A 144,179-nucleotide genomic window follows, 5' to 3' on the forward strand; every position below is an offset into this window, starting at 1 on the left:
GTGCATTATACCGACCATTGGCGACTTCAATGGCGCCAAGAGAGAGCTCATTAGAGGGCAGGGTGGAGGCCTGTTGCGTTTCTTGATCAAAGTCTGTTTACCTCGGTGCCATCGATACTCAGTAAGGGCCTGCAACCAACTTTTCTGCTTACTACACACAATGGACCTACACATGGAGTTACGGTCCGGTGTGCCATTGCGTATGACAGCAGGAGCACTCTCGTGGTTGTTCCACTCACGCTGACTGCAAATGTGTACGTCAGTCTCCTCATTCTATCTGTTGTGGTACCTTTCGTTAACAGTATTCGACGGGGTGTTTTGCAAAAGAATAGCGCTCGCCACATACCGCGGTTGTAACCGAACGTCATCTACATGTGTGACCTGCTCGATCACCAGATCTGTCTCTAATCAAGGGCACAGGGGATATCATCGGGCCAAGCCCCTTGCGTCATCCACAGTCAGCATTAACCATCCAAAATGCAGAAGAATTGGAGCTCCATCCCACAAATTGACAGCTGACAGCTGTTCAACACAATGCATGCGCGTTTGCACGATTGCATTCAACATTCTGGCTGTTAAACCGGTTATTAATGTACCAGCATTTCACATTTGCAGTCACTTATCTAGTGCTTACATTAACCTGTGTACTTGCAATGTCAATCACTTACATACATTACCTAGACATATGTATTCAAGAAATTTCATTACTCTACATTAATTTTTTTTGCTGTTGCGATTTTTTCCATCAGTGTTTAATGTTATATTAAGAATGATGTTCAGTATGTATATCAATCCCACAATTTCCAAAGATAACCACGATCTAGCTGCCAATTATTACACTAGGTTCCACATTTTGTTGCTTGCATGTGGAAGGACTGGGAAAGGCCGGATTCAGCATCCCTCGCGATACTGACAGGTTTCCAAAACAATATTTATTAAGATACAAAAACTTATTGTGAAATACACGTAGCAGGTCAATACTCAAGGTATGAAAGTTGAATAGTATAGCTAAGCATTTACTAATGCCGAAACGTGAAAGTAATTTAAACACTCTGCTTCAGCTAGTTCATTAAAAAAGGAAAAATTTCATTGTTTCTTAAAACATGAAATTGGTTTGGCAGGATTAATAACATTCAATAAGAAACTTCCTGGCAGATTAAAACTGTGTCCCCGACCGAGACTCGAACTCAGGACCTTTGCCTTTCGCGGGCAAGTGCTCTACCATCTGAGCTACCGAAGCACGCCTCACGCCCGGTACTCACAGCTTTACTTCTGCCAGTATCTCGTCTCCTACCTTCCCACCGGGGAACATTTAATAAGATCAAAACGTGAGATCGAAGAATTTCACTAGGAGAAAAAAAATCCTGGGAATTAATAAAAGAGATATGAATCATAATGGTACTTTTACCAATTCCTGTTCAAATAATAATATGAAGACAGTTATTCCACAGCACGCGCCCCCACTGTCACAAACTCAGGACAGTTAACAAACCGAACGGTCCAAAATTCTGGCTCTCGTCTTATAGAAACACATAGGAGACGCACCTGTCTATACGCTGGCACACAACATAATTAATAATTAAACAAGTTGAAATCTGGAGGAAGATAGAAGATGCTGCGTTAGGCAGCACCATAATGCCCAAACGCAATTAATTCTGGAGACTGGCATGATAATTGTAAAATTCGCCTACCAATCATAGAACGAGTACTTTTTGGGAACATTTCTAGTGGAGACAAAAATATTTTGAAAATGGGTTGTAGTTGACGTTCGTGGAGTAACAACGCCCTCTCTATTCACCGCCACCACCTACCATCATGCTATGAGGGTCTGTGGATGGTCAAATATTAGCCGAAATCCGTTACCATTGAAATAAATGTCTTGACGTCCAAGACTAACATCCATTTTTGAATTATAGAACCATTGCTAGAAACTGCTCGCGGACTGTAAAGTCGGTGAGCATCACCAACAAGACGGTGGTCAGCCACCGTAAGAGTTGGAGCATTTGGTTACGTATCCGATCCAGTCCATGAGCCGTGCCGGGAGAAATTAAATCGACAGAAATGCATTTAGGGTAATTTCTAATAAGGAAAATTCTGAAATCGGGGTAACAAATTTATCAGGCAGGAAAGGACCCCGCCCACTTCGGCTCTGTAGTCCGGACCCGTGTGTAGTCACGCGGGACACAGCTCGCGTCCGTAAGAACTACTGGAGTATTGGCTGCAAAGTTTCCTTCAGCTTGTCCAGGAAGCTATTACTCGCGGGCGATAGTAATTGATAGCTCACATGTCAGTCCTGGCTTGTAATCACCAGAACACATCAATAATAATACACTCCTGGAAATGGAAAAAAGAACACATTGACACCGGTGTGTCAGACCCACCATACTTGCTCCGGACACTGCGAGAGGGCTGTACAAGCAATGATCACACGCACGGCACAGCGGACACACCAGGAACCGCGGTGTTGGCCGTCGAATGGCGCTAGCTGCGCAGCTTTTGTGCACCGCCGCCGTCAGTGTTCAGCCAGTTTGCCGTGGCATACGGAGCTCCATCGCAGTCTTTAACACTGGTAGCATGCCGCGACAGCGTGGACGTGAACCGTATGTGCAGCTGACGTACTTTGAGCGAGGGCGTATAGTGGGCATGCGGGAGGCCGGGTGGACGTACCGCCGAATTGCTCAACACGTGGGGCGTGAGATCTCCACAGTACATCGATGTTGTCGCCAGTGGTCGGCGGAAGGTGCACGTGCCCGTCGACCTGGGACCGGACCGCAGCGACGCACGGATGCACGCCAAGACCGTAGGATCCTACGCAGTGCCGTAGGGGACCGCACCGCCACTTCCCAGCAAATTAGGGACACTGTTGCTCCTGGGGTATCGGCGAGGACCATTCGCAACCGTCTCCATGAAGCTGGGCTACGGTCCCGCACACCGTAAGGCCGTCTTCCGCTCACACACCAACATCGTGCAGCCCGTCTCCAGTGGTGTCGCTACAGGCGTGAATGGAGGGACGAATGGAGACGTGTCGCCTTCAGCGATGAGAGTCGCTTCTGCTTTGGTGCCAATGATGGTCGTATTTGGCGCCATGCACACAGGGCCAACACCCGGCATCATGGTTTGGGGAGCGATCTCCTACACTGGCCGTAGACCTCTTGTGATCGTCGAGGGGACACTGAATAGTGCACGGTACATCCAAACCGTCATCGAACCCATCGTTCTACCATTCCTAGACCGGCAAGGGAACTTGCTGTTCCAACAGGACAATGCACGTCCGCAAGTATCCCGTACCACCCATCGTGCTCTAGAAGGTGTAAGTCAACTACCCTGGCCAGCAAGATCTCCGGATCTGTCCCCCATTGAGCATGTTTGGGACTGGATGAAGCGTCATTTCACGCGGTCTGCACGTCCAGCAGGAACGCTGGTCCAACTGTGGCGCCAGGTGGAAATGGCATGGCAAGCCGTTCCACAGGACTACATCCAGCATCTCTACGATCGTCTCCATGGGAGAATAGCAGCCTGCATTGCTGCGAAAGGTGGATATACACTGTACTAGTGCCGACATTGTGCATGCTCTGTTACCTGTGTCTATGTACCTGTGGTTCTGTCAGTGTGATCATGTGATGTATCTGACCCCAGGAATGTGTCAATAAAGTTTCCCCTTCCTGGGACAATGAATTCACGGTGTTCTTATTTCAATTTCCAGGAGTGTACATAATGATAACCAAAGAGAAAAGAATAAAAATTTAACAAATTTCACCAGAGAACTGTGTTAAACTTTAACGCAAATGCGGCATCAGTGTGACGCAACGGATCCAGAAGTGGCGCGCGCGGTTATGCAAGCCGTTACATTCAAATGTGGAGAGAATACATTGGCGAAAATCAGCAATCTTAATCATGAGTTGTACATGACTGATAAAAATTCCTTCAGTAAACAGTTGTTTAAATACAGGTGTTAAAAATCGCAAATAATTAAAACTAAATAGTTCGCTGTAGCATTATTTATTTAAGTCGATCAGAGACCCCGTACAGCCGATTTCGTAACTTTTAAGTTGTATCTCCTGGTAAACAGCTACACATAATTTTTTTTTTGTAGGTAATGCCTTGGTAACGGGGAACTTAAGTTACTCTGATACCTTAAAGAACTGAATGAATGACCTTCAATATGCAAGCAAATATTACGCATTGAGTTAGGAAATTAGGAATGGATCACATACTCTCCACAAAGAAGGGGCCTATACGTATTTAATAAATAAGATTTGTAATTTTACACCAAAAGAAGGTTACTTACATAGCGAGTAGTTACAGAATGACGCAGAGTAACAGTTGGCGTGGCTAGGCCGCCTCAATTGATAAAGACCATCATCAATTATTAATGTCAATTCTAAAAAGAGAAAGATTAGAATTAGCGATCAGAGACTGATCCTTAATTAAAAATCAGATATCCTCAATTGATTAAAATCTGTCAACAATGATGAATGTCATTTGTATAAACCCGAAGAATATAATTTGCGATCGGAAACTGATTTTTAATTAAAAACCAGTGAAGCAGTAACTCAAATGAGAAAGAGATGGGACCGTCCCCACGTAACATGGAACAACTGCCAAAAACGAGACTGACCTGTGTTTTACCGATGAAGGTATTTTCCTGTAGGTCTATTAAAGTAACAGAGAGTGTCCTTCATAAAACTTATCCAGAAAGTATAGGGTCCTGTATTGATTGAAGAACTAAAATAGCCTGCCAGTGTGGCCGAGGGGTTGTAGGCGCGTCAGTCTGGAACCGCGTGACCGCTACGGTCGCAGGTTCGAATGCTGCATCGGGCATGGATGTGTGATGTCCTTAACTTAGTCAGGTTTAAGTAGTTCTAAGTTCTAGGGGACTGATGACCTCAGATGTTAAGTCCCATAGTGGTCAGATCCATTTGAACCATTTTCGAACTAAAATAAAATTACTGATGAAAACTAAAAGAATTAATGTATTAAAATCTACTGAAAATTTTTGGTTTTGAGGCTACAAGTGAATGAAAGGAAGAAATTTATGCTGCCTATCAAACTTACCGAAGGACGACACGCTTGTGAGTGCCACGAACATAACAGCTGACAACACAAGTGCGAGCATACAGTGTGTTGTCGAAGCGTGTGCGGTGGTTGCCGTCCGGGTGAAGGGAACTGAACTAACGCGGGCAGCACGGCAGATAAGAGAAGCGCGCTGCTATTGCTCTGCTGACGAACTGCGGGAATTCATTTTTGGATTTTAAGAGTTTTAAACACCTGAAATTACACAACTGTGTACTGTATTAATTGTCAATCTATCAGTTATAGCTAATTTAGGTGCGCTGCCCAAGTTCTAAAACCATGTGCAACGACTCGCCAAGCATGGCTAGAGGGGCATTTTACAATTTCTTGAACTTGAGTAAGACATTAGTAAAAATTGTCATGAATATCCGATTCAATAGATCATTTTTAGTGTACCATATTTTTCCAGATTACATTGTTTATAGATTGTATAAGCGTACCCATATGTCAATTCGTTCAGCCAACCGCATTATGGCTTTTCGTTGACGTGCAGAATTCTGCGCGTACTATGCGAGAAAAGAACTAATGAGACACATGTATGGCACACTTGAAGTTACCTAATCTACATCTACATGATTACTCTACAATTCACATTTAAGTGCTTGGCAGAGTTTTCATCGAACCACAATCATACTATCTCTCTACCATTCCACTCCCGAACAGCGCGCGGGGAAAACGAACACCTACACCTTTCTGTTCGAACTCTGATTTCTCTTATTTCATTTTGATAATCATTCCTACCTATGTAGGTTGGACTCAACACAATATTTTCGCATTCGAAAGAGAAAGTTGGTGACTAATTTCGTAAATAGATCTCGCCGCGACGAAAAACGTCTTTGCTTTAATGACTTCCATCCCAACTCGAGTATCGTATCTGCCACGCTCACTCCCCTATTACGTGATAATACAAAACGAGCTGCCTTTTTTGCACCCTTTCGATGTCCTCCGTCAATCCCACCTGGTAAGAATCCAACACCGCGCAGCAATATTCTAACAGAGGACGAAAGAGTGTAGTGTAAGTTGTCTCTTTAGTGGACTTGTTGCATCTCCTAAGTGTCCTGCCAATGAAACGCAACCTTTGGCTCGCCTTCCCCACTATATTAACCATGTGGTCTTTTCAACTGAAGTCGTTCGTAATTTTAACACCAAGTTGAATTGACAGCCTTGAAAATTGTACTATTTATCGAGTAATCGAATTCCAACGGATTTCTTTTGTAACTCATGTGGATCACCTCACACTTTTCGTTATTTAGCGCCAACTCACACTTGCCACACCATACAGCAATCTTTTCTAAATCGCTTTGCAACTGATACTGGTCTTCGGATGACTTTACTAAACGTTAAATTACAGCATCATCTGCGAACAACATACGAGAACTGCTCAGATTGTCACCCAGGTCATTTATATAGATCAGGAACAGTAGAGGTCCCAGGACGCTTCCCTGGGGAACACCTGATATCACTTCAGTTTTACTCGATGATTTGCCGTCTGTTACTACGAACTGCGACCTTCCTGACAGGAAATCACGAATCCAGTCGCACAACTGAGACGATACCCCATAGGCCCGCTGCTTGATTAGAAGTCGTTTGCGAGAAACGGTGTCAAAAGCTTTCCGGAAATATAGAAATACGGAATCAACTTGAGATCCCCTGTCGATAGCGGCCATTACTTCGTGCGAATAAATAGCTAGCTGCTTTGCACACGAACGATGTTCTCTGAAACCATGCTGATTACATATCAACAGATCGTTCCCTTCGAGGTGATTCTAAATATTTGAGTGCAGTATATGCTCCAAAACCTTACTGCAAACCGATGTCAGTGATGTAGGAATGTAGCTTTGAAGAGGTACCCGTGGTCTAGGGATCAGTCGTGTTCCGGCACTCGGCCAGTGCACATCGCGCGGTGACGGGCGGTAGCGCGGGCCAGTGTTTACGTCGCGAGCAGTGCTGAGGTGGAGATCTGAGCAGCGTGTGCGAGCGCTGTTAACGTTTGTTTCTGTATAACGTTTGTAAGTAAGATGTCGACAATTAACAGAGCGAACAGCGTTCAGTGTGTTTTCGATCGCGCTGCCTTGCGTCCGACGGCGTTTGAAATTCATGAGTGGATCTTTGAGGATTTGAAATTGCCTGAAGATATAGTCGACACATTCCAGTTGGACTTTGTGCAGTACTCGTTATTTATCAAATTTATTTCGAGTGACACTTACGAGAAATTCGCTGAGGAGCATGTTGGTGTGAGACCATTCCGTCATAATGATGGCAGTATTAGTAATGTCCAAATCGTGCCTTCGGGATACGGAGTAAGAACCGTCAGGGTATTTAATGTGCCACCTGAGTGCCCTAATGATCTGATTGCACGTTCTCTGTCACTGTACGGCGCTGTTTTGTCAGTTACAAATGAAAAATGGTCGAGTGCCTATCGCTACCAAGTTAACAGCGGGGTGCGCAGTGTACGTGTAGACTTGAAAAAGCATATACCTTCGTATGTTGCCATTGGCGGCTGTCGTGCACAGGTAACTTACATTGGTCAACCCCCTACGTGTTCGATCTGCCATTCAACTGAACATCTGAGGATGAACTGTACACGTAGACGTCCATTTCAACTTCCACGGGAACGTCCTGCAGACGGTAGTGAAAAGCTAGTACCATTATTGAGTGAGGTGGTCGCGGGGACTGTACCATCACCCCGGCAGCCGGAACATGTCAGCGAGGCGGAGGTGCCAGTTCAGGTGGAATCCAGTGCCAAAGACATTCGCGGTAGGACGGACGTCGATTCGGCACCGTCATCTTCACCGGGGCAGTTACCGCTGGATACCAACGATGCGCCAGCCACCTCTGAAACTAAGCCGTGTGAGATACAGGAGCGGGTGCAGATCAGTTTGCCTGAACCACCCCTATCGGTAGAGACTGTAGCAGACACGAAGAAAGGCCGCCGAAGGAGAAGCAAAGGGAATAGTAGCAAAGAGGAAAAGTCGAATGATTTAGGACCCGTGCACATGTCAGAAAGTGGCAGCGAGACTGAACCTCAATCTTCTTGCCCCGTGCGCTGCGAGGACACCGCGAGGCAAGAACGCATTCGTGAACAAACCAAACACCTGAAGGCACTACTGAGCGCTGAAAGGGATCAGAGCACCGTAACGACCAAGAGGAAGAGCGAGCAGAGCAGCGAGCAGCTGCAGCAGCGATCTCGCAGGAACTCGCTGACGTCAGTGGCAGCCCCGCGTGTTGGCCAGGCGGATGCGACCACGTTGACAGACTCAGCCGGCGGTGGCGGGCAGGGCGGCTTGCGCACCGCGCAGCACCCCGACAGCAATGAGCCGTGGTGGCAGCAGAACGAGGAGATGCAGCAGTAGCTGCTCTCGCGCATGACCATCGCGCTGCGACCTTCCCCTCCCTGGTCCGTTATTGGTTTTGACATTTCGTTTCGTACTCCAAACGTTACCAACGAGTTTGGTTCAAAGCCGGAGAGAAGGACGATGCGAAACTCACAGCTCATAGTCCTCTGAACCATCATGGGTGACAGCCAAACCTACAACATAACCACACTTAACGTCAATAGAATTCAAAGTGCGGTGAAACTCCGTTCGCTAAATGATTTCTTGTATGGTACCAGCGTTGACATTGCCCTCCTACAGGAGGTAGTCACAGCCTTAGAAGTGCCCGGTTACGTTCTTATTGATAACATCAATCTTCAGGATGCTGTAGGCAGTGCCATCCTTCTGCGCGACGGTATACCCTTTACGGATGTGCAGCGGCTGCCCAGTGGTCGTGGCATTTCTCTTCGAGTGAATGGTGTGCAGATTGTTAACTTGTACGCCCCCTCAGGTAGCACTCATAAGAGAGATCGTTCAAAATTTTATAAAACCGAGGTTCCCATTCTTCTTAGCGGTTATCGTGAACATCTCATCCTTGGTGGTGACTTCAATTGTGTGCTCAACGACAGAGACCAAACTCCTAACACGAACAGATGTATCGAACTTGAACATTTAATTCATGGCATGCGTCTTCACGATACATGGGAACAACAGCACGGTGAACGGGTAGCGTACACCTTCGTAACCAGTCATTCTGCCAGTCGGCTGGATAGGATCTATGTGTCCGATGCCCTCCAGCGACACACTGTGAACTGTGACATAGCTCCTGTCAATATCTCCGACCATTGTGCATATCAGTGTTACCTCAACCTACACCGCCAGCCAATTTACCGCGGGAAGGGCTACTGGAAATTGAATGTCAGACTTCTGCAGGATGCCCAACTTGAAGAGGAGGTGAACTTAACGTGGCAACAGCTCCAGCGGCACCGACGTCGTTACGTTAGCGTTCTACAGTGGTGGATTCAGTGTGCTAAGCCTAAATTACGCCTGACCGTCATGAGCTACGCCCGACAAAAAAGCTTTTGGCAGAAACAGACTATTGAATTTTATTATCGATGTTTGAGAGAACTGTACATTCGCACTAACAATCCTTCTCGAGACATCGACGTAAAAATCAAACGATATAAAGCGAAAATCACGGCGATACAACGTCAACGCATGCATGGCATCATCGTGCGAGCTCACCCTAAGGACGTTGCCGCCGAAGAACGGGCCTCTCTGTATCACATCCTGAGAACGACGAAACGGTGTAAAGCCATGTTGATTGAAGCCGTCGTTGATGACGCTGAGAATGCCATCACGAAGCAACGTGACATCATCTCGCACGTCTACGACTATTATAGTCAACTTTACAAGAAGCAACTCGTTGATGAACACTCGTGCGAGGATTTTCTTAGGACCTTGAGCTGTCGCTTGTCACAACAGGATAATGCAAAGTTGGAATCTGTTTTCACACAGGACGAAATCCGACTGGTGGTTCACAGTGCTAAGAAAGGGAACTAACCAGGACCTGATGGTCTCAGCGCTGAGTTTTACCAGCGATACTGGAACGTCCTCGGTCCGACACTCCTCGAGATAGCGAATGAACTTTGGCACCTGGAAGTCATACCCGAGGCATTTACGGAAGGTTTCATCCTGCCCTTACCGAAAAAAGGGAACAGCAGGAAGGCTGAAAACATGCGACCCATCACACTCCTGAATGCCGACTTCAAAATCATCACCAGATCGATTAAGCTAAGGATGCAACCGTTATGTACAAGGTTTTAGGCAGTTACCAGTACAGTGCAGTGCAAGGTCGAAGTGCAATCTCAGCTACCTGCGATTTGAGGGACATCATCTGTTCATATGCTGAAACTAAAGGACAGGGCGCTCTGATCTTTCTAGATTTTGAGAAGGCTTATGACCGTGTACGTCATGATTTCCTCTTTCAAAGCATGAAGAAACTAGGATTTGGACCTCATCTCATAGAATTAATTCGCAAACTTACTACAAACGCCTCTTCACGGATTCTCATTAATGGCCATTTTACAAAAGAAGTTTCCATCGAGCAGTCCATCCGCCAAGGATGTCCTCTCTCAATGATTTTGTACGCCATTGCAGTAGAGCCGCTCCTGAACAACTTAGTGCATAGCGGGATCGGGCTTAGCGTCGAATCTGTCACTATCCCATGCATTGCGTATGCTGACGATATATGCGTAACTGTGTCATCATCGCAACAACTTCTGTCAGCAGCAACTCTTCTACAAACATTCACGTTTCTTTCAGGAGCAATACTCAATAGAACTGAAACCACAGTTTTGCAAATCGGTGGCGGTATCGGAGACATATCCCATGTTACCTGGTGCAAGGTAAAGGATTCTCACACAACCCTCGGTGTTACTTTTGAAGCCAAACCAGACAAATTCCTGACGAAGAACTGGTCACACATGCTTCATAAATTACGTGCTGCTTTGATGCTTCACTCCGACCGTGACTTGAACATACTACAGAAAGTTAAGACCATCGAGATCGCCATTACGAGCAAGATGAATTATTTGGCGCAAATTCTTCCAATCTCCGACCACCTAGCCAAGAGTATACAACAAGCGTTATGTTGGTTTATTTTTAGGGGGCATATTTTCAAAATTCAGTTCGATACCTTAACCTTACCTTCGTCCAAAGGTGGCCTTAACCTCATTAAAGTACACAAAAAATGTGTCACCCTGCTCCTAAATCGCATCAGGAAGGAGTTTCGTACCCGGAGGACCAGTCTCATCAGAAACCTCATTCAGCGGTGGAAACCTCATAGCTTGGACCCACCCGTTAATATCGCCGGCATTCCACTTTCTTACCGACATGTGCGACTATACTACATGGAAATGAGCTACATTCGACACAACATCGTCGATACCGGAAGCCTGACGAACAGGAAGCTTTATGACCTTCTCATGACAACAAACCACAGGAATCGTCTCGAAGAAAAATATCCACATATACATTGGAGTATAATATGGCGGAATGTGCACAACGACATGTTACCATCACGCGTCATAGCAGACTGGTATCTCACAGTCAACGATAAAGTAGCAACGAATGAAAAGCTACATAAAATAAGCCTTCAACCAACGCCCAACTGTGACGCATGTGGAAGAGTCGATACGCTCCTTCATAGGTTCACTTGCGGACATGCAGAAGAAATTACAACCTTTCTTCGTCAACGATTGTCAGTGATAGACCGTACGACGCCCAGTGGTGTAGAACTTTTAGAGATCACTCAGCCACAAAAACTGAGGTATCCACGAGCAAAAAACAACGCTACAACGTGGATCATGGGCCACACAGCATCGTTTATTATGCAGAATAGGCATGCTACTTTTCTAGACTATTATTCTTACATAGAAATTGAACACTTTAAAATAAGCCAACATTGTGACTACAGGAGGATATTTGGAAATATGCTGAAAATCATAATTAACGGTTAAATGCTTCAAATACAATATTTGGATAGTAGAGGATGCCAGTTGCATGTATGTCTGAATCCTATTCGCTTCCTGGGACTTTATTTCTTGCCGGAATTTTAAGATACTACTCAGATGCTCACCAATGCAGAAGGCATTTTTTTTTCCTTCCCATTTTTCTCTCAACATTTTCCTTCTCTCGCAGAGCAGCGGAGCAACTTTCCTTTCGACAATGATGTGATAGTCTTTTGTGCACCTCAAGAAGACATTTCCTTTCTTTTCTTATATTGCGCAACGGCAGCCTAGAACTCATAAATACTATGTTCATTCTATTTTCATTACAAATCGGAGCACATGTTTATTTATTTTCCCTTCCCAAAAATAAAAAAAAAGGGTAGCGACTTTGATTCATAATCGAAACATCTTCGGTCCCGGGTTCGATCCCCACCACTGCCTAAATTTTGATAAATAATCAACATTGGCGGCCGAAGACTTCGGGCATAAGCCTCATTCTGCCAACGGCCTTGTCAAGGAGCAGAGGAGCGGATAGAGGTTCAGGACACTCTCTTGTCCTAGGGGTGGAAAATTGCCCCCAAAGGCGGAAGAATCAGCAATTATCAACGACATGAGGATGCAGAAGGCAATGCAGTGGTTTCACTGCATTAAAGACATGTAACGTTTATCCACAGGACATGTGGCCTGTAGTTGAAGAAGTGTCATGATGATCTCTCCATTGCCAAAAGATCCCGGAATAGTCCCCCATTCGGATCTCCGGGAGGGGACTGCCAAGGGGGAGGTTACCATGAGAAAAAGATTGAATAATCAACGAAAGGATAATGTTCTACGAGTCGGGGCGTGGAATGTCAGAAGCTTGAACGTGTTAGGGAAAATAGAAAATCAGAAAAGGGAAATGCAAAGGCTCAATCTATATATAGTAGGGGTCAGTGAAGTGAAATGGAAGGAAGACAAGGATTCCTGGTCAGATGAGTATCGGGTAATATCAACAACAGCAGAAAATGGTATACAGGTGTAGGATTCGTTATGAATAGGAAGGTAGGGTAGAGGGTGTGTTACTGTGAACAGTTCAGTGACCGGGTTGTTCTAATCAGAATCGACAGCAGACCAACACCGACAACGATAGTTCAGGTATACATGCCGACGTCGCAAGCTGAAGATGAACAGATAGAGAAAGTGTATGAGGATATTGAAAGGGTAATGCAGTATGTAAAGGGGGACAAAAATCGAATAGTCATGGGCGACTGGAATGCAGTTGTAGGGGAAGGAGTAGAAGAAAAGGTCACAGGAGAGTATGGGTTGGGACAAAGAATGAAAGAGGAGAAAGACTAATTGAGTTCTGTAACAAGTTTCAGCTATTAATAGCGAATACGCTGTTCAAGAATCACAAGAGGAGGAGATTTACTTGGAGAAGATACGGGAAAATTTCAGTTAGATTACATCATGGTCAGACAGAGATTCCGAAATCAGATACTCGATTGTAAGGCGTACCCAGGAGCAGATATAGACTCAGATCACAATATAGTAGTGATGAAGAGTAGGCTGAAGTTCAAGACATTAGTCAGGAAGAACCAATACGCAAAGAAGTGGGATACGGAAGTTCTAAGGAATGACGAGATACGTTTGAACTTCTCTAACGATATAGACATAGCAATAAGGAATAGCGCAGTAGGCAGCACAGCAGAAAAGGAATGGACATCTCTAAAAAGGGGCATCACAGAAGTTGGAAAGGAAAACATAGGTACATAGATGGTAGCTGTGAAGAAACCATGGATAACAGAAGAAATTCTTCTGTTGATTGATGAAAGGAGGAAGTACAAACATGTTCCGGGAAAATCAGGAATACAGAAATACAAGTCGCTGAGAAATGAAATAAATAGGAAGTGCAGGGAAGCTAAGACGAAATGGCTGCAGGAAAAAATGTGAAGACATCGAAGAATATATGATTGTCGGAAGGACAGACTCAGCATACAGGAAAGTCAAAACAACCTTTGGTGGCATTAAAAAAAAGCAACGGTGGTAACATTAAGAGTGCAACGGGATTCCACTGTTAAATGCAGAGGAGAGCGCAGATGGGTGGAAAGAATACATTGAAAGCCTCTATGAGGGTGAAGATTTGTCTGATGTGATAGAAGAAGAAACAGGAGTCGATTAAGAAGAGATAGGGGATCCAGTATTAGAGTCGGAATTTGAACGAGCTTCGGAGGACTTACGGTCAAATAAGGCAGAAGGGATAGATTGCATTCCATCAGAATTTCTAAAATCATTAGGGGAAGTGGCAACAAAACGACTATTCACGTTGCTGTGTAGAATATATGAGTCTGGCGACATACCATCTGACTTTCGGAAAAGCATCATCCACACAATTCCGAAGACGGCAAGAGCTGACAAGTGCGAGAATTATCGCATAATCAGCTTAACAGCTCATGCATAAAAGCTGCTTAGAAGAATAATATACAGATGAATGGAAAAGAAAATTGAGAATGCGCTAGGTGACGATCAGTTTGGCCTTAGGAAAAGTAAAGGCACGAGAGAGGCAATTCTGACGTTACGGCTAATAATGGAAGCATGACTGAAGAAAAATCAGGACTCTTTCGTCGGATTTGTTGATCTGGAAAAAGCGTTCGATAGTATAAAATGGTGCAAGCTGTTCGAGATTCTGATAAAAGTAGGGGTAAGCTATAGGGAGACACGGGTCATATACAATATGTACAACAACCAAGAGGGAATAATACGAGTGGACGATCAAGAACGAAGTGCTCGTATTAAGAAGGGTGTAAGACAAGGCTGTTGCCTTTCGGCCCTACTCTTCAATCTGTACATCGAGGAAGCAATGATGGAAATAAGGGATAGGTTCAGAAGTGGAATTACAATACAAGGTGAAAGGATATCAATGATACGAATCGATGATGACATTGCTATCCTGAGTGAAAGTGAAGAGGAATTAAATGATCTGCTGAACGCAATGAACAGCCTAATGAATACACAGTATGATTTGAGAGTAAATCGGAGAAAGACGAAAGTAATAAGAAGTAGTAGAAATGAGAACAACGAGAAACTTAACATCAGGATTGATGGTCACGAAGTCAATGAAGTTAAGGAATTCTGCTACCTAGGCAGTAAAATAACCAATGACGGAAGGAGCAAGGAGGACATCAAAAGCAGACTCGCTATGGCAAAAAAGGCATTTCTGGCCAAGAGAAGTCTACTAATATCAAATACCGGCCTTAATTTGAGGAAGAAATTTCTGAGGATGTACGTCTGGAGTACAGCATTGTATGGTAGTGAATCATGGACTGTGGGAAAACCGAACAGAAGAGAATCGAAGCATTTGAGATGTGGTGCTATAGACGAATGTTGAAAATTAGGTGGACTGATAAGGTAAGGAATGCGGAGGTTCTACGCAGAATCGGAGAGGAAAGGAAATATGTGGGAAACACTGATAAGCTGAAGGGACAGGATGATAGGACATCTGCTAAGACATGAGGGAATGACTTCCATGGTACTAGAGGGAGCTGTAGAGGGCAAAAACTGTAGAGGAAGACAGAGATTGGAATACGTCAAGCAAATAACTGAGGACGTGGGTTGCAAGTGCTACTCTGAGATGAAGAGTTTAGCACAGGGGAGGAATTCATGGCGGGCCGCATCGAACTAGTCAGTAGACTGATGACCCAAAACAACAGTTCGAGTGATTATTCCTAACCCTTCTTAAACACTGGTGCGACCTGCGCAATCAGTAGATACAGATGTATCGGTGAGCGAGCGGTTGTATATGATTGCTAAGTAAGGAGCTATTGTATCAGCGTTATCGAAAAGGAACCTAATCGGTATACAATCTGGACCTGAAGACTTGCCCGTATCAAGCGATTTGAGTTGCTTCGCAACCCCTAAGGTATCTACTTCTAAGAAACTCATGGTAGCAGCTGTTCGTGTTTCAAAATCTGGAATATTCCATTCGGCTTCACTGGTGAAGGAATTTCGGAAAACTGCGTTCAATAACTCCGCTTTAGCGGCACAGTCGCCGGTAACAGTACCATCGGCACAGTTCAGCGAAGGTATTGACTGCGTCTTGCCGCTTGTGTACTTTACATACGACCAGAGTCTCTTCGGATTGATTAGCATGACGTCCTGTGATGCAGTACGTGAGCATGTGAATGATTATGTCAAGAAATTGATAGCCTTTCTTTGGTTCGTCAGAAGAAACAAAGTTACGTCACTGAAGCAGGGAGCTTCACCCACGCAGTACTCCACAAAGCATGTTTAAATTTGCTCCCCGGGTTTGTAAACTCCTTGACACTATGTTTAATACCAGCAAAACAAGGCTACTTGAAAAATGATTATCATATAGTACCACTAAGCCGTAATCCCAACAACAATTGATTATTCCGTAGCACACTCCTTAGGCACCATGGACGGCGTTCTACTTTCAGTTGCCCAAAGAAATGAAACGGCCAGAAAAATTAGTAACATATTACGGGGACACATTCAATAGTGAGGGGTTGGTCCACATGGACATTTGTGAGTCAAATTCGGAAAATGAAGCTCTTCTCACCGTTAATAAAAAACTAGATGTCCACAGTGCGATCAATTAAGGGAAGATAAGGGTAAAAGGAGTAATGTTATGAACGGCGATGAATACGTAGCCAACGTACAGGATTTCTTCGAAGAGAGCAACATTTATCACCATAGATTTGAGCCGACTGAATACTTTGGGCCCAGCTGAAGATGCACATAAAATACACTTCACCTTTCCCCACCTGTTTTCAAAAGAGATCGCTCATAAGAGATCGTTCACACCTATGAATCCACAACCAACCACGTGAAGAGCGGTTATCAAGGTACGTAAAGCAGGTCTTCGGGCGCGTCCGATTTTCAACGCCAGAAATGGTGTTGGATTCCAGGCAGGAAAATTACTGGCAATTAGACTAACAAGCAATGTGTACACCTCTCTAGTTTTTCGTTACGCAAGCGTGCACATCTAATTTCCATTCTAAACGACTTGAACATTCCCATCGATGTCGACATAGCATCTTTAGACATAGAAAATATGTACACCAACGTGTGTAAGTGCCAAGTTCGGAATATTATTGCCGAAAAGCAGCGTACCCAGATGACATTAATGAAGTGCTGAAGTTTTTAGGAATTGTTCTTAATTATAATTACTTCAAGTTTGGTGACTTTTTCATTGAAAAACAGGGAGAAGCAATGGGTTCTCCATTGTCTTACTGCCTGATAAACATTTTTCTGTCTTACTTTGAACACGATCTTGTGCAAAAGCACGCATCCTACGGTGTAGAAATACTTGGTTGGTTTCGTTATGATGACGATGGTCTCTTACTGTAATGAGTTTCACGGTACCCTAGTGGACTACCTGAATTCTTAGTGGTCTGGTATTCAACTCACAATCGATCACAGTGTTAATGGTGGTCTTCCTCATCTTGAGTCTTAATCACATTAAGAAACAGTACTTTTGTTTTTAATTTTTACCGGGAACCGTCAGTCACGGACACGGTGCTCCATCGTTCTTCAAATCATCCCATGTAATACAAAAAGGCTGCCTTCCGTTCGCTAATCTATCGCTTCCACCATGTCTCCCTAATTCCCAAGGCCTTCGTCTAGGAGTACCAGGTTATACAAAGTATTGCATTTGCTAATGGTAGCGATATAAATTTTGTTCACAATATTAATAATACGGAAGTATTCTTCCGAAAACCACTGCACGTATTCTACTACTTTACATCTTTTAGTCAGGACAACAAGAACTACCACCTCATTCCCCACACTACCATCCCTTTTCAGAAAGAATAGGTAAATATTTAAAAAAGAAAAATATAAATACTGCGTTTTCTATCCCGCAGAATATAAGCGCCAAATATTGACACAGAGAACAGTCAGCTGTTATGTTTGTGGCACACATAAGCATGTCGGCCTTCGGTAAGTTTGACAAGCAGCATAAGCTTCTTCCTTTCAGTTACTAGTAGCCCCCAAAACAATTAAAATAATTTTCAGTAGGTTTCAATACATTAATTTTATTAGTTTTCATCACAAACTTTATTTTATTCTTCAATCACTACAGGACACTTTCTGGATAATATTTATGAACTTTCTTGTTTATAACTTGACGTAGCTGACAGAAAAATATTTTACTTGGTAAAGTGATGACAGTTCGTGATTTTAACTTAGCTAAGTCCCGTTTTTGGCAGTTGTTCTACGTCGCATCGGGACGGTCCCCATCTCCTTTCCATTTGAGTTACTGCTTCACTGTTTTTAATGAAAAATAAGTATCTGTTTGCTAAATCTATTGCTCCGTTTTTTAAACTTGAAATTCATCATTGATGATGGTTTCTATCAATTGAGGAGGGCTGAGAGCTTTGTCTAGCCACACCAACTGTTACTCTGCGGTATTCCGTAGCCACTTGCCATATCATACGACATAGCATTTGTAAATAACCTTCTTCGGGCATTTTTGTAAACCCTCGTCACCAGTTTTGTAAAGACCTCGTCGCTGCTGCTGTGGAGCCCGAGTTGCCACTGTTTCGGTAGGCCGAGTTTGTGAGTTCGTGAAACTGTTTCTCGTGCAGTACACCGCTAAGGCAGTATCTCCCTGCCACTATTATACAGCTATGCCCCAGGATCAGATAACAGGATAGGAGAACGAAGGTTCTACAACCTCCAGCAAATTAGTAACAAAGTCACACAAGTGAGTTAAAAAGGGTTACTTATCTTTGTGAGTTGTTGAAAAAATTGAGTCTGCAACACTGCATGTAAGAGTTCCCTAAACGATGTTCCCTGTCAAAGTCAGTCCTGGACGATGATATATAACCAAGTGGGCGAGAGCTGCTCTTCTGTCTTCCGAGTAGGCTTCTGTCCGTTGTGCATATTGTACTCGGCTGGCAATTGCCCGAGGCGAAGTCAATATCTTCATCCTCAGCGCCACCCGTGCTAGCTCGTAGAACTCGCCCAAGTGAAGACTCTCCATGGTCATGGCACCAACTCGCATCTGTACGCCTGTTTTGCTTTTACCCTCACTGTGTCTCGTTGGTGCGACACCACAGACATGAAATAACAATTCTTATTTATTACATGCGCATAGACCCAATTTTTGTGGGACTTATGTGATCCACACCTAGTTTCCTGGCTTCATGCATAATATTTCCTTCCATGTTTAAGTGTATTCGTTCGGTACTTTACGACATCTAACGTAACTTCAGTTCATCGTTATCAAAGAATTAATTTAAAATAAATATAAGGTCAGATATATACCAGAAGATGCAACGTAAGTTGCGAAACCGTTTGTTTGCGATCTCTGAGCGACTTAAAATGAATAAAAGTATAGCGGACTATTGGACTTTCCATTCAGTTTTACATTTGGAACCCTTTAGCACCTGTATTTAAGCAACAATTTACTGTATGAATTGACAATCAATCATGTATAACTACTTTGCTGTCTACCTCAATTTTTAAAGTTATGTCTAAATCAGGAGGCTGAGTTGAAGCTAGAACCGTGCGGAAACACTCCTGGCTAAGTAAGGTCAGAGAGTAACGACCAGATCAAGGGCTCCTACCGCAGTGGTAGGGACACTAAGACCACGAAACACTGAGACGTGGGCACTGTTCATAAATAACCCTTCGTCTGTGAGTGCTAGCCCCGAGAAATGTGAGAGTTCCCGAAAGTGCTCACTGGGAAGATCGTGCGAGGTGTCAGCTGAAGAATAACTCCCAGTGTTGAACTAAGCTCGGGCGGTGCAGCAAACTGGGTCTTCCTGCTTGCTCCCCTCATAGTGTGCTAGCATCTCAGAATGACACCCAGCCAACCGGAGTGGTCGAGTGGTTCTAGGCGCTACAGTCTGGAACCGAGTGACCGCTACGGTCACAGGTTCGAATCCTGCCTTGGGCATGGGTGTGTGTGCAGTCCTTAGGTTAGCTAGGTTTAAGTAGTTCTAAGTTCTAGGGGACTGATGACCTTAGAAGTTAAGTCCTATAGTGCTCAGAGCCATTTGAACCAATGACACCCAGCACATTCAGGAGACGAATCGGCAACGAACCGTAGGATCCACAATACGGTGTTCCACGGCCGGCACGCACTCCGAGTTCGGGCCGAAACTTCCCGCACGATTCACCGCCAAGGCTCACGTCGGCAGCCCTACATCAAGTCCCCCGCTCGTTGCTTCTCGCGCAGCGAGGCCTGCTCTCCAGAGATATGGGGGCGAGGTGCGACCCTTCGGTTCGCGCAACGTCTCCGGTGTACGTGAATATTGTGTTCAAAATGCGACTGTAAGTGACAAGGGTAGTTGAAATCTGTCCACTGATTTATGAGGAGATGTGGAATATACATACACACATCTACTTTATAATATCTTTGGATTACATCATTATTACGTCACACTTACTTAGGACATCATAATATTTGAAGAATGATATGTCTTCTTCTTCTTTTAGCTCGTATTGGACATTTGCTTGTTACACCCTCTTGGTTGAAATTATTGATCTTTCCTATTTTTATCGGTATTCCTGGTTTGATCCGGCCGGCCATCAATTCCTCCCCTGTGCTAACCTCTTCATCTCAGAGTAGCACTTGCAACCCATGTCCTCAATTATTTTCTTGACGTATTCAAATCTCTGTCTTCCTCTGCAGTTTTTGCCCTTTACAGCTCCCTCTAGTACCATGGAAGTCATTCCCTCATGTCTTAGCAGATGTCCTATCATCCTGTTCCTTCTCCTTATCAGTGTTTTCCACATATTCCTTTCCTCTACGATTCTGCGTAGAACCTCCGCATTCCTTACCTTATCAGTCCACCTAATTTTCAACATTCGTCTATAGCACCACATCTCAAATGCTTCGATTCTCTTCTGTTCCGGTTTTCCCACAGTCCATATTTCACTACCATACCATGCTGTACTCCAGACGTACATCCTCAGAAATGTCTTCCTCAAATTAAGGCCGGCATTTGATATTAGTAGACTTCTCTTGGCCATAAATGCCTTTTTTGCCATAGCGAGTCTGCTTTTGATGTCCTCCTTGCTCCGTCCGTCATTGGTTATTTTACTGCCTAGGTAGCAGAATTCCTTAACTTCATCGACTTCGTGACCATCAATCCTGATGTTAAGTTTCTCGTTGTTCTCATTTCTACTACTTCTCGTTACCTTCGTCTTTCTCCGATTTACTCTCAAATCATACTGTGTACTCATTAGACTGTTCATTCCGTTCAGCAGATCATTTAATTCTTCTTCACTTTCACTCAGGATAGCAATGTCATCAGCGAATCGTATAATTCATATCCTTTCACCTTGTATTTTAATTCCACTCCTGAACCTTTCCTTTATTTCCATCATTGCTTCCTCGATGTACAGATTGAACAGTAGCGGCGAAAGGCTACAGACTTGTCTTACTCCCTTCTCAATACCAGCACTTCGTTCTTGATCGTCCACTCTTATTATTCCCTCTTGGTTGTTGTACATATTGTATATGACCCGTCTCTCCCTATAGCTTACCCCTACTTTTTTCAGAATCTCGAACAGCTTGCACCATTTTATGTTGTCGAATGCTTTTTCCAGGTCGACAAATTCTATGAATGTGCTGGATTTTTCTTTAGCCTTGCTTCCATTATTAGCCGTAACGTCTGAATTGCCTCTCTCGTGCCTTTACTTTTCCTATCGCATTCTCAATTTTCCTTTACATTCTTCTGTATATTGTTCTTGTAAGCAGCTTCGATGCATGAGCTGTTAAGCTGATTGTGCGATAATTCTCGCACATGTCAGCTCTTGTCGTCTTCGAAACTGTGTGGATGATGCTTTTCCGAAAGTCAGATGGTATGTCGCCAGACTCATATATTATACACACCAACGTGAATAGTCGTTTTGTTGCCACTTCCCCTAATGATTTTAGAAATTCTGATGGAATGTTTTCTATCCCTTCTGCCTTATTTGACCGTAAGTCCTCCAAAGATCTTTTAAATTCCGATTCTAATACGGGATCCCCTATCTCTTCTAAATCGACTCCTGTTTCTTCTTCTATCACATCAGACAAATCTTCGCCCTCATAGAGGCTTTCAATGTATTCTTTCCACGTATCTGCTCTCTCCTGTGCATTTAACAGTGGAAAGCCCGTTGCACTCTTAATGTTACCACCGTTGCTTTTAATGTCACCAAAGGTTGTTTTGACTTTCCTGTATGCTGAGTATGTCCTTCCGACAATCATATCTTTTTCGATGTCTTCACATTTTTCCTGCAGCCATTTCGTCTTAGCTTCCCTGCACTTCCTATTCATTTCATTCCTCAGCGACTTGTATTTCTGTATTCCTGATTATACCGGAACATGTTTGTACTTCCTCCTTTCATCAATCAACTGAAGTATTTCTTCTGTTATCCATGGTTTCTTCACAGCTACCTTCTTTGTACCTATGTTTTCCTTTCCAACTTGTGTGATGGCCCTTTTTAGAGATGTTCATTCCTCTTCAACTGTGTTGCCTACTGCGCTATTCCTTATTGCTGTATCTATAGCGTTAGAGAACTACAAACGTATCTCATTATTCCTTAGAACTTCCGTATCCCACTTCTTTGCGTATTGATTCTTCCTGACTAATGTCTTGAACTTCAGCCTACTCTTCATCACTACTATATTGTGATCTGAGTCTATATCTGCTCCTGGGTACGCCTTACAATCGAGTATCCTATTTCGGAATCTCTGTCTGACCATGATGTAATTTAATTGAAATCTTCCCGTATCTTTTCCAAGTACCCCTCTTCCTCTTGTGATTCTTGAACAGGGTATTCGCTATTACTAGCTGAAACTTGTTACAGAACTCAATTAGTCTTTCTCCTCTTTCATTACTTGTCCCATGCCCATACTCTCCTGTAACCTTTTGTTCTACTCCTTCCCCTACAACTGCATTTCAGTCGCCCATGACTATTAGATTTTTGTCCTGCTTTACATATTGCATTCCCCTTTCAATATACTCATACACTTTCTCTATCTGTTCATCTTCAGCTTGCGACGTCGACATGTATACCTGAACTATCGTTGTCGGTGTTGGTCTGCTGTCGATTCTGATTAGCACAAACCGGTCACTGAATTGTTCACAGTAACACACCCTCTACCCTACCTTCCTATTCATTACGAATCCTACACCTGCTATTATCTGCTGTTGTTGATATTACCCGATACTCATCTGACCAGAAATCCTTGTCTTCCTTCCACTTCACTTCACTGATCCCTACTATATCTAGATTGAGCCGTTGCATTTCCCTTTTCAGATTTTCTAGTTTCCCTTCCAGTTCAAGCTTCTGACATTCCACGCCCCGACTCGTAGAACATTATCCTTTCGTTTATTACTCAATCTTTTTCTCATGGTAACCTCCCCCTTGGCAGTCCTCTCCCGGAGATCCGAATGGGGGACTATTCCGGAATCTTTTGCCAATGGAGACATCATCATGACACTTCTTCAACTACAGGCCACATGTCCTGCGGATACACATTATGTGTCTTTACTGCCGTGGTTTCCATTGCCTTCTGCATCCTCATGTCGTTGATCATTGCTGATTCTTCCGCTTTTAGGGGCAATTTCCCAGCCCTTGGACAAGAGAGTGCCCTGAACCTCTATCCGCTCCTCCGCTCTTTGACAAAGCCGTTGGCAGAATGAGGCTGACTTCTTATTCCGGAAGTCTTCGGTCGCCAGTGCTGATTATTTATCAAAACTTAGACAGTGGCGGGGATCGAACCCGGGACAGAAGACGTTTTCATTATGAATCGAAGACGCTTCCACTTTTTTTTTTTAAATCTCGTTTTGTTCGGTTTTGTTCGTTACATCTGCTCGGGGCGGACGTCGTAAGACATCTGTTTAAGTTCGTTATTGATCGATTAACTCAGTTTTTTTATTACAGAGGGCAGCTAACCCTCTGACCGAACACGCTGAGTTACCGTGCTGGCTCCACTAGTCCACGGGTGTTCTTAAAGATCTAAAATAGTTGATCAGTATTTCATGTACTCTGTCATCCTCCATTCCTGTGATGTAGTGCTTTTAGTTTTTCCTGTATTTCTTATTCTACTCATTAAGCTTTTCATTCCCAGTTGCGTCACGATCTGTTGTCAGAGTGTGCCGATGTATTCATCTTACGAATCACATCTGCAGTGTTTGTATTCTCAGATCATGTATTGCTACCGTCCTCGAGTTACTTCCTCTCGTCACACTTGGTGCTGAAACTATTTTATTTAACTTAGAGTTTCTTTTCTTACTTTAGCTCTGAGTGTTCTTTAGATTACTCCATTTATGTAATAAAATTTTTCTACTTTTATTTGCATGCTCATTTCTGTCATGGATGATATAGCATTTCCTAAGTATCTGAACGAGTTTGCTGTTACTATTTTCCAAGCATTTATTATTATTTTGCTGAGAATTGGCACCGGATCTTGAAAATTTCAACTTTTGCCTTGGAAAATATAGATTGTTTGCCTTGACTGTTGAGTATTAACTATGAGCAGCTGTTTGTAGTGTGTTTCCAGCTCGAAAGAAGGCTTGATCTAGGACGTGCGTTGATTGTAGAACTAGACAAGTAATTATACAGGCCATATTTACTTAAAATCAACAGTCTCTTGAGCTGGTGCGAAACCAGAAAATTACTGTACCCATCGTTACACGAATTGGTTCTGAAAATATTTTCTATCTAAGCTACATCAGTACTCTGTAAACACAGCTTTTCAATTTAAATACAAGAAAAATATATACTGACACAAGAATCCGACTAACTTTCAGTAAAATAGGTTAAATTTTATGTGTAAATCATATTACCAACTGATTTTTCGTTTTTGGTTACATGATTGTCATATTGATTGTAAATGGCTACTACACGTATGTAAATTAATTGCAATTGAGATGTAATTCTTATTTTGTCCTTTATTTCCAATAAATATATAGAAACATAACAAGAGTAGTCTCATTTTTAATATTTTCCCTCTTAACAAAAGATATTTAGAATTTTGCTGTAATATTTTAAACGTTACAGCAAATAGAATACTGAACTTTTAAATGTCAAAATTACTTAAGATGTAACATGCACTCATTACTTTTTCCCTGGACGTTTAGATGTCAGCCAGAATTTTTCATGGATAAATGATTTAATTAATTTTGAGGACAGGGGGAACTACAAAACCAGTAATAGACACTAAACTGAAACTAATATTCACGATAAAAATAAATAAATGCAAGTTAGTCTTGTCCCAAAGAATGGAATTTTAGCCCATCCAAAATTCTAGGATGTAAGTCGATCTGCCAGCATGCTATAGGGCAAGATAAACACCCACAATCATCAATGAGAATAAATGATAAACAACGACAGTCGTCCAGTCCCTAGAGAGGGTGACAGCTGGAAGAACAGAGATGACTTTGGGAATTGATACTTATGAACAGAAGTATGCTATGAGAGTCTAAAGAGTCACATATTACGAACACATGGACAGGACCAACGCAACAAAGCATACTGCCTCAGCATTGATGGAATCATAATGCCAGTTGCTCACAGTGGAAATACTTTATTTGCATTTTAATCACCACCATAGCTGGAGCAGAGAACTCTACTACTCACAGAGGTCCAGTGTGAGCCGTAATTATCATACAGTATTTATGCTAGTGCATTAATGGCGAACGGATTTACGCTGGAAAAAATTAGTTCCAATTTTGGGCACCAAGTGTAAATCTGGCGTTATATGGCATTTCGTCTACGTCTCTGGTGCCCATATTGAACAAATTGTGTAAGCGGCGGTTAATAATAAAATCAATATTATGCCCTTCTCACTTGTTCAGCCTTTTCTTCCCACGTCCCATTCCTAATGTAGTACATTTGCAAACATTTGTGTATGTCTTTCTTGCATTCACAGTGCCAGATTTGCACCTGGTGACCAATTTGAATTTTTTTTTTTTCCAGCGTAAATCGGTTCCGCATTAAGGCATGAGAATATCTACCAAGTTCCACTGTCATGTAAACGACGACCCATACTGGACCTCTGTGAGAATCTGCGCTTTAATTAAAACCATCCAGTACAATAAAATGGCTGCAACTTCGACAAGACCAAGAACAGCAACAAATTGGTGCTAGGAGAGCGTCTCGCCATAGCTTTGTAGCGTTAGATGCAGCACAACAGTGTGCCATCTCCGACTAAAAGATCCTACAACCTATGTAAACAATTAAAGCTGCTCTCTGCTGTATGGGCATCTCCGCCTCCTGGCACTTAAGTTGGTGAATCTATGGTGGTATAAGTTATCCGAATGTAGGGCTAATGTCTTTACGTGTACGCATGGCTGCAGCATGAATTTGAAAGTACCGGTCCTGAACATCTTCTTTCTTTCACCACCATCAAGAGGAACCACCTTCAGAGTAGCTTCGTCTGGACTCTGGGCCTCTCCAAGAGGTCCTAAGTATGATTGCTCTCCAGCGTGACATCCATCTGATCGTCATCAGGATAGGCTGGCTGATGTGTTGTGCCCGCAACTTCTACATCTACATTCATACTCCGCAAGCCACCCAACGGTGTGTGGCGGAGGACACTTTACGTGCCACTGTCTTTACCTCCCTTTTCTGCTCCAGTCGCATATGGTTCGCCGGAAGAACGACTGTCTGAAAGCCTCCGTGCTCGCTCGAATCTCTCTAATTTTACATTCTTGATCTCCACGGGAGGTATAAGTAGGGGGAAGGAGTATATTCGATACCTCATCCAGAAACGCACCCTCTCGAAACCTGGCGAGCAAGCTACACCGCGATGCAGAGCGCCTCTCTTGCAGAGTCTGCCACTTGAGTTTGCTAAACATCTTCGTAACGGTATCACGGTTACCAAATAACCCTGTGACGAAACGCGCCGCTCTTATTTGGATCTTCTCTATCTCCTCTGTCAACCCGATCTGGTACGGATCCCACACTGATGAGTAATACTCAAGTATAGGTCGAACGAGTGTTTTGTAAGCCAACTCCTTTGTTGATGGAGTACATTTTCTAAGGACTCTCCCAATGAATCTCAACCTGGTTCCCGCCTTACCAACAATTAATTTTATATGATCATTCCATTTCAAATCGTTCCGCACGCACACTCCCAGATATTTAACAGAAGTAACTGCTACCAGTGTTTGTTCCGCTATCATATAATCATACAATAAAGGATCCTTCTTTCTATGTATTCGCAATACATTACATTTGTTTATGTTAAGGGTCAGTTGCCACTCTCTACACCAAGTGCCTATCCGCTGCAGATCTTCCTGCATTTCGCTACAATTTTCTAATGCTGCAACTTCTCTGTATACTACAGCATCATCCGCGAAAAGCCGCATGGAACTTCCGACACTATCTACTATGTCATTTATATATATTGTGAAAAGCAATGGTCCCATAACACTCCCCTGTGGCACGCCAGAGGTTACTTTAACGCCTGTAGACGTCTTCCCATTGATAACAACATGCTGTGTTCTGTTTGCTAAAAACTCTTCAATCCAGACACACAGCTGATCTGATATTCCGTAGGCTCTTACTTTGTTTATCAGGCGACAGTGCCGAACTGTATCGAACGCCTTCCGGAAGTCTAGGAAAATAGCATCTACCTGGGAGCCTGTATCTAATAATTTCTGGGTGTCATGAACAAATAAAGCGAGTTGGGTCTCACATGATCGCTGTTTCCGGAATCCATGTTGATTCCTACGGAGTAGATTCTGGGTTTCCACAAACGACATGATACTCGAGCAAAAAACATGTTCTAAAATTCTACCACAGATCGACGTCAGTCTTACATCTGTAAGTCACATACTGCTTTTATTTCAATAAGAGAACATGCAGGCTTCTCGGCATCCTCCCACATCCATGAGCCGAGTTCACTGCTCTGTGATTAACACAAACAGCCACTGCTGTCGGAGATCAGTGCACAACAGTCAACTGCCTCTGTGTGATCGTCTCATTGAATAAAGAAAGTATTTGCCTATTTAAAGTTCCTGAACTGGCAGTATGCAAGAAATATTTTGCACCCCATCCTGAGCCGACCGTCCTGGCATTCCTGCCACTATTACAATGATGTCAGAACCAGCCAGAGACAGTGAGCAACATCGTGGATCATCGTCGAACATCATGGTGATGCGCGAGACAACCGGTATTTTGGCTGTTTTCCATACGGGTAGTCAACGATGTCTAATTGTTTAGAATAGTGGGTTGACTTGGCAGTTCAATTCGTCAAAGTGCAGTCACGCAGTGATTTCCGTGATTTTAAGTGAAAACTAGAGAAACGCACACTAGTTGCGCTAAAGAGATTGGTAGTGCAATTTGCTGCAAAATAGTGCCCCACGTGTTCTGTCTTCAGCTTTAAATTTAAAAAGGCCTAGGCATTGTGCCAGAGAATGCAGAGATTGTGCTTAGTTAAGCTAAGGATTAAGTAATGTTTGTAAAAGTGGAAGAGTGTTATTAGCATTAAGCCCCTTCTCCTATAGTATGTATTCCGCTATTGTTGTAGACACCAGTTTTGTAGTAAGATAACCATGGAAAAAATGGTTTCCACTATAGATATAGTTAGTATTTACTAGAGCAGAAGGTACAAATGAGGGCAGATGACAGAACCTGGCATAGGCAGACGGATTCATGAAAAGAGGACAGATTATCGTCCTGTTTATCAGTACCGGTACTCCTCCACTATCCTAGCACCACTATTCTAGTTTCTCCTTTTTCGAGTAAAGGAGAGGTTGTGTTATTGTTGGTGGACAAACTCCTGTAAGACGCGAAGCTGAGTTGTTGGTCAAAGGGACAACTATTTAATATGATCAAGCTACGTTAAGCAGGAGATGCGAAAGCATATGTGTTATACCATGAGTGGTTAATAAATACTTGGGCACTTGAAGTTCTGAGGAAATGTTGCAGCATTATAGGACAAATAATAGTTATAGATATTACCGAGAGCAATTAAACAGTCTGTCATAAAGACAAGGTGAATCCATCGAAAGTGTCTTGGATGGAATAAAGAAATTTAATGTCAATACGTGTTATTAGATACAAAGTGATGACACGATTAAGGTGCTTCTGCAGGATGCATTTCTGCAAGGGTTGCCACCTCATGTATCGAATAAAATGCAGGCAAAATTTCCTACAGACTTACAACGAGTCTCAGAAACAGCAACAGCATTAAGAGAGATAGATAGAGTGACCCGAGAATATGATAAAGGGCAAATCTTTTCCACTGAAAACAAATGTTACCATTATGGGCGAGCAAGGCATCGGAAACGGGATGTAGGCAAAATAGAAGGCGTGCTAAGTAGGTACGTAATGGAAATAATCTGCCTTTGGAAATACACTACTGGCCATTAAAATTTCTACACCACGAAGATGACGTGCTACAGACGCGAAATTTAAGTGACAGGAAGAAGATCCTGTGATATGCACATGATTATCTTTTCAGAGCATTAACACAAGGTTGGCGCCGGTGTCGACACCTACAACGTGTTGACATGAGGACAGTTTCCAACCGATTTCTCATACACAAACAGCAGTTGTCCGGCGTTGCCTGGTGAAACGTTGTTGTGATGCCTCGTGTAAGGAAGAGAAATGCGTAACATCACGTTTCCGACTTTTATAAAGGTCTGCTTGTATCCTATCGCGATTGCGGTTTATCGTATCGCGACATTGCTGCTCGCGTTGGTCGAGATCCAATGACTGTTAGCAGAATATGGAATCGGAGGGTTCAGGAGGGTAATACGGAACTCCGTGCTGGATCCCAACGGCCTCGTATCACGAGCAGTCGAGATGACAGGTATCTTATTTGCATGGCTGTAACGGATCGCGCAACTACGTCTCGATCCCTGAGTCAACAGATGGGGACGTTTGCAAGACAACAACCATCTGCACGAACAGTTCGACGACGTTTGCAGCAGCATGGACTATCATCTCGGAGACCATGGCTGCGGTTACCCTTGACGCTGCATCCCAGACAGGAGCGCCTGCGATTGTGTACTGAACAACGAACCTGGGTGCACGAATGGCAAAAAGTTATTTTTTCGGACGAATCCAGGTTCTGTTTATACGAGCATCAGGAGGTCGCATCCGTGTTTGGCGACATCGCGGTGAACGCAAATTGGAAGCATGTGTTCGTCATCTCCATGCTGGCGTATCACCCAGCGTGATGGTATGGGGTGCCATTGGTTACACGTCTCGCTCACCTCCTGTTCGCATTGACGGCACTTTGAACAGTGGACGTTACATTTCAGATGTATTACGACCCGTGGCTACACCCTTCACTCGATCCCTACGAAACTCCATATTTCAGCATGATAATGCACGACCGCATGTTGCAGGTCCTGTACGGGCCATTCTGGATACAGAAAATGTTCGACTGCTGCCCTGGACAGCACATTCTCCAGACCTCTCACCAATTGAAAACATCTGCCTCTCCATAATACGCCAGTAGCTACTATTGATGAACTTTGGTATCGTGTTGAAGCTGCATGGGCAGCTGTACTTGTACACGCCATTCAAGCTGTGTTTGACTCAATGCCCAGGCGTACCAAGGCCGCTATTACGGCCAGAGGTGGCTGTTCTGGGTACTGATTTCTCAGGATCTATGCATCCAATTGTCATGAAAATGTAATCACATGTCAGTTCTAGTATAATAGATTTGTCCAATGAATACCCGTTTATAATCTGCATTTCTTCTTGGCGTAGCAATTTTAATGGCCAGTAGTGTACTAAGATATATATATTTTTTACTGAGCTACTTGCCTCGATGTTGGCTTCGTTGTCTCTTTTAGAGGCATGATGAAGTTTGAAGGCTAGTATAATGCGTAGAAAATTAATTGAAGAAAGATTTATCAAAACTGGATTTCCTAAAATTACGAAATGAAGTAAAGTATCTGAGCTTTTAAACGTTTGTATTTTAAAATTTTCACACGTTATAATGGTACAATAAGTACTAACAATAGCACTGCTGATCGCAGCCACACAGGAACTGAACGCCATTTATAAGAACGTCCCGCCAAGTATATACACCATAAAGATACTACAAAAAGCAAAACATTATATCTTCGTCGGAGATAATCACTGGTACATATTTAACAAAACTGTGTAGAAATGAATTTTAAAAGTATTTTTTGTCAAACCGTGAGCAGATCAGTAACACAATGGAATGGATTCACCTTGAGAAGAGCTTGCATTCCTGCCCTTACAGGCTTTTAATGAACTCGAGATGCGATAAACGTGGCAAAGATATTAGCTAATATGATCACTAAAGATGAAATGACTAAGTTTAAAAATGAAATTGCTACAGTGATATTAGGCGAAATGACCTCAAAGTTCGACGAAGTAACGAAAAATATCACAATGGCCAGAGTTTTCATTAATTCTACCTAATTTGCAATGACACTTTACTAACAATTCCCTATATGTATAGCAAATACCCTAAGAGAATAAAAATAGTAGCAACAACAAGAAACTTTAGCTAGCAACGTAGCAAAATTATGTAATGTTGCCAGACGTTGTATACTAATGTAGATAAGCTCACTGGTCGAAATATCACGCCCCATGACACTGTACATGCACTTCAGTCTAAAGCAGACACTTCACTGTTGAACAGGTAAACAATTTAAAGTTACAATTCGATGACCAGTTACATATATGTACTAGTAATTATATCGAATGAGTATATAACAAAAATAAGCAGACTGAAAAATGTATTAGTGAAGAGTTACCGCAAGGTGTGGAATCGATGGTGAATGAATACTTTACAGGCAATGAGACTTCAAATCTCAACAGGTTCACGAATTGAAACATCTTATCCAAGCATTTGACAAAGAACTCTCGTTTCACAAGTTGCGACATCGTCGCGAAAAAACAGTGACCCGTATATGTAATAAGTTTCCTTTAATTTATGTCTACGGTCCCGATTTATTTTCGCAGTTTCAATTAATTATTAAAAACTAGTGTATGCCGACATTAGCGACATCTGGTGAACTTACAACACAAACATCATGTGGCTGCTGTACGGCAGCTTGTTTTAAACAGTAGTGCTACTGACAACATGACTCGTGCACGTGATGTGATTTATATGTTTTTGACGATGCTACATCTACATCTATATCTACATGACTACTCTGCAATTCACATTTAAGTGCTTGGCAGAGGGTTCATCGAACCACAATCATACTATCTCTCTACTATTCCACTCCCGAACAGCAAGCGGGAAAAACGAACACCTAAACCTTTCTGTTCGAGCTCTGATTTCTCTTATTTTATTTTGATGATCATTCCTACCTATGTAGGTTGGGCTCAACAAAATATTTTCGCATTCGGAAGAGAAAGTTGGTGACTGAAATTTCGTAAAAAGGTCTCGCCGCGACGAAAAACGTCTATGCTGTAATGACTTCCATCCCAACTCGTGTATCATATCTGCCACACTCTCTCCCCTATAACGCGATAATACAAAACGAGCTGCCCTTCTTTGCACCCTCTCGATGTCCTCCGTCAATCCCACCTGGTAAGGATCCCACACCGCGCAGCAATATTCTAACAGAGGACGAACGAGTGTAGTGTAAGCTGTCTCTTTAGTGGACTTGTTGCATCTTCTAAGTGTCCTGCCAATGAAACGCAACCTTTGGCTCGCCTTCCCGACAATATTATCTATGTGGTCCTTCCAACTGAAGTTGTTTGTAATTTTAACACCCAGGTACTTAGTTGAATTGACAGCCTTGAGAATTGTACTATTTATCGAGTAATCGAATTCCAACGGATTTCTTTTGGAACTCATGTGGATCATCTCACACTTTTCGTTATTTAGCGTCAACTGCCACCTGACACACCATACAGCAATCTTTTCTAAATCGCTTTGCAGCTGATACTGGTCTTCGGATGACCTTACTAGACGGTAAATTACAGCATCATCTGCGAACAACCTAAGAGAACTGCTCAGATTGTCACCCAGGTCATTTATATAGATCAGGAACAGTAGAGGTCCCAGGACGCTTCCCTGGGGAACACCTGATATCACTTCAGTTTTACTCGATGATTTGCCGTCTATTACTACGAACTGCGACCTTCCTGACAGGAAATCACGAATCCAGTCGCACAACTGAGACGATACCCCATAGCTCCGCAGCTTGATTAGAAGTCGCTTGTGAGGAACGGTGTCAAAAGCTTTCCGGAAATCTAGAAATACGGAATCAACTTGAGATCCCCTGTCGATAGCGGCCATTACTTCGTGCGAATAAAGAGCTAGCTGCGTTGCACAAGAGCGATGTTTTCTGAAGCCATGTTGATTACGTGTCAATAGATCGTTCCCTTCGAGGTGATTCATAATGTTTGAATACAGTATATGCTCCAAAACCCTACTGCAAACCGACGTCAATGATATAGGTCTGTAGTTAAATGGATTACTCCTACTACCCTTCTTGAACACTGGTGCGACCTGCGCAATTTTCCAATCTGTAGGTACAGATCTATCGGTGAGCGAGCGGTTGTATATGAGTGCTAAGTAGGGAGCTATAGTATCAGCGTAATCTGAAAGGAACCTAATCGGTATACAATCTGGACCTGAAGACTTGCCCGTATCAAGCGATTTGAGTTGCTTCGCAACCCCTAAGGTATCTACTTCTAAGAAACTCATGCTAGCAGATGTTCGTGTTTCAAATTCTGGAATATTCCATTCGTCTTCCCTGGTGAAGGAATTTCGGAAAACTGCGTTCAATAACTCCGCTTTAGCGGCGCAGTCGTCGATAACAGTACCATCGGCACTGCGCAGCGAAGGTATTGACTGCGTCTTGCCGCTTGTGTACTTTACATACGACCAGAATTTCTTCGGATTTTCTACCAAATTTCGAGACAATGTTTCGTTGTGGAACCTATTAAAGGCATCTCGCATCGAAGTACGTGCCAAATTTCGCGCGTCTGTAAATTTTAGCCCATCTTCAGGATTTCGCGTTCTTCTGAACTTCGCATGCTTTTTCCGTTGCCTCTGCAACAGCGTTCGGACCTTTTTTGTGTACCACGGGGGATCCGTTCCATCTCTTACCAATTTATGAGGTATGAATATCTCAATTGCTGTTGCTACTATATCTTTGAATTTGAGCCACATCTCGTCTACATTCGCATAGTCAGTTCGGAAGGAATGGAAATTGTCTTTTAGGAAGGCTTCTAGTGGTACTTTATCCGCTTTTTTAAATAAAATTATTTTGCGTTTGTTTCTGATGGATTTGGAAGAAATGGTATTGAGCCTAGCTACAATGACCTTGTGATCACTAATCCCTGTATCAGTCATGATGCTCTCTATCAGCTCTGGATTGTTTGTGGCCAAGAGGTCAAGTGTGTTTTCGCAACCATTTACAATTCGCGTGGGTTCCTGGACTAACTGCTCTAAATAATTTTCGGAGAATGCATTTAGGACAATCTCGGAAGACGTTTTGTGCCTACCACCGGTTTTGAACAAGTATTTTTGCCAACATACCGAGGGTAGGTTGAAGTCCCCACCAACTATAACCGTATGAGTGGGGTATTTATTTGTTACGAGACTCAAACTTTCTCTGAACTGTTCCGCAACTGTATCATCGGAGTCTGGGGGTCGGTAGAAGGAGCCAATTATTAACTTAATTCGGCTGTTAAGTATAACCTCCACCCACACCAATTCGCACAGAGTATCTACTTCGACTTCACTACAAGATAAACCACTACTGACAGACACCAACACTCCACCACCAATTCTGCCTAATCTATCTTTCCTGAACACCGTCTGAGACTTCGTAAAAATTTCTGCAGAACTTATTTCTGGCTTTAGCCAGCTTTCTGTACCTATAACGATATCCGCTTCTGTGCTTTCTATTAGCGCTTGAAGCTCAGGGACTTTTCCAGCGCAACTACAACAGTTTACAACTATAATTCCGACTGTTCCTTGATCCAAGCACGTCCTGTAATTGCCAAGCACCCTTTGACATTGCAGCCCATCCCGCACTTTCCCGAGGCCTTCTAACCTAAAAAACCGCCCAGTCCACGCCACACAGCCTCCGCTACCCGTGTAGCCGCCAGCTGAGTGTAGTGAACTCCTGACCTATTCAGCGGAACCCGAAACCCCACCACCCTATGGCGCAAGTCAAGGACTCTGCAGCCAATACGGTCGCAAAACCTTCTGAGCCTCTGATTCAGACCCTCCACCCGGCTCTGCAACAAAGGTCCGCAGTCGGTTCTGTCAACGATGCTGCAGATGGTGAGCTCTGCCTTCATCTCATAAGCAAGACCGGCAGCCTTCACCAAATCAGATAGCCGCTGGAATCCAGAGAGAATTTCCTCAGATCCAAAGCGACACACGTCATTAGTGCCGACATGTGCCACCACCTGCAGCTGGCTGCACCCTGTGCTCTTCATGGCATCCGGAAGGACCCTTTCCACATCAGGAATGACTCCTCCCGGAATGCACACGGAGTGCACACTGGATTTCTTCCCCTCCTTAGCCGCCATATCCCTAAGGGGCCCCATTACGCGCCTAACATTGGAGCTCCCAACTACCAGTAAGCCCAACCTCTGCGATTGCCCGGACCTTGAAGGCTGAGAATGATCCTCTGAAACAGGGCAGGCAGCTGCATCTGGCTCAGCCAGAGACAGTGCCTGAAACCGGTTTGTCAGACGCACCGGGGAGGCTTTCTGGTCAGCTTCCGGGGACGCCTTTCGCTGCCTGCCACGCCTTGGAACGACCTCCCAATCAACCACAGGCGAGGGCTCAGCTCCACTGCGGGCAGCAACCGGGGCAACCACAGCGGCAGACCGATCTGGGGACAGACGGGATGAGGTTGACATCCCCGTGATACCCGAGTCCGGCTCCCCACAGTGGTGCCCATTGGCAACAGCCTCAAGCTGCGCGACCGAAGTCAGCGCCGATTGCAGCTGTGAGCGAAGGGATGCCAAGTCAGCCCTCATCCGAACACAGCAATCGCAGTCCCTGTCCATTCTAATCGATGTTTAACAACAGTTACTGAAACACGAGTCGGTGCCTAGATAACGCAAGCGGAACACGCAAAGAATGTATCAACTAACCTGTACAAATGCCTAACGACTGCGCTACAATCTGCTGAATTTACGATTACAGTAACTAAAACTCGAAACTGCACCTCCTATACGAAACTCACACGCAATTTAAATAAGAATCTACGAAGTAAACACTAAAGCGCGATGCTACAACTGTCAAATACTATAATACGCCCGAAATATATGAATTAAACAATGCAAGTACCCAAAAACACGCAAAGAAATTAATTAAACTATGTAACAAATAAGTAAGCTAGGGTTATACGACTTGCTGCTGCAGCTGCTTATCCAACGGCGGCAGGGAGCACACTGACTGGCCAACCGACTCTGGCCGTTAACAACAAAAACAGAAGACAGACGACTACGCGAATTTGCACTATTCAGGTACTAAGGCGCGATGCTACAACCCTCAAATACTATAATACGCCCGAAATATACGAATTAAACAATGCAAGTACCCAAAAAACACGCAAAGAAATTAAACTATGTAACAAATAAGAAGCTAGGGTTATACGACTTGCTGCTGCAGCTGCTTATCCAACGGCGGCAGGGAGCACACTGACTGGCCAACCGACTCTGGCCGTTCACAACAAAAACAGAAGACAGACGACTACGCGAATTTGCACTATTCAGGTACTAAGGCGCGATGCTACAACCCTCAAATACTATAATACGCCCGAAATATACGAATTAAACAATGCAAGTACCCAAAAAACACGCAAAGAAATTAAACTATGTAACAAATAAGAAGCTAGGGTTATACGACTTGCTGCTGCAGCTGCTTATCCAACGGCGGCAGGGAGCTGGTGCTGATTCCGCATTTAACATTTTACGATGCCACTATGGCTGCAGTATATTAGGACTTTGTTTTTATGAAACGGGTATGCCTCTCCATATTTAAAGCGCACAAATGTAAATTTTTGTCATCACTACTTTTCATTATGGTCTATGTATTGTCCTTAAGCTGTATACAGTTTGCGAGTGTATTTACGTTTTTCCCATTTTTGCTGCAGAACTGATGATGGTCATTAAAGACCGAAACCGGTGATCTGTTAACAAAAAGTTAGTGACCATCGACGTAAATTAAAGGAAAAAGAACTGACGGTTTGGCAACAAAATGTATCTTCACAGTTGTCTGATTTGCAAAAGGAATTAAAACAAGTACAGGAAAGTGGAACACATTCCTCACCCACGGTTGCACTCACACATGAAAGTTCTAGTCATGTGCAAACAACACGAAGTTTTGGTAATGAAAATGTATATAATTCCAAGTTCCCCAGTAATGTCCTATTGTATAACCCTGGTTCAGTCAAGAAATTTTAATATATTTTCATGTTCTACTACATTTTGCTCAAACACAAACAGTTAACTACTCATATCGAAACTGATGATCAAAGAATTTTATTGCTAGATGATCATGCAGTTATGTGGGAACTAACTCATGGTCTGCACAACTAAAAGAAAAGAAAGAAATAATAGCCGTTATCAGCTGGAGAGCCACTTGAGCTATGGCACGTTAGCCGTGTTTTGGGTAACGTATGGGCAAAAAGCAACAGTCAACCTAACTACCGCAGCAAAACCTTTGTTAACTATGTAGTAACTGCTAATTAGCTGTCAAAATGCGAACTATGGACAGAATTCGGATAATAAGAAAAAAAAGAACAGAAAACTTTTCCATCCGGGATATAATAATAATCGGAACAGGCGAAACAACTTGAATGAGAACAGAATGGCAATGGAAACCGTAATTACGGTAGTCACCATTATAACAGCAACAACGAGAATTACAAGAATGGACAATGGTAGTGGTGCCCAACAAACAACAATAATAATAGAATGAAATTTTCAGTCTACAGCGGAATGTGCGCTGATATGAAACTGTGTGCCGGACCGAGACTCGAACTCAGGACCTTTGCCTTTCGCGGGCAAGTGCTCTACCAACCCTTTTTTTTTTCATTTTCCTCGTTGTTGATCGTTGTGTTTGGTCGTTGCGAACGTCACGATGACATCTGTTCAAGTTCGTTTGATGGTCCTTCCACTCAGTTTGTTTATTACAGAGGCCAACCGGTTCTCTGACCGAACACGTTGAGCTACCGTGCCGCCTGACCAACTGAGCTACCCAAGCACGACTCACGCCCCGTCCTCACAGCTTTACTTCTGACACTACCTCGTCTCCTACCTTCCAAACTTTATAGAAGCTCTCCTGCGAACCTTGCAGAACTAGCACTCCTGAAAGAAAGGATATTGCGGAGACATGGCTTACCCACGCAGTAGAGTGAAAATTTCATTCTAGAAACAATCAGCGAGGACGTTTCAACAATAATAATTGTCTTGGGAATCCACCTACCTGCAATAATAACCGTAATAATCAGAACAGTTCAGAAAATTAAACACATAATCGAATGGTCCAATGTAAGGCAAACATGATGTAATCCGCGACTAACGTCACTCCATCACTGAAATGGTTCAAATGACTCTAAGCACTATGGGACTTAACATCTGAGGTCATCAGTGCCTTAGACTTAGAAACTACTTAAACCTAACTAACCTAAGGACACCACACACATCCATGCCCGATGCAGGATTCGTACCAACGACAGTAACAGCAGCACGGTTCCCGACTGAAGCGCCTAGAACCGCACGGCCACAGCGGCCGACGCTATCACTGAACCAGAGACCTGCATTGCATCGTGTACACAAATCAGCAAGTATCTCAACTCTACTCTCACCCTCAGAACAATAGTGTTCCTCACATGTCATATTGACGTGTGCTGATGGAAAAGCCAGTGCTTAATATCTAATAAATATGTTGTTATATAACGAAACATTCATTTATGGGACTGTTCTCGTCGAACAAGTCGAAATGAATATATTAATTTTTTTATATGTTGAGTGGCTACTCACAATAAAGCAACAAACTATTTCGTAGACACTCAGGGGGGACTGCAAGAGCCTTTCTCAAAAAATTATTTGTATGTGTAAATTTTTGTGTATGCATGTGCTTTGATGCATACAGCTGGATGCGATGATGTTGCGATTCCTGGAACACCGATGTTGATGACGGCGAATTCCTGACCTGTAATAGCAGCGAGCCCCTACTTCGGTTTCCTGCCCCATCCAGTAAATGAATGGTTTGAGCATGGTGTAATTAACCCCCAGAAAGCAGAATTTTCTTTCTGTGCGGAGTATCGTTCTTTACAACAAAATCATGAAACCATGCTCTGTGTAGGTCGGAGTTGTGCTTTCTATGCTTAAGATCTTGGTTCGATTCACACATCGCGCTGTCATTTCTCAGAAGCACGAACAGACCCTCTTCTTCTCTGGTAATGCCCACTGAATAAGACACGGTTGGACAGTGGTATCAGACACACATTGAACGTGACATCCTTCCGCTATCGTCTAGAGGAGAGTCGCTGTAGACTGGCTCATGACAGGCGAAACTCTCCGCAAGTTGAAACTCTTATTATTAAACTTTCATATACGAGTAATTGTGTTTTATGAATGAGGCAGTGGTCCTGTAAGGTCACAAGCCATTTCTTACTATATGTGAACTTGAGATATTGTAAATATTGATGTTGAACTGGAATTCTAACTCAGATCAAGTCTCTCGCACGATTTGACCCCTTCTTCGAGAGGACACAGTTCCATCGTTTCGTTGTTTCCACAAGATTCCAAACTGCTCAAGATCTCCACGAAACACATCTCTGGGTTCGGATCCTGGCCGGGAAAAAAAGTATTCGAAGTTGAGGTATGAGAACACCAAACTGCAGGTGAAAAACAATTATGGTTTTATTTCATCTCCGAGCCTTTTCAAAAATGATTGGTGGCGGTTTAGACACGCAATCAGGCATAGAACCTTTTGTCATTTCATTTCAGGTTCAGACACGTCACTGATAATCACTGGTGAAACAGATTTCGACAGCCACCCTGCGTGTAACCAAAATCGATGATATGCGGAAGGTTTGACTCCTAGTTACCACAGACCTATTCGTCACTTTAGTTCCAGTGCGAAGAAACACACAGTTAGAAGTCGATAATGAAGCTGGTCGTTGCCCTTCGATAAACAACACATACGTAATCATACATCTTGTGGAGATCATTTTGCAAAGTACAAAAATAAACAGTGCATTTCGCAACGAGTTCATCATGTTTACACGGCAAATGATCAACTGAGAAGAATATGCATTTCGTGGAGTACTACCTAGTACCAGTGGCGGCCCGTAGGTATACGTTGTGGGTTTACACATATTTTTCAATACAGATAAATACACAGTGGGAAGTTATTAGCATCTGGTGTATAACAGTTATTCTTATCAACATATTTATACAAGTTCAGCTGCTGTCAATAATAATAATAATAATAATAATAATAATCTACATCTACATCTACATCCATACTCCGCAAGCCACCTGACGGTGTGTGGCGGAGGGTACCCTGAGTACCTCTATCGGTTCTCCCTTCTATTCCAGTCTCGTATTGTACGTGGAAAGAAGGACTGTCGGTATTCTTCTGTGTGGGCTCTAATCTCTCTGATTTTATCCTCATGGTCTCTTCGCGAGATATACGTAGGAGGGAGCAATATACTGCTTGACTCTTCGGTGAAGGTATGTTCTCGAAACTTTAACAAAAGCCCGTACCGAGCTACTGAGCGTCTCTCCTGCAGAGTCTTCCACTGGAGTTTATCTATCATCTCCGTAACGCTTTCGCAATTACTAAATGATCCTGTAACGAAGCGCGCTGCTCTCCGTTGGATCTTCTCTATCTCTTCTATCAACCCTACCTGGTGCGGATCCCACACTGCTGAGCAGTATTCAAGCATTGGGCGAACAAGCGTACTGTAACCTACTTCCTTTGTTGTCGGATTGCATTTCCTTAAGATTCTTCCAATGAATCTCAGTCTGGCATCTGCTTTACCGACGATCAACTTTATATGATCATTCCATTTTAAATCACTCCTAATGAGTACTCCCAGATAATTTATGGAATTAACTACTTCCAGTTGCTGACCTGCTATTTTGTAGCTAAATGATAAGGGACCTATCTTTCTATGTATTCGCATCACATTAAACTTGTCTACATTGAGATTCAATTGCCATTCCGTGCACCATGCGTCAATTCGCTGCAGATCCTCCTGCATTTCAGTACAATTTTCCATTGTTGCAACCTCTCGATACACCACAGCATCATCTGCAAAAAGCCTCAGTGAACTTCCGATGTCATCCACCAGGTCATTTATGTATATTGTGAATAGCAACGGTCCTATGACACTCCCCTGCGGCACACCTGAAATCACTCTTACTTCGGAAGACTTCTCTCCATTGAGAATGACATGCTGCGTTCTGTTATCTAGGAACTCCTTAATCCAATCACACAATTGATCTGATAGTCCGTATGCTCTTACTTTGTTCATTAAACGACTGTGGGGAACTGTGTCAAACGCCTTGCGGAAGTCAAGAAACACGGCATCTACCTGTGAACCCGTGTCTAAGGCCCTCTGAGTCTCGTGGACGAACAGCGAGAGCTGGGTTTCACACGACCGTCTTTTTCGAAACCCATGCTGATTCCTACAGAGTAGATTTCTAGTCTCCAGAAAAGACATTATACTCGAACATAATACGTGTTCCAAAATTCTACAACTGATCGACGTTAGAGATGTAGGTCTATAGTTCTGCACATCTGTTTGACGTCCCTTCTTGAAAACGGGGATGACCTGTGCCCTTTTCCAATCCTTTGGAACGCTTCGCTCTTCTAGAGACCTACGGTACACCGCTGCAAGAAGGGGGGCAAGTTCCTTCGCGTACTCTGTGTAAAATCGAACTGGTATTCCATCAGGACCAGCGGCCTTTCCTCTTTTGAGCGATTTTAATTGTTTCTCTATCCCTCTGTCGTCTATTTCGATATCTACCATTTTGTCAACTGTGCGACAATCTAGAGAAGGAACTACAGTGCAGTCTTCCTCTGTGAAACAGCTTTGGAAGAAGACATTTAGTAATTCGGCCTTTAGTCTGTCATCCTCTGTTTCAGTACCATTTTGGTCACAGAGTGTCTGGACATTTTGTTTTGATCCACCTACCGCTTTGACATAGGACCAAAATTTCTTAGGATTTTCTGCCAAGTCAGTACATAGAACTTTACTTTCGAATTCATTGAAAGCCTCTCGCATAGCCCTCCTCACACTGCATTTCGCTTCGCGTAATTTTTGTTTGTCTGCAAGGCTTTGGCTACGTTTATGTTTGCTGTGAAGTTCCCTTTGCTTCCGCAGCAGTTTTCTAACTCGGTTGTTGTACCGAGACAAAACTTTTGTGTTGAGCCACCAAGTACTCTGAAATCTGCTTTTTGTCACATTTGCTAATAATAATAATAAACCGCGTGGAGGCCCGGGAAAAGAATAGGCCTCCGGTACGTTCTGCCAGTCGTAAAAGGAGAGGAAAAGAACAAACCACTAATAGCGCTAACCTCCCTTTTAGTGTGATTAGTTGGTTCAGGACAGAACTAAAGAAGCCTTGGACAAGCGCTGTCATGGTCGGGGACGACGCTTGCACCCTATGCCCGTCCACAATGGTAACGACACTGCTAGCCACACGGAAAATGATTTAAATCCAAATAGAGGTGTTTTGCAGGATATGCTTCCTGCAACCACCCTAGAAGGAAAACAAAGACAGAGGATGAGATGGTCAGACGAAGTTAACCGACACCTCATGTTCTGTTATTACCAAGCAACAAACTTAGGAACCAACACAAGTATACACAACATTTATTACCAGATACCCAGAATTAAAATTTTTAACAGAACAACGACTAGCTGATCAGATCCGTGTATTTATCAAAAATAACAGGATACCCCAATCAGAATTAGAAAACATCAAACTACAAGTACAACAAATACTGAAACAAAATAATGTGGAATCAGAAGAAGAAGAAAATACAGTAATGGTCTCAAACATCCCAGAGAAAACAAACAAAGAACAACATGCATCAATTAAACGATCAGAGGAAAATGAAATCTTAAGACAGCCACTAGAACAAGCGCAAATAGAACACAAAGTGACACACATGTTAGATATAGAAGAAAAATTTCAGCTGACATATACAGAATACAAAGACACAAATACAGACATTAATCCATTCTTGCATAGACCACCAAATAACCCACAAGTCGAAACAACAATAACAACTATCAACAAAATCATACAAAACAAAATAAATGAAAACAGAACTATGGAATAGTTACAACTACTGGTTTATATAGGAGCACTCACTACACAAAATATACACACTAGGCAGAGACCAGAATACAAAAACTGAGAAAGACTTCAGACAGCTAACACAATTTATAAGAAATTAAATATCAGACAAAAAACTAAAAAGGCTAGGTAAAATCTCACAACAAGAGGCGATAGAGCAATTAGACGAAAAGAAACAGAAATTACAATCACTGGCCAAACGACTCAGAAGATACAAAAAAAGTGAAAATTGAAGGAAACAAAACCAAACATTTAACACAAACAAAAAGAAATTTTGCCAGACAATAGATAACACACACACACATTAAAATAGAAAATCCACCAAACATCACAGACATGGAACACTTCTGGAGCAACATATGGTCAAACCCGGTACAACATAACAGATATGCGCAGTGGGTACATGCAGAAACAGACGCAAACGAGATGATACCACAAATGCGTGAAGTGATAATTTTACAACATGAAGGCGCCTGAGCAATTAATTCTACGCACAATTGGAAAGTCCCTGGAAAAGATGAAATAGCAAATTTCTGGCTAAAGAAGTTTACCTCAACACATTCAAATCTAACTAAATTATTTAACTGTTACATTGCAGACCCATACGTAGTCCCTGATACACTTACACCAGGAATAACTTATCTGAACCCTAAACATCAAGCAGCCACAGAAAACCCAGCAAAATATCGCCCCATAACATGCCTACCAACAATGTACAAAATATTAACTTCAGTCATTACACAAAAATTAATGACACATACAACACAGAATAAAATTATAAATGAAGAACAAAAAGGTTGTTGCAAAAGAGCACGAGGATGTAAAGAGCAACTGATAATAGATGCAGATGTGACATATCAAGCTAAAACTAAACAAAGGTCGCTACACTAGGCATACATTGATTACCAAAAAGCTTTTGATAGTGTACTCCACTCATGGTTACTACAAATATTGGAAATATACAAAGTAGATCCTAAATTGATACAGTTCCTAAACATAGTAATGAAAAATTGGAAAACCACACTTAATATCCAAACTAATTAAAATAATATCACATTACAGCCAATACAGATTAAGCGTGGAATATACCAAGGAGACTCATTAAGTCCTTTCTGGTTCTGCGTTACTCTGAACCCATTATCCAACATGCTAAATAATACAAATTATGGATGTAATATTACTGGAACATACCAACACAAAATCACACATTTTCTATACACAGATGATCTAAAACTACTGTCAGCAACAAATCAACAACTCAACGAATTACTAAAGATAACAGAAGTGTTCAGAAATGATATAAACATGGCTTTTCGAACAGACAAGTGTAAGAAGAATAGCATAGTCAAGGGGAAACACACTAAACAAGAAGATTACATATTGGATAACCACAGCGACTCTATATAAGCGATGGAAAAAACAGATGCCTATAAATATCTAGGATACAGACAAAAAATAGGAATAGATAATACAAATATTAAAGAAGAACTAAAAGAAAAATATAGACAAAGACTAACAAAAATACTAAAAACAGAATTGACAGCAAGAAACAAGACAAAAGCTATAAATACCTACGCTATACCAATATTGACCTCCACATTTGGAGTAGTGAAATGGAGTAACACAGACCTAGATGCACTCAATACACTTACACGATCACAATGCCACAAATATAGAATGCATCACATACATTCAGCAACAGAAAGATTCACATTAAGCAGAAAGGAAGGAGGAAGGGGATTTATCGACATAAAAAAACCTATGTTATGGACAGGTGGACAATTAAGAAAATTCTTATAGAACGAGCAGAAACTAGCAAAATACACAAAGCAATCACTCATATAAATACACCGGCTACACCATTGCAATTTCATAACCACTTCTACAACCCTTTAGATCACGTAACATCAACAGATTCGAAGAAAGTAAATTGGAAAAAGAAAACACTACATAGCAAGCACCTGTATCATCTAACAAAGCCACACATCGATCAAGACGCATCCAACACATGGCTAAGAACAGGCAATACATACAATGAGATGGAAGAATTCATGATTGCAATACAGGATCAAACAATAAACACCAGATACTATTTCAAGCATATTATTAAAGTTTCCAATACAACAACAGATAAATGCAGATTTTGCAAACAACAAATAGAAACAGTAGATCACATAACAAGCGGGTGTACAATACTAGCAAATACAGAATACACCAGGAGACATGACAATGCAGCAAAAATAATACATGAACAACTTGCCATACAACATAAACTAATAAAACAACAAGTCCCCACATATAAGTATGCACCACAAAATGTACTGGAGAATGATTAATACAAATAATACTGCAACTGAACCATTATAACAGATAAAACAACACCACATAACAAACCTGACATCATACTCACCAATAAAAAGAAGAAATTAACACAACTAATCGAAATATCCATACCCAATGCAACAAATATAAAGAAGAAAACAGGAGAAAAAATTGAAAAATACATCCAACTGGCTGCGGAAGTCAAGGACATGTGGCATCAGGGAAAACTGGACATTATACCAATTACACTATCAACTACAGGAGTCATACCACACAATATCCACCAGTACATAAACGCAATACAGCTACATCCAAAAGTATATATACAACTACAGAAATCTGTAATTATTGATACATGTTCAATTACCCTAAAGTTCCTAAATGCAATGTAACATATACTGTACAGTTATAAGGAAGCCACGCTTGATCAAGGTCCGTGTCTCTTTCCATTTCTAACCAGATATAACGTCTGAGAAAGGGAATAAATAATAACAATAATGTTATTAATATTGACAACACTAATAATAATAATTATACCCGTAACTTCTTTGAAAAGAGGAATAACTGTTTATATAGAACTTCGTGGTTTTGTACATAAATAAGTACAGTGTGTGGCAAGAACGAAATAATGTTTAAGCATTCGCTACTCTCCGTTTCGAATTTTTGTGTAAGTAAGAGTTTTCATGCCTTTTTATTTTTCGGACAAATGTACAACATCCCTAATTCATGTATTAGTTAACGAATTAATTGACAGGCTGAAAATCAGAGTTTCTTATTTTGCACCATTACAACAACTTACGCTTGTTATACACTTCTTGTCAAATTTTCGCTTGTAGTCCCACTTATTTGATTTCGTCATTTTCTCAGACAACGTATCTGATCTGGGAGTCCCTACTTTATTTGCGGTTAATTTTTCCTGGTAACTTTCTTTTCTGTTAGCGCTTAATACAAGTTCAACAGAGATCATGTTGACATTGCACAGCAAAGTCGATTCCTGCACAGTAAACAACGAACTCATAACACGAACTCCCGCATGCGGAATTATTATACTCAAGTAGTACTAACTACCAACAAGGTTACTTGACTATAATACCAATTAGGTGCTGAAAGCCATATGGACCAAAGGCACACCCTCTTCGAACCCCCTGCCCCACCCGATATTTAACTAAATATCAGAGAAATCAGTGAAACAGCCTTCCGTGAATGTTCAGATACACGTACAATGTGGTCCTACAGTACAGATAAACGTGACCCTCTATAAGATCAACAGCTGTTACAAGCATGAGTAAATGATACATTCTCATAATTCACGATGATGCGCTTTATGGTCCTCAGCGCCTTAAATGCATTACTGAATGATAATAGCCAAAATTTAATGTAATTTATCTCATTCAGTACCTTACGAAATAGGTTGGTCTATCGGGAAAACTATACCATATACTGATCGATTTAATTTTACTATACAAGGAGTGCATTTTGATATCTGTGCTGCATCCCACTGTCCAGCAGGATTTATGCTGTGAGCTACCATCTTGTGGCATTGACATAATCCTCCCGCAGGAAGTTCGAGTCCTCCGTCAGGCGTGAGTGTGTGTGTTGTTCTTAGCCTAAATTAGTTTAAGTAGTGTGTAAGTCTACGGACAATTGACCTCAGCAATTTGGTCCCTTAGGAATTCACACATATTTGAACATTTTTGAGCATTGACATAAACTTGAAATTGAATGGTAACTGTTCGCAGAACACGCCACGAGCTGCACACATTGTTTATCAAATTCTTATGTATTTGGCTCATAAGGCAATTACGTCACTCCAGTTGAGCATGTGCAGAGGCTACTTAAAACATGCCGAAGTAAAGGGGTGCTCACAACCGTGATGCCAAGTTTCACCTAGTCTAGAGGGGTAATATTGCACATCACAGTACATTTAGTGCCACGTATTTCACATTACCGAATCTACATTACGTTTATGAGCATTCAAAGAAAAATAATCAATAAATTCGCAAGGTGTCAAAAGTTAGGGTGCTCACATGGTCTTGTTCTCTTACACAACAGGCACCACTGCCTAGTACCAACTAATATAATGGTTGACGCCTCCAGACAGTCTAATTCAGTTCACACAGAGTCTTTCACATTGCAGGCGAGAACATGCTGTACTAACGATGCACATAACAGAGACTCGAAACTAGTTCTCATCGCTTCTTGTGCAGCAGCTTGCATTGGTGAATATAATTCCTGAAATCGTTTTTCGTTGAGTGTTACTAGTTCTGTAAGATTGTAACATCTTTTTCCAACCTTCCCATTGTTCGATTGTAATTAGTAGCCTAATGTTAGCAATTCCTGTTATTAGTTTTCACCGGATCACATCCTTCGAGAGCGTAATATAACAGTCCCAGCTTCTACTATATTATTACTACGCCGATAAAGTTACACCAGTGAAAGGATTTCTGTGAACATGACTGTATGTAATGGAAAGGTACTGGAGTATTTTTCGATTGTGGAAAGATTGTTATTGAGAGGAAAATGAAAGAAAAACAAACAGGAATCCAAACAAGATTGTAAGGTTCTACTAGTAATCAAGCAAACTGTTATTAAATAAAAAGAAAATGTCCCAGCCTAATTAGGCAAAGCTATACACAGTACTAGCATGATTCATAAATGAAATTAACTATGTGGGTTGACTTAAAATGATAATAAACTTCTGTTCTGCCGATAAAATACAGGACAGTAGCACAATTTAGCAAGTAATATTCCACTGAATTGACTAAAAGTACACAGGAGAAGTATTAATGTGTCTAGGCAACAACTGGCTGACAATAACACATGCTATATGTACATTACGATAGGAAAATGATGATAATTATAGATAAATGATTACTGATGGTGGAACGCTACTGACATGGGCAAGAGGGTCTTTTGTCAGTTTAATTACTGGTAATTACCCCTACTGAAATAGTTGTGAAGTAATTGTATCTTTTGTACTAATTGTTATTTGCTTTCTCAAGAATATTCATCACACTCAAATGGAGTATGTGGAACCTGGATGTAGTACAGTTTGAATAATTGGAGCCAGCTTGTTTGCTATTATTATTATGTGACATTTAAATTTGGCTCAATAACTAGCATGAGGGCCCGGAAACTAATTTGTCGGTAGATTTAGATCGTAGTTGAACACTTTAGTCAGAAAAGAAAATGGGAAACACTGTTAGATACATTACACATGAAATTTTAATCACTATTATTTATCCTCGATGCTATTCAATCCGTATATTGAGCAAGTAGTAAAGGAAACAAAAGAAAAGTTCGGAGTAGGTATTAAAATCCATGGTGAAGAAATAAAAACTTAGAGGTTCGCCGATGACATTGTAATTCTGTCAGAGACAGCAAAGAGCAATAGAACTGAATGGACAGTGTCTTGAAATGAGGGTATAAGATGAACATCAACAAAGGCAAAACGAGGATAATGGAATGTAGTCGAATTAAGTTGACAGATCTGTATCTACTGATTGCGCAGGTCGCACCAGTGTTTAAGAAGGGTAGTAGGAGTAATCACTCGAACTGTTGTTTTGGGTCATCAGTCAACTGACTGGTTTGATCCGGCCGGCCATGAATTCCTCCCCTGTGCTAACCTCTTCATCTCAGAGTAGCACTTGCAACCCATGTCCTCAATTATTTTCTTGACGTATTCCAATCTCTGTCTTCCTCTGCAGTTTTTGCCCTTTACAGCTCCCTCTAGTACCATGGAAGTCATTCCCTCATGTCTTACCAGATGTCCTATCATCCTGTCCCTTCTCTTTATCAGTGTTTTCCACATATTCCTTTCCTCTCCGATTCTGTGTAGAACCTCCTCATTCCTTACCTTACCGGTCCACCTAATATGCAACATTCGTCTATAGCACCACATCTCAAATGCTTCGATTCTCTTCTGTTCCGGTTTTCCCACAGTCCATGTTTCACTACCATACAATGCTGTACTCCAGACGTACATCCTCAGAAATTTCTTCCTCAAATTAAGGCCGGTATTTGATATTAGTAGACTTCTCTTGGCCATAAATGCCTTTTTTGCCATAGCGAGTCTGCTTTTGATGTCCTCCTTGCTCCGTTCGTCATTGGTTATTTTACTGCCTAGGTAGCAGAATTCCTTAACTTCATTGACTTCGTGACCATCAATCCTGATGTTAAGTTTCTCGTTGTTCTCATTTCTAGTACTTCTCATTACCTTCGTCTTTCTCCGATTTACTTTCAAACCATACTGTGTACTCATTAGACTGTTCATTCTGTTCAGCAGATCATTTAATTCTTCTTCACTTTCACTCAGGATAGCAATGTCATCAGCGAATCGTATCATTGATATCCTTTAACCTTGTATTTCAATTACACTCCTGACCCTTTCTTTAATTTCCATCATTGCTTCCTCGATTTACAGATTGAAGAGTAGGGGCGAAAGGCTACAGCCTTGTCTTACTCCCTTCTTAATACGAGCACTTCGTTCTTGATCGTCCACTCTTATTATTCCCTCTTGGTTGTTGTACATATTGTATATGACCCGTCTCTCCCTATAGCTTACCTCAATTTTTTTCAGAATCTTGAACAGCTTGCACCATTTTATATTGTCGAACGCTTTTTCCAGGTCGACAAATCCTATGAACGTGTCTTGATTTTTCTTTAGCCCTGCTTCCATTATTAGCCGTAACGTCAGAATGGCCTCTCTCGTGCCTTTACTTTTCCTAAAGCCAAACTGATCGTCACCTAGCGCATTCTCAATTTTCTTTTCCATTCTTCTATATATTATTCTTGTAAGCAGCTTCGATGCATTAGCTGTTAAGCTGATTGTGCTATAATTCTCGCACTTGTCAGCTCTTGCCGTCTTCGGAATTGTGTGGATGATGCTTTTCCGAAAGTCAGATGGTATGTCGCCAGACTCATATATTCTACACACCAACGTGAATAGTCGTTTTGCTGCCACTTCCCCTAATGATTTTAGAAATTCTGATGGAATGTTATCTATCCCTTCTGCCTTATTTGACCGTAAGTCCTCCAAAGCTCTTTTAAATTCCGATTCTAATACTGGATCCCCAGCTCTTCTAAATCGACTCCTGTTTCTTCTTCTATCACATCAGACAAATCTTCACCCTCATAGAGGCTTTCAATGTATTCTTTCCACCTATCTGCGCTCTCCTCTGCATTTAACAGTGGAATTCCCGTTGCACTCTTAATGTTACCACCGTTGCTTTTAATGTCACCAACGGTTGTTTTGACTTTCCTCTATGCTGAGTCTGTCCTTCCGACAATCATATCTTTTTCGATGTCTTCACATTTTTCCTGCAGCCATTTCGTCTTAGCTTCCCTGCACTTCCTATTTATTTCATTCCTCAGAGACTTGTATTTTTGTATTCCTGATTTTCCCGGAACATGTTTGTAGTTCCTCCTTTCATCAATCAACTGAAGTATTTCTTCTGTTACCCATGGTCTCTTCGCAGCTACCTTCTTTGTACTTATGGTTTCCTTCCCAACTTCTGTGGTGGCCCTTTTTAGAGACGTCCATTCCTCTTCAACTGTGCTGCCTACTGCGCTATTCCTTATGGCTGTATCTATAGCGTTAGAGAACTTCAAATGTAGCTTGTCATTCCTTAGTATTTCTGTATCTCACTTCTTAGCGTATTGATTCTTCCTGAATAATGTCTTGAACTTCAGTCTGCTCTTCATCACTACTATATTGTGATATGAGTCTATATTTGCTCCTGGGTACGCCTTACAATCCAGTATCTGATTTCGGATTCTCTGTCTGACCATGATGTAATCTAATTGAAGTCTTCCCGTATCTCCCGGCCTTTTCCAAGTATACCTCCTCCTCTTGTGATTCTTGAACAGGGTATTCGCTATTACTAGCTGAAACTTGTTACAGAACTCAATTAGTCTTTCTCCTCTTTCATTCCTTGTCCCAAGCCCATATTCTTCTGTAACCTTTTCTTCTACTCCTTCCCCTACAACTGCATTCCAGTCGCCCATGACTATTCGATTTTCGTCCCCCTTTACATACTGCATTACCCTTTCAATATCCTCATACACTTTCTCTATCTGTCCATCTTCAGCTTGCGACGTCGGCATGTATACCTGAACTATCGTTGTCGGTGTTGGTCTTCTGTCGATTCTGATTAGAACAACCCGGTCACTGAACTGTTCACAGTAACACACCCTCTGCCCTACCTTCCTATTCATAACGAATCCTACACCTGTTATACCATTTTCTGCTGCTGTTGATATTACCCCATACTCATCTGACCAGAAATCCTTGTCTTCCTTCCACTTCACAATATCTAGATTGAGCCTTTGCATTTCCCTTTTCAGATTTTCTAGTTTCCCTACCACGTTCACGCTTGTGACATTCCACGCCCCGACTCGTAGAACATTATCCTTTCGTTGATTATTCAATCGTTTTCTCATGGTAACCTCCCCCTTGGCAGTCCCCTCCCAGAGATCCATCCGCTCCGATCCGTAGAACGCTAGTTCTCTTTCTCCTGATAACAACGTCCTCCTGAGTAGTCCCGGCCCGGAGATCCGAATGGGGGACTATTTTACCTCCGGAATATTTTACCCAAGAGGACGCTATCATCATTTAAACTTACAGTAAAGGTGCATGCCCTCGGTAAAAATTACGACCGTAGTTTTCCCTTGCTTTCAGCCATTCGCAGTACCAGCACAGCAAGGTCGTGTTGATTAGTGTGACAAGGCCAAGTCAGTCAATCATCCAGACTGTTGCCCCTGCAGCTACTGAAAAGGCTACTGCCCCTCTTCAGGAGTCACATGTTCATCTGACCTCTCAACAGATACCCCTCTGTTGTGGTTGCACCTACGGTACGGCTATTTGTATCGCTGAGGCACGCAAGCCTCCCCACCAACGGCAAGATCCATGGTTCATGGGAGGTAACTGTTAACTACCGCCGTTAATTAACCTCACAAGACAACCGGAATGCAGTTCAAGGTCAGATGGGAAAGGGCCAGTCAAAGATATCACTTTCAAATACGCACGCAAAGCGCATGGTTTGCTCCAGCCAACTCCGTCACTTTCATCCATCACCACAACCAGTTAGCTAATCGCTCCACTCTCCGTTCAGAAAACTCTTTTTATCGAGCGAGTCTACACTCAGTAACGCACTACACTAGGTGAGAGAAACAGGACAGTGTCTAAGCAGAAGTCTTTGCCAGCGCCTGTGAACACACTTCGGATTCTCTGTCTTCCGTAGTGGAATAAGTAACTAGATTGATCACTAAAAAATGGAGGGTCCTGTGCCAGAATGAACCAATTACAAATTTTGACATTTTACGTTTCCTGTGGTAAAGGATGTAGAATGTCATAAATATTCATGTGGTATAACCAATCAATACTATGGTTTGACCATGAGGGATATTTTTCATATTGTCACTTCTAGAATATCGCATATCTACAGTTATTTCTGGTGCGAAAGAGAACTAAGTCCAGCTACAAGATGGCTGAACAGCCTGTAGACGAAAGTTCACACGAACCAAATAACAATTATGTCAATGTTGAGTGGAATTATCAGGCCAATCAAGTAGTGAAGGTACATTTTAAGCCTTAAACCGCATAAACCTGGCTACAAATGTGTAAAATGCTCTCATATATATATATATATATATATATATATATATATATATATATATATATATATATATATATATATATATATATATGGCCAAACTTTCAGGAAAAATTCCTCACACACGAAGATATGTTATGTGGACATTTGTCCGGAAAAGCTTACTTTAAATGTCAGAGCTCATTTTATTACTTCTCTCCAAATCACATTAATCATGGAATGGGAACACACAGCAACAGAACGTACCAGCGTGACATCAAACACTTTGTTGCAGGAAATGTTCAAAATGTCCTTCGTTAGCCAGGATACATGCATCCACTCTCCAATGCATGGAATCCCTGTTGTGCTGATGCAGCCCTGGAGAATGGCGTATTGTATCACAGCCGTCCACAACACGAGCAAGAAGAGTCTCTACATTTGGTACCGGGGTTGCGTAGACAAGAGCTTTCAAATGCCCCCACAAATGAAAGTCAAGGTGGTTGAGGTCAGGAGAGCGTGGAGGCCATGGAATTGGTCCGCCTCTACCAATCCATCGGTCACTGAATTTGTTGTTGAGAAGCGTACGAACACTTCAACCGAAATGTGCAGGAGCTCCATCGTGCATGAACCACATGTTGTGTCGTACTTGTAAAAGCACATGTTCTAGCAGCACAGGTAGAGTATCCCTATGAAATCATGATAACGTGCTACATTGAGCGTAGGTGGAAGAACATGGGGCCCAATCAAGACATCACTAACAATGCGTGCAAAAACGTTAACAGAAAGTCTGCGTTGATGACGTGATTGCACAATTGCGTGCGGATTCTCGTCAGCCCACACATGTTGATTGTGAAAATTACAATTTGATCACGTTGGAATGAAGCCTCATCCGTAAAGAAAACATTTGCACTGAAATGAAGTTTGACACATTGTTGGATGAACCATTAGCAGAAGTGTAGCCGTTGAGACCAATCAGCTGCCGATAGCGACTGCACACGCTGTACACAGTGGGGAAACAACTGGTTCTCCCGTAGCACTCTCCTTACAGTGACGTGGTCAACGTTACCTTGAACAGCAGAAACTTCTCAGACGCTGACATTAGGGTTATCGTCAACTGCACGATGAATTATCTCGTCCATTGCGGATGTTCTCGTCGTTCTAGATCTTCCCCAGTCGCGAGTCATAGGCTAGAATTTTCCGTGCTCCCTAAGACGCCGATCAATTGCTTCGAACGTCTTCCTGTCGGGACACCTTCGTTCTGGAAATCTGTCTCGATACAAACGTACCGCGCAACGGCTATTGCCCCGTGCTAATCCATATATAAAATGGGCATCTGCCAACTCCGCATTTGTAAACATTGTACTGACTGCAAAACCACGTTCCTGATGAACACTAACCTGTTGATGCTACGTACTGACGTGCTTGATGGTAGTACTGTAGAGCAATGAGTCACATGTCAACACAAGCACCGAAGTCAACATTACCTTCCTTCAATTGGACCAAGTGGCGGTGAATCGAGGAAGTACATTACATACTGACGAAACTAAAATGAGCTCTAACATGGAAATTAAACGTTTCCGGACACATGTCCACATAACATCTTTTCTTTATTTGTGTGTGAGGAATGTTTCCTGAAAGTTTGGCCGTGTGTCCGTAAACGCTTCATTTCCATGTTAGAGCTCATTTCAGTTTCTTCCACCTACGCTCAACGGAGCACGTTATCATGATTTCATACGGGATACTCTACCTGTGCTGCTAGAACATGTGCCTTTACAAGTACGACAAAACATGTGGTTCATGCACGATGGAGCTCCTGCACATTTCGGTTGAAGTGTTCGTTCGCTTCTCAACAACAAATTCGGTGACCGTTGAATTCTTAGAGGCGGACCAATCCCATGGCCTCCACGCTCTCCTGACATCAACCATCTTGACTTTCATTTGTGGGGGCATTTGAAAGCTCTTGTCTACGCAACCCCGGTACCAAATGTAGAGACTCTTCGTGCTCGTATTGTGGACGGCTGTGATACAATACACCATTCTCCAGGGCTGCATCAGCGCATCAGGGATTCCATGCGATGGAGGATGGATGCATGTATCCTCGCTAACGGAGGACATTTTGAACATTTCCTGTAAGAAAGTGTTTGAAGTCACGCTGGTACGTTCTGTTGCTGTGTGTTTCCATTCCATGATTAATGTGATTTGAAGAGAAGTAATAAAATGGGTTCTAACATGGAAAGTAACGGTTTCCGGCCACATGTCCATATAACATATTTTCTTTCTTTGTGTGTGAGGAATGTTTCCTGAAAGTTTGGCCGTACCTTTTTGTAACACCCTATATATATATAAGCCTTTTCGAAACAGGGAGAGCTGTTAACCTTGACGCAACGAAATGTGTCAAACACTACGCATCACATTTAAATGCTTTTTGGCGATACGAGTATTGAACTTCTGCCCCACCCACAAGAAATTGGGCAGGAGGGCAACTTTGAAATCTTAAACAAGAACATGTAATTTTTATTTTATAAACAGACTTTAGGTACTGGAAAATATAGCAAATTTTTGTATGTAAAAGTTTTATTTCGTGTGGTGCATGGCGCTGCTTTCGACAAACGACACAAGTTAGTTCCAAAAAGGCATTATCCCGAGAAAAATCTATTGAAAAAAACATAAAAACTGTTTTACATAGCAAGTGACTTAGTGTTTTGCAGTTTCCTTTGTGTGGCTATCTCGAAACAACCATCCAGTCATTTATTATTTGATTTGGTCACAGTGCACATATCGTTCAAATGGTTCAAATGGCTCTGAGCACTATGGGACTTAGCATCTGTGGTCATCAGTCCCCTAGAACTTAGAACTACTTAAACCTAAGGACAACATACAACACCCAGCCAGCACGAGGCAGAGAAAATCCCTGACCCGCCGGGAATCGAACCCCGGAACCCGGGCGCGGGAAGCGAGAACGCTACCGCACTACCACGAGATGCGGGCTCACATATCGTCCCTCATTTCTTAAATAGGTTCCTTCATAACTTTACTGCGTTATTAGTTATAACGTAGGTTATTACGATAGAAGATAAAACTGAAATGGTTTACAGTTATGGAGAATGTGGTAGGAATGTCGACAATACATTAATTCTTCATGCTCAACGTTTCCCGAATACCTTGAGATCACATGCATCTATTTGTCGAGTTATTCGACATTTTTCCATCGAGGGAACTGTACAAATATTGAAATGAAACCTTTAAAGAACACTTACTATGAAGAATAATGAAATTGTGATATTAGATGTCACAAGTCACAACTCCCACAGTAGCATCAGGCAGCTAAGTCGGGAATAGTGGGTAAGCTTCCAGACATTGCCGTCACGTGTGTGAGAGCAACGTTTGCACTTGCGAGCTTTTGTGTGTGTGTATGTGTGTGTCTGGTCTATTTTCGAGAAAGGCCTTCTTGGCCGAAAGCTTATATGTTGGCAGTCCTTTGTTGTGCCTATCTGCGACTCCGCATCTCCGCTATATTGTTACATTCCATCCTAGAGTTTCCATTGCTTGAATCGTAAATTGGTCAAACTACTGTTAGCTGAATTTTGAAATTTGGAAACTATCATGCGATTAATATACCCTTCATAGGGAACGTCATGGAAATTATTGCCAAAACCGAACAACATTTTGCCAATGATCGCCAAAACAAAAGCAGAGAGAGAACTCGATGTCTTTGATCCACTATTGTTCTCTGAAAAGTCGTCCTTGACGAACCACAGAACGATTAATCGACTACAGCAGACATTATTGTAACGTAAAAAGTCACACTGCTTTGGCCAAGCTGGACATCAGCCATCATTAAAATGTGAGTGTTCAGTGTGACGGAATTGGTGACAAACTCATTGGTCCATTCTTTGTCGATGGCTATTTAAACCGTAATAAACGTTTGCACTTTCTAGGAGGATTGTCTAGCAGTAACGCTTGCACACATTTTCTTGGACTTGCGACCAACATGAACGCTGTCCACCAGATCATTCTGTAGCAGCACGGGAAGTATTAGACACTGTTTGCTACCGTCGGTGGTTTGGAAGAGAAGGTGCAAGGAGGGCCTATAAGACCGACAGACTTCGTTTGTAGGGTTTTTGAAGAGTGAAGTAATTAATGAAGTGCTGACAATGCGCGGTAACGTGATTTTGCTTATCACCAATGCATGTTAGCAGATTACATCAGAAGCACTTGTCTGTTCTGTTGAATCATTCGATGTGCTGGTAAATATGTGCATGAAAACGTATGAAAGAAGAAAAAGAAATAGTTACAAAATGTAGCAATAGACTGCGCTGTAAGCAACATAATTTAATAGTGGTCGACTACAAATGACGAATGATTCATACAGCAATGTCTAAGGTGTACGTTTGCCATTAAAAAAACTGCACTACTCAGTGTGCATGGGCATACAGGTGTGATACTGTTAGCTACGTAAGCCTATCCTCCACGGCAAGGTCATATCACATCGGATGGGAAAAATCGGTTTTTAACTGTCCTGAGGCCAAAAACTCATAAAAACATTGCTCACATAGGTTTTTAATTGTCCTGACGTCAAAACCCGCTGAAAAAGCATCAATCACATCGGTTTATAATTGTCCTGAGCCCAAAAACCGCATAAAAAGCATTCATAAAAATGAAATCGGATTATTAATTTTCGTGTGAGTGGCACAAAACGTGTTCAATATGCTGTAGACTGCGTTCTGCAACAAGTTGAAATCGAGAAACCGCATGTTCCACAACTGATCGAAGTGTTTCCAGAGTGACGTTCAGAATGTGTTACCCAATACGTGCCTTCAGTACAGCTAAGTTTGCAATCGGAAGACTGAACACAACATCTTTCAGATAGCCCCATAGCCGAAGCACATGGATTATCAGGTGATCGGGACGGTCAGGCTGTAGGGAAATGGCGGTTGATAATTCTAGAAATTCCGAAATGGAGTTCCAGTAGCTGATTAACTGGATTTTCAATGTGCGGAGGTGCGTCATTTTGCATAAAAATAGTCCCATCCACACATCCAAGCTGTTGGAGAGCTGGAAAGACGTGGTTTCGCTGGAGACATTCATAGCGCTTAGCAGTGACGGTATAGGTAACAGGAGCGGAAGCACCTGTCTCTTCGAAAAACTATGGCCCTATAATAAATGATGCCGTAAACGCGCGTCACACAGTGACCTTTCCAAGATGAAGTGGTACTGGTTGATTTGCGTGTGGATTTCCCATTGCCCATATTCGACTATTCTGTGTATTGGCATATACTGTCAGATGGAAATGGGCTTCATCTGTCCACAAAATCTTCCACTGCCATTCCTTGTCCATTTTCATGCGCACAAGAAATTCTAAAGCAAAGGTCTGTCATGTTGGCAGGTCAACAGGAAGGAACTCGTGAACATTGGTAATTTTGAATGGATAGCGAAGGAGCATGTGACGTGGAATTTTATGCACCGTGCTGACAGGTATATCCAATGTTCGGGCAATTCTCCGTGCACTACACGTTTCCACACCATCACTCGTCTCCTGCTGCACTGCTGTGGCAACTGCTTCCACTGACGTCCCATCGTTTCCTCTCTCTACAAGGTTGCACACCAAAAGGAACCGTCTTTTCGAATTTCCGAATCATTTTCTCCAGAACCACAGCACTCTTCGCATCAAAGCCTTTTTTCAAAACCGTCAGTGTCCGGAACTTCTGCAGAGGACGTGTGCACAGTCATCATTCTTGTAATACAGCTTTACAAGAAGAGAACGATCCTGCATTGACACAGTCATGGCGAATGTCACAGACGCGAAAAGAGGAAAAGCGTATACTCGGTGTGTTTATAACAACGTAAGTGGGTCGTGCGCATGATAGGTGTTTTCATTTACGTATTCTTACACATACAACGTCATATATTGATCAATTTTCACACTATTTTTTCTTCTGCCTTACGTTTTCTCGCTTCTCCCATAATATTCCATTGCAATTTGATGTCATTCTGACAAGTTGTGTTATTTATGCAGCGTCGTGAAAGTTAAATTATAATCACCCTGTATATTCAAGTGATTCACGTCAAAAGGTTTTCGATGTGATTATGGCCGCACGACGGGAATTAATAGCCTCTGAACGCGAAATGCTAGTTGTTGCTAGACGCATAGGAGAATCTGTTTCGGAAATCGTTAGGAGATTCAGTATTCGACGATCCACAATGCCAAGAGTGTGCCGGAAATACCAAATTTCAGCTAATGTCTCTCAGCACAGACAACGCAGTGGCCGACAGCCATCACATAACGACCGAGAGTAGTGGCGTTTACGTAGAGTTGACAGTGCTAACAGACAAGCAACATTGCAAAAAAAAGGGGAAAAAGAAGGAAATGAGCGTATGGCATCGCTTGGCGGGAGGCCCCTATTCGTGGAAATGCGACCGTCAAGTGCAAGTTTTATTTCATTGGACGCCACATTGGGCAACTTGCGCACCGGTGATGAGGATGAAATGGTGATAGGGACAACACAACCAGTCCCCGAGCGGCGAAAATCTCCAACCCGGTCGGGAATAGAACCCTGGCCCGCTTGCATAGGAGGCGAGCACGTTACCGCCCAGCTAAGCAGGCGGACGCTTCGTGAAATAACAGCAGATATCAAAGTGGGACATATTAATTAGGACAGTGTCGAGAAATTTGGTCTTAATCGGTTGTGGCAGCAGACGACGACGCGAGGGCCTTTACTGAAAGCACGACACCACCTGCAGAGTATCTCCTGGGATCGTGACCATGTCAGTTGGACCCTCGACAACTGGAAAACCGTGGGCCGGTCAGATGAGTCTCGACTGAAGTCGGTAAGAGCTGATGGTAGTGTTCTAATGTGCAGGCCCCACGATGCAGTAGACGTAACTTGTAAAAGCTGGTGTTGGCTCCATAATGGTGTGGTCTGTGTTTGCATGGAATATAATGGATCCTCTGGTCCAATTGAATCGATCATTGACTGGAAACGGTAATGTTGGGCTGCTTTGAGACCATTTGTAGCCATCCTTGTGCTTCATGTTCCCAAAAAACAATGAAATTTTTATGGACGATGATTCCCCTTGACACCGTGCGGCGACTGTTCACGATCGGTTTGAAGAACTTTCTGGATTATATGAGCGAATGGTTTGGGCACCCTGATCGCCCGACATGAATCCCATCGAACATTTATGGCACATAATCTGGAGGCTAGCTCGTGCGCAAAATCCTGTACCGACAACACTTCCGAAGTTATGGACGGCTATAGAGGCACTACGGTTCAACATTTCTGCAGGGGACTTCCAACGGTTTTTTTAGTCCATGCCAAATCGAGTTGCTGGATTACTTTGAGCAAAAGAAGGTCCTAGACGATACTAGGACGTAACCCGTGACTTTTGTCATCTCATTGTAATTCTTAAAAACAAGGACTCTGTAGGTGTGAGGTGAGAGGGCACACCTCAAACGGCCACCAAAATATTGAACATGTCTGGTTTTCTTTTTCTGAGCCAATGCGTTTACCTCAAGAAAACACCATTCTGGAACTCAGTTATGCCATTTGTTAATTACAGCGCTATCTGTTTCACAACAGCAAAAGCGTTACGTATGAAAGTTACAAATTTTTTAGTGGGATTTGAATCTACAATAAAAACGAGATATTCCGAATTTTGCGGGGGGAGGGGGGGAAGGTTTTAACATTGGTGTCGCCGGATAGCATGTCTCCCCCACGCAACATTGATGCTAACGAAAAGGAATCCAGCAAGAACGGGACCAACGCCGGAAGAAAATCGTTCAACGCGGCAGAAGTGCAACCCTTCCGCAAATTGCAAATACTGGGCCGTCAAGTATCAGGGAGTGAACCATTCAAAGAAGCATTACCGATATTGGTTTCGGGGCCAAAGGTCCACTCGTGCACCATAGATGAATACACGACACAGGGCTTTACTCCTTCTCTGGGCCCGTCGAAACCGACATTGGACCATTGACGACTGGAAACATGTTGCCCGGTCGGACGAGTCTCGTTTCATATTGTATCGAGCGGATGGACCTCATGAATCCATAGATCCTGCATGTCAGCGTGGGACCGTTCAAGCTGATGGAGGCTCTGTAATGGAGTGGGGCGCGTGCAGTTGCAGTGATATGGGATCCATGATACGTCTACATACGACTCTAACAGATGACACGGTCGTAGGCATCCTGTCTGAACACCTGCAGCCATTCATGTCCATTGTGCATTTCGAAGGACTTGGGCAATTCAGGCATTACAAAGCGACACCTCACACTCCCAGAATTGCAACACAGTTGCTCCAGCAACACTCTTCTGAGTTTCCGCTGGCCACCAAACTCCCTAGACTTGAACATATCTTGGAGCGTTGTAAGGATGATGTTCGGAAGAGATCTCCACCCCCTCGTACTCTTACGGATTTATGGACAGACCTGCTGGATATATAGTGTCAATTTTCTCCAGCACTACTTCAGACATTAATCGAGTCGATTCCACTTCGTGTTGAGGCGCTTTTGCGTGCTCGCGGGGGCCCTATAAAATATTAGGCCGGTGAACCAGTTTCTTTGGTTCTTTAGTGTAAGTATGCTTGTCTTCTCGGACATTACTGTCAGTGGTTCATTAACATCTTGCATGGTGTGAGTATGGGTCTTTTGAAGCAATCGATTTAATATGCATGTGACGGTCGTGAGATCTCGTATAATGCAAGCAGCAATATTGCGGAATGATAAACTGCAATCTAAATAGGCCACAATCCTACCGATTTCTGATACTCACCTCGAAATCTTTTCTTATTAACAGAATATAGGTGGAATTAGATCTACATGCACTGGTGTATGGAAGTTGAGGACGATAGACGCAAAGGTATTAAAGAGATTAGCTGCCAGAGGGCTTTGATTTATATCAGTGAGGCAAGCTGAAAATTTCTTCAAATCAAATGGTTCAAATGACTCTGAGCACTATGGGACTTAACTTCTGAGGTCATCAGTCCACTAGACTTAGATCTACTTAAACCTAACTAACTTAAGGACATCAAACACATCCATGCCCGAAGCAGGATTCGAACCTGAGACCGCAGCGGTCGCGCGGTTCCAGACTGCAGCGTCTAGAACCGCTCGGCCACTCTGGCCGGCGAAATTTTTTTTCCGGACTGGTATTCACGCCTCTGCCTACTATTTACTAGGCAGCCGCACTGACCACTACGCCTTCCGGACACAGCAATTATCGAAACTGCATGGACTACCCTAGCGAGGTTCCAATCAGACCCAAATGCACGAGCTACACCGCAGACTACTGAGGTAGTGTCGTTGCTCATTAGCCTCACTACTCGCGGCTTCTCGCCAATTCACTTAAGAGTATGAGCATGACGTGCATCTGCACTGAAGGGATGTTTTCTTAAAAAACCCTCCTTTCCCATACTGACATGATGGCAACACAAAAGGTCTACTGCCATCTTTGCATACTGGTTAGTTTTCACTAGGTGAGGTCTCCCATTATGTGCTTACTGCCGTGTTTGTGTACATCACCATTAATGCGTGATCTAGAGGTAGCGTCTCTGATTAGTAGTCAAAACTTAATCGGTCTCGCCAACGCTTAAATTCCGATTAATAATCAACGATGCCAGCTTAAGACTTCCGGCATAAGAAGTCACCCTCATTGTGCCAACGGCCTTGTCAAAGGGGACGGAGGAGCGGACAGAGGCTCAGGGCACTCTCCTGTCCTTCGGGTGGGAAACTGCCCCTACAGACGGAAGAATCAGCAGTGATCAACGGCATGAGGATGGAGAAGGCAATGGGAATCACTGCATTAAAGACAAGTAACGTGTATTCACAGGATATGTGGCCTGTAATTGAAAAAGTGTTACGATGATCTCTCCATTCGCAAAAGATTCCAGAATAATCCTCCATTCGGAACTCTTGGAGGGTGATATCAGGGGGGAGGTTACCATGAGAAACAGACTGAATAATCAACGAAAGGATAATGTTCTACGAGTCGGGGCGTGGAATGTCAGAAGCTTAAACGTGGTTGGGAAGCCAGAAAATCTGAAAAGCGAAACGCAAAGTCTCAGTCTAGATTTAGTATGGGTCAGTGAAGTGAAATAGAAAGAAGACAAGGATTTCTGGCCAGGGCAGTATAGGATAATATCAACAGCAGCAGAAAATGTTATAACGGGAGTAGGATTCGTTTTGAATAGGAAGGTAGGGCAAAGAATGTGTTACTGTGAACAGTTCAGTGATGGGGTTACCCTTATCAGAATCGACAGCAAATCAACACAGACAACGGTAGTTCAGGTTTACATGCCGACGTCGCAAGTTGAAGAGGAAGAGACAGAGAAAGTATATGAGGATATTGAAAGGGTAATGCAGTACGTAAAGAGGGATGAAAATCTAATAGTCATGGGGGACTGGAATGCAGTCGTAGGGGAAGGAGTAGAAGAGAGGGTAAGAGGAGAATATGGGCTTGGGCAAAGAATGAGGGAGGAGAAAGGCTAATGAAGTTCTGCAGTAAATGTCAGCTTTTAATAGCCAATACTCTGTTCAAAAATCACATGAGGAGGAGGTATACTTGGGAGAGTCCGAGTGGTAAGGCAAGATTTCAGTTAGATTACGTCATGGTCAAACAGAGATTCCGAAATCAGACACTGGATTGTAAACCATGCCCAGGACAAGATATAGACTCATATCACTATATGGTATTGATGAGGAGTAGGCTGAAGTTTAAGACGTTAGTCAGGAAGCACAGTTGAAGAGGAATGGACATTTCTAAAAAGTGCCATCACAGAAGCTGCAAAGAAAAATATAGGTACAAAGAAGGAAACTGCAAAAAACCATGGGTAACAGAAGTAATACTTCAGTTGATCGGTGAAAGGAGGAAGTACAAAAATGTTCCGGGAAGTTCAGGAATACAGAAATACAAGTCTCTGAGGAATGAAATAAATAGGATTTGCAGCGCAGCTAAGATGCAATGGCTGCATGAAAAATGTGAAGAAATTTAGAAACAAATGATTGTCGGAAGACTGACTCAGCATATAGAAAAGTCAAAACTATCTTCGGTGATTATTTTCAGCCGTAATGGCTATGTTTGAAAACCGTAACTGTGTGGAATAATTATTTGTTTCAAGCTTCTGCTACCAGTCACTTTTTATTTTATGTTTAATCTAACATAATTCAACGCGTTTCGAACTTGTTTTGTTCATCTTTAGAAATGTCCATTCCTCTTCAACTGCGCTGCCTTCTGAGCTGTTCCTTACAGCTGTAGCTTTAGAGAACTTCAAGCGTATCTCCACATTCCTTAGTACTTCCGTGTTCCAAAGAAATATAAATTTTCATACAAAACACAAAGCTTAGAGATAACATTTTTAATTAAATAACCGAATTCAAAAACTCAAAAATCTTTAAGAAACTTAAGCCAGTTCTAACTCAATAGATTCAAGATATGTCAATTTAAATAATTGACTACAAATCTGTCAGTACCAAGAATATCGATATAAAATCTCGATAATCGATACAGACTCACATGCTACAGTCCGCCATCTTGTGTTGTGTGTATAACATCGAAGCAATTTGTGCAGTGAATTACGTTGCCAATCAGTGACATGGTTATAACGTGCAATAGTGTAATGTCAATCAACAGCTCCGTCATTACACCAGTGATGCGAGTGAAGCAGCAGGCTATGAAATTGTAAGTGATCAACTGTCATATAAAAGCCTTTCGCACTATTTTCGTAACACATAACTGATGCAAATCTATCTGCATCCTATACACGCTGTGATATACATAGTCAACCACAAAGAAGAAAACCAGCGGAAGACATCACTGATTTCGATTTCTAGCAATACACTGCCCCCCTCCTTAGGCCCAAATGCCAAGCCAGCATCTACAGTAAACAATGGAGGAAGTGTTCTAAATTAATTTAGTTTAAGACTGTTTATTTTTCAGTAACATTTCTCTATGTATGTATAGATGTTTAAACGCCTGAAGATGAACAAAACATGTTCGAAACGCGTTGCATTATGTTAGATTAAGCATAAAATAAAAAGTGACTGGTAGCAGAAACTTGAAATAAACAATCTTCAGTGACATTAAAAGCCAGGGTGATAATATTAAGAGTGGAACGGAAATTCCACTATTAAGTGCAGAGTAGAGAGCAGATGGGTGAAAAGAATACACTGAAATCCTCTATGAGGGGGAAAACTGATCTGATGTGATAGAAGAAGAAACAAGAATCGATTTAGAAGAAATGGGGGATCCAATATTAGAATTAGAATTTAAAAGAGCTTTGGAGGACTTAAGTTGAAATAAGGCAGAAGGGATAGATAACAATCCATCAGAATTTCTACAATCGTTGACAGAAGTGGCAACAAAACGACACTTGACGTTGGTGTGTAGAATGTATGAGTCTGGCGTCATACCACCTAACTTAAGGAAAAAATATCATCCACACAATGCCGAAGACTTCAAGAGCTAAAAAGTCGCATAATCAGCTTAACAGCTCATGCATCGAAGTTGCTGACAAGAATAATATACAGAATAACGGAAAAGAAAATTGCGGATGTGCTCCGTGACGATCAGTTTGGCTTTAGGAAAGGTAAAGGCACCAGGGAGTCAATTCTGACGTTGCTGTTGACAATGGAAGCAAGACTAAAGATACCTCAAGACACGTTCATAGGATATGTCGATCTGGATAAATCTTTCGACAATGCAAAATGGTGCAAGATGTTAGGAATTCTGATAAAGATAGGGAGAGACGGGCAATACACAATATGTACAAGAACCAATAGGGAATAATAAGAGTGGATGAAGTGTTCGAGTGAAAAGAGTGTAAGACAGGGATGTAGTCTTTCGACCCTACTGTTCAATCTGTACATCGAAGAAGCAATGATGAAAATAAGAGAAAGGTTCAGGAATGGAACTAAAATTCAAGGCGAAAGGATATCAATAAGTTTTGCTGGTGATATTGCTATCCTGAGTGAGAGTGAAAATGAATTACATGATATGCTGAATGGAATGAACAGTTTAATGAGTACAGAATATGGGCTGAGGGTAAATCTAAGAATAAGAAATGTAATGAGAAGTAGCAGAAATGAGAAAGCGAGAAACTTAATATCAGGCTTGATGGTCACGAAGTAGATGAAGTGAAGGAATTCTGCTAGCTATGCAGTAATGTAAGCAATGACGGAGGCAGCAAGGAGGACATCAAAAGCAGACTAGCAATGGCAAAAATGGCATTCCTGGCCAAGAGAAGTCTACTAGTAGCAAACATAGGCCTTAATTAGAGAAAGAAATTTCTGGGAACGTACGTCTAGAGTGCAGAATTGCATGGTAGTGAAACATGGGCTGTAATAAAACCAGAAGAGAATCGAAACATTTTAGATTTGATGCTACAGGCGAATGTTGAAAATTAGGTGGGCTGATAAGGTAAGGAATAAGAACATTCTGCGCAGTATCGGAGAGGAAAGAAATATGTGGAAAAAACTGATAAGCAGGAAGGACAAGACGATATCACGTCTGTTAACACATGAGGAAATGACTTCCGTGGTAGCAGAGGGAGTTGTAGAGGACAAAAACTGTAGGTGTATACAGAGAGTGGAATACATCCAGCAAATAGTTGAGGACGTAGGTTGGAAGTGCTACACTGAAATGAAGAGGTTGGCACAGGAGAGGAATTCGTGGCTAGTTAGAAGATTGATTAAAAAAGGTTGATTAAATAAAAACGCGCTCACCTGGAGTTGCACTAGGCCAAAGTTGAACGTAGGGTTGCGGTTTGAAAGGCAGAGGAAAAAAAGTGCCAAAACACCGATGTTGCCATCTCGATCAACATCAGCATACCTGTAATAGATGGATTCATTGTTTGTTAGTATGTGAAAGGTCATATATCAAATTCACAGTGTAGGGTAGTGTTGGCGAATTTTTTGTGCGTTAGTGTGCGAAATTGTCGGCTTCCCTACTCTAGGCTGTTGGTCGGCTGTGGTAGTAGCTGGCATATCCAATGTATATTGTGCCGTGTTTTTGTTTGTTAGTGTATGTTAGCTTTCTATAGGTGTCTGAGTCCTAGCTATGTCTTTGGCCGCTTATGTTCCCAACTGCTGTTGTGACCATAGTTTCTCAGGGTAAGGATGAAAGGATTGTTCGAGTGTCTCGTGTTCCTGTGTAGTCGTGGGGCGAGTTTTTAAAATTCTACCTTGAGCGTTTCAAGGCGTTTTTCATTGTGAAGGTCCACAGTGCAGGTGCAGCGTGGAGCGTTGCTAATGATGCGTAGCACTTTGTTCTGTATGATGTCCAGGCAGCGCAGGCATGTAGGAGCTGCATATCCTCCGACGGGAAGTGCGTACATCAACATCGGTGTCACGTATATAGACCTCGGCACGTGCTATTTAGTGTGATTTCCCTGTTGAGCACTGGGTAGAATTGTTTGAGCCTCGCGAGCCCTGTGTTTGCAACGTATTCTATGTGGTACCATCACGTAAGTTTCCGGTACATCCAGACACCGAGTATCTGACTTTCTCTCGGAAACGTGTTGGGCCAGCATGTAGTGTTACCTGTGTATCATGTTGATGTTTGCGCAGCAGCTTCGGCCTGCGCGTGAACAGAACTGTGTCTCACTTGTCGACGTTTATTTTAATACGCCATCGTGCCAATCAAGTCTCAGCAGTTCTGAGTGCCATATGTATTAGTAAATTTGTCTTCGACAGTTTCCAATCTTGAGCAAGAATAACTGCTTGATCCGCGTAGCTGGCTAATGTTGTGTTTTGTGTTCATTAATGTAGAGGTGAAGACGATGTGCCCCAAAATGCTACACTGGGGTTCTCCAGCTTGGATACCTTGTTGTGTCGATTGTTTGCCCTGCACGTCAGTGATGAAACATCTGTTCGTGAGATATGAGACGTACGAGTCCGCCGTGGGAACGAGCATCGCTTGGTTTGCGTACCAGGCCCTTATGCCAGAGACGGCCGAAAGTTTTCTCGTTGTCCATGAACACGGCCCCTATGGCTTTGTTCGTGTTGTAAGCGTGTGTTATGTGTTCGAGTACACGGAGGAGTTGGGTTTTGAGTGGTGACTCCTGCAGCAAATTGCTCAGGTCTTAGTGTGTCATTGGCTATGCAGTGCCTAGTGATGCGTTTCAGTATTCCCTTCTCAACAACCTTGCTAAGCGAGTACAACAGACTGATGGGTCGGTAATTTTGTGGGAGGGAGTGATCTTCCTTTGGTTTCCTGAACATCAAGACCTTTAACCCCTTCAAAAAGTCAGAGAAGTGTTGGTGATTTAATACGACATTTTTTATGTGTGTAAGATATTCTACGACTCTGTCCGTGAACTCCTGGAGGACAGGGTTTTGAATGTCATCGGGACCAGGTGCTTTCCTAGCAATGGTATGCTTGGTAGCCCAAGTAATACCATTTATGCTAGTACGGCTGATTTTGTCGCACTCGGCTACAAGTCGTGTAACATCCTGGTCCGTATCAGGTGTGAATACTGTCATGAAGGACGCCGTAAATGTCGTGGCCATAAGCTCTGTCTTCTTCTTTGCGGAGTATGAAGAGCCGTCTGGTCGTTGTAGAGTAATGTTTCTCCCTGGTGAAGTGCCTGCCTCGCTTCCACATTCCAATACATATTGTACCTAACCCTGTGAGTTTCTCTCCCCATTGATTATTTCTAAATGTTTGTATTTTCTGCCGTATTAGTTCCTGGAGTCTGTTACCGTGCAGTTTATCTAACAGGAGCCTGATACGCTGCCAGTATCTCCTGAGGAAGTTCCTCATTGAGATAAGCCCATCATTTCCTTGAACGGAGATAACTGACCATCATCGATGAAACTAGTATTCGTGTAATGTTCCACTACCAAGTAATACAGCTCCGTAGAAAGACTTGCTACATTATACCTCAGAAGGTAACCGAAAGACATACATAATAAGACGAACAGAAATGACACTTTAATTGAAAGAAAATATATGAAAATATATGCGCTGACTTCATCACGATTCATGACGGTCCCCTAAATATTGCCAAAGGCGGGACATAGTTTTTAATAGGATGTGTCATCGTCAAAGACGTATTGCATGCTCTACAACGTACTTCATTGCCGGACACAAGGTTGATTGGAGTTATTGTGGTTGGGCCGTTCCATTCCTTGTTTAAATGTTCAAATGTGTGTGCATTCCTAAGGGACCAAACTGCTGCCAGGTGGAGTGGCTTCACTGTTTGAGGCGTCAGATCACGGACTGCGCGGCTCCTTCCGTCGGCATGGTGTGTTTTGTGTTGTTCTTAGCATAAGTTAGTTTAATAACTGTGTAAGTCTAGGGACCGATGACACAAGCAGTTTGGTCCCTTAGGAATTCACAACAACGACCAAACTGCCGAGGTTATCGGTCCCTAGACTTACACACTATTTAAACTAACTTATGCCAAGAACAACACAAACACCCATGCCCGAGGGAGGACTCAAGCCTCCGGCGGGAGGGGCCGCGCAGTCCACGTATGGCGCCTCTAACCGCGCGGCCTCTCCACGTGGGCGTTCCATTCCTCTACCAACGCGACCGACAAGTGTTTCTTGGTTGATGGTGCATATGGATGTTGTAGCTCTCCCAAACGCATCCCACACATGCTGGATAGAAGCTAAGTCGGAGGAAGGGCAGGTCACTCCATCCGCCGAATATCCTCTCTTTCCAAGAGCTACTCAACCGGCGCTCTTCGATGTGGTCTCGTATTATCACCATAAAAATGGAACCAGAATTGTATGAATTCCTGAAAGACGACACATGGGGAGGACTACAGTGTCACAATAACGTTGACTAGTGAGTATGCCGTGTTACAAGACTCGGAGGTAAGTACGCCCACGAAACATTTTGACTTTCTACATTACAGCGATATTGTAGTGCCAATGTTGTTAATAAGTACGATGGAGTGGTTATTCGGACGGGGTGCAGCGACTTTCAGTTAAAAATGCCCTCCACCTGTACGGGAATTCCACTATTTGCCATTGAAATTGCTACACCACGAAGACGACGAGCTACAGACGCGAAATGTAACCGACAGGAAGAAGAAGCTGTGTTATGCGAATGATTAGCTTTTCAGAGCATTAACACAAGGCTGGCCCGGTGGCGACACCTACAACGTGCTGACATGGGGAATGTTTCCAACCGATTTCTCATACACAAACAGCAGTTGAATGGCGTTCCCTGGAGAAACGTTGTTGTGATGCTTCGTGTAAGGAGGAGAAATACGTACCATCACGTTTCCAACTTTGATAAAGGTCAGATTGTAGCCTATCGCGACTGCGGTTTATCGTATCGCGACATTGCTGTTCGCGTTGGTCGAGATCCAATGACTGTTAGCAGAATATGGAATCGGTGGGTTCAGGAGGGTAATACGGAACGCCGTGCTCGATCCCAACGGCCTCGTATCACTAGCAGTGGAGTTACCGGGCACATTGTCCGCATCGTTTTAACCGATCGTGCAGTCACGTCCGGATCCCTGAGTCAACAGATGGGGACGTTTTCCAGACAACAACCATCTGCACGAACAGTTCGACCACGTTTGTAGCAGCATGGACTATCAGCTCGGAGACCACGGCTGCGGTTAGCATTGACGCTGCATCAGACAGGTGCACCTGCGATGGTGTACTCAACGACGAACCTGGGTGCAGGAATGGCTAAACGTCATTTTTTCGGATGAATCCATCTTCTGTTTACAGCATCCGTGTTTGGCAACATCGCGGTGAACGCACATTGGAAGCGTGTATTCGTCATCGCCATACTGGCGTATCAACCGGCATGATGGTATGGTGTGCCATTGGTTACACGTCTCGATCACCTTTTGTTCGCTTTGACGGCACTTTGAACCGTGGTCGTTACATTTCAGATGTTCACGACCCGTTGCTATAGCCCTCATTCGATTCCTGCGAAACCGTACATTTCAGCAGGATAACAGATGACCGCATGTTGCAGGTCCTGTACGGGCCTTTCTGGATACAGAAAATGTTCGACTGCTGGCCTGACCAGCACATTCTCCAGATCTCTCAGCAACTGAAAACGTTTGGTCAGTGGTGGCCGAGCAACTGGCTCATCACAATACGCCAGTCACTACTCTTGATGTGCTTTGGTATCGTGTTGAAGCTGCATGGGCAGCTGTATCTATACATGCCATCTAAGCTCTGTTTGACTCAATGTCCAGGCGTATAAAGGCCGTTATTACGGCCAGAGGTGGTTGTTCTGGGTACTGATTTCTCAGAATCTATGCATCCAAATTGCGTGAAAATGTAATCACATGTCAGTTATAGTATAATATATTTCTCCAATGAATATCCGCTTATCATCTGCATTTCTTCCTGATACAGCAATGTTAACGGCCAGTGGTGTTCATAATGTGTACAAGTGCTGGTTATAATGCATCAACAATGGCATGTTGAAGCTCACGTCTGGCCGCTGGGTCGTGCACAGATAGCGAAAGTGGTTAGGACGACCGCTCCCGTAATGCGAGAAATTCGGGTTCGACCCCTCGTCCGGCACATTTTTTTTTCCATTAGAAAGCTGATGGTTGTCAGTATAGGCAATTGTGAATACATTTCATTCATACCATAACATCTGTGTTACCAGAAAGGTCATGCTCGACATTGTTCATGGGTGCATAACGTCTTCCCAACTCTTGGCATATGAGAATGTGTCCAGGACTGCCAACCGCGCTAGTGGAGGCTGTGATGACCGTAATAACTCCTTATTAACCTCTTAGCCTACAACGGTGTATGGCGGACACTGCCGTCGGTGGTTATCTCACACCCAGTTCAGGGCCCTGTCTCATCTTGGGTAATGTCCAAGGGACCATCATGGATCGCGGTGACGTCAAATCGTTCAAATGGCTCTGAGCACTATGGGACTTTACATTTATGGTCATCAGTCCCCTAGAACTTAGAACTACTTAAAACTAACTAACCTAAGGACAACACACAACACCCAGCCATCACGAGGCAGAGAAAATCCCTGAGCCCGCCGGGAATCGAAACCGGGAACCCGGGCGCGGGAAGCGAGAACGCTACCGCACGACCACGAGATGCGGGCACGGTGACGTCAATGTTATTACTGTATTCTAATAAAAATGTCATTTACGTTCGTCTCATCGCGTGTCCTTTGAGATACCTTCTGTTTCTGTACTATATTGCAGTACTTCTTTGCATTTATGGTCCAAGTTGGGCAGTGAACGTCATGTGAAAGTTACTTTCGCCCTTAAGTTTAGCACACCGACGTACTTTGCACATTTACGTGGAAATGTTATTCATTTACATATCGAAACAGGAATCAAGTTCAAGGATCAACAACATTCAAATTTATTTACGTAGTCTGTAACTAGACGAGTTATTCTTGTTACATTTTTCATTGAATGCACGGCAGCTATTCAGCTTTGAGTAGCGAGCGGTGAATAAAGTGGACGGCGGGCGGCGTGCAGCGGGACCAGACAGAGGTGTGTGCATGTGTGTGTGCGGGGCGGCGCGTGGGCTCCGGCGGTGCGTGTCGCGCGCCCGGCCGGAACTAACGCGTCTGGCCCGGACCGGCCGGCGCTGGCCGCTGGCCGCTGCCCGCTGCCCGCGGCTCGGCGCGACCCACAGCCTCCAGGCCGCGGCCGCAGCGCCGACCTTGTCCGAAGGCCCCGGACGATGACCCGGCGCAGCGCCGCACAGTCCACTGCCGGCGCACCGGAGGGGTTGCCCGCTTTCGTCGCGACGCTTCTATTGCCATATCGGGTTGTCGAGGCGCGAAAGCAAAACCCTGATGTTACAATGAAATGAACGCCCTTAGCTGCTTACTGGCGTTGGCATACGTCAACGGGGACAAATGAATATGTGTGCCCCGAGCGGGACTCGAACCCGGGATCTCCTGCTTACATGGCAGACGCTCCATCCGTTTACTGTAATTTCATTCTAACGAGCTGCATGGTCACCGATGGTATCTGTTCTTTCGGACCTGTCCGAATAGTTAAAGCTCACCGGCCACTTGACCATCTTCTTCTTCTGTGCGAATGCACAAACAGTGCCCGAACTCTTACGGGAATCGGCAACGCGCCGCGAGTAATGAGTATAATGGGCGGGGCCACTACGAATGTACTGCGGGACAATACGTTGAGAATGTGGGTTTCGCTGGCGGCGTGCCACAGATAAATCCCTGCAGTTGCGCTATCCTCTGTGTCATCGGTTAGCGCTCGAACAACTGATCCAGGCTCTTAGACGGACCTTAACAGGCGTCCGACTCCGTGCGAGCTCCTTCACGTGTCGTGCATATGTCGACGTCTTGAAGATACTCTTCCGGTCGGAGAACGAAGTAAGTAAGATGGTTACCCTTCTCACTGCGTACGGAGTAGCTGCGGGAAGCAGGGTCAACATGAATAAAACCAAGATCATGCACATCGGTCGAGGGCTGGACGCTCTGCACAGACCGTTTACGACGGTGGACATCTTGCGATGCTTAGGTGTATTGTTCACCCGATCGCTACGGCAATCAGAGGCGGCGAGCTATCGACGTCTCCTCCAGCACGTCCGACTGCACATACGCAACAATTCACTCCGAACGCACGACCTGCTCCAAAGGGTGGACTACACTAATGTTCACCTGGCCTCGCGACTGCCAATGCCACATGGTATTGCTGACTGATTAATGGCGGCCTTTGGATACTATGTCAGCCAAGGAATGTTGTTTAAGATCAAATACGAGACTTTAACTCTCCCGCACCATTCTGGAGGACTTAACCTCACGAATGTGCGGAACAAGGCTCTAGCTCTATACCTGCGAGCGACGGTACGAACTTGGAACCAACAGCAACACGCCATCACGTCGGCCATCCTGGATGTGCTTCTTCCCACGTCCTTTGAACCACCGGTGGCGGTAGGCACAATCTCGCCCTCGTTTTCTCACGTCGAGCGATTTTTTGTTGATTTTAGTTATGTTCTGTTACAGTTACCTTCTACAAGAATCCCCACTACCCGTGAGATATATCTATACTTGCGGCGTCATCATGGCAGCAACACGAAACTGGCGGCAGATTTGGCGAGCTGTCAATACACCTCTCCTCACCACAGCAGCGCGATCCTCATGGTATACATTAATCAACGGCAAGACAGTCTCCCGCCAACGATTGTCCGACATTCGCATGGTGGATTCCCCGCTCTGCCTTATATGTGGCATGCAGGACACCGACGAACATTCTCTCCGACGCACCGACGAATCCACGATCACGACGGACGCTTTATTTTTCCCTGACGCTGTCTTTTTCTCCTCACAAAAAACATCGGCAATCCGACGGAGGACACGCATGGCACCACGTGCTCTCGCGGACTTTGATATCGGGCATGGACTATTTTCATTATCTACTAGAACAGCACGAAATCATCCACTCTAAATATAAAACGCATTTTACGAACTTTCTAGGCAGCATGTTTCATAACCCCCCGAAGCGGTGGGGAGTCCCAGGTTTACGTTGTTTCGAGGGACAGGATTTACTCCCATTGAAGTGACGAGGATGACACTGCGGCCCTATATTTCTTTCCCTTTATTTTTATATATGTTTTTTCTTTTGTGACATTAAAAATTAAATGAATAAATAAAATATTATTATTACTAACAAAAAATTACAATGTACAATGTTTCCTTCCTGCTGCCTCTCCCTTATCCTGTCAGGAGACGGGGTCACCGTGGCCAGGCCTCCAAGAACGACCCCTGCCCACTTAAAAAAACTTAAAAAAACTTTAAAAAAGCAGTCTTAGGCGCTGTCTTAGGAACTAAAAATAAAAAAAATAAAAAAAGATGGGTAGAGCGTCTACCAAGAAAGCAGGAGATCCCGGGATCGAGTTCCTTTCGGGGCATACATTTTCATCTGTCCCCGTTGACGTATGACAACGCCAGTAAGCAGCTAAGGGTGTTCATTTCATTGTAATTTAATTCTAACGAGCTGCATGATCTCCGATGGTATCTCTTCTTTCGGACATCTTAGTATATAAAACCCTGAAGGCCAGTCACTCTCGTTTACAACGTGGTTAAACTGATGGATGCACACAATTACAGACACGTCTGGATGGTAGGAGAGGCTGAAGGCTGAGTTTGTGGCCACGGGTCATTTTAGTAAAAGCTTAAACTTTTATGTAAACAAATCTTCAAATTCCTTAGCTAACTTTCGGACAGGAAAATAGCAAGGAAAATAAGCCTCGGAAGTGGCAAGGAAATTTGGGTATTAAGAGCTATACTATGTGATCAAGAATATCCGCACACCCCCAAAACCATACGTTTTTCGTATTAGGTGCATTGTTCTGCCACTTATAGGTAGGTACTCCATATTGGCGATCTCAGTAGACATCATGAGAGAGTCGAATGGGTGTTCTGTGGCACTCACGGACTTTGAACGTCATCAAGTGATTGGGTGTGTGAGGGTACTGGTGTATACTATCGGTAAGTGGTTGTTCTTTGGAGGGCGACAATTCCAAGGGGTGCAGAGCGTTGTACGTAGAAGCAGTTCTTGCGAGGCTGTGGAAGGTGTAGGCTGCGTGAGCGAAAGGCGGTTGCGTAGCGAAGTATTTATCTCAATCTTTAATAATAGTAGCACACAGTTTGAATAATAGTGTGTTTATGTTTGTGCAGTGTGATATAGGAAATAAATTAAATTTTACCAGTTCTTAATGCGTCTCGTTATAGGTACAGAAAGCTGGCTAAAGCCTGAAATAAGTTCTGTGGAAATTTTTACAACGTCTCAGACGGTGTTCAGGAAAGGTAGATTAGGCAGAATTGGTGATGGAGTGTTTGTGTCTGTCAGTAGTGGTTTATCTTGTAGTGAAGTCGAAGTAGATACTCCGTGAGAATTGCTATGAGTGGAGGTTATACTTAACAGCCGAACTAAGTTAATAATTGGCTCCTTCTACCGACCCCCAGACTCCGATGATTTAGTTGCTGAACAGTTCAGAAAAAAATTTAGTCTCGTAACAAATAAATACCCCACTCATACGGTTATAGTTGGTGGGGACTTCAACCTTCCCACGATATGTTGGCAAAAATACTTGTTCAGAACCGGTGGTAGGCAGAAAACATCTTCCGAGATTGTCCTAAATGCTTTCTCCGAGAATTATTTCGAGCAGTTAGTCCACGAACCCACGCGAATTGTAAATGGTTGCGAAAACACACTTGACCTCTTAGCCACAAACAATCCAGAGCTAATAGAGAGCATCATGACTGATACAGGGATTAGTGATCACAAGTCGTTATAGCTAAGCTCAATACCGTTTCTTCCAAATCCACCAGAAACAAACGCAAAATAATTTTATTTAAAAATGCGGATAAAGTGTCACTAGAAGCCGTTCTAAGAGACAATCTCCATTCCTTCCGAACTGGCTCTGCAAATGTAGACGAGATTTGTCTCAAATTCAAAGATATAGTAGCAACAGCAATTGAGAGATTCATACCTCATAAATTGGTAAGAGATGGAACTGATCCTCCATAGTACACAAAACAGGTCAGAACGCTGTTTCAGAGGCTACGGAAAAAGCATGCGAAATTCAGGAGAACGCGAAATCCCGAAGATTGGCTAAAATTTACAGACGCGCGAAATTTGGCAAGGACTTCAATGCGAGATGCCTTTAATAGGTTCCACAACGAAACATTGTCTCGAAATTTGGTAGAAAATCCGAAGAAATTCTGGTCGTATGTAAAGTACACAAGCGGCAAGACGCAGTCAATACCTTCGCTGCGCAGTGCCGATGGTACTGTTACCGACGACTGTGCCGCTAAAGCGGAATTATTGAACGCAGTTTTCCGAAATTCCTTCACCAGGGAAGGCTAATGGAATATTCCAGAATTTGAAACACGAACATCTGCTAGCATGAGTTTCTTAGAAGTAGATGCCTTAGGGGTTGCGAAGCAACTCAAATCGCTTCATACGGGCAAGTCTTTAGGTCCAGATTGTATACCGATTAGAATCCTTTCAGATAACGCTGATACAATAGCTCCTACTTAGCAATCATATACAACCGCTCGCTCACCGATAGATCTGTATCTACTGATTGCGCAGGTCGCACCAGTGTTTAAGAAGGGTAGTAGGAGTAATCCATCGAACTACAGACCTATATCATTGACATCGGTTTGCAGTAGGGTTTTGGAGCATATACTGTATTCAAATATTTAGAATCACCTCGAAGGGAACGATCTATTGATACGTAATCAGCATGGTTTCAGAAAACATCGTTCTTGTGCAACGCAGGTAGGTCTTTATTCGCACGAAGTAATGGCCACTGTCGACAGGGAATCTCAAGTTGATTTCGTATTTCTAGATTTCCGGAAAGCTTCTCACACCGTTGCTCACAAGCGACTTCTAACCAAGCTGCAGGCCTATGGGGTATGGTCTCAGTTGTGCGACTGGATTCGTGATTTCCTGTCAGGAAGGTCGCAGTTCGTAGTAATAGACGGTAAATCATCGAGTAAGATTGAAGTGATACCAGGTGTTCCCCAGGGAAGCGTCCTGGGAACCCTGCTGTTCCTGATCTATATAAATGACCTGGGCGACAATCTGAGCAGTTCTCTTAGGTTGTTCGCAGATGATGCTGTAATTTACCGTCTAGTAAGGTCATCCGAAGACCAGTATCAGTTGCAAAGCGATTTAGAAAAGATTGTTGTATGGTGTGGCAGGTGGCAGTTGACGCTAAATAAAGAAAAGTGTGAGGTGATCCACAAGAGTTCCAAAAGAAATCCGTTGGAATCCGATTACTCGATAAATAGTACAGTTCTCAAGGCTGTCAATTCAACTAAGTACCTGGGTGTTAAAATTACGAACGACTTCAGTTGGAAAGACCACATAGATAATATTGTGGGGAAGGCGAGCCAAAGGTTGCGTTTCATTGGTAGGACACTTAGAAGATGCAACAAGTCCACTAAAGAGACAGCTTACACTACACTCGTTCGTCCTCTGTTAGAATATTGCTGCACGGTGTGGGATCCTTACCAGATGGGGTTGGCGGAGGACATCGAAAGGGTGCAAAAAAGGTTAGCTCGTTTTCTATTATCACGTAATAGGGGAGAGAGTGTGGCAGATATGATATGCGTGTTGGGATGGAAGTCATTAAAGCAAAGACGTTTTTCGTCGCGGCGAGATCTATTTACGAAATTTTAGTCACCAACTTACTCATCCGAATGCGAAAATATTTTGTTGAGCCCAACCTACATAGGTAGGAATGAGCATCAAAATAAAAAAAGAGAAATCAGAGCTCGAACACAAAGGTTTATGTGTTCGTTTTTCCCGCGCGCTGTTAGGGAGTGGAATGGTAGGGAGATAGTATGACTGTGTTTCGATGAATCCTCTGCCAAGCACTGAAATGTGAATTGCAGAGTAATCATGTAGATGTAGACAATGAACAATGTCTCGATATAACGGTCACCTAAAACAATAGGAATGTAACATAATAATCATTAATTAACCCATATAATCTCCAAGGAGACGGGAGCTTAACGGTGTCACTTGTGTCATACGTCTGTACTCGAGATTTCCACAGTCCTAAACATCCCTAGGTCCACTGTTTCCGATGTGACAGTGAAGTGGAAAAGTGAAGGGACACGTACAGCACGAAAGCGTACAGGTCGACTTCGTCTGTTGACTGACAGACACCGCCCTAGAGTCGAAGAGGGTCGTTATGTGTAATAAATAGACATCTATCCAGACCATTACACAGGAATTCCAAAATGCATCATGATCCACTGCCAGTACTATAACAGTTAGGCAGGAGGTGAGAAAACTTGGATTTCATGGTCAAACGGCTGCTCATAAGCCACACATCGCCGGGTAAATGCCAAACGACGCTTCGCTTGGTGTAAGGACGTAAGCATTGGGCGATTGAACAGTGGAAAAAGCGTTGTGTGGAGTGACGAATCACGGTACACAATGTAGCCATCCGATGGGGTGGGGAGGTATGGCGAATGTACGGTGAACGTAAATTGCCAGCGCGTGTAGTGCCAACAGCAAAATTCAGAGGTGGTGGTGTTATGGTGTGGTCTTGTTTCTCATGGAGGGGGCGGGCTTGCACCCCTTGTTGTATTGCGTGGCTCTATCACAGCGCAGGCCTACATTGATGTTTTAAGCACCTTCTTTCTTCCCAATGTTGAAGAGCAATTCCGGAATGGCGATTGCATCTTTCAACACGATTGAGCACCTGTTCATAATGCACGGCATGTGCCGGAGTGCCGGCCGGAGTGGCCGAGCGGTTTTAGGAGCTACAGTCTGGAACCGGGAGACAGCTACTGTCGCAGGTTCGAATCCTGCCTCGGGCATGGATGTTTGTGATGTCCTTATGTTAGGTAGGTTTAAGTAGTTCTAAGTTCTAGGGGACTGACGACCTCAGAAGTTAAGTTTTTGTGGCTGAATGGTTACACGACAATAACATCCCTGTAATTGACTCGCTTGCACACAGTCCTGACCTGAATACTGTAGAACGCCTTTGGGACATTTTGTAACGCCGACTTCGTACCAGGCTCACAGACTGACATCGATACTTCTCCTCAGTGCAGCACTCCGTGAAGAATTGGCTGCCATACCCCAAGAAACCTTACAGAACTTGATTTAATGTATGTCTTCGAGAGTGGAAGCTGTCATCGAGGCTAAGGGTGAACCAACACAATATTGAACTCCAGCATTACCGATGAAGGACCCCACGAACTTGTATGACATTTTCAGTCAGGTGTCTGGATACTTTTGATCACGTAGTGTATGTTTTGCACTTTTGCGTGAGAACTAGCCTATGGGTATGAGCTAGCAACCGACTGGCAGCACAGAACATTTCAGCCAGATAAACCCGCAAATTCACTGGTTAATCCTAACTGCTGTACAAAAGCAGTGCAGTGGAAGAATATAAGTGTGTACCGTACGCTGCCCGAACCTGGGAACTTTGTCCTTCTCGCGGAAGTGCTCTACCGACTACGCAGTCCAAGCACCACTCATGATGCACCCTCACTGCTTCATTTCTACCAATACCTTCTTTCCTGCGGGACTGGCACTCGTGAAAGAAAGCATTTTGTTGAGAAATGGCTTAACCACTGCCTAGAGCTTTGTTTCCAAAGAGGCCAAACGGAGGCCATTGTCTTTGCTTTCCTTATCCGCAAAGGCCGATTGGTGAAAATGGGTGAACTAAGTAACTCAGACTGTCTTGTTACCCTTAGTCATTCCTTTCCCATCTCCTTCGTCAAAGGATAGAAAGAAACATGACGCCTGGCGAAGCCAGTCTTCCTAGTGGAAGAACACCCTGAGTAGAAATCCTAGTCCTCCAGGTTGGGGATTGTGCGATGAGCCAGCTTCCCATCCGTAGAAAAAGGTAGCCAGCTAAAATACCCAGTAATAGGCCTCGGATTGTTTTAGTGGAATTAGACTGTAGAAACGAAAATGGACTTTGTGTTTTGGTGGATGGAATATACAAGGAATCCACAGTATACAACAAAAAATTTTAACAGGTGTAAGACATCACAACATTGATGTAGCTGTGCCTTTTGAAAGAAAAAAGAATGGTACTGCTTGTGAATCGACCATTATTTTTTTGGAGTGGACAAGAGCATTAAGGCGAGAGCTAGAATATCCATCTTTCTAAATGAACGGTGATCAAAACATGTAACCTCGTGGGAAGCAGTTAGTGAAAGGATGATAAGTTGAATCTGAGAGCTGGAGCCTTGAATATACTGACAACAGGAGTGTTTGCCCTTACTGAAAACTCGTCATTGAAAGAAAGGAAGGTTTTGAATGGATGTTAGATAGGAGCTACAGAAGTTGTCCAAGATGATCAGGACAGAGTAGGGAAAGAAAAGAAGACTACTGAGATATATGGGGAGCATATTAGGAGTGAGAATGGAAAAGTTGGTGGATTTATTGTAGCAGTATGAATTACGAATAGAAAATAATTTTTGGCTCGCAAGGCAATGCACAAATTTACATGGTATAACCACAGAGAAGGATTGAAATCAATCATTGATTACCTAATCTTTAGTAAAAGGCCAATTTAAAAATTCGGGATGTAGAGTTAAAAGAAACGAAGATTTTGGAAGTGACCATCATCTGGTGGAATATAGAATTTATATCCCTTATAAATTCAGCTGCACCGGCGAGCAGAACAGTACGCTACATGCTGACCAGTCTGAGATCACGTATAACTTCATTAGTTTAAGGAAGACAGTACTAGACACTCATACCAACAGCTACTGGCAAAAAAATTACGTCGGTTCGGGGATCCAAACGCGCACCTGTGGCTTTCGCGGTCAAGTGTTCTGCCGACGGAGCTATCCTAGCGCGTCTCCCAAGTCATCCTAAGCACTACACTTCCACCACTAACTCTTCGCCTGCCAACGTTATTTCTTTGAGTGCTAGTCCTGCAAGGTATACAGAAAAAAATTTCTCAGGCATGCGGAGCGGGAGAACAGATATTGGTGTAAGTAAAACGGTGAGGGTGAGTCGTGAGTCGCTCTTGGATGTCTCACCCGACATAGCACTTCCCCGATGAAGGCAAATGTCCGAGGTTCAAACCCCGGTCTGGCACTCAGTTGTGATCTGTCAGGAAGATTCAGATCAGTGCGTACACAGCTGGAGAGGGAGAATTATTCTGTGACAAGTCCAGTACAGTTCATGAGTCTGCAGACCTGGCAAACCACATGAAACTTAGTATGGCAAGAAACAAAGAGAGAGACCTCCACTAAAGACAGAAAGAATAGCAGACAGAGTGACTTCCCAAATGTAGGTGGAAACGGCAGAACGAGATAGCAAGCCTATCATTTATGTTGTTGTTGTTGTTGTGGTCTTCAGTCCTGAGACTGGTTTGATGCAGCTCTCCATGCTACTCTATCCTGTGCAAGCTTCTTCATCTCCCAGTACCTACTGCAACCTACATCCTTCTGAATCTGCTTAGTGTACTCATCTCTCGGTCTCCCTCTACGATTTTTACCCTCCACACTGCCCTTCAATGCTAAATTTGTGATCCCTTGATGCCTCAAAACATGTCCTACCAACCGATCCCTTCTTCTAGTCAAGTTGTGCCATAAACTTCTCTTCTCCCCAATCCTATTCAATACCTCCTCATTAGTTACGTGATCTATCCACCTTATCTTCAGTATTCTTCTGTACCTATCATTTATACGCCTTTATATTTGTAGACTGAGTAACTGTGTTCACAATCGAAGTGTCAAGTGAAATACCAATGACGGTGAATGTGGGTTTGGGGAATGAGATCAGACAGCGAGGTCATCGGTCTCATCGGATTAGGGAACGACGGAGAAGGACGTCGGCCGTGCCCTTTCGTAGGAACCATCCCGGCATTTGCCCGTAGCGATTTAGGGAAATCACGGAAAACAAAAATCAGGATGGCCGGACAGAGGATTGACCCGTGGTCCTCCCGAATGCGAGTCCAGTGTGCTAACCACTGCGCCAACTCGCTTTTTTTTTAAATCTCGTTTTGTTCACGTTTGTTCGTTGCATCTGCTCGGGGCTGACGTCGTAAGATATCCGTTGAAGTTCGTTGTGGATCGGTTGACTCAGTTTTTTTTTTATTACAGAGGGGAGCTAACCCTCTGACCGAACACGCTGAGCTACCGTGCCGGCGTCGGTACGGTGAGTATTACCTACAATTATACACACATCAAAAAAAGATTTGCATTACCCCGGTTACCAGAAATCCTGAAGATAGACGTCTACTGTGGGTACTGTATCACACACACAGTCCGTTTGACTCTTCAGAGGTGTCACTAAACCCGCCCAAAAATGTAAACGACCATGCATGAGCAGCGCCTAAGAGACGGAGGGGGTCCGACAGCCGATCAGTTTCAGTCATTACACCAGGACGGAGGTACACGGCTCGTGTTGTCTGTAGTTCAACCGTGCCTCGAAGGTCAATACCGCGGTTCGACCGCGTCCGCATTGTTATTGTTACTTTATGCCAGGAAGGGCACCTTGGAGTGAACAAAAGCGACGTTGGTCAGACATGGAGAAGATACAGAGAGACAGAAACTGTCCATGACATGCCTCGCTCAGGCCGCTCAAGGGCTACTACTGCAGTGGATGACGGCTACCTACGGATTATGACTCGGAGGAACCTTGACAGCAACGCCACCGTGTTGAATGATGCTCTTCGTGCAGCCACAGGATGTCGTGTTATGACTCAAACTGTGCGCAATAGGCTGCATGATGCAAAACTTCATTCCCGAAGTCCATGGCGTCCATCTTTGCAACCACGACACCGTGCAGCGCGGTACAGATAGACCCAATGACACGACGAAATGGACCGCTCAGGATTGGCATCTTGTTCTCTTCACTACGCCTTCTGCCAGACAATACTCGGAGACGGGTTTGGAGGCAACCCCGTCTGTCTGAACGCCTTAGTCACACTGCCCAGCGAGTGCAGTTATGTGTAGGTTCCCTGCTGTTTTGGGGTGACATTATGTGGAGCCCACGTACGTCGCTGGTAGTCATGGAAGGAGCCGTAACAGCGGTACGATATGTGAATGCCATCCTCCGACCGATAGTGCAATTACAGCGTAGCATATTGGCGACGCATTCGTCTTCACTTTCAGTGAAGTGTCTGTACGTCTGTGGAGGAATGGAAGCTCATTCTTGCTCAAGAGCAAAATATAGAGTAGGTAGCGATGTTGGACACGGGGGTCTGGAACGAAATCGACATTTTCACTCATTTCAACAGTGTTCCATTGAGTTCAGATCAGGACTCTGTGTAGGTTAGTTCATTTCAGAAATGTTATTGTACATAGATCAGTTCCCCTCAAATCATCCTTTATGACAGGGTGCACTGTCATGCTGTACTAACAAACATCGTTTGCCAAATGCTCTTATACCGTAAGCAGTGCACAATGCTGTACAATGTGTTTATATCCTTCCGCATTTAGCGTTGTCTCAAGTACAATAAGGAGATCACAACCCAACCGCTAAAAACACCCTCATACAGTAATACCGTTTCCTCATATTTCATTGTTAGCTGCCATCACGCGTGAAGCTAACAATGAAATATGAGGAAACGGTATCTGCCAAATCCAAACCCTTCCATCGACTTGCCACATGGTATAGCGTGAGCCATCATTCTAAACCTCACGTTTCCGGTCATCCACTGTACAGTGGCGCCACTCTCTACAGCCTGCCGGAGTGACCGAGCGGTTCTAGGCGCTTCAGTCTGGAACCGCGTGACCGCTACGGTCGCAGGTTCGAATCCTGCCTAGGGCATGGATGTGTGTGATGTCCTTATGTTAGTTAGGTTTAAGTAGTTCTAAGTTCTAGGGGACTGATGACCTCCGCGGTTATGTCCTGTAGTGCTCAGAGCCATTTGAACAATTTATAGTGCTGTCAAATGGGATACAACAACTTATTAGAATCATACCGGCGGCTCCCTGTATTCCTTCCATTGTCAGATCGATCTGATATTTCGTGCATACACTGGAGCAATACTTCAGTATTACCGGTATTACAGTAGTATCGCGGTAATGGTTACCCTAAAAGAGACATCGCACTTACCCAGAATTCTCACAGAAGCCTTATTCTTCCAACATCATTCACAACCATTTACATCAAGTGTTAGCTTCATTACATAACTCTTCATAGCGGTAAAATTACCATGAAAATAGAGTTGGGAATAGCCACAGGAATCACGCACTACCATCTCAGATAAAGTCCAACTGAAGGTGGTTTGCCGTTTGCTCCCTCCAACCTATTATACGGCGTCAAGTGCGTATTGGCGTCGTGTTAGTACAGCGAAGTGTTTTTAAACATCAAGAGGACACAGCGAAACCTGGTGACGCCTCGTAGCCTACTCTTCTTCAGCTGCCGAACTTGTTAAATTCATGAAAGACGTCGGATATATATGGAATTTAGTCCATAATAGTGGCGCAAATTCTGGTGATCAGGAACTTGACGCCGACATCTCTCTTCTCCTTGTCACTCAAATATTGGCACCATCTGTTTTAGAATCATAGAGCCACGGCACAAGTGCGCGTCAGCGTGGCGGCTACTTTTCTTCCTTTACTTAGGACTTCCTTCTCTCCTTACAGCTTCGCCTCACTCACTCCGCGCCACCTCGCCATTGTCGAGGCGAAAAATTGATTTAAATTAGTTTATCAAGTCATCCAGAGTTAGCTTCAAACGTAAACACCTCTTCTAGCTCAGTAAATATACAGATGATTCGGCATAAAGCGACTGCGTGCAAAAAATTTAAAAAAAATGCTTTTCCGTCTTTCGAGGGTTAGCAAGCAATTCCAATGAAAGCCCTAAGCCCAGGGCACAATCAAAATACCGGAGATGAGATGTGTGTTCTCGTGTTGCAAGGTTGATTTACAATCCGTGACAACAAGGGCAGTACGATGATAGTTGGTGGGCGAGCTGGATCGACGGTAACGATATAACCAAGTGTCTTGATATCGGCTGTCCAACTTAAGTTGTACTATGTGACGTTTTAAGCTTAAAGATTTATAACAGTCACATCAGTCCGTCTCAGGTTAATTGAGAGAGGTCTGAAATAAGTCAATATCCACGTGTAAATTCTGTATCGTCAGAGAGAAAACATCGACAAGTAGAGATACGCACCTTTCCAGCTGGTAGGCAAATATTGATATTCTTCTGATTAAGACCAGCTTCTCCTTGAGCAAGTTCCATGTATTGTACTACTCGAACACACAAAGTGACGATCGGTGATGTCCCGATCATGGCACTTGCCACAAAGGGGTTTTGCTTCAAAGAATATGATCCAAGCGCTTCATCAATGGTACATCATACTAGGATTGCACATTTCACATTAAAGAAATAAAATCTTGTCAGTATCGTTAACCAGTAGGAAATCAGGGAAGTGTCAGGATTGATGGTGGTTGAATGGGGAACGTTGAGGGGGCAGGGGGGGGGGGGGGGGTACGGTGTGGTAGCTTGAAGCCTAAGCAGGTAGTTCATAGTTTCACCATATGTCTAGATAATTATTTCTAGTTATGGAGTGCTTGTAAATATAGTTCAGGTTGTCTTTTCCTTGCATGTCAGCGTAAAAGGAGGCGGGAACTAAGGTATTAGCAGCAGAGAAGTAGTAACACAGAACGTGTCAGGCAGGAGAGTAGAGCTACTTCGAATGTGGGCAGTTCTATGGGATGTCACCTGAATAACCGATCCATCAGGATCGTGTCAACCCTTCTCAGGCTGCTAATGTCCACCGTTAGTGACGTGATTGTGAAGAGGAAACGCGAAGGTAAACCAAAACCAGGCAGACTGTATGAACCGATGGACAGATACAGAGCGCGATTGTAAAAAATTACGTGAAGTCAGCGAAAAATGTCAATCGTGAGTTCCAAAGTGCTACCAGAAGTCCAGATAGCGCAGTGAATGTGTGTAAGGAGTGAAAATGAATGTGAAATCTCTGGGTCAAATCTATGTTGTTCTCACGTTGGGTAGCTTCAGAGAACCGGTGTTTGAGGTGGACTGTGTAAGAATTCTACTGTCTCTAATGTGCATTTTCTGTAAGTATCAAGTAAAGAATAATTTCATACGTAAGAAGACGTGAAGTAATTTTTCTCATACGCAATTACACTGTGTCAGGAAGTGAATAATGTTGGTGCAAACTACCCTCCAACATGTAATGACGATATACTCGTATACTGAAGAACGAAGACAATATTACCGCCTCTTTAATAGCAGGCTGGCCTACCACTGCAACGCAGTACAGCAGAAATATTACGTGGCAGGGCTTCAACAAGTCGTTCAGAGGTCTTCGATTCGATCAGGCGACACATACATGTTTGTAAGCCGTCCAGTCTCCGTGATTCGGCGTCCAATGAAATTGACAATATCGTTGGGTCAACCCTGGCAAAGCATAGGAGTCTTTCGCTGCGCAGCGCCAATTTTTAGCGAAGTTCCCAGAACGGTGTATTCCGAAGCACCAGCATTTACCCTACCGTCAGATCCTTACGACGTGATCTGTGTACAGATCGCTGTCGATCTTGCTTTACAAAGGAGGCAAGCCTCCACCCTCCACGTTCTTGATCAGGCGTGGACGTTCAACAACTTTTCTCGCCTGCTCGTGGTTTCGTCGTCCTTCAACCACTTTCCATAAACACGAGGGTAACATGTGAACAACTGAACAACTTCCATGCTGCACGTTCGCAGGCGGCAGGCCCATACCAGCCTGCCTTTTTCAATGTTCTCTCTCTTAAATATGCTACTTAAATCAAGTCAATTGCTCTCGGCAGCCTTTAATACCAATTCTCGCAACACCAATAACTGATTACTTTGGGTCTCCAGCCTCGCTATGGAAGGTTCACCACGTGAGACAAGTGGAATTATTCCAAACGGAAATCGTTGTCCTATTTGACAGTCGCAGAGACACAGTATCTGTTCTTAAGGATCGTCAAACTGCGTTGCGGCTCCACTTCTGTAAACTTGTGTTTCCTTTTTAGGAAGATAAAAGACGATTCTAGCTTCAATTTTCATTTGGTAAATCTCGAAGGTACTAGACTGATCGATCGTTTATATGCAAATGCCGACTGAACGTTGGAGCGTATCAGTGCAGAGTGGAGAAGAGAGTTTCAGTAGCCGAGTTGGTCGGACCTCGTCGAGGCATCAGGCAGACTACCAAGTACAATGCGGTCTACTGATAAATTTGCGACAAAGAAAATTTGTAAGACTAACCAGTTGAAAAACTAATCGCCACACAGCTATCCCTAGATCATGTGTAACACAAAGTGAGAATAACTTATACTCGAACCCACTTTTTTAATAGCAGAATTAACCATGTGGTGAGCTAAGCTCCTTTTGTTTAATATGGTGAAAACTGAATGTTAGCCACAACTGATGTAATCCCACATCTACAATAACAACAACAATAAAAATGAAATTAATTTATTGAACAAGTCAAAATCCATAGAAAATTATACCTATATTTATTCAAACAATCGTGCGAACGTAGGTGTTATAAATTATGAAAATACTATTCGACGAAGATATATAGCACTAGTGTTGATCGATAAAATGATTTCAAGCACCCGCATATCTATTATCGTACAAAAATAAAAATGGTTCAAATGGCTCTGAGCAGTATGGGACTTAACATCTGTGGTCATCAGTCCCCTAGAACTTACAACTACTTAAACCTAACTAACCTGAGGACATCACACACATCCATGCCCGAGGCAGGATTCGAACCTGCGACCGTAGCGGTCACGCGGTTCCAGACTATTATCATACAAATAAGTACTATGTGAATCAAAATAACACACCTCCAAGAACTGTCGACTTTGAATACGGCACCTGCTGCAGCTCTCAGTCAATACAAACAAGTCACAGCTTTTGTTAGACTACCGCTCGCGACGTATAATGCAGGACAGTAACTTTACTCTCATCATAATAGGAAATTCACGTTACGTGAAAATTCAGAAACCTGATTATTTTGCACTTTGCACTGACTGATACTACCTATATGTATTAATGTACGAGTTACCAGAGAACGTTAACTAACCAAATTAGAGAAAATGCTAACTTTGAGGTAGACTCTACTGTCATAGTACAAGGAACTAAAATATGGAAAACCCGCGAGAAATGCTCTGTTGTAGTTGATCAGGGACGGCACCTGTGCAGTGTCCTCAAAAGTTTGTAAGTGTCATAGTCACAACAGTGTCCTGTCTAGTTGTGAGTACGCTATGTCGGAACTAAGTGTATTCGAACATGGGAAAATTGTTGGTGCTCGTAAGGTCCACGCTTCCGTAACCAAGGTAGCTCAAGTGTTTGGTGTTTCAGGAGGCACCTTATCGGAGATTTATACCGCGTACAGGCAAAGCGGAAGACAATCGTCCGTAAGTCACAACACGGACGAATGTGTGTGTGTGTTGAGTGATCGTGGCGGACGATCATTTAAGAGGGTTATGGCAAAAGCAAGAGGAGAGCACCTGCAAAAGACACTGCAGAATTGAATGACGTTAGCCCTGTCAGGATCAAAACAACACGAAGTGAGGAATTACAGACCGAGTTGGAATTCTAAAACTACTCAACAATGATGCAAAAGCCCATAACAGGAAATCGTGGCGCTGAAGCAATAAAACCTGGACTATAGAGCTATGGAAGAGTTTCATTTGATGGGATGGTTCTTGTTTCGCACTGTTCCCAACTACTGGCCTAGTTTTCGCCTCAACAGTGCAACACGGCCGGGATTCGGCGATAACTTGGACAGCCATGTCCTTATATTTCTTGTGCCCCATGGTTACTCTCAGAGACACATTACTGTCAAGAACTATGTGACCAGACTGGCTGGTCATTCACCCCATCATACAGCGTTTGTCTACCAGTGCGTCCCTGTGTTCTTGGACAACAGGGTCCCTGTTCGCACAGCTGCATCATCCAGGACTGGGTTTTTGACCAGGAGACTGAATTGTCGCTTCTCCCCTGGCCACCATAGCCACCATATCTGAATATCTTGAGCTTGTATGGCCGACTTTGGAGAGAAGGGGACGCGATAGCTATGAACATCCATCATCCTAACCTGATATTACCACTCTTTTGCAGTAAGAATGGTGTAAAATTCCCTTGAAAGCCATATACCAGCTGAATTTATCCATTCCAAGACGACTGGAAGCTGCTCAGAATGCTAACGGTTTCCCTACTCCATACTAGGCATGGTAATGAGGTATGTTTATGGTATATCCATATTTTTGTCTATCACCTCTGTATATAGAGAATGACAGCTGCACTCAAGATTGTACCAAAAAATACATAGCGTCGCGTTCTATGCCTTGCTAAGACAAAATCGGTTATCTTTGCTTGCAAGTCTGATTTCTTCGCGAATAGAGACTACATCGAAAACTGAGTTTCTGACCTAACAAATCCTGTCTTTCACTGGCTGGGCGTCATTCATAAGGTAATGAGATGCATAGATGTTGAGGTGGAAAGTCGTTAGACAGTGACCTGTGGGGAACCAACCGCATCTGAGTTGTAAAATACTTACCTAGACAAGAGTCAGCCAACACGGCGCATCTGCTTCAGTGGTGAGCCTCAGTACCAGAACAATACCAGTGTGTCACAATATATTCATTGTTATCAAGAGAAAAAAGGGCACATTAGAGAAAATATCGCCAATCTGTTTATGAAAGAGTGTGGAGTGAACTGGTGGAGAACCTAAGTCTACGTAATGGTAAGTAGAGACAATGGCGTCCAATCAAGGGCATAATTCACTGAAAAACACAAACTTCACGAATATCCTATAGTTGTTGAAATGCACAAAACCATCTTCGAATAAGTAGGCACGTGTTTGAACGTCAGGGAATGTTGGCAGAATGCCAAAACTGAGGTATGATTGAGGTGAGAAACATGTTCAGATGGGTGGGTTGTGAATAAGAAAAGACATGTACATTGACACTCACCTTTAGTTCACTGAAGTTACCTGAGTACATAAAGTTTGAGATGCTGCTCTCAAAGCCAGTGATTGTGGCGCACCGTCCCACTGTGCAAAGGCAAGCCAAACTGTGAAAGATGTGGCTTAAGCGGTCATGATCCAGGATCACCCTGCACCCAACCACCGAAGTGCGATAATTGTTCAGGCGCACTTCGAGTCTTGTCAAAGGAACGCCCGGTCCAGGAACTTCAGTTCACCCGGCGATTACCCCACATAAAAGAGAGAAAAAGGTTTTCAAGGATATAAAGCCTCCAACGTTCGCAGTTTCATTCTCTTCCAATGTAAAGTGACCACTTGTCACATCAGATGTCCCGACGCAAACTACCAAAGTCGATGCTAGCAAATCCACCTGTGTATGAATGTATGAATGCATGAATGCATGATGCATGATTTCACGGACATATGAATTAATAAAATTTTCTCGAGGTTCCAGCCGCGTCAGGTGGTTAAAATCCCACGAGTTTTCGACCGGCCTCTCCTCAGTCATTGTCAAGTGGTAAGAATGACTGCTGTGTCCCCGTGGCTGCGTCGTTACATAGCCGCACTGCTGGATAAGACGTCACTGGCGCTCTCTTCCTCGTCATAAGTGGTAATGTTTTCGACCCGCAACCATCGCGTCAGTTTTAGCCTCGCGATGGCTGGGTCCCAGGCTGTGCTGAGCTGCAAAACGCCGTCCTTGTTGATTGTGTTTTCAGAGGTTTTTATTTCAATAGCTTCTTTTATGGCACTATGCCAAAATACCGCCGTCCTCATAACGACAGATATTTCGGATAATAGAATTCGGAGTCCATTTTCTAACGCGTGTTCTGCCACGGCCGATTTATCTGGATAGCGTATGCGTAAGCACCTCTCGTGTTCCGTCCGGCGTTGCTCCACAGTGCGTAGTATTTGGCCAACGAAGTAACAGCCACACTGACATGGTATCTTGTAAAATCCAGGCGTTCTAATCCCTAGATCGTCCTTCACAGGCCTCTTGAGCTGGGGGCCTGAACACCGATGAAATGTTATATCTCCTCAGGAGTCGCCTAATCTTTCCCGACGTCGTACCACAGAAAGGCAAAAAACACAAGTTTTTTGCTTTCTTCGTCGGTGGTGTAATCCTCTCTGTTGGTGTGTTTCTTGCATTTCACACCAGATATAGCTTGTGACACCTGTCCGTGGTTGTACCCGTTTTCCCGGAAGACTTTTCGTAGGTGGCTCAGTTCTAGTGGAAGACTTTCAACGTCTGAGACGACTTTAGCACGATGGACTAGCGTATTCACAGCGCCACGTTTTTGTGCCGGATGGTGGTGGCTGAGAGCGTGCAGATACCTGTCTGTGTGTGTCGGTTTCCTGTAGACACTGTGGCTGAGGTGCCCATTGGTTTTCCGTCGAAGGGCAATGAACCAACTGTCTCGACTTCCATCGTAAACTTGATGTGGCCGTGAATGCTATTCAGGTGTACTAAGAATTCTGCCAGTTTTTCACGACCCTGGGGCCAAATAAAAGGGTCATCGACGTAACGATAAAAGCAACTCGACTTAGCTGGTGCCGTGTCCAAGGCGTTGTCTTCAAGATTTTCCATAAAAAGGTTGGTTATACATGGAGCTAATGGGCCAATGGTCAAAATACTGGCCACCATGTAGGAAATACGACGATGTCAACGAGTGCTTAAACAGCCCCACAATTATGCTATCAAATAATTGGGAGAGATCTACACAGTCTTTGACCGGAACACTTGTAAACAGGAAGACCATGTCAAAACTGACCATTATATCTGCTTGACTACGACGCAGTTGTTTAATTCTGTTGATAAAGTCGCCGGTGTTCTTGATGTGATGCACACAACGACCCACATGTGGTGCAAGGAGACCGGCCAGGTGTTTTGCCAATCTGTAAGTGGGTGACCCAAAGGCGTTCACAATGGGACGAAGAGGAGAATCCGGTTGGTGGATTTTTTGTAGTCTATAAAGCGTAGGTGGTGTCGGCAGCTGCGGGAGGAGATTCTTAAAAACGCCCTCTTCCAGTGTTGACTATTTTAGAAGGTCTGATGTCTTCCTCATTATTCTTGATGTCGGGTCCCGTGGCAGTTTCCGGTATGTATCCTCTTCAAGAATCAACTTAATTTTGGCGTCGTAGTCAGCTTTATAAAGAATGGCGGAGCATTGCCCTTGTCAGCTGGCAGAACCACGATGAGGGGGTAGTTGCGGAGAGCATGAAGCACTTACGGGACAAGTTCAGGGAAGTGACCAGAATATCCAAAATGAGGTCCGTACACTGCTGGCCTGTGCTAAGCTGAGTGATGTCCCTGTCACCATCACCCCACATAAGAGATTAAATATGGTCCAAGGGATTATATTCCACAGAGATCACCTCCAGTCCTATGACAAGTCGTATGTCAACCTACAGTGACGAGGTGTACACATCGTCAGGCACATGTACAGGTGGCCGAGAAACAACAGGGTTACTTTTGGTGCCTTCATCTTGGCCTTTGAAGGTCATTCACTGGCGGAAAATGTGCAGGTGATGATATACTGGTGTGACGTTAAGCCTATGTTCCTTCCCCTACGTGGTGCTTCAAATGTTGGAAATTTGGGGCCTTTCATTGTAACGCCTCCAACACATATTGGGACTGCAGACGTCCATTACACACAAACATTCCTTGCGGCCCTCCTCCCATTTGTGTCAACTGCGGAGAGCATCGTTATCCGTTTCACTGGATTGCACAGTTTTTTAAAAAAACAGCGGAAAACAATGGAGTATAAGACCTGGACAGACTGACCTACACAGAGGCAAAACAGAAATATGACTGCCTAAACCCTGTGAAATGATCTGCCCCTATGCTGCAGCTATGATGACATCGCCCATCCAAGTGTACCTCGGTAGGCCTTCAGGGCCGCGAGACTATGCCTACCCCTTGTTGGTTGGGGGCAATCCTCCTCCCATTGCTCCCCTAACATCTGCTTCGGGAGTAACGCCCCCCAGCCGTCAGGGACATCAGTCCACAGCCCTCAGGTGGAGAAGCAAAAGCCTCCTCCAGCTCCTCTGGCAAGGAAGGATCTCCTCAGGACATTGCCTTCCAATGTTTCTGCTGCAGTGAAGCTGGACACCAGACAGTGTCTTCTTGATCATGAGAGAAACTCAGAAGCCCTCCCAGCCACAGAAACAGAAAGAAAAATGGGAGGACATAAAGAAGAAAGCTATTAAGAACAAAGGCATCTCAGTAATCCCCACACTGCCACTTCCAGCAAGCTCCATTTCTGAGATGGAGATAATAGTGTCCCCCGAACACCTAGATCTGCCCAGAGCCTCAGAACCAATGGACAGAGAGACGATTTGCCCTCAGCAGGAGGCATAAGGTGATTCTAACGCGTAAACAACCTCCTTGGTGATCCCATGTCTTCTCAGACGACAGAAAGCGTTAACATACAGTGGAATTGCAACGGTTTTTTCCTCTATCTCGCTGAGTTTCGACTACGCTAATGTGTGGTAGCAGTCGCTTGCATTATTATAAATATACGTCCAATCGATTCTAAATTTCATTATCTTTACCTATAGGAAAGTATTATCTTATCAACAATCTTCAAATCGCGAGCTAAATCCTTAATTTTTATACAATCAAAAACGTTTTGCATCACCTCGGTTCCGAGATTTCCGTAACCTGTACAGGAAATTGGGATAGATAATACCATAAACATCATTTCCGCCCTTTTTATTGCTCATGAAAATCACGCAATGCATCTTGTACCACCACACAGCGAGACCTTCAGAGGTGGTGAACAAGAATGCTGTACACACTGGTATCTCTAACACCCAGTAGCACGTCCTCTTGCGTTGATGCATGCCTGTATTCGTCATGGCATACTATCCACAAGTTCATCAACGCACTCTTGGTCCAGCTTGTCAAATTCCTCAACGGCGATTCGACGTAGATCCCTCAGATTAGTTGGTGGGTCATGTCGTCCATTAACAGCCCTTTACGAACTACCCCAGGCATGTTTGATAGAGTTCATGTCTGGAGAACATGCTGTCCACTCTAGTCGATCGATGTCGTTATCCTGGACGAAATAATTCACAAGATGTGCACGGTGGGTAGCGCGACTGTCGTCTATAAAGGCAAATGCCTCGCCAATATGCTGCCGATATGGTTGCACTAGCGGTCGGTGAATGGCATTCACATATCGTATCTCCTCCATGTCCAACCAACATCGCTTTGGTTCACTCCGAGACGCCTGGACACTTCCCTCTTTCAGAGCCCTTCCTGGCACAAAGTAAAACTGCGGACCCGATCGAACTGCGGTATTGACCGTCTTCGCATGCTTGAACTACAGACAACACGAGCCGTGTCGTGCGGTTCTAGGCGCTTCAGTCTACGGTCGCAGGTTCGAATCCTGCCTCGAGCATGGATGAGCGTGATGTCCTTAGGTTTAAGTAGTTCTAAGTTCTAGGGGACTGATGACCACATGTGTTAAGTCCCATAGTGCTCAGAGCCATTTGAACCATTTTTAGAGCCGTCTACCTCCTTCCTCGTGGAATGACTGGAATTGATCTGTTGTCGGACTCCTTCCGTCTAATAGGCGCTGCTCATGCATGGTTGTTTACATCTTTGGACAGCTTAGTAACATCTCTGAACAGTCAGAGCGACTGTGTGTGTAATATAATATCCAGAGTCAACGTCTGTCTTCAGGAGTTCTGGTAACAATCTGTAGAATATTCTTTGTATCAACAAATTCACGTAAAGCAACTCTCGCAGATGTATTTCAGATTACGCCTCCAGATAATTACATGTAATGGCCAAATAAAGTCTTACAACTCGAGTATTGTTTTTAGTCTCTCAGTTTCAACGGTATGCCTTGACGTTTCCAAAAGTTACCTTGTTTTTAGAGAATGTGTGTTTTTCTCCCCTACCAGATATGAAATTACACAACATAAAACACTAAGTCAACATGATGTAAGAGTGAATGGTATGAGGAGGTAGGTTTTAATATAGCAAATTTTTCCAGGTTTCCTGCCAAATTTGCGGAAGTGAAAATGTGATTTGTGTCAAGCATCTCATGCGTAGCCGGTCTGTTCGATCTGTACGGTAATGTTATGGATGTACTCCACGTAATTCGGTGGGATTCGTTGGCTGGAAGAGGACCATATTGTGCCAAACGTTTCTGAGAAAGTTTAGAGAAGCAGAAATTGCCACGGCCTACAGAATTATTCTTCTCGCGTAGGGGCTGTGAGAAATAAGGGAGATTCTGACTCCTACATATGCATACAAGCAATATTTTTTTCATCCCACCATTTACTAGGGGCACAGGAAAACGTGTCTAGTAGCAGCAGAAATTATGTCCAACACATATTACAGCGTCTCTTGTGGAATATGTGTGTAGATACATACTTTTGAATCTTTCCCGAAACTAACCACGGCCGATTTCTTCGCATTATCTTTCATCAGTTGAGATGGTTAGTCGTGTAACGTAGCAGGTATCAATCAGCCACCACTCTATTTCTTCCTTCCTTCCTTGTTTCCTGTTTCGCTTAACCTCCTTGCCAAACGCTGTGAGAAGATATCGAATTTACCCCGAGGCAGTAGCAAATAACCTATCGATCATCCACCAACTTACATCACATTTCCATCAAGGCAGCTCTTTTCACCAACATGTTCTTAAGCGCTATCTCCCTAATGAACACAAGAGCATGACAGTGTCTCAAGGCCTTCTACAACGAAGTGGTAGCGATTTATTTTCAGAGAATTTGGTATTCAAGGAGCGACTCGTGACCGCCGTACTCATAGACTGTGCACTATGCATGTGACGTCACCAGTTATTGTTAAACGATTCAGCTACGGCGGCGGCTGGGGAAGTGGATGTGCAATTTTTACGTAATAATCTTGATTCCAACGTTTATTTTTGAGGCAGATTGGGAAGAGTCTACTTTTAGAGTAACTTTAAACCCAGAATCAGCTTATAAAATCATTTAACAAGCGTTTACATCAACAGATACGAAATCAGGTTATGGAAACAGTTGTGGAGACATTAGCTGTCAGTCTTATTTTCAAGAGGGTTGAACAATAGTTGTTTGTTCAGGACAGGAACATGGAACTTTCTGCACATACAATTACAGTCAGCTCTGCTAAAGGTTGTGCACTAATTACTATCTAGAACGAAAATGATGAAATCTATTGCACAACGTGCGCCTTCTGGTGCAGTGCAAGTATTATTTGGTGGTGGCTGCTGCAGAATACTCATTACGCCAAACGTACAGAGCCTGGTAGAATTCACTGTTGGCAAAAAAGGAGGCTGCATGCGAAAGCCACAGATCCGGTTCCCAGCACCTGTCTCACCCATAGCGATAATCAATCACTAAGGTTCATTAACTGGCCTTATGTTGGGAGCTCGCCTTGTAAACGTAACGAAAATCCACTGTACTGTAGAAATAAAAAAAAGGGAAAAGAATAAAGGAATGTATATCCATGACGAAAATGTCTCGACAGCGTGAAATTTTTTTTGCGCATAAAGAGCGAGATAATACTAGCAGACGCGTGTAGTAATGGTGACTTTAATCACCCAGGTATTTATTCGAAAAGCTAACCTACGCCATCAGTCTAAGTCTTGTGGTGTAGTAATGAATAAAAACTGTCTAAAGTAACTAGTTCGACAGCCAACACAATAAGGAAATATTTTAGATCTCCAGGTTCCAGCAGATCCGATCTTTTCGGGAGTTTTGTCATTGAGGAAGGATTTAGCCAGCCAAATGCTATTACAAGAAAGATAGTCTCCAAAGATGGAAAGGTCGTCAAGAAATTTAGGATAGTATTCCTGTTAAACAGAAATGATCTGGAGTCACTAAAACTTGTTTACAAGACGAATTCAGGACATTTAGTTCACATTAAGGAAACGAAAGACGGTATGAATGATATGACGATTCTGAGACAAATTCGACTTTTCTGTTGTCTTCAACTCAGGGGCAATGATGTTATCAATGATGAACTTGACTCCATGACTTCATCATCACTAAGTGACGAGTGATTCCCCTCCCATCCCCTTTCCCGGTCGTTCTAGCCCCCTCTACCCTCCTCCGCCCCCGCCTAATCCACCCCCCCCCCCCTATCTCCAGCCAACCTCGGCGTAGCATTAAAATGAGGCAACGAGTCAGAATGTAACTGTGAAATTACTCGAAGTTTCATCTCAACTGGCAATGTGTTCGAAGGTATGCAGTATTTATGAAACATAGAAATATAAGTAAGAATCTCTTATTCAAAGCCATTTTCAATTTACCTCTAAATTGCTGTCTCTCTCCCTCTCACTCTCTCTCTCTCTCTCTCTCTCCCTCTCTCCCTCTCTCTCTCTCTCTCTCTCTCTCTCTCTCTCTCTCTCTCTCTCTCTCTCTCAGACACGCACACACACACACACACACACACACACACACACACACACACACATACACACACACACACAAACACCTCTGCTTCTGTATTTTGAGGGGCCACTAATTCCACTCCCCCCCCCCCCCCCCCCCTTGCCATTTGTGTGACCATACCCCTCATTCCCCTTGAGAGCAATGAGGATTATTTTATTTACAGGGTGATGACCATTCCTCCTAGGTGACCATCGTTTCTCTTTGATTAATGACGCTCATGTTACAGGATGACGCCATTCCCACCAGTGTGACCAACGGGGAGCAATGACGATCATTTTAAAGGGTGACCACCACCCATCTCTAGGCGACCACCATCCATCTCTGGGTGATCACGATTGCCCCAAGATGACCACCATTCATCCCCTGCCAGCGGACATTGGTGGTCAGTTTATAGGGAGACAACGCAAATAATCCAGGAACTTCATGAAAAGCACTTCTGTAAATACTGTTCAACCTAGTCATTAAATTCCATCTGATATGTGTGCAGAAAATACTTATTAGCTCTCTTTAATGGTTGTTTTAATGATGTGACAACTTTAAAATATAGTTATTACAAAGGGAGCGAAAGGAATAGAGTTTTCTTTCGAGTAACTGACACCTCCCCCACCAAGTGACACCTATTGCACTGTGAGAACAACTATTGACCTGATAAGTCTCTACTTTTGCGTCATGTTCATAAAGACTATAACTACGTGAGCTTCATTGTTAGTTAAGTACACGCACGCGCACACACACACACACACACACACACACACACACAGAGAGATAAATAGATAGATAGATAGATAGATAGATAGAGAGAGAGAGAGAGAGAGAGAGAGAGAGAGAGAGAGAGAGAGAGAGGCCAGTGTGGGAGACGGAGATATATCCTCACGTGTGTGGTGTCTGACAACACATAGCCCAGCCTACCCACTAAGAGACATATGACTCACCGATACGGTCGCTGGTTCGAATCCTGCCTCGGGCATGGTTGTGTGTGATGTCCTTAGGTTAGTTAGCTTTAATTAGTTCTAAGTTCTAGGCGACTGATGACCTCAGAAGTTAAGTCGCATAGTGCTCAGAACCATTTTGAGACATATGACTCATGTTAACTCCACTAAACAAAAAAACTAGAGATATAAAATTTATTACAAATATACTATTTCATATAATAAACAACAGTTACATTACTATTCCAGCATACGTGCCTAATCTTATGCTGTCACACAGTGGGTCAGTTTACATTTTTTCTACATCCACAATAGATAACAATTTCGGTATATATTTACAACACACTGCTTACAATCGCAGTTCATAATACATTTGACAACAGACAGATTACAGTCTCTGCTCATAACTTCGCGTATTTACACCACTTTGCGTACATTCTCTGTTTACATCTTACAAAACACTGTAAGGTGGTCATGTCATTTTGATTTTTGTATGTTACCGATGAGGAGAATCTTTGGTCTTGTTTGGCATAGTCTCTGCGTCTGACAGTCTGATACATTCTTCGTTGAAGTGTGGTAACTGATGGACGTATTTAGTAGTGCTTTGTTGACTTCTGATTGTACCTGTTTGACGCAGAAGGATTGATTGTAAAGGGCAGCAAGGACGAATAAGATGTATATGTTAGAATGCGAAGAGAATATAAATTTTGAATAAGGTTATTACTTTTTCAAGAGAACAAATTTGAGTTAAGAGTTCAGTACTGCGCGCCTACTTTGTAGAAATGATTCTTGGGAGTTAGTTAATGTGGTTCACTTACTCAGAGCTGAGTGGAGGACCACACCACCCACCTGAGTCATCCATTAACATATTAATTGACTAAGCTTTGATCTTTATGTATATTAACTTTGTACCCTATATAAATAATTGTTTATTGTTCAGACCTATATCATGGGTAAAGATAACGTAAAGCTTCATTCTGTCTTTTTGAATATATACTTCACTCTAAAATCGTTGTCTTGGAATATCATTTCACAGCAATAGGCACTCTCTCCACTCCACTGCTTAGCACTTCTCATTACCACATGTGGTATACAATAGCTGGAAATTTCATTTAGAAATACAGATCTAGATTAGCCACTGCCTGCTTGCTGTTTGCTGTTGTGCTTTCGAGGAATCTGCAGCAATGTTGCTCACACGCGTAGCAAGTGAAAATTTTGATTAGGGCCTGATAATTGCAACACTTCCACTGCCCATTTAATACACAGAAAAGTTATGTTTATATCAGTTACAGTTCAGTTCGAATTTTGTTCTGTTTAGTCAAAGGTTAGCATATGAGCTTAAGTTGGATAACAGTTTGTGGGGACAAAGTTTTTGTAATTCGTAGATTTTTGTAGAGTGGGAGGTAAATTTGGGCAAAATTTCGGCCAGAAAGAAATATGATGGGGAGGTTACAACATATGTTACAACTGTACAAAGCCCGCATCTCGTGGTCGTGAGGTAGCGTTCTCGCTTCCCGCGCCCGGGTTCCCGGGTTCGATTCCCGGCGGGGTCAGGGATTTTCTCTGCCTCTTGATGGCTGGGTGTTGTGTGTTAGGTTTAAGTAGTTCTAAGTTCTAGGGGCTGATGATCATAGATGTTAAGTCCCATAGTGCTTAGAGCCAATTGTAAAAGATATTGATAAACCATCTGTTGTGCACACAGAAATGTCCCCATGAAACAGCGCTCACTTCGTGGTCAATCACTAAATGCTCACTAACTTTAGCTGTGTGGAGACTTTTAAGGAAATGCTTACAGCAACATTCTTATCGTTTGTAGTTGTTACAAGTTCTAAAGCTTACAAAGTACAGTTCATGTGCCAAATTGGCAAAAGAAACGTTGCTGCATGACGATAAAGATTTTTCTGGATCTTGCTTCTTCAGTGTCGAATCGACATTTCAGCTAAGTGGAAATGAGAACACACATAATGTGTGGATCTTGGAGACAGCAAATTCATATTATATGGTAAAGTTTCAACGAGATTCACTGAAATTGAATGTTCTTTTGTGCCATAGCCTGCTGGAAAGATTATGGGCCTTTCTTTTTCAGTGAAGGTGTTTCTTATCCTGATACCCTAGAACCATGGCTCTTTCTTCAAGTGGAAGAAGGTGAACCGCAGAACTTTAATTGGCAGCAAGATGGTGTGCCACCTTACTACCGTACTTGAGTACGCGGCTGGTTAGACGACGTTGTACCCGACCGTTGGATTGGCCGAAAGGGCCAGAGGAAAGAGTCTGTTTTGCGTGATCTCCATGTTCACTCACGATCTGACGTCATGCGATTTTTACATTTGCGGTTCATAAAGAATCGTGTGTATGTGCGTCTGCTGCAGCATGAGGCGTAGTGCAAAGTGCAATTTTCTTCGTCCCTGCGTTTCTGGGACAGGTATTTTAGTACGGCTCCAAAGAAACTGTTCGTCCTTGACTACGACTATCGCCCTCTTCGCAAGATGAATAGCTCAACCATTAGTACTTGTACGTCTGCCAATAAGTTGCTGTATCTGTTTATAGAGTCGCTCACTATAAAGCTGATTCAGTGTTTCAGCTACAATGTATTAAATGTTCTCGTTTGTTAAATGGCCAAATTTTTGTCAAGAGCACCATCGTTAGGGACTATCGCAACGTAACCGGTGCGCGAATTCGCAACGGACTGCCACTTGAGGCTCGCGGGCAGGGACGCTCCTCAAGTGGGGGAGATGCAACTTGCAGCGGCGTCGGCCCAGCTGCAGCGGCGCGGCGTGAGTCAGACGGTAATTGCAGCATCCGCCCACAGGCACGGCCACGGCCGCGGCTGAGGCAGCAACGGCAGCGCTAACTGCTAGCTGCCCGCTGCTCGCCGCACGCTGCACGCTCCCTTTTTATGCGTCTGGCGGTCGCGCCGCGGGCGGCCCGACCTCCGCACGACAGGTGAAGAGCAGCGACGTGTCGCGGGCGAAAGTAAACAAGTTGCTACAGCATTCAGCTTGACGAGGAGATTACTTTATCACGGATAAAACTACTCTGCTGGACATTAAAACTTCTAACAACCGTACCACAACAAGGGTCAAAAATTAATTATGACTGTAGTGTTGCATACGCTGCTAAATATTGCATTTTCGGGAAACAACAAAGTTATATTATGTGGCAGGTGTCATTAGAGCACAGTTAATAAAGTCATTTCATGAAATAATGGATAAACTAGGCACTCAGCTTTTCGTGTTTCCCACGCTGGTCTCGTTGTGAACTCATGGCTCAATCGTCGAAAATCTAGGTAGTGATGATTCCAAGCTCGAATGCAAAAGGCCTAGGTGTTATTCTGCGATATTCAAATGTTTTATAGACGTTTTTGATAAACCATTCTTGAAGATTAAACTTTTGCAAGTTAAGACATGGTGATGTAAAAAAATAATCAGCACTCCGAATTTAAGTTACACTTTTTCTTTATTGCTTTTGTTGCACCATCACTTCACAATATAAAACACACTTGAAAATGTCTTCCTCACTGTTAAAGTTCACATTTCATAAACTGACTACAATTTGCGTCTTTTCAACATGACGACCAAGACTTGACTCTATAATAACCGTTTACGCGCCCAAAAATCAGAGTTAAAAATACGTCAAAGATCATAGTGACAAAAGAAAGAATACACATAAGAATAATATCATTGCAATATAAACATATCGATGTATCAAAGTACCTCTACTTTAATGAAATCAAATCTGAATGTTGTCACAGAAATATGTTAACTATTTTACAGAAACACAGTAGAATATTGTTGGTATCGAGAGGTTGAGGTAAGGTGCCGTAATGGTTACGTAATTGAAATACCATTACAAACTTCAACACCGAGAGGAATAGTAAATCTTATCTCTGTACAGTATAACAGGAAGAGAAACGTGATAAAATTCGTATGTGGTGGCGGGGTATAGAGGGTGAGAAACTTAGTATGCAGAGGAAACAAAATGGCTCCAAATCCACTAGGCATCGAGTTTGGTAACAGTCACAGCTATCTTATTCCAGGCCAGATCTCATCAATGATAGTGGCTGGTGAGAGGTAATGTGCAAATCTCTTCACACCCCACGACCAAATATTTTCAGTGGGACAGAGACCTGGATAAAATATGATGGACAGAGCAATAAACGAACAATCTCTGAAATAGAGGTGGGCTGGGAGTGCACTGACAACATGTGATCTTTTGTTCTCTTCTTGAAAGAACGTCACTGAGACCTCAAAGATTGGCGACGGCCATGGCTTTGATACACTACTGGCCATTAAAATTGCTACACCACGAAGATGACGTGCTACAGACGCGAAGTTTAACCGGCAGGAAGAAGATGCTGTGATATGCAAATGATTAGCTTTTCAGAGCATTCACACAAGGTTGGCGCCAGTGGCGACACCTACAACGTGCTGACACGTGGAAAGTTTCCAAGCGTTTTCTCATACACAAACTGCAGTTGACCTGCGTTGACTGGAGAAACGATGTTGCAGCAGCATCGACTATCAGCTCGGAGACCATGGTTGCAGTTATCCTTGACCCTTCATCACAGACAGGAGCGCCTGCAATGGTGTACTCAGCAACGAACCTGGGTGCACGAATGCCAAAACGTCATTTTTTCGGATGAATCCAGGTTCTGTATACAGCATCATGATTGTCGCATCTGTGTTTGGCGACATCGCGGTGAACGCACTTTGGAAGCGTGTATTCGTCATCGTCATACTGGCGTATCACCCGGAGTGATGGTACGGGGTTCAATTGGTTACACGTCTCGGTCACCTCTTGCTCACATTGACGGCACTTTGAACAGTGGACGTTACATTTCAGATGTGTTACGACCCGGGGCTCTACCCTTCATTCTATCCCTACAAAACCCCACATTTCAGCAGGATAATGCACAAACGCATGTTGCAGGTCCTGTACGGGCCTTTCTGGATACAGAAAATGTTCGACTGCTGCCCTGGCCAGCACATTCTCCAGATCTCTCACCAATTGCAAACGTCTACTCAGTGATGGCCGAGCACCTGGCTTGTCACAATACGCCAGTCACTACTCTTTATGAACTATGGTATCGTGTTGAAGGTGCATGGGCAGCTGTACCTGTACACTTCATCCAAGCTCTGTTCGACTCAATGCCCAGGCGTATCAAGGCCGTTATGACGGCCAGAGGTGGTTGTTCTGGGTACTGATTTCTCATAATATATGCACCCAAATTGCGTGAAAATGTAATCACATGTCAGTTGTAGTGTAATATATTTGTCCAATGAATACCTGTTTATCATCTGCGTTTCCTCTTGGTGTAGCAATTTTAATGGCCAGTAGTGTATATCAGAAACGTAATTTCTGTTATCCAAACAAACCAGGATCTATCATTTAATATTCCCAATACCACATTCCATTATGCAAAATACTGGGCCTGGTGACTGCAGTCTACCAATATTCACAATCTTCGCAGCCTCCACACGTGGATATCCCCGTTATGATGAAGTATGCAGAGCTGCATCTAGACTACGTAGTGCCACCCACTTTGGGTGCACCTCTGTTTTCACACCGTTAGAGAGCTGCTGCATCGAGGGAAGCTGCAGCCGTGGTCACTGTACTGAGAATCCGTGGTGTTCCACAGTGTCTTGGTGGATAACTGTCTTGCTACAAACAAGATTCTTGTTACATTATGTGAATGCAAAATTCTGTGCTACTGATTGAACAGTATATATGTCCTGTTTGGCACGAAGCGCACAAGGCCAACAGACTATGGCCTACCTCACTCCATATATTCCATATTTGCATGACATTCGTCGGATGCAGACCAACACAAACAGCAACTTTTTGAAACGATAAAGTGAAGTCTCATGAGTTTACAATTATGCCACTGTAGGAATCCGACACATGCTGGTATAGTCTGTCTGCAAACAGAAGAACGAGAAGGCTAGAGAAGAGGGAAAAGAGAATTCTTATGCAGACAATAGGGTTTTGTCTCTGCCACTGATATGAGGGTAGATCCACTCTCCCCTTCCCATCCCCCAGCCCACTGGAATTCCAACCTTCCCCTTTCCCTCTCCCTGACATACTTACAATGGGTTCTTCAAACTCCCCAAAACTGTTCTGGTACAGATGAAGTATTTTCCCTGTCCCCAATCCACGATAGTCGAGATGGTCCACTTGCGTTAGGCGTCAGATTCAAAAAACGCAACAGCGCATTTGTCCTAAGCGAAAACAGAAGGAATTTTTTATAAATCTAAGATAACCAACTTATGCTAAATTAAAATGACAGACAGTTCAAAATGGAAAAGTGTACTTGTCCTCGGCATAGCATCCAGAAACTTCTGGTACTATGCTGAAATTCGTCACAGATTTCAACACACTTAATCTTTAAACAGTTTTGACGTAACTGTGCTACCATATGTAACTACCACCCCCGGACCACGACCGTCGACATGTTTGTGGTGTTCGAGTAGTAGCATGGACGTGTGGTGTTGTTAAATATGGAACAGTAACGATTTCACTTATTTAAACATTATTGCATTAAAGAAGGTACTTTCATTTGAACAATTTTTAGCATTTAAACAATCACCGTTACTTTTGCAGTTCCATGACTATGTGACTGAAGTATCACTGGCAGCTGAGGCAAGAATCATACGTCTAGGCAATAGCGATAGCGCACTTGGGAAGCGCTTCTTGCAGTGGTAGGTCATTAAATAAACCACTCGTCGCTCCCTGTCGGTTGCGTGTCCTGGGCAGAGCCTCTTTCCCGTCTCCACCCCTCGACTGGCTCAGGTGACGTGCTCAGGAATGGTTCTCTGACAGGTCCACTACTGGTTCGCCGTTTTCATTTAAAAAATTTGGTCTTGTAAGTGTGATCTGAAGCATGAGTGATGTATTTGATGTTTTTGTTTAAACAGTTTGATGCTTAAACAACTCTGCAGACATCTGCTGGTCCTATCACACCACTGAATACTGAAAGACATCTCTGAACATCTTACCAGGCTCGTGACGGCCAGTTGAGCTCTAACAAAATATTGTGTCTGGGTGGAAAGAGTGGACAGAAATTTATCACCTAAGTGCTCTTTGATCTATTTTGAAACTACATGTGTATGCTCTCTGCCTCATTGACGCCTGAACACCTGCATAGTGTAACGATACCTGTTTTTATCTTTTGCACTCAGCCAAGATCACCTTAGTGCATTTCACAGTAAATATGGTCTCGTACTATATGATAAAAAATGCTACAGTTTACAAACCTGTGTTCACAATCGTAGTACTATGTGAAACACTGATATGGTGAATTTTGTATATGTAAATTTAGATTCTGTAAAAGTTGTGTGAGTTGGTTTTAGTAATATAGTCCTTAAATAAATTTCATGACATATGCAATCTCAGGAAGTTTTGTTCTTGCCTGAAATTGCTGAGTTTGTGGATTGCAATAACAAACCACTGCTTCATCACTTGGATAGTAAAAGACATGTTCAGCTTGAGCAGGCATTGACTGGAGGGGAAACAGAGATTGTTGAAATTTACTTTTTAATAACAGCCACTATTTCCTTACCGGTTATGTCCAAATGAAACAGAACATCGTCAGAAATGCAGTTCCTAGTAGTTGATTTGTAACACTGCTCATGTATGATTACAGTGGCAATGCAATCGACAAACTGCTTGGCATTGCAAATTCCACAGTTCCTGACGATGCTCTTCTTAAATAGAGCGAAACCGATCTATAAAAGATACTGAGTGCGTCTTACGGCTGTACCGAAATACTTAACTGGCGAGTTGTTTGTACGATAATTTAGGTTAAACTAAAACTTTGTAGACCTTCACAGAACTTTACAGTACATAAAAAAAACTACACAAAGCACTGCAAGACCTCCCAAAAGTAATTTTAATACTTGTTGTGTTGCAAATTCCTTTGGAGATTGCGTATTTAGAAATTTTACTTGTCCTGGACGTATTTTCACAAAACAAGGATAACTGGTATAATAAAGAAAACAAACTATAATTACATTATTAAAAGCCATCGGATATCATAGGGCCTTTATAGCAAAATCCTGAGGAACAATACCAAAACAAACTCACCAATGTTGCCAGCGTAAGTCGAACTCGCATTTATACTGTAGAGTGCGACGTTGCCCTATATATGCGTATTCCTCTAAACGCAGCTTATTTTTCGAGCGACTCAAATCTGTTTTTATCTGCGGGGTTGGTGGTAGTAGCGAATGTGTTGCACTTTACAGAGAGGATATCAATAGTGACATAGTTGTTGTATGTCAACTTCTTTGTGATAAGTATGAAAATTAGACTGTTGTTCTAATTCTGAGGAATTATTTTCATTCTGCCAATTATTTGTAAACTGCTTTGTGTTACATTTGCAATACTTGTAAGTGTTTGTGCTGAAATGCAATCACTGCCTTCCCTCCCACTTACTTCAAGTAACTTTATACATCTCATTTGTCATCTCTGACTATCTATGCTTCTGTTTCATATTTTGAATCTACGAAAATTGAAAGAAAACCTAATTGTTTGTATAATTTTACCACTCGCGTTAGTTGTTGCGCCATTTTCCATATTAACTGATGAAATGTGATGTCTCTTGGCAGCCTACATTTTGCATCATCTTTAATTCTACTATATACAGTTCTTTTGTTGCTTCTATAAAGAAAGTCAACTACAACTTTTGGCGTAGAGTGAATTACAGTATTTCCACGTCAAAAAATACTAAGCACACCCACTCACACCCACCTACCCGCCTACCCACCCACACATCCGCTGACACACACGCGCGCACACACACACACACACACACACACACACACACACACACACACACAAACACACACACACAAACGTACCAAAAAGTGTTGTTTATGCCGTGAACTTAAAAGTCAAGTAGCACTTGTGCTGTCGGTAATGACCTTACATTGATCTCAGTCCCATAGTTTGTGTAAAGGATAGTTAAATATTCTTAATTTAATTATTCTGTCAAAACACATAAGCTCCATTAGCAAACCAAACACTTGTAATATTTATCGAAAATACGTAAGATTCAGCTAAGTTTCATTATTCTGTCAAAACACATAAGCTCCATTAGCAAACCAAACACCTGTAATATTTATCGAAAATACCTAAGATTCAGCTAAATTTCATTAATTTAAATCATCTTCAAATGAAACGAACGACATGCATTACTAATCAAAAATGTATAAAGGGTGTAACATCCATATTTAAAATTTATGTGAAGCAAATGTCAGCAACACGATGATTATGTCAAGTGTCATAATGTTATTTTCACATTGAATATCTGTCATAATATGTAAATCGTGTTACTCGCAGTATTCATGTGTAAAAGATATGTAAGAACTACATCATCAAGAGAGACACAATGTTTATCTATATTTTCGTGTCTAAAACAAAACCAGAAACTACATCAAGAAGAGACACACATTGTGTATGTCTGTGCTAAACTCGCATCTACACATCCAAAATGTGTGTCACAATACTTAAAGGGTGTTCTCATGTCGATTGTAAACTTGCTTGAGTTTATGTTATTCATGGTACAGACACCAAACTATGCGCCTTTGATGCTTTACAAGTTTTTCAGTAATACTTCACCTCACCAACAACCATTTTAAGGGACCCGGGAGGGGAGGGGGGTGGAGGGACAAGAAGCTAATGCATCACTTCTGCAATAGGAATGTATAATCACTGATATTGTCTGGCTGATATTGATTTTTATTCATTTGCTCTAGAGCTACTCAAGGTTATGCACAAAAACATTCTGAGGAAGATTACGACATATACCGATCAGATAATGATCTAGACTGTACTTCCTTTCCTTCCAATACCAATCTACTAAATACGAAATTTAGTCGTAGTTTTTCAAAATTTGAGGTGTAAATACACAACATAACCAACACAAGCAAACTGACCACATATCGTTCCAGAACCAAACAAAGTGTTTTGAAAGGATTTTTAATCTGTTGTATTATTCAAACTGTTTATTTTCGTAATATACATATATAAATTTTTGTAATGCTCTAAATATGAGATGTAAACACACGACAGGTCTGAAGAAAATGATGAAAACATTACAAAAGATAGAGAGAAAAATATGATAATTCGAAAATATAAATTTTGCACCAAATTAAAGTTAATTACCAAATATATAAAGATTACAATTATCAGAACACATACAGGTTGCTTATTATAACATGGAAGTATAGTGACAAGACCATTGATCATCGCCATGCAGGGTAGCCGCGTGGTCTAGGTCAGCTTGTCACAGTTCGAGTGGCTGCACCCATCGGAGGTTCGAGTCCTCCCTAAGGCATGTGTGTGTGTGTGTGTGTGTGTGTGTGTGTGTGTGTGTGTGTGTGTGTGTGTGCTGTCCTTAGCCTAAGTTAGGTTAAGTTAGATTAATTAGTGTGAGGTTCCATGACCTCAGCAGTTTGGTCACATGTCCTTATCACAGATTTCCAAAATTTTGATGATGAATGAAAAATCCATCTTGCACTAAATTAAATTATTTGCCAAAATATGTAAAATTTTAACTACAAAACAATTGTGGCACTAATGCCATAACTTATTTGTCCAATAAGATTATTTTAAAAAATACACAATTCGTCTACTGAGAAAATTTACAGGTGAAGCTACATTAGTCACCAATATCTGCATAGCACTAACATTTGCACAAACGATTCACACATTAAATATACCCAGAAGTTAATTATCTATGTCACTTATAAAAATACTCATGACGTGTTTATAGGCACTACTGATCTTGCAGGTTAATCGATGAGCTTTGTTTGATATCTGAACCACACTTTTAAAAAATCAAAACATATAAAAAATTGCTATGTTACATTACAAATCACGCAGTACTGCTGATGTGACTTCCAGCGTCACGTTACATTACTTTGACGTAGATAAGAATTCAAGGTTATATGCTTTCAAATACTTTACACAGTCATACAAACATAACAGTGACCTCATGCTGCGTATTAACTTTATTTTGCAATACAAACCGTTTATTATCTTCTACTGATAATGATAGTTAATGCAATTAGATACTGCAGACAGTACGACACTTTGGGTCTCCGCACATAGTTATGTTACAGAAAAACCGTAAAGAAATTGCCCATACATCATTATGTTACAGAAAAATTGTCATAAATTGCCCAACACACTGCTATGTTGTAGCCAGAATTGTAATAAATCAGTCCACACATCACAATTGTTACAAAAATTCATATGGAGCCAGCCCCTGTTATAGCAAAAATTGTAACAAATTATCTCACACATCGCTACATTACAGCATAATTGCCACAAAACCTTCTTACAAAAATTGGAACAAAGCTGCCCCTCAGCTGATCAATTAACAGCATGTTGGGTCTTGTTACAACAAGAAAAACAATCAGATTCATTATATCACATGTCCTGATTAGTATCCTATCCATGACATCACAAGCAATGCCACCTTTGCTATTATGCCATGTTGACATCTTGCATACATCATCAACTTGAATACTAACTTTGTCCTATGGCGTTCATTTTGGTGGTTGTTAAAATATGGCCCTTTGACTGTCTGTTTCATTTTCATGACCAGTATAATGCCAACATGATATCATGCATCCCACCATCTTAGATTATGAAACCATGCAGTCAAGCCCAGTGACCTGTGCATTGTGTTAAGATGACATTATTGTAAAGGGAGTCTTATGATCTCATGGATAGGGTACTGACCTGTACATGTTAATTCAGAAATCTGATCATGGATTTTCCTTGTTGGAGCACGTGTTGACTTTGTGGAATTGACAAGTGTCAACTAGCTGACTAATTGCCTTAGCTTGTTGGAACCAGTCACAGCTTGATAGAACTAGTCTCAGCATACTGAATAGGTGATGTATCAGGCAGTTTGTTTTAACTTTGTGTAAAAATGGTGATGTATAGTGCAACTTTGCTGTAACATGTCGAAATATATGGTAGCTTATTAAAAGTTTTGCTATAACTGGAAAAATGTCTCACAGTTCCGTGTAATAGGCTGATACATGTAGCAATTTGTTACAATTTTGCTCTAACATGATAATGTATAAGGTCATTATTTTACAATCTTTGTGTGCATATTAATGTAAAGGGTAGTCTATTAAAATTTATTCTGTAAGATACCTTATTGCTGTTACATGATGATGTCTTGTGGAATTTGCTAGAATTTCATTTGAAGTACATCTGTGCCTGAATACAAAATAAGGGAATCCACTAGCTGACAGGCATTGCCAACTAATGACAAATACACTGTTCTCTTCCGGTTTTCATTACTAACTGAGATCCAGTAGCTACCATCCATTGTCATATTATGTTAAATACACTGTCAGCTTCTGGTGATACAATATGGTTTAAAGACATAAAAGCTGCCACCCACTGCACATGCACTCTGTCAGCTATTGCTGTTGGCAACAGTTTTGAATACCACTGCACATAAACAGTTGGATTCTGATGTCACAGTACACTTTTAAGATCCAGTAGCTAACGACAACTCTGTTTCAGTTCGGAATGCCAATTTGTTTGTTTCAGCTGTCGCTGTTTGTCCTGATTTGATATTGTTTTGTTTCCATTTTCCACACTGTAAGTGGAGAGGAAAATATTTTCAAGTGCAAATAATATCAGATGCTTCAAAATTTGGGAGCTGTAGCAAGTGCTAGTAAATTGTACCTGGTTCTCAGAAAAACTCTGATGTATAAAAATTTTGAAAAATATCCAGTTCAAAGATGTAGAGGACCTTGGAGAGTCAAAGGAATGGGTTCTTGATTAGTAACAACAAACTAATAGAAAGTGTCCCCACAATAATTACAGATGTGAAGATGGATATTCTATTAACAGATGGGAAAGCTGGCAAAAAGTGGACAGACTAGTTTTTCACGGACACTGAATATTACTCCAAAGATTGTATAGGCAGTGGCTCCTTCGAGATCCAATGTTTAGGCGAGCCAAAGGTTGCGTTTCATTGGCAGGACACTTAGAAGATGCAACAAGTCCACTAAAGAGACAACTTACACTACACTCGTTCGTCCTCTGTTAGAATATTGCTGCGCGGTGTGGGATCCTTACCAGGTGGGATTGACGGAGGACATCGAGAGGGTGCAAAGAAGGGCAGCTCGTTTTGTATTATCGCGTTATAGGGGAGAGAGTGTGGCAGATATGATACACGAGTTGGGATGGAAGTCATTACAGCATAGACGTTTTTCGTCGCGGCGAGACCTTTTTACGAAATTTCAGTCACCAACTTTCTCTTCCGAATGCGAAAATATTTTGTTGAGCCCAACCTACATAGGTAGGAATGATCATCAAAATAAAATAAGAGAAATCAGAGCTCGAACAGAAAGGTTTAGGTGTTCGTTTTTCCCGCTCGCTGTTCGGGAGTGGAATAGTAGAGAGATAGTATGATTGTGGTTCGATGAACCCTCTGCCAAGCACTTAAATGTGAATTGCAGAGTAGTCATGTAGATGTAGATGTATTCATAGAACAAGGTGGCAGTGTTTACCATCAATAGCTTACAACGAACATCTTGTGAAGAAGGATATACTGTTGCTACTGCTATCTTATTTGTTTATAGAAGCAGAATGTACAAAAATAGTTCTAAACAAAATAATGTTTTCTTTGATTTGTGTCAAAACATATATACCTAAATACATAAACAGTTTTTCAAACAAAACTATTGTGTTATTTGCTTCCCACCCATACATGGGAAAAATAATAAGTAAGGCATTCAAATTGCTTTCAACACGGTATGTGGAACCCACATGCCTTTTGTGAACATAGTAATGTATGGAGAATTTTGTTGAATTTGCTGTAACATGATGATGTTTGGGGCAATTTTTCACAATTTTGCTATAACATGGTGATGGATAGGGGTGTGAAGTGGCATGTTATCTCCTGTCTGCCACTGCATAGGATGGATAGAATTATCTACAGAAGATGACAAAACAAACTTTTTGCATTGCAGCATGAGGTTAATACTCTTGTCTGAAGGGTCATTACAATGTATACTGATTGTGATATCGTTTTTAGCCGAACTAAGACGAGGTTTTGACACATTTATACATGGGAATAACGTTATTTACTTTGGTACAAAGATTAGTATATTCACGTCTGAAACTCGACATTAAGCTTTGAAAGTCAAGTTAGCGGTAGTACTCATGTGAAGCTTGTAATGTTACAGAACAAGGTTTTATGTATGTTGATGTCCTCAGAGTCTGGTGAAGATATCGAACTAAGTTCATTGGCTAACATGTAGGATAGATCAGTAGTCCTAAAAAGCGAACTGCACGGATTCTGATAAGTAATAGAGACAACATAGCTTTGGAGATTTTATACATCATAACGAGAAGATGAATATGCCACCTCACATACTTTGACGAAAATGAACAGATTTGCCTATTGAAATGTACAGTCTGCAATGCAGAGGGATGACACTCAGTCGACAGTATTAACACGCCAAACCTAAATCCTTCTCATCAATGAGAAAGAGGTGAAAAACGCTGCTGGAGGAAACATTTTAGTTTGGGGGTGGACGTGAGTTATTCCAATATGGCACAAGGACGATGTAACGCATTTAAGGCGATCCAAGGCAACTGACAGTGAGCGCTCTGGGCGATGCATGGACGAGAACAGGTAGCAAGCCAGCACTGCTTGCTATGGAAAGAATCTTTAGAAAACTCGTTGGGGAATTTCCAGATGAATACAAAAGGCCAGCGATGCAGTTGATCACGTGGAAGGCGTGTGGTATGTTCGTGGTGTCCACATGTAACTTTAAGGCGTCTGGAGCAGGTACAAACTGTCCGATTGGCTGAAATGAACTAGGAGCGAGTAAAGTGCCGAAATTTCTACGCAGTTTGATGGTAGGCAGAGCTAGTTTCCACAAGATGAAAGAACGCTGCTACTGGTGGGGAAAAGCCGTGATGTGGAGCACAAAAAGAACCAGATGAGGCACAGTTTTGCTACGAGAGACACAAGACCGAAAATTTCGAGGACTCTCCACTGAAACAGCAGAAAAGGGCGCTCTGTATGACGCAAAGGAAGAATTTTGTGTGAACACTGCATTCACTTCGTCTGACATTCAGCTAGATGTTAACTGTGGCATTGTTGAGCTCCAACAGCAAAGAAACGAAACCGCCATCTAGTTAATTGCTCTTGCGAGAACTGAGAAGGCAGTGTAATATGCACACTGCTCCATCCATGCACATGCATATCGCCATATTTCAAGGCTAACAAGAAACATAGGACAGTTTCTGCTGATAAAATCAGCAAAAAATTTGATAAGCTTTTATAGGACTCTCAGGGGATGGGAGCAGTCATGCAGCCAACAACTCATCACAGCTAAGGCAAATACCGCTAGCAGAGGCATAAACTTGTTGGTTCCCCAGCTTGCGTCTGCTGTGAGCTCAAGCAACCTTAAGTAATCTTTTACTCAGTTTTTAAGAAAACAAAACCATACTGTGTAGACTTGATTGTCATCCTAAATAGTATCAAACATAGAACCGGAATAGGATGATTTGTCGTAATATTGGCCAACTTCAGGATGCAGTAGTAAGAATAATTTTGTATAAAACTGATATTGTTTGTGTTCAGTATTATTTCGATTAAACAGGACATAATGCGTTATCTTGACAACTGTCCTAACCTTGTATTGTTACAACCTATGTAAATTCGTGTACTTACCTTGACAATAATCCTGAATTAAAAGTAGTTCATGTGCAGCTAAACACCGTTGTGCTCTGTCATAGAATGAGGGTCCACTCTCAACCCCAGTGATTTATTCTATAGACGCTAACACACTTACTGGGTGTTTTTGCTGATGTCTGACGATAGAGAAAAAGAGTGGTCAGATATGTTCTACACAAAGTTTCATAATAGCGGAAACTTCCAGTGTGTAACTTGTGTTTAATTTCTGAGACAGACTGGCAGACAAGTTTTTCTCCCAATGGGGAAACATTCCAGCCGGTGGACTGCGCAACAAGAATTGCAGGAAATATATTACGACTACTTACACTCAAGCGCCAAAGGAACTGGCAATGGCATGCGTATTCAAATATAGAGATATGTTAAGAGGCAGAATGCGGCGCTGTGGCCGGCCACGTCTGTATAAGACAACAAGTGTCTGGCGCAGTTGTTACATCGACTACTGCTGCTACAGTGGCAGATTATGAAGATTTAAGTGAGCCTGGACGTGGTGCTGTAGTTGGAGTATGAGCGAGGTAGCGATGGAGATTTTTCCGTACGACCATTTCACGAGCGGACCGTGAAAATCAGGAATCCAGTAAAACATCAAATCTCCGCTAATACTGCGGGACAAGCTACGACTGAAGAGAATCGTTCAAGGTGACAGATGTGCAACCTTTCCGAAAATTGCTGCAAATTTCAATGTTTGGCCATCAACAAGTGTCAGCGTGCGAACCATTCAAGCACACATCATAGATATGGACTTTCGGAGCCGAAGGCTCACTCATGTACGCTTGATGAATTCACGATACTGTGCTTTACGCCTTTCCTGGGCCCGTCATCACCGACATTGGACTATTGATAACTGTAAACATGTTGCCTGGTCGGACAAGTCTCGTTTAAGATTGTATCGAGTGGATGAACGTGTACGGGTATGGAAATAATCTCATGAATCTGTGGACCCTGCATGTCAGCAGTGGACTGTTCAAGCTGTGGGAGGCTCGGTTATGTTGTCAGGCGTACGTCTGGATACAACTCTAGCAGGTGACACGTACGCAAGCATCCTTTCCGATCATCTGCTTCCATTCATGTTCATTATGCATTCCGACGGACTTGGGCAATTGCATCAGTACAATGTCACCCCTCAAGTCCAGAATTGCTACAGAGTGGCTCCAGGAACACTCATCTTAGTTGCCGCTAGCCACCAAATTTCCCAGGCGCGAACATTAATGAGCATATCTCCGATGCCTCGCAATGTGCTGTTCAGGAGAGATCTCCACCACCTCGTACTCTTACGGATTTATGGACAGCCCTGCTGGATTCATGGCGTCAGTTCCCTCCACCACTACTTCAGACATTAGTCGAGTCCATTCCATGTCGTGTTGCGGCACTTCTATGTGCTCGCGGCGTCCCCACATGATATTAGGCAGGTGTGCCTGTTGCTTTGTCTCTTCAGTGTATGTTAAATGCCAGCCGGGGTGGCCGAGCCATTCTAGGCGCTACAGTCTGGAACCGTGCGACCGCTACGGTTGCAGGTTCGAATCCTGCCTCGGGCATGGATGTGTTTAATGTCCTTAGGTTAGTTAGGTTTAAGTAGTTCTAAGTTCTAAGGGACTGATGACCTCAGAAGTTAAGTCCCATAGTGCTCAGAGCCATTTTTTGTATGTTAATTAACATCGACTGCTGCAGATAATGCTTCTACTAAATTAATAAGGATGTCCCATATCTTTTAGAAACAAAATGTGGAAACATGTTTAAATAGCTAGACAGAACCAGCTACTTGCATTTTTATAATTTATGGTATTACGCTATGTCTTCAATATGATAGCAGTGCCTCTCTTATACGGTATAGTGCGTCTTATGTCTGTAACTAGAGACGTAATCATTTTATATTTAACTATGACAAAGTGCACTAAAAGGACGCGTTTATGATAAATAATTCTTGAGTGGTAGCTCTGAAACGCTATACTGTCAAAGCATACAAAATCTACCAAGAAAAACATCAAACGCGAGAAACATTTAACTATTGGTATGCAGCTTTCTGTCATTTTATTGTAACAAATCGCACCTAAAAAGATGCATTTTCCAGAGACCGTCAGTGTGGCGGCTTATCTTTATACCATGTATACAATGAAACAAAAAACAACAAATATAGAGTTTCAATTCCCTATGACATAATACAATATGGCGTGTGCTAAGCAAAACCGGTGTTTCTTCTCATTGAGCACGTTCATCTTCCCAAGGCAAAAATCTGACATGGTTGATTCTTTCTTTCACGCTTCGCAACATAATGGAACAAGGAGCTGCGTTGAGGCCCACTAGAAAGACAGACCGTGGCGCTTACCTCACAGCACGTGACACTGCAGGTCTTACGAGTGCCAGAAGCTATTTTCGGCGGGAGCGAGTAACTATTACAGAAGCGTTTAACAAATCTAGAGTGCACGTTCAGACACATACAAGCTCTCGAAAGCACACTACAAAGGTAAGACCATTAGTGGGTATCTTTTCAATTTCATATTGATTTCCCGAGGTGGCTGCACGGAGCCCAGCGTTCGCGAAGTGTGGCGGCCAAGTCGACTATTGTGACGTGACGAGTTCTTTGAAAGGCCCGTATTTCTCGTGGGCCTCGAATTGCATGCGGTGACATCACCAGCTCCTTGTGCAGCAGTGCCTTCACGTCCTGTGAGAGGATGCCTTAGGGTGGCTTGCAGGGTACAGATGTAGATATAGAAGTGATCATGGATGTATAATACATAGTTGGCAGTCTCTGCAGCTGTCTCCAGATCAGACTGATAACGAAATATGTTAGCAAAGCCAGCCAAAGGAATACCCTATTCAAGATCAAATCAGTTACGCTCTCTGTTGGGGTCTTCCTGTGGCCGGCCGGAGTGGCCGTGCGGTTCTAGGCCGTACAGTTTGGAAACGAGCGACCGCTGCGGTAGCAGGTTGGAATCCTGCCTCGGGCATGGATGTGTGTGATGTCCTTAGGTTAGATAAGTTTAATTACTTCTAAGTTCTAGGCGACTGATGACCTTAGAAGTTAAGTCGCATAGTGCTAAGAGCCATTTGAACCATATGGTTCTTCTCGTGAAAGTTAGCAGTCATGACTAAAACGTGTTGACAGTTTCAACTATGATTAAAAGTGGAATCCGGCATTGGAAATATTTATATATCATATAAAGCGGTACTTTTGCTATGTTGAAAAGAATCTGTGACATATATCCTCTACAGGTGACTACAGTAGCATATGCCCTTTGTGGTATTTCTTTCAAAATATTTTTTCGTGTCCACGCATACAGCTGGCTCGCTATTCTTGTACGTAAGGTGGACGGTAGAGGTTTAACGTCATTCTTTATGGTTAGCACCGAAAATGCTTGATGTTTTCAGCAGTCATAATATTAGCAAAGACAAAATTTGGTTACGGATGAATTCCGCAATTTTAGGCGATATAAGACGCTGTGAATACTGAAGTTCCACATCATCTTGTTTATTGATTTAAACTCGTCCTAATGTTGGCGGCTCACCGAAAACCGGCTGAATCATATTCAGTGCAATTTTAATTTAGGCACGCAGACACACATAGAACTGAATCCCGATTTGGATATAAATCTGTTTAATTAATCTCATAATTGGATCAGCGTGTTCAACATTAAGATGAATGTGATCGGATACTTAATTTGTCTTATTGTACAGTAAGTACGTAAAGAAATCCTACTCAATATTTTAACTACAATGAGCAGTTAACCGACCATTAACTATCTGGTTATGCAATGTGGTTTCGCAACAGCCTGTGACTACGATTCTAATCATATTCCCGTCGATAAACAACTTGCAGTAGTTCCCACATAAATGGAAACAACCCAGTGTTTAGCAACACAGTACTCTGCAACATATCCAAAGTCAATGTATCTCAAAATGTCACAGCTTAAGACAACACACCTCAGGACAACGCATCTCAAAACAGCACCCGTTAAGACAGAACAAATCAAAATTGCTCGCAGCAACGCAGTTCAAGACGACACAATTTAATACAAGTAAAATTGTTGAGGCTTTCCTGGATGTTTGTTGACGCACGACCTGCTGGATTTAGTCGTGTGGTCTTCGGCCGACGTTTCTCTCACGATTTTACTAACGTCTCGATAGCATGAGAGGCTGGAATTGTCAAATTACCATCAGAAATGGAGGGTAAGCCTTTGACTAAGCCAGCTACTCGTGATAGAGAAAAGCGAAAAGTCGTTAAACAAATAACGGCTGAAAATCCCTAGACAAAAACCGCCAGCAATATGTCAACACAACGTACTTCAACACAAAGCAGCCTGACACAACACAACCCTAGACAATGAAAGCTGGACGTTAATATTTCTTTGGAAAGTTGTCCACTGATTCTGCTATGGTGTGCATACACAAACCTTGAGTGTGAGATGTTATTATTGTGTGTAGTAGTGGGTGAACAGTTGCTGAGAGCAGTCGGAAGCCGTTGGGCGCAGCACTAGGTGGAGAGGGGCCGCTAGACATGAGAGACCGCAGCCTGCCGCGATCGTGCGTGTAGCGCCGGAGGAGACTCATATTAATTGAGAATTAATGTTGATTTGCCTTTTTGCTGCACATAGTTGTTGCTTACTTGCGCGCTGGAGCGGTTTTGTCAGATTTGTGTATGAATACATTGAGAGTAATATTCGTATCTTTGTTGCGGCCAAAGACGTGAATATTGTTTGTGTACATTGTGGTGGAATAGTTGTTGCTAATTATACTATCGAAGGAATGCAAATGTCTGTTAAACTTTGTGTATTGTGTTTATTTCATCAATGTCATGGATATGATAAATTAAAAGCTGTTATCGGTTTCTTTCGTTTTTACACTGCTTAAGGCTTGTTGACAAAAACCCCTCCTATTCGTTAAGTTTCTATAAAAAGATATGGCAATAGTTGTATCAGTAGTTGTGACCATGTATTGCACTCTGCGTGGATAGGAGTATTTGTTTTGAATTATTTTTGCATATTGCTGGTCACGCAGTTGCAAGAGCAAAACGAGGTAAGTTGTTTGTACAGGAGCATCGCAATATAGTTGTTAGGAGACGTTAGAGAATGTCTTAACACCTCATTTATAGAGATTTACAGGCATGGTAATTAATTCCTGTTTTTTTCCTCTGTCAGAATACTATTATTGTCAGCGGTAGAACTTCACACATTTCCGTAGGTCTTTTAAAATTTTACAACTATCACCTGTCTACCTATCAGTGGTAATCAATCAGCAGTTATTGCATAGGATTTTTATTGTTTGCTCCTGATTTCACATTAATTCAAAATTTTTATTTCAACAATTTTCGGCTCAGAATTTGTTTATGTATTTTGTAACAGTGAAGTGAACAGTTTTGTATTGAGATACTTGTTTTGCATTTTGTGACATTTTCTTTATTGCTACAATGACAATGAAAACTAGAATACAGGTAGGGATAGGCAAGAGTGTAGAGGCAGCACCAAACTAAACTTCGAAAAACTTGAGATGAAGTGTAGAAAATTCTGCTCACGATAATGCAGTCGGGGAACTTTCGAACATTACTGTGAATAACCAGAGCTTAGACTACGATTTGCCAATTACTAGTGATAAACTGCAGGCAACCACTCGCTATTCAGGAGATCAAAATACCATGACACAATTCCATTTGGTTATGAGAGATTCAGATATAGCTTCATGGTGAGATCAAAGAGTCATGTAACAAACAGGAACAAAATTTCAAGCTACAGGAGGAGAAAAAATTGTTTCGTGACGAAATAAATGACATGATCAAGCAGTCTAGTAGCAAACACGAATAGAACTTCAAATTGTTTCTTCACGAGACACATGACAACTTAAATCGTAAATTCGAGGAGATCTCAGAACGGTTGAAAACTCTGCTACGTGATGAACTCATGTCTGATAATAATAATCTTGATATTGTTGAGCTGAGACAACAGAGGTCACAACAAAAATTGCAAATATAGGAATTAGCACAAAAGTTCGAGTCATTACAGTTACAGACTAACACAGAAGTTTGAAAGCCGCAAAATCAATTGATGACTGTTGCAAATCAAGTCGAACAATTATCCGAGGAACTGACGCAAACAAACAACGATTCAGATAAATGGTCAGATGGTATTCAACCGTCTCCGTTTGCTGATTTTCGGGACTCTGCAACTTTTTAAGGAAGCGCAGATGTCGATAAATCAGCAAAACAAACGTGACGTAACAAAGATACAGGAACAACTTGCCGATGTCGAAGAAAAGGTTGGTTGCTATAACGATACCAGTAGGTCCGACCATTATCACGTTGGAAATCACAACGAACACACTAATATTGCAAATGGCGATCACTTCTGCCGCGAACGTGATATTTTTGCACCGCATAATGACTGGAATGCGAGTTATAGTATGAGAAAAAACTCATCCGTACAGAAAACCGATGGTTTTGACTACAAACATTTTCTCACAGCAAAGAAATTAAATTTTTTTTCGCAATGCTAGTAATCAAATTCACCCAAGGGAGTGGTTACAATACTTTGACTATTCTTTGCCACCAACACGGCCAGATGGCCACAAACTTTTACTCATTTTGCACTGATTTCTAACGAGATTCCGCGACAAGAATAAGACCGATAGCACTTGTATATTATGCGTACGGTGATTTTAATCGCTTACTGGTCTGAAACAACTCAAGATCGCGTGAAACATTATTATGACGAAAAATTATGAATGATCGAATTTTTCAATTCCTGTGCAGTACATGATGGACATGAACAGGTATTTAACTAATCTTCACAGTCCGTCGCAATTAATCCACATTTGTTTGACTAAATTACCTATCAGGTTACGCCACATAGTTTTGACAGGACGTTGTAAGGATGACTTGGAAGCTTTTAAAGCTCTTTTGTAAGAAGCTGAATATGATAATGATGATCATACAAAAAGAGACAATAATTATCAGCATAGGGAAAATTACCGTCAGAGGCGTAGATGGAATTCGCGTGAACGGTATGATGAGAGACGAGATGAAAACTGGCATGATATAAGAAATCAGCCCACAGTAAAGATTTTCAGACGCTCGAGAAATGATTCCCGGGACGTCGGATTTATCAGTGCAGGAATACAGGCTGCGGATCGCGTGAACATGGACGGTGTGGCAATGTAGACAATTTTAGACGCAATAGTAATGACACATTAAATCGAAATTGGCATGACCGCACAAACTTTGATACCGAACATGGTGCTCAGGTTGTAGAAATCAGGACATTGAGCCCATGGGACAGTAATACTACTGCTGTAGAAATCAGACCGTCCAACCCATGCAACAACTCCAGGCAAAACAAATCGACACAAAATTGACTAACAGCCACGCTTGCCAACGAAACGTTTGCGGTTGCCGAAAGTCTGCATACGAACCATTGTAACATAGTAGGTTTTGACGACATTAAATGCACAGTGTTACAATAAAATAATCACGGTGAAAATAAACTTGTACATCTTATTGTAAAAATTTCCATAGGAAACGTTTCACTTTCTGCTCTACTTGATTCTGGTAGCCCATTTACTGTGATTAGTGAGACGGTGTTCAGTAAATGGGGTCAATCATCTGTTTGTTCAACTTTGCGACTATTAAGATCTACACTGAAAAGAGTGATTCAAGGAAACGATGTAGATGTGTGTAATCAGACTTCGTAAGTGTTCATGCGTCAGGACACAAATTTTCTGAGAATTTTCTGATATTGCCTCTTGTCAACAGAATCAATTCTGGGAGTGGAATTTTTATTTGAATGTAAAGTGATATTAAATTTTTGCGATGCTGAAGTAATGTTACAAGTGAATCATGTAGCAGTAGCTTAAATTTCAAGTTTCGTTGACAAAGGAAGATGAAGATGTGAACTGTTTGCGTTTTCTCTTTCTGCTTGAGGCCCAAAGCTCACTGAATCTGAAAGACATAACATTTCATTGGGAAGACTCTATTAGCAAAAAAAGGCTAATTAAAAACAAAGTACTCAGATATGAATAGCTTCTGATGCAGGCACACATGAATTATTCGAAATTTTAAAGTCACATTGTGAAGTTTTTCTCACAAGACAGTGCAGAAGGCTGGACCTTCGGGAAGCAGCAGAAAAACAGGGGACATGAAGTAGAGACGCATGGAATAGGTTGGGCAGCCATGATATCCAGAACAGAGTGGAGAAGAAATAAAGAAATTAGGTATGTAATGGATATAGAGCAACCTGTCGTGCAAAGAATTGAGAATAGAGCTCTTCAGTGGCATGGTCTTGTACGGCGAATGGAGCAAGGACAATGGCCAGAAGCAATCCCAGAATGGTCGGAGGAAGCGTGGACGGCCGAGATTGACTTGCATAGCTACAATAATTGTACTGATAAGGTAGAGAGAACTGAGAAGCTGCCATAACCGTGAAAGCTGGTGGATAGGAATATGGCGCAACAGCTGAATGGTAGAGAAGCCCTTAAAAGTAAGTTTATTTGCAGTGCTGGTATACACTGAAATAGTTTCAGCACAGTATCGCAGCATGTCATATCAGGCAGTTAAACGTCGTCTGGGATAGTCTGACACAGCTGTAACATTTCCGCTGCTACTCTAAACGAACTGCTCGTCAAGTCGCATGCTGTGGTATTATGGAGCGGTGATTACAATGTGTACCAGGCATGGACTTGCATACCTGCAAACACTCAGAAAGTTAGCGACGTAACTTCATTTTTTGGAGGTGATAGTTAAAACTTTATTACTACTCCTCATACAAGAAGCCTTTCACGAGTGATGTAGTTTATGATCTCTCCAGACACATCCTTCTGGGTTCTACAGTTCTGCTTGCCGATAGCACAGAAGAGTATCAATCTCAGCTGATTGGGACATTTCAGGTTTTATGATGCGCCGCTGACTTTTCTGATGGAAAAGTGTTACAAAAAATTAGGACCTCGCATATTCTGACTTATGGGAATTTTTGAACTGTAAAAGAATCGTTCGGAAAATAAATCGCATGTGTGATGTTGCCGCCGAGCCGTCATTTCGTGTACCACCCCACAGCCCTTAGGACTTTTACGAGGCACTAAATGTATTCTATTTATGGAGCTAGCGTTTTACTAGCGCGCTCACTGCGCCCGTTAATTTTACGTGAGACTCTCTTTCTGGGAATAAGGGTCGGTCGATGAGCGGTGGCGGGCGCTCCCGTCGAAATAACGGCCTTTGTGCTCCAGCGGAGCTATTTACTGGCCAGCGGCGGGGAATCCGACCCGGCTGCAGTCCCGGTCCCACTTCCGCCTTCTCCCAACACGCGCGCGATACGTTACTCCTGAGCGTAGGTGACCGCAGGGTGGGGTGAAATTTTCTAATTCTTCGAATCTGCGGGTATATATTATGTATTCGCTACAAAATGCTTAACGTTATTTAGCAATCATTCTGTTAAACAACCCCCACTCCACACACTTCCCCCAAAATTGTAGAAAGCTATTCTGTTTCAATGCTATTTTATCCATGTTGGATCCCGTCATCTTTGCGACGGTGAAAGATTTTTGGTAAATAACACAACCATTCACACATACCTAAGTTTTTTTTATTCGTGATGTAGGAAGACGTGAGGCAATACTGACCCTATGACTTTTTTGAGAAAATAGGTTAAGGAGAGACAATCCCACATTTATAGCAATTGTAGACTTAGAGAAAGCTTTTGACAATGTTAACTGGAGTAATCTCTTTTGACATTCTGAAAGTAGCAGGGGTAAAATACAGCAGCGAAAGACTACAGAAAACAGACGACAGTCACAAGAGTCGAAGGACATGGAAGGGTAACAGTGGTTAAGAACGGAATGAGAGAGGCTTATATCCTATCTTCGATGTAATTCAGTCTACGAACGGAGCAGGTAGTAAAAGAAATCAAACAAAAGTTTGGAGTAGGAATTGAAGTCCAGGGAGAAGAGACAAAAACTTCGGGGTTTGTCAATGACACTGTAACCCCGTCAGAGACTGCAAAGGACTTGGAAGAGCATTTGAACGCAATGAATAGTGTCTTGAAAAGAGGATATAAGATCAACAACAGCAAAACAAGGATATTGGAATACAGACGATTCACGAAGTAATTAGATTAGGAAACGACAAACTGAAATTAGGTGAGACTTTGGCTCTTTGGTAGCAAAATAACTGATGATGGCCGAAGTAGAAAGGATATAAAATATAGATGGAAGAGAAATTTGTTAACATCGAACATAGATTTCAGTTTTAGGAAGTCTTTTCTGTATATGGAGTGTAGCCATGTATAAAGTGAAATACAGACGATAAACAATTTAGAGAAGAAGTGAATATAAGCTTCTAAAATGTGGTGCTACAGAACAATTCTGAAGTTTAGATAGGTACATCACGTAAGAGGTACTGAGGTACTGAGTAGAACTTGGGAGAAGAGAAATTTGTTGTGCAACCTGATTATAAGAAGCGATTGGTAAGTAATACACATTCTAAGACATCGCGGGAACACAAATTTAGTATTAGAGGGAAGTAGGAAAGTATGAGGGGTAAAAATCGTAGAGCGAGACCAAGAGCTGATTTAGATAAGCAGATTCACAAGGATATAGGTTGCAATAGTTATTCAGAGACGAAGAGACTTGCGTAGGATAGAGCTGCATGGAGAGATGCCTCAAACTAGTCTTCGTATTGAAGAGCACAACAACAACAACAACAACAACAATTGGTCTTTGGGCTACACTGACGTTCTTCAAGTGGCTAACGTTACCGATTAACGTTAGTGCTTTAGTCAGCAGTATATTGTCACCTGTAGCACAGCACGAGAATATTTGAATATTCAGAGCCAATTTATATGTTGTTTCAGTTATAAACAAATACTAGTGGGCCTGAGGTGAAACAGTTGTATACACTTACATATATTCCAGTGGACAGCGCATTGTCACGTTAAGGTCCTGATGCTTTTCCAGGACAATACTTAGACTGTTGGAGTGGAATCAGTACACATATTCTAAATAAATCAATGTGGCACACAAACACATCATAATATTGTTTATGGTAGTTTGAGCTTCACATATCTGCATTCGATATTTCTGCTTGTGTCAACTAATTAATAAGAGATATCAAGCAATGCAATAAATTCATTATTAGGGTCAGACGTGATGTTTACAGATACCATAAAAGTTGAATAACAATATTTTAAAATTTATTTACTGATCCACGGCTTTGCGAAGCATTTATTTTTGTCTCTACTCAAAAGAATTTTCTCAGTCAGGCTTTATTCCTTTCCCAAACTTGTAGCGTTTAGTGTCAATGTAACAATTATTGGCATATGAATAACATCTGTTGGTTTTAAACTGAATTTAATCGCAAGAAGAATATAAGAAGATGCCTTTATTCTTGTAATTAATAAGAAAAGCTGTGTGGAGTTCAAATTTTCACTCTGGAATGCAGTGTGCGCATGACTTGAAACTTTCAGTTCGATTGGCAGAGCATTAGTACGAGAAAAGAATAGTTTCTGAGTTCGAGCCCCCACCTGGACCGTAGTTCTAATCTCCCAAGAGGTCTGAAAATCTATGCTTTCCATAAACTAATGTAATACGTTTACTATTTAGATATCAAAGAAAAAACGTCAAGTGTATACCTATCGGTCGTCTCTTGGATAAGCTGTGTGTTCTTCCTATTAAAATTAGTTCTTGTGGCTTGAAACGCAATCAAACCACCAAGTCAGATGTATCGAAAAGGGCTATTTCAAAACTTTGCATCCTGTTGCATTTTCTTTGGACGGTCACGTTTGCGAATCAGAAGACGCTAACTTTGTTCAGCCGACTAGTACGGTATGGGAGATGGTTAAGGTTACCTAACAATGTCTACGTACGGGTGTGAAACGGAAATGTATTTAGCTATCTGTCATTGAATTCACAGATTCTATTCTGCAACATATAGCGTCAAAGACACCCCCCCCTCCCCCATGAACCATGGACCTTGACGTTGGTGGGGAGGCTTGCAAGCCTCAGCGATACAGATAGCCGTGTAACCACAACGCAGGGATATCTGTTGAGAGGCCAGACAAACGTGTGGTTTCCGAAAAGCGGCAGCAGCCTTTTCAGTAGTTGCAAGGGCAACAGTCTGGATGATTGACTGATCTGGCCTTGTAACAATAACCAAAACGGCCTTGCTGTGCTGCTACTGCGAACGGCTGAAAGCAAGGGGAAACTACGGCTGTAATTTTTCCCGAGGGCATGCAGCTTTCCTGTATAATTAAATGATGATGGCGTCCTCTTGGGTAAAATATTCCGGAGTTAAAATAGCCCCCCATTCGGATCTCCGGGAGGGGACTACTCAATAGGATGTCGTTATCAGGAGAAAGGAAAGTGGCGTTCTACGAATCGGAGCGTGGAATGTCAGATCCCTTAATCGGGCAGGTAGGTTAGAAAATTTAAGAAGGGAAATGGATAGGTTAAAGTTAGATATAGTGGGAATTAGTGAGGTTCGGTGGCAGGAGGAACAAGACTTCTGGTCAGGTGACTACACGGTTATAAACACAAAATCAAATAGGGGTAATGCAGGAGTAGGTTTAATAATGAATAGGAAAATAGGAATGCGGGTAAGCTACTACAAACAGCATAGTGAACGCATTATTGTGGCCAAGATAGATACGAAGCCCACACCTACTACAGTAGTACAACTTTATATGCCAACTAGCCCTGCAGATGACGAAGAAATTGAAGAAATGTATGATGAGATAAAAGAAATTATTTATATAGTGAAGGGTGACGAAAATTTAATAGTCATAGGTGACTGGAATTCGGTAGTAGGAAAAGGGAGAGAAGGAAACGTAGTAGGTGAATATGGATTGGGGCTAAGAAATGAAAGAGGAATTTTGCACAGAGCACAACTTATTCATAGCTAACGCTTAGTTCAAGAATCATACAAGAAGGCTATATACATGGAAGAAGCCTGGAGATACTGACAGGTTTCAGATAGATTATATAATGGTAAGACAGAGATTTAGGAACCAGGTTTTAAATTGTAAGGCATTTCCAGGGACAGATGTGGACTCTGGCCACAATCTATTTGTTATGACCTGCAGATTAAAACTGAAAAAACTGCAAAAAGGTGGGAATTTGAGGAGATGGGACCTGAATAAACTGAAAGAAGAAGATGTTGTGCAGAGTTTCAGGGAGAGCATAAGGGAACAATTGACAGTAATGGGGGGAAGAAATACAGTAGAAGAAGAATGGGTAGCTTTGAGGGGTGCAGTAGTGAAGGTAGCAGAGGATCAAGTAGGTTAAAAGACGAGGGCTAGTAGAAATCCCTGGGTAACAGAACAATTATTGAATTTGATTGGTGAAAGGAGAAAACATAAAAATGGATTAAATGATGCACGCAAAAAGGAATATAAACGTCTCAAAAATGAGATCGACAGGAAGTGCAAAAGCACGCAAAAAGGAATATAAACGTCTCAAAAATGAGATCGACAGGAAGTGCAAAATGGCTAAGCAGGGATGGCTAGAGGACAAATGTAAGGATGTAGAGGGATATCTCACGAGGGGTAAGATAGATACTGCCTACAGGAAAATTAAAGAAGATAAGAAAACCATTTGTATGAACATCAAGAGCTAAGATGGAAACCCAGTTTTAAGCAAAGAAGGGAAAGGAGAAAGGTGGAAGGAGTATATAGAGGGTCTATACAAGGGCGATGTACTTGAGGACAATATTATGGAAATGGAAGAGGATGTAGAGGAGGATGAAATGGGAAATATGATACTGGGTGAAAAGTTTGACAGAGCACTGAAAGACCTGAGTCTAAACAAGGCCCCCGGAATAGACAACATCCCATTGGAACTATTGACGGCCTTGGGAGAGCCAGTCCTGACAAAACTCTACCATCTGGTGAGTAAGATGTATGAAACAGGCGAAGTACCCTCAGACTTCAAGAAGAATATAATAATTCCATTCCCAAAGAAAGCAGGTGTTGACAGATGTGAAAATTAACGAACTATCAGTATAATAAGTCACAGCTGCAAAATACTAACGCGAATTCTTTACAGACGAATGGAAAAACTAGTAGAAGCCGACCTCGGGGAAGATCAGTTTGGATTCCGTAGAAATGTTGGAACACGTGAGGCAATACTGACCTTACGACTTATTTTAGAAGCTAGATTAAGGAAGGGCAAACCTACGTTTCTAGCATTTGTAGACTTAGAGAAAGCTTTTGACAATGTTGACTGGAATACTCTCTTTCAAATTCTAAAGGTGGCAGGGGTAAAATACAGGGAGCGAAAGGCTATTTGCAATTTGTACAGAAACCAGATGGCAGTTATAAGAGTCGAGGGATATGAAAGGGAACCAGTAGTTGGGAAGGGAGTGAGACACGGTTGTAGTCTCTCCCCGATGTTATTCAATCTGAATATTGAGCAAGCAGTGAAGGAATCAAAAGAAAAATTAGGAGTAGGTATTAAAATCCATAGACAAGAAATAAAAACTTTGAGGTTCACCGATGACATTGTAATTCTGTCAAAGACAGCAAAGGACTTGGAAGAACAATTGAACGGAATGGATAGTGTCTTGAAAGGAGGATAGAAGATGAACATCAACAAAAGCAAAACGAAGACAATGGAATGTAGTCGAATTAGGTCTGGTGATGCTGACGGAATTACATTAGGAAATGAGACACTTAAAGTAGTAAAGGAGTTTTGCTATATGGGGAGCAAAATAACTTATGATGGTCGAAGTAGATAGTATAGATAATGTAGACTGGCAATGGCAAGGAAAGCGTTTCCGAAGAAGAGAAATTTGTTAACATCGAATATAGATTTAAGTATCAGGAAGACATTTCTGAAAGTATTTGTATGTAGTGTAGCCATGTATGGAAGTGAAACATGGACGATAAATAGTGTGGACAAGAAGAGAATAGAAGCATTCGAAATGTGGTGCTACAGAAGAATGCTGAAAATTAGATGGGTAGATCATATAACTAATGAGGAAGTTCTGAATAGGATTGGGGAGAAGAGACGTTTGTGGTACAACTTGACCAGAAGAAGGGATCGGTTGGTAGGACATGTTCTGAGGCATCAAGGGATCAGCAATTTAGTATTGGAGGGCAGCGTGGAGGGTAAAAATCGTAGAGGGAGACCAAGAGAAGAATACACTACACAGATACAGAAGGATGTAGGTTGCAGTAGGTACTAGGAGATGAAGAAGCTTGCACAGGATAGAGTAGCGTGGAGAGCTGTATCAAACCAGTCTCAGGACTGAAGACCACAACAACAACAGTGTCAAAGAAAGATTATGTTCTCTTTTGTACTAGCTCCACACTCTAACGAGTAACGATGTTACGGCTATCTGTTTGTAACCAGAGTGATTACAGATTGTAGTTCATAGATTAGTCTTAGTGGAAGAGACGTTGTCATGTGCTCGCGCACCTCCTTGGGCAAGTGGGGCATTGTTTCTGCACTGCAAACCACACATGATGCAGATACGTCGCAGAGGAATCATGTACTAAGTCTACGATCGAATATTGGTAACTACGGACTGCGGAGGGAGCTTGATAATAGTTTTAAATGATAGTTGTTGTCTCACCTTTTATGAAAATGCTATCCGTTATTACAATCGCCTATTTGACATTTTGCTGTCATGAGAGCAAGATTCTCCAATCTTTTATCCGGGTTTCACTGGCGAATCTGTTCTTTTTATGGACAATAGTACTCTTCTACGTAGAACTCGTTTGGTAATAAAAACAGATCGCGAGAACATCAGTTGAATTCCGTGACTATCGTGTTACCCAATATAAAATCTAATTAATATCTCTTAGATATGCTTGAAATACTTATCAGAGTTATGTCCTTGACTTTACGAGAACCTGAGATGGATCCTTTTGTGGAGTGGCAATCTGGGTTTGGGAACCTATCATGTTGTTGAATCCAAGTTCCGCTGGTGTGAGGCAGTGTTGACCCTTCGTTGTAACTGTACACGGGAAACTAACGAGAGTCCCTCTGGGCCATTATGAGCTACTCCACTAATGTAGAAACAGTGTTCATATGTTTTAGATAATATCGTTAATATTTGTAGAACGTCTACATCAGCCTATATATAAATACGCTCTACTTTAAGCGAATAGCTTACTGTATAGTAAGTCACTTCTAATCTGTTAAATTATTGGTTTATACCAGTGTATTTAGTGATATAATCGGCTATCCCTTTCCTCGATACTGCCATCGTGACCTTTAAATGATCCAAGAAAGCCTATTTTCTCATTTAAACTTGAGGCCGTATGTTAATAGCTCCACATGTTAGACATAATCCAAGGACGCGAATGGATTTTGAGATAAATATGAAAAAAACCTGGTAAAGCAAATAATGTTTCTTACCTATAGGATGATAGCTTCAGTTGCAAAGTTCACTTCCGTTGGTTGTCCTGTATAACTTGCTGTAAGTAAATAGTGTTTTGTGCGAGTGTCAGAAAGGGATACTTCTCTGAATTCTGTCGAAAGTGGAGAGTGTCTTTGGAAGGGTGAAGTATGTGAAACATGCATTTTGGGAAACTTATCATGAATGAACTAATATTTTTCAGTGAAGCTGTGTTGAGATGGTCCCCTCCGCTACACGACAATTTTCGATTAATGACAAGTGGCGTGTAGTAATCTTCCAGCCCTACACCGAAACACCTCAGCCACACTGTCAGTGTAACGCTAACGGAAGTGAAAAGATATGTAAAATTTTAAACGACGCTTGCTTCCAGTCGGACTAATACATTCAGGACTATGAAACGTACTTTTGGACACCATCCAATCTGGCAGCAATCTTTATGTTAATGAATTAACATGTACAGTTGACGTTCCTGAGACATACTGAGTCTCACCTTTTGCTGTGATAATTATGTAGGCTGAAGCAATGATTTAACATTTGTGCCAGTGGCAGGATTCGAACCCGGCTCTCCTGCTTACTAGCCAGATGCACTAATCCTTGCGTCATATAGGCACTGCAGTTGCCACGGCTCTACGGATTACTCTAGTACATCTCCCTCTGTGATACAAATTCCAGTCCACGCAATGAGACAAGGTGTGGACTGGAATTGGTAACGGGGAGGGAGATGTACTAGAGTAATCCGTAGAGCCGTGGCAACTGCAGTGCCTGTGTGGCGCAGTGGTTAACGCTTTTGCCGAGTAAGGAGACGCAGGTTCGACTTCCAGCGCTGGTGCAAATTTTAAATTTATGCTTCAGCTTACATCATTACCGTTGCAAATACTTCGAGAAATCCATCCAAATTTATATACGGTGCGTGCATCTGTTGTTACGTTCCCCTTCGTAGTTCAGTGGTCAATGTACCTGGCTCCTACATGGAAGACGACGGCACACTTTCCAGTATTGTCACGAATTGTCACCTTGGTGGGAGGACTGCAGCGGGTAGCATGCAGCATCGTGACGCCAACAAATCAGCTAACTTGAGTGAGAAGTAGCGGATCCAACTTATAGAAAACCGACACCTCCGGGAGAGCGGTGTGTTGAGCCCATACCCCTCCATACCACATCCATGTGACTCTGTATGCTGAGCTTGACACGGAGGTCGGTTGATGGCGAATGGCCCAACTGGGCCAGAACGCGGAGCTTTGATTGTGTTGTTATGGTGATGGGATATAGCTCTGTGATGAAGCTGATCTGTAGTCAATCACTACTAATCTGATCACACTGTCAAACATTCCTTTAGTTTGATCGTCGGAGTTTCCTGAGTCATTGCCACTGTGGTCAGAACCCACTCACTCTTAATGATCCGTGGAGCGTGACACAAATCATGTGACGAATTGCTCCATACCTTAGCCTTGAAAAAATTTTTTGGGCACTGATTAAAGCTCTATGGTGCTACAACAGTGTAAATAATGGTCGCTAGGTCTGATTTGAATTTCTAGACAGGGTTAAATTGTCACTATTAACAAATGGCCAGTAGCAATGCAACGATTTTCATAAAAACTCTCACTACCGAGACAAGGTAAGAAAACGTGCACAGCAAACAGTCATTGCACCGCCTCAAGTTGGCTTCTACCTACGATCGCCGATAGTCCCCTTACAAAACAAAGCAGAGCAACAGCCCACAGTCACAAAGGTAAATGTTTCTTTTGAAATACACCTCACATCCAGGATAGACGGAAACAAGGAAATTTATTTGCATCAATCATAATTCATTAGTTCCGTCGGTTTTATCAAGTATCGCCTTGAGTTAGCCCCTCGCTCCATAATCCGACATGAAGTCTGTGCTACCGATCACGTGCACGATCGTTAAACCCCAACCCTTGCCTAGATTAGTCGAAAATGATTACTGCCAATTCTACATCAGGACACAGGAACGCGTGTGTGACCTGCTTTCTGTATTGAAAAGAACACACATGTTCCACCACCTCCACCCTACATGACGACTTTCCTCCTGCACCAACAATGGCTTTCAGCACTCTACTTCATTTTGCAAGCTATCGGCCACCCCACAGAGTTATTATGTTGCCTTCGGACCAGTTAACCTCACAAGCAGAACGCGGACGTTTCGATTGGTCACTTCCCGCGCTAAGTAATAGCACTCGCTTGCAAAGCACTGTCCGAAAGTTTATCTCCAGTAGCACCAACCATAATGTGGAAGTTACAAGCCCTTTAATGCAGCAGAACCCCATTCCCCCAGATACCGGAAACTGGCCCTGCCGTCAACAATAGCAAGTAGACAATCTCTTCTTACAGCCTTTTATATTAATTCAGACAGCGAAACTTGTAAAGAAATAAGTGTTAAGCATTTTATATCATAATAAGTACCGCAACCATTGTGTGTACATCGTATTTTGATTTAGTAACCAGGGACCACGGTCTATTCAACGTTACTGGTTTTTGGTTACAAGCAAGTCATTTTTGTAGACGTCCTTGTTACATAGTAATTCGACAGTTTAGGAGCTATTCAGCATGTGAATGTCAGAGGAACTCAAGCTGATGAATTATTTTGTAAATATAATAAATCTGATGCAATCCAAAACCGACGATACTTATAAAGACTTCCTGATCCTAGACTGCTAAAAACGCTCGTGACAATAAAATCCGCCACAAAAACTTCAAGTGAGATAATTTCCCCACAAATTACGGTAAATTAGCTGAACGCAGCGCAGTTCAGCCATATACATAGCCGGAATAAAGTAATCAGTGCTATTTCGTATAACACACTAATTCAAGCAGTTGCATTCTTCAGGCAAGGAGAATGCACAGATCATAACTGGTGTAAGTAGGCTGTATAGGTTTTTTTTATTGGCAACAGCATTTATCGTTATCGAAAGAAAATTTGCGACATTGCGGGACACGTCGACGGTAGCAGTTTTACGTCAGAGAAATGTATGATCAATAGGGAAAATGGCTATGATTTGAAAAACCACTACACCTTACAGGACTGTCCACCACTAGGTCTCCTTTTAATTTAAAAAAAAAAGTACTTTCGAGATGTGTCCTTACAGTCATGTCTGTAGTGGAAGATACGACAGTGTGTTTCGACGATTTAGAACATTCATTCGGGCCAAGCTGCGTTAAATGTGCTGAGACCTGTTATGTGACTCCAAGCAGACGTTTTTCGTGTCAGTTACGCCGGTAGAAAGAGGTCACCGAGAGGCGAAAATCTACAACCCGACGGGGAATCGAATCCGGGCCTCTTCTGTTCAGCAATCTGCCATGCTGACCCAGTAGCTACCGAGACGGACGCACAGCTCCTTCAGCGGTGCCACATGTTGACAGAACACATCAAAATATCAGTCACCGCCTCCAAGCACAAGGCAAATACAACTCTGCAGCTCTTGAATCACGGCGGGTAGTTAAAAGAGTTCAAACCACTCCGAGGAACTTATAAAGACTTCCTGATCCTAGACTGCTAAAAACCCTCGTGACTATAAAATCGGATACAAAAACTTCAGGTGAAATAAGTTCCCCACAAATTACGGTAAATTAGCTGAACGCAGCGCAGTTCGGCCGTATGCATAGCCGGATGCTGGAATAAAGTAATCAGTGCTATTTCGTATAACACACTAATTCAAGCAGTTGCATTCTTCAGGCAAGGAGAATGCACAGATCATAACTGGTGTAAGTAGGCTGTATAGGTTTTTTTTATTGGTAATGCCACGTAGCGCTCTGTATGAAAAATCACTGGCTCTGCTGTGTGCAGTCTGTAGGTAGTTTGCATTGTTGTCTGCCATTGTAGTGTCGGGCAGCGGCAGCTGGATGCTAACAGCGCGTAGCGTTGCGCAGTTGGAGGTGAGCCACCAGCGGTGGACGTGGGGAGAGAGATGGCGGAGTTTTGAAATTTGTAAGAATTGGTGTCATGAACTGATATATATATTATGACTATAAAGGTAAATACATTGTTTGTTCTCTATTAAAATCTTTCATTTGCTAACTGTGCCTATCAGTAGTTAGTGACTTCCGTAGTTTGAATCTTCTAGTTAGCTGGCAGTAGTGGCGCTCGCTGTATTGCAGTAGTTCGAGTAACGAAGATTTTTGAGAGGTAAGTAATTTGTGAAACATATAGGTTAATGTTAGTCAGGGCCATTCTTTCGTAGGGATTTTTGAAAGTCAGATTCCGTTGCGCTAAAAACTATTGTGTGTCAGTTTAAGCACAGTCTTGTTATAATTTTTCTAAGGGGCGTTTCATATGGCGACCCTGCCAGGAATGGGACCAAACTGCTGAGGTCATCGGTCCGTTGTCTTACACAGTACTTAATCTAACTTAAACTAACTTATGCTAAGGGCAACAAACACAGAGGACACAGAGAACTCGTAAATCCGATGAGCGGAGATTGGTGGTGGTGAGGGGGGGGGGGGGGGGGCGGAGGGAGAAGCCGCCCGAACCAAGGCAAGGCACCTAAGACAGCACAGCTACCCCGCACCTTTCCTCCGAGGAAGACATATAAAGAGACCGCTAGACTGCGGATGTACAGCTCTTACCTCCTCCGGCCGGTGGGGCAACTGCGTAAAGAGCTTCCAAGCTAGCATCCAGGGAAAGCCCGTCTATGGCTAATCCTTTTCTTAGCCGATATACAGCTTTGTGAACAGTTTAACCCTTTCTTGAGGGCCAGAGCGAGGTTGGTTACTTTTATTTATACTGATCTGCTTGTGTAGCACTGCAGACAATCAAGGCACAACAATAAACGTTGTTAATTACACATGCAGCGCAGTGCATGGAGTAATTAGTCTTTGGTGACGCTCATCGCCAAGAGTGCGTAGATTCTGCCCGCAGTCGCCACTGTGACACTACGGTAGCTTCGGGGTGCGAAACAAAAGAATGTATCAACGGACGTAATCAATAGAAGGTGTCGAATAAGACATTACAGCAAACTGGTGACATCTCGTGGAATGTTCTGTTACGAGGGTGTGCTGAAAAGTGATACTTCCGAATTTTTTATGCGAAAATTCTTAAGAATTTTTAAATAAAGCGAACATTATTAACATTCTGCATACTTACTCTTCATGTCTACATATTTATTTCTCAACATAGTCACCCTGGAAACGGACACAAATCTCTCAACGAGATACCAGATCGTGGATGCCGCCACTGTTGAATGCTGCAACCTCACCTCTGTTTGCACCAGTGCGTCACTATCACTGTAATGTCCCCGAAGGTGTTACTTAAGTTTAGGAAATAGATGAAAAACGGATGGGGCCAAGTCGGATCCGAATGGAGGATGATCGATGGTTGCGAACGCAAGGTGTCAGACTGCTGCAGATGTCGCACCGGTCGTGTGTGGTCTGCAATTTTCATGCTGAAGAAGGTGCTCCAACTGTATACGAACTCTTCAGCGTTTAGAAACTAGATTACAGCACCCATTACGTTACACACCGCCATATCACATGCTACAAATTGGAGCTCTCTAAGGGCAGAGAGCGGCAAGTATGTAAATATCGAAAGATGTACAATGTTAATAACGTTCGTTTTATATACAAACAGTAAGAGTTTTCACTTAAAAAACCGGATGCATTACTTTTCCGTACGCCCCGTAGTTTTAGGTTAATCAAAGTCATATAAATGCCTTCATGTGTCCAGATTTTAATTTAATGGCTGTATAGTTATTTTAAAGAAACGAAAAGCTCTTTATGAACCCAGACATGCGCAGTTTCCATGCATTTACTATCTATGCATGTAGTGACATTGTACATGGTCGTTGTACTGCTTTCGTACATTGGGCAGAGTAGTACTGTCTATGTGTCCAAACAGAGTGAAGTATATTAATTCAAAGACCAGTTTTAATTTACGACGGATCTAGTGACCCTCGCATATGCCTCAGAAAAAATCTAAGAGTTGAAAGATTTGTAAGTATGTGATTTACGAATATATGCTTTTGTATTAATAATGCGGGATACAATTACTGATAATAACAAACTAATATATCATTTAGTAGCTAAAGGTTGGCTATTTGATAAAATGACATAATTATACTTACTACAGGTTGAATTGCTATCTGGTAAATTAGCATTTCTACGGTAGCGGGACGAAACATCAGACTTCGATGTTTAGAAGATAGTCTGCTGATCCAAAAGGACACATACTACAATACGTGACCGCAGATAAAATCTTAATTGAGTGCCATAACGCTACGTCAATGATCTTGTCTGATTTCTGCGAAATATTACTAAACAAATGCAACTCACCACGATAGAAGAAAATACAGTCGGGGTACTGTTATCTTAAATAAAAGACAAATTTTTTGGTGACTTACTTTATCATCCAAAAAAATGTACACGGTCTGCTAAATTACGGTAAAACCATCCTCTTCAAACTATAACTGAAGAATAATAATTGCTGAAGTTTTTGTCTTTTGTTTGAGAAACAAAAATTACCTGAGATACTATCTCCTATGCCTGTCTCATGTATATAAATTAATTCTTTGTCGCTACTCGACATGTCTACTAAATACAGACTTTTTTTAAATGATGTGTTATACTGCTCCCTAAACAGTGAGGCTGTGCTAACTACAGTCGGGCTATTTACTTCTAAGTTTTATTTACAACATTCTTCAAAAACATACATATACCAATTGTTTTTATATTTTTATACAGTAATCGAATTTAAATTCTTGTGCCGTGCTTTTTCTCGCATTATTGCAGTCTGTGTGGGTAGAATGCTTCACAGCTGATGTCACGTAACGTTCATATTTCAACAGTCTCTGATATGTACAGTAGCTCGCTGTATCACGGTCTTTTACAGTACAGTGTGCAACATCTTCATACTTTGTGACAGGTGGTTAAGGATTTGACTTGCTACATCAAGATCATCAATAGAAGAGGAAACCGTACATTTTAATATAGGAATAAAAAGGTAAATATGTAACAGATAGTACAATAAATACAATTCGTATTTTTACATACAAAATAAATGTTCCTTATATTTATAATTCATGTTACTGATGTCATGAATTTAATGTTCGTAATGTCTTTGTAGATTGTCCAAGATACACAGTGTTTGATAAGTGCTCAGACCCACTTAAAATTAATTCGATGCCATTGAAGAGAGTCCTTTCTTATAACCTATGTCTATTCCGTGTGTTATATACAATGTTTTCTATAGGATGCTCTATTTTTGTTGATTGTCTACGTGTTTTAACCTTCCCTGTAGAACAATTCACTTAATAAAATTGTACTTTGATAACACTTTTGATTTTTAGACATCCAGTGCTATGAAAATTCATAAACTGAAATTTAAAAATTTTTCTATCTCAATATTATGTTTTTAATGGCGGCTCACCATTTTATGAATGATATAGCCAAACTAAGCTCTATTGTTAAAATAATGTTCTACGTTCTATTGTTATACTCTATTGTATTATAAATGCATGTCATACGAATTTTGAAATGAAAAATGGTGAATCAACTGCAATAAAATCTACGACACACATGTGCTCTTACCAATGTGCTGCCCCTAAACATTGCTGCTGGTTCTTCTCTTGTGAATTCCGCTTTTAATTTGCTCGTCAGATAAATTTTAATTTTTTGTTCCACTGGTTCTCTGAACGTAAACAATTTTGTAGCATAAAATAACGAATAAAATAAGCATTAGTAAACAATTACAGTAGTCTTATCACGCACGTCGCCAATAAAGGTTGGCTTATCGATAAAGTGGCATATCGGACTTCGATGTTTAGGAGATACAGGTTGCTGGTCTGAAAGGACACATACTACAATACGAGATACCAATAAAATGTTAGCTGGGCGCCATAATGCTATATCAATAATCTTCGCTGATTACTCCGAAATATTAATATATAAACACAAACTCGTCATGACAGAAGCAAACAGAGTCGGGATACTCTCAGTTTAAATAAAAGACAATGTGTCTGGTGATTTACTTTACCATCTAAACAGATTAACATCGTATGCTAGATTGTGGTAATACTTCCGTCTTCAAATTTTAACCGGAGAATAATAATTATTGAAGTTCTTGTCTTTTGTTTTAGAAACAAAAATTATCTGAGATACTATCTCCTACCCTTGTCTCTTGTACATAAATTACTTATTTGCCACTACTCGGCATATTTATTTCATACAGATTTTTAAAAATGATCTATTATGCAACCAAGTTGCCCTAGAGCGTTTTCGACAAGGATTAGTTACTAAAATGTGCAACGAAAACTTCCCCAAAGCCGCCGTATGTTTGTCCTCCCGTCCAGTGTTCTTCCTGTCATGTTTTAGATAGTTTATACTCTGGCATTTTTCACCTGAAACTCAGTTATCTATTCGTCCTAAGGGAAACAGAAGCAGCAACCGGAGAATTACTGTCGCGATGGGATGTCAAGACTGGGCATTGGGTGCCATTTTGTGATCATTTACTTCCCGATGACGAAGTACGTAACCCTATCAAGTCTATACCTAGGAAGTGGGTTGAGTTTACGCCTTTTCGTGTACCGTACAGCACCTTCAAATGCCTCGAAGATACAGAACCATGGCAGAGAATTGTATCCACCGTTGGTTGAATGAACATTTTACGCTTGTTAATTTCAGTACTTGCAACCTGCTTCCCCGATATTTTAAATATGATGCTGGCAACAATCAGAGCAAAATGCCTCGGACCTTTGGAGGTGACGGAGTCCCACCTCCAACTGACAAACCAGGGACTCCTAAGATACGACTTGGCAAACAAATGGTAATGAGATGGGGAACTATTAATATCAATGGGGGCTACTCTGAGAACAAGGTAGAGCTGGCAGAGGCTGCAAGTAAGATGGGGCTGGACGTTTTAGCTGTTAGTGACATTCGGGTAAGAAGTGAGAAAGAAGAGGAAGTGGGAGAATACAAGGTCTACCTGTCAGGAATCAAAGCAGGAATAGCACAATGGGGTGTAGGGCTTTACATCAGGAAAGAAATGGAACCCAGCGTAATTGCAGTAAGGTATGTAAATGAACGACTGATGTGGATAGATTTGAGACTGTCTAGCAAGAAAATTAGAATATTCGCATTGTGAAGGGACGGATCAAGATAAGATGGATAGTTTTTATGAGGCACTCAGTGATGTAGTTGTTAGAGTAAAGGACAAGGACAGTGTTCTGCTCATGGGTGATTTTAATGCCAGGATTAGAAAACGAACAGAAGGGTATGAAAAGGTTATAGGTAAATTTGGAGAGGATACGGAAGCCAACAGGAACGGGAAGCAACTCTTGGATTTCTGTGCCAGTATGGGCTTAGTAATCACAAACTCCTTTTTTTAAACATAAGAACATTCACCGGTATACTTGGGAAGGCAGGGGAACCAGATCTGTCATTGACTATATAATAACAGATCAGGAATTCAGGACGGCTGTGAGGGACACACGTGTGTTCAGGGGATTCTTTGATGACACTAATCATTATTTAATCTGCAGTGAAATTGCGATTGTGAGGCCGAAAGTGCAGGAGGTCAGGTCCATTAGTAGGAGGATAAGAGTGGAGAAACTTCAGGATAAGGAAATCAGGCACAAGTACATAACAGCAATCTCAGAAAGGTACCAGTTAGTTGAATGTAGTCAGTTACAGTCATTGGAAAAGGAATGGACAAGGTACAGGGACACAGTACTAGAAGTGGCTAAAGAATGTCTTGGAACAATAGTGTGTAAAAGTAGGATGAAGCAAACAGCTTAGTGGAATGACACAGTCAAGGCAGCCTGCAAAAGGAAAAAGAAGGCGTATCAAAAATGGCTACATACTAGAACTCAGGTAGACAGAGAAAGTTATGTTGAGGAAAGAAACAAAGCCAAACAGATAGTTGCAGCATCCAAGAAGAAATCTTGGGAAGACTTTGGAGACTATGGGTCAAGCTGCTGGAAAACCATTCTGGAGTGTAATTAGCAGTCTTCGAAAGGGAGGTAAGAAGGAAATGACAAGTATTTTGGACAGGTCAGGAAAACTGCTGGTGAATCATGTGGATGCCTTGGGCGGATGGAGGGAATATTTTGAAGAGTTGCTCAATGTAGGTGAAAATACGATCAGCAATGTTTCAGATTTCGAGGTAGAACGGGATAGGAATGATGATGGAAATGGGATCACTTTTGAGGAAGTAGAGAAAATGGTCAGTAGATTGCAGTGCAATAAAGCAGCTGGGGTGGATAAACTTAAGTCGAAACTCATCAAATACATTATAACGGCAGGTCTGAAATGGCTCCACAGGGTAACTGAAATGGCCTGGGAGTCAGGACAGGTTCCATAAGACTGGACAAAAGCAGTAATCACACCAATCTTTAAACATGGAAACAGAAAAGACTGTAACAACTACAGAGGTATCTCTTTAATCAGCATTGTGGGTAAAATCTTCTCAGGTATTGTTGAAAGGAAAGTGCGAGTATTAGTTGAGGACCAATTGGATGAAAATCAGTGTGGGTTTAGGTCTCTTAGAGGTTGTCAGGACCAGATCTTTAGTTTACGGCAAATAATGGAGAAGTGTTATGAGTGGAACAGGGAACTGTATCTATGCTTTATAGATCTAGAAAAGACATATGACCGGGTTCCTAGGAGGGCGTTATTGTCTGTCCTACGAGATTATGGAATAGGAGCCAAACTTTTGCAAGCAATTAAAGGTCTTTACATGGATAATTAGGCAGCAGTTATAGTTGACAGTAAATTGAGTTCATGGTTCAGAGTAGTTTCAGTGGTAAGACAAGGCTGCAACCTGTCTCTACTGTTCCTCCTCCTATTTATGGATCATATGTTGAAAACAATTGACTGGCTGGGTGAGATTAAAATATGTGAACACAAATTAAGCAGTCTTGCATATGCGGATCACTTAGTTGTGATGGCAGATTCTATTAAAAGTTTGCAAAGTAATATTTCAGAACTAGATCAGAAATTTAAGGACTATGTTATGAAGATTAGCATCTCCAAAACGAAAGTAGTGTCAGTGGGAAAGAAATATAAACGGATTGAGTGCCAAACAGGAGGAACAAAGTTAGAACAGGTGGACAGTTTCAAGTACTTAGGATGCATATTCTCACAGGATGGCAACATAATGAAAGAACTGGAAGCGAGGTGTAGCAAAGCTAATGCAGTGACCGCTCAGATACGATCTACTCTCTTCTGCAAGAAGGAAGTCAGTACCAAGACTAAGCTATCAGTGCACCGTTGAATCTTTCGACCAACTTTGTTGTAAGGGAGCGAAAGCTGGGTGGATTCAGGTTACCTGATCAACAAGATTGAGGTTACGGATATCAAAGTAGCTAGGATGATTGCAGGTACTAGCAGATGGGAACAATTACAGGAGGTTTTGCACAATGAGGAAATCAAAGAAAAACTAGGAATGAACGCTATAGATGTAGCAGTCATTATGAACAGGCTTAGATGGTGGGGTCATGTTACACGCATGGGAGAAGCAAGGTTACCCAAGAGACTCATTGGTTCAGCAGTAGAGGGTAGGAGGACTCGGGGCAGAGAAAGGAGAAGGTACCTGGATTCGGTTAAGAATGATTTTGAAGTAATAGGTTTAACATCAGAAGAGGCACCAATGTTAGCACTGAATAGGGGATCATGGAGGAATTTTATAAGGCGGCTATGCTCCAGACTGAACGCTTAAAGGCATAATCAGTCTTAAATGATGATGATGATGATGATGATGATCTTACTGATTCTGAACGCCAAGGGTCAGTGACAAGTATTTTGAACCAAACGTTTCTAGCGACCCCCTTGTGTGACCTCAGTTAGCAGTTGTTTCAATTCTCGAGCATCATTCGATCTACTTGTGCTGTTGGATCACTGTTTGCCCTTGCTGGTGTTTTTTGTGATGATTACAGCTCACCTGCCAGAATCAAGAAACATGTTTTTTGATAATGTATTATATCTTTAGGGTATATCATCGTCTGTTGTTACTGCATCTCAGAAAGTGTTCCTTTACTTGATGTTACTAACTGTATAGATTTAGATACTTTTTAATTTCACAGTTCTTACATTTTCATATTATCGGCTTTGCATATTTCTTTTACTGCTGATGTCTTAATCTATTTCCACGTTTTGTAATAATTTTCGAAGTGTTTCAGCAAACCTGCCTGATTTAAATTTTCTTTGATCATTAATTTTGACATGATCGTGCATGAGTAAATGCTAGGGAATGAGACAAATTATTGAAATATTTTAAGTAATTTCTTAAATATATGATGTTTGTAAATACATTGCTTTCTTTATGAGAGTTTGCAATGGCTTTCTGTGTAAGGTCCGTTCTGATTCTTCTACTCGGCAGCATATATCTCTTAAATGAAAACTTGTTTTATCGGAGCTCGAAAAAATGTACTGACAGAGCAAATGGTTCGTATTGGACTATTTATGTGCATTTAATGAACATGGAGCCTTTCTCCCTGTGAAAATGAAGTATATCTGAGGATGGATTATATCAGTTGCTGTATGCAACAATATGCGCATAGTATGATCGCGCCTCTACAAAATACAGATGATAATGGCGGTGAGCCGTATAAATGTGCCGTAATCGCAGATAAAACGTTCGTTTTGGTTCGCTTCTAAAACAAAAAGGTGCCGTCCCATTCATAAAAATAATTGAGGGAGTTAGCTCTACATTTGATTCTGCGGTTGTATCCTGCATTAGATAAAACAGTTCGCATTACTTAATTTTTATTAATACCTTATTTATTTATTTGTTGGTTTTCAGATGTTTCGTATGTTTCCTTGCCTTTAATCTGGTTAATTTAATGCGCTGAAGGTTTGATGATGAAAGCCAACTGTTTATTGTGTATTGGATGCGTTAATAAAAATTATTGTAAATTTACTTTGTAGCCGCTGGAGCACATGATTTATTTGTACACTGACCGAAGTAACAGCGAGAAGGAAGGAGCTGTGCGCAACAAATAACAGTTGGCATGTGTGATTCTACATCTGAAAGATAACGTCTATTCATGTTTCACACCAGTAGCATAAGGTGGTGCTAGAAGTGTGACTACGGGGATGCTTTGCTTTAAATATACGCTGTAACGGTCGTGGGCGTTAGCTAATATTGAGATTGGACGTGGTGAGTTGATGTTAGTTAATAATATCTTTAACGCGACAAAGATGCCATTATCAACACCTCATTGAGTTTGAACGAGGTCGTGTAACAGGGCTACGAGAAGCTGGAGGTTCCTGCTGCAATACTGCGGAAAGATATGCAGGAACGTAGCCACCGTGGCAGCAGTGATCACAAGAATGTACAGTTGCAAGAAGAGTTGGTTCTGGACGACTGCGCAGCACTACCGAGAGAAAAGAATGTGGTGTTCGGCT

Source organism: Schistocerca gregaria, chromosome 5 (assembly GCF_023897955.1).
Source record: "Schistocerca gregaria isolate iqSchGreg1 chromosome 5, iqSchGreg1.2, whole genome shotgun sequence".
NCBI classification, from domain to species: Eukaryota; Metazoa; Arthropoda; class Insecta; order Orthoptera; family Acrididae; genus Schistocerca; species Schistocerca gregaria.